At 51.5% G+C, this 142,311-nt stretch overlaps 1 protein-coding gene across 2 annotated transcripts; it reads right to left on the bottom strand.

The window, feature by feature from the left end:
- Positions 1 to 40,566: 40,566 nt before the first annotated feature.
- Positions 40,567 to 110,963, bottom strand: Lmx1b (LIM homeobox transcription factor 1 beta). 2 transcript variants are annotated; one of them, XM_090329215.1, is made up of 8 exons: positions 110,825 to 110,963; positions 109,813 to 109,999; positions 44,322 to 44,554; positions 42,699 to 42,880; positions 42,494 to 42,571; positions 42,271 to 42,337; positions 40,977 to 41,141; positions 40,567 to 40,724 (listed from the first exon to the last, which is right to left on the bottom strand). In XM_090329215.1, the coding sequence occupies exons 1-8, from the start codon at positions 110,961 to 110,963 to the stop codon at positions 40,567 to 40,569; spliced, it is 1,209 nt and encodes a 402-aa protein (XP_090185341.1). The 2 variants fall into 2 exon arrangements, with proteins under 2 accessions (XP_090185341.1, XP_090185343.1); XM_090329217.1 differs by having other exon boundaries at positions 40,998 to 41,141.
- Positions 110,964 to 142,311: the final 31,348 nt, after the last annotated feature.

The raw sequence follows: 142,311 nt of genomic DNA, 5'->3' as shown, positions 1-142,311 counted from the left end.
GTGTGTGTGTGTGTGTGTGTGTGTGTGTGTGTGTGTGTGTGTGTGTGCTGCTGCTGAAGATTAAACCTAGGGCATTGCACCTGCATGCTATACTGCTGAATTCCATTCCCAGATCTGAAATTCTTTTATCTTCTATGAATAATATTTTGATCGGGAATAGCACTCTAGCAATCCTGTCCTCTGCAGAACTCTATGAATAATATTTTCCATCTCACAGTAAGTGCAGCAATTGCTGGGGACGATTGGTTGTTGTCACCGTTGGTTGTCAGGAGCCGGCTCATATCTGGAAATTTGTAGCTGTGATCTTTGTGTGGCTATCCCCACAATTGTGGTATAGGATGTGGAGATGGAGTTCGGACTAAGCACTAAGCAACAGACTTCAAACACCAGTGGGAAGAAGAGACCTCCAGGTAGGCAGTGAGGGAGAAGCTGGTGAGACTTCTCTCTCACTCCCTCGCACAAAGCGGGTAGGATGGTGGGAGATTTGTGACATGACCTTGAGAGGCCACTGCTCATGGGCTGTGGATCCCCAGCCCGCATGCACAGGCCAGGAGTCCCTGTGCCTCACCTGAAGTCTAGTAAGAAAAGCTCCGAGTCAGATGCTGGTCACGCAGACCTGTCTGTAATCCAAGCTACTCAGGAGGCTGAGATCTGAGGGTCACAGTTTAAAGCCTGTGAGACTTTTCTCCAGTTGATCACTAAGAAACTGGAAACGGAACTGTGACTCAAAATGGTAGCATGCTAGCCTTGAGTACAAAAGCTCAGGGATAGCACCCAGGTCCTGAGTTCAAGCTCCAGGACCAGCACAGAAAGAAGGAAGGAAAGAAGGAAAGGAAGGAAGGAAGGAGGGTAGGCCGGAGGGGGGGAGGGAGGAAGGAAGAAGGGAAGGAAAGAAGGAAGGAAAGAAAAAAAGCTCCAACTGGAGAGTTTCATATGTTGTCTCAAAAGAGGAACATGTGTCTGATCAGCCCCCCTCCCCCCTCCGCCCACATCTGAGAAGTTTAATGGCAGCTGGCAGCTCCAACTAAGAAGCATCTAACTAAGAAGCATCAAAGGGAAGCTCTGTCCAATAGACAAGACAGGGCGTTGTCTTTGGCCCTCACTGATGGCTGCACACATCTCAAAGAGCTGCTCCTAGGCCATTGCCCAGATCATCAGAGCTAAGGAGGTAGGTATTTGGCGGAAGTAGTGGGTATTTGTCTGGGTCAGGGAACCCAAGGGGAGAGAGCCCTGTGTTTGAAGGTCTTCAAGGGACCATGTTAAGACTCAAGCAAAGGCTGACCTTTGAACTCCTGCACCAGGCCTGCTCGCTCATGGCTGTAGGTCAAGAAATGATGTCCTTGCTCTTCCTACCTTCCTCCTTACCTGTACCCCGAGCCTCACCTGGGACTAAGGGGTGGGAGGTGGGGGAGGGGCCAGCGGCTTTTGGATAAGACGAAGATAAAGACAAGGCCAGCATTTAGTTGGCATGCAGTTGCTTTTGCCTAGCAGGATTGGGGAGATGGTTTATAATGGGTTTTGCAGAAGTCATCTTATCCCTCATCCAGGGCCTGGGGCTTGTGGTCCAGAAAGTTTTACTCTGCTCTACAGAAAGTGACAGGAAGTGTTGTCAAATAGCAACTCATAGAAAATGTACATCTTGACTCCTGGGTCAAGAAATCTGGCTGGTGTCTATTTAGCTGTGATACCAAGAAGTGAGAGATGTTGCAAGTACTTAGAGCCAGCAGTAGGCTGGGGTGTCGAGTGGTGGGAAGGTGGCACGTGGGCCCTGGCTGGCCTTCTCCCTTCTCACCAGCAGCTCTCGCTCTTGCTCTTGGTTGTGGGGGTTGAACTCTGGGCCTGGGCTTGTCCCTGAGCTCTTTTGCTCAAGGCTAGGAACCTACCACTTTGCGCCACAGCGCCACTTCCAGTTTTCGGGTGGTTAATTGGAGATGAGAGTCTCACAGCCTTTCCTGCCTGGGCTGGCTTGGAACTGCAATCCTCAGATCTCAGCCTCCTGAGTGGCTAGGATGACAGGCGTGAGCCATCGGTGCCTGGCCTGTTAGACTGCTCTTGTTCCTCCTCTTTCCCACTGAAAATCATGTCACATGCAGAAGAAATATCTACCTGGCACAAAACAATTAAATAATGATTGTCTCTTCCCCAAGTTCACTCCCAGGATGTGGTTTATATGTCTTTTTTCCCCCTTCAGTGCTGGAACTCAAGTCCTCTTGTTCTATGCTTAGCTTTTTCACTCTACCACTTAAGCCACACCTCTGCTTCCAGTTTTTTGATGGTTGCTTGGAAATGAGTTGCATGGTCTTTTCTGCCCAGGTTTGCTTCAAAGTGTAACCTCAGCTTCCTGAGTAGCTAAGTTTACAGGTATGACTTTATCTGTCAGGTGACAAAAAAAAATTCTCTGAATTGAGATCATCCTAACTTTCTAGTTCTGTACATTCTATATTAACTTAATGAATTACAAACATTTTCTCAAATGTGCCTTACTATTTCAAAGGCTATGTAGTGTTCTATAGTGAAAGAGCACTTTTCAATAGAAATATAATATGAAATGCACATGTAGTTTTAATTTTCTTGTTGACCCACCAAGAAAAATGTAACGAAGCAAGTGGAATGAATTTTGCTAATATATCTTATATCACCCAAGAGATACAGTAGATGACAATGTCAATGTGAAAACAATATAGAATTAGAGAGATACTTTTGCGGGGAATACTAGTCTTTGAAACCTGGCATATATGTTAGATCCCAGGCCTTATCACATCTGGCTAATCAGTGCCACACGTGGACAGTGACTGCTCTGGTAATGACATGTATTTCAGTTCTCACTTACTAAGTGCCTACTTTATGGAAACAGATTGTTCCATGAAAGATGAACATCCAGCCGGGGCATGGTGGCTCACGTCTGTAATTCTAGCTACTCAGGAGGCTGACATCTGAGGAGCACGGTTCAAAACCAGCGAGGGCCCTAAAGACCATGAAACTCTTATCTCCAATTAATCACTTGAAAATGGGAAGAGGGAAAGTGGCTCAAGAGGTAGGGCAGTAGCCCAGGCCCAGAGTTCAAGCCCCATGACAAAAGAAAAAAAGAAAAAAAGGAAAATGAACATGCATATGATGATTCTTCTGGGACAGAGACATAGAATTAAGATGTCTGGATCAGGAAGTTTATGCATTGTCTAGTATAATGCTCACCCAGGGGCCAAGGGTGAGGATTAGGGTAGAATGCCCAGGAAAAGTATATACCCCAATTTCTCTCTAATAAGGCTAAACTCAAGTATACTTCCAATAGTTTCTCTAGTAGGTACTATTGGTTAAAAAGGACCATTTTTACAAGAAAAAGAATTCTGCCACAATTACTTTGCTGGAATCAGTCACGTACCACCATACTCAGCTTTTTTTTTTTTTTTCCGGTGTGGGATGGCCTTGAACCACGATCCTCTGGATTCCTGCTTCCCAAGTAGCTTCGATTAGGGGCATGAACCACTAGGTCTGTCGCAAGGATGTTTTGACCAAAGAGAAGAATCAAGCAGTTGGATCTTTGTGGGTGATGGTCAGAGGACTTGAGACAGGGGCTAGCGTGTGTGTGTGTGTGTGTGTGTGTGTGTGTGTGTGTGTGCGCGCGCGTGTGTGTGTTTCCCTCCATTTTACCTTTGTGTCCTTGGACATGTCTCCTAGAGTGGAGCTGACCATTGAAGGACAGATCACAGTGAGTGGGAGATCTGCCTGTATGAGCATCTACCTCCTTCTGTCCATTTTAGGAGCCCAAACTAGCTCCTGCTTCTGTCCTGGGCTTGGAAAGGGTTTTTTCAGCCCACACTGGGACTCTGACCTCAGAGGCCCAGAACCCAGGAGAGGCTTTGGGTGACCCCAGACAGGGCATCACTCCTCCAAAACACCTGCAGGCCAGGGTCCTACTTGGCACCCAGCCACACACACACACACACACACACACACACACACACACACACACACACACACACACACACGGGGTGTAGAGTGGCACCCCAGAGCTGCTCTTCCCCTGCTGTTTTCCCAGCATCCCCAATCTCTGTTCAATGCGTGATTTTTTACGATCGATCTTATATCCGGCACAATCAGATTTATGACTCCTGCATCTTATGAAATTACACAGATGTTGCTGCTCTGCCTCTCTCCAGGACAGTAAAAGGCAATAACGTTCTTGCAGATTTCGACAGCAGGCAATTCAATAAAGGGCCATGTATATTTTATAAGTACAATAAAGACGAGGCTGTGTGCCCGCACTGCGGTCCACCAGGGCCCGGTACTGCACCGGCCCGGCGCTCGCCCTCCCCCTTCCTGTCTGCTTGTCGATCAGGCCTGTCCCAGAGTCACACGGGGACCAGGGAGATTTATCCCTTTTCTGATCCATTATTTAGGCTTGGCTCTAGGGACCCTGCAATGGGGGCTGTTTAAAATTTAAAGGTGTTTGTGGAACTTAATACTTTCCTCCTCCTGATTTGCACTATAAAATTTTATCTATATTTTTGTTGCCCCATAAAATGTTTCTATCTTATCGGGATGGTTTGTCCTTTTATGGGCAAAGCTATAAATACCGGATGAGGTGAGGGTTGGTGTAAGGTCTCACAGAAGACATCCGGGGTGGGGAGGGCCCAGGGGGGCAGGAGAAGTGAAGACTTCCCAGGTGCTGTTGCTGGTTCCCTGGGTAGCCAGGCTCCAAACTGTTCATCCACTTGTAATGGGGAGAGCCCGAGTCCCACTGCCCGGGGAAGCTGTGAGGACAGGAGGTAATACAGCACCTGAGTACTCGGTGCCTGGCCTGGAGGTGCACAGGTGGATTAAGGTGCCAAGTGACTGGCTCAGAGCATGGTACATTGTAGCCAAACGCCAGCCGTGGCTGTCAGGCTGGCCCCGGAGGGGCAAAAGAGGAAGCCAGGAGTACAACACCAGGAGCATGCACTCTCAGGGCAGGGCAGGTGGTCATGAGCGGACACCTCCTTACACAGTGTGCTCTACCTACCTTGCTGGCCTGGTCCTTATCCTGTTCCAACTTCCCAGGACATTTCCCTATTGGCTGGTGCCCGGTGAGCCTGGACAGATGCAGGCCCTGGGGATTCAGGCAGTGGGAGCAGGCTCTCCTGATGGAACGCCCAACTTCAGGAAGTCTGTGCACTTCTGGGATAAGAATAGACAGAGCCCCTGTGTTTCCAGGGCCACACCACAGCTGACCCTTGTAATTCACACTCGTGGATATTGCTTCAGAGCAAGGCACTCCCTGGACATTGAGAGAATCACTCCTAAGTGCTGTCTCGAGGAGGTGCTGGTGTTTTTAGCGTGTGTGCAGGAGTGTGTGTGTGTGTGTGTGTGTGTGTGTGTGTGTGGTGAACATCTGTGCTTGAGAGGGAGAGTCAGTGTTTTCGCTTTGCAAGGCAAGAAGGTCTGAAGATGGATGGTGATGATTGTACAACCACGGGACAGTAGTTAGGCCCACAGTAAGACATGGTGAAGGTAGTGATTTGATGGTGATTTTTATCACAATTAAAAATGCATTAGTTAAAAAATCAAACCCAGAAGAGTAAGAGAAGTTGTGCTAGGCACTTCCTGTGCTGGTGTGTGAAATAATAAGATGAAGGGAAAGTTAAGAGATGAGGAAAGTAGACTTTAAAATGCACACATCTATCCTCTAGAGTTATAGGAATCATAAAAGTGTCCCCCCCAAAAAAACACTTAAAAATTTACCTACAAAGAAATGAAAATCAAATGCACATCAGACTTTTCGTCAGCTCTGTCAGATGGAAGAAGAAATAATATCTTTAATGTGCTTACTCAAGGAAAAATGAAATGAGAGCTTATCATACATCCAGAAACATGGAAAGCATGCCACTCCCAGGCTCACTTAGAGCTAATACAAAATGAATTCCAGAAAGAAGAAAAAGAAAGTCAGAAGAAAGCAGAGGGCTGAGGCCAGGAGTTTGCCTTGTATGCACAAAGCTCTGAGTTTGATTCCTTGGTTACCACATACACAGAAAAAGCCAAAAGTGGTACTATGGCTCAAGTGGTAGAGTGATAGCTAGCTTTAAGAAAGCTCAAGTACAGTGCCCAGGCCCTGAGTTCAAGACCCAGGACTGGCAAAAAGGAAGAAGAAGAAGAAGAAGAAGAAGAAGAAGAAGAAGAAGAAGAAGAAGAAGAAGAAGAAGAAGAAGAAGAAGAAAGAGGAGGAGGAGGGGGGGGAGGCTGTGTTAGACTATTTTCTCTTTGGATTGTTTTCTTTGCCCTGGTGGCAAATACCTGATAGAACCATTTAATAGGAGGAAACATTTAAGTCAGCTCACAGTTTCCAAGATTTTGATCCAAGGTTGGCCTGACCTACGCTGAGGCAGAATGTCTTGGAGGTGAGAGCCTGTGGCAGAGGCTGCTTACTTCATGACGGTCAGAAATCAGAGAGACAAAGCCAGGGCAAGATATAGCCTTTAAAGACATATCCCTAGTAGACGGCTCTTCCATAAACAAGCCCTTCCCTCAATTGTACCATGGTCCTAGGGCTTGAACCAGGGCCTGGGCACTATCCCTGAGCTTGTTTCTCTCAATGCTAGTGTTCTTTCACTTGAGCCACAGATTTATTTAGGGCTTTTTGAAAGTTCATTGGAAATAAAAGTCTCACAGACTTTCCTATCCAGGCCGGCTTTGAACCATGGTACTCAGCCTTCTGAGTAGCTAGGATGTGAACTACCAGCACCTGCTTAGTGCTAGTTTTTGCTTGTTTCTTTCTTTTTCTTTAAGTAAGGGTTGGGACTATAGCTTAACTAGTAGAATCCTTGCATAGCAAGTACAAGGCCTGGAGTTCAAATCCCAGTAGTGACAATAAAACAAAACAAAAATTAAATAACAAGTTGAAATCACAATTCAAACTCCAAAGGATCTGTGAATGTGAATTTTTGTAGAGGATAGAATTTTAAAAGTGTCCATTTTCAGCTGGGAGTTTGGCCTAGTGGTAGAGTGCTTGGCTAGCATGGACGAAGATTCGATTCCTCGGTACCATATAACATAGAAAAAAGCTGTAAGTGGTGTGTGGCTCCAGTGGTAGCACTCTAACCTTGAGAAAGCAAAGTGTCAATTTTCTCATTTTTTTAAAGTGAATCACACAAATTTGGATTCATATTTTTCTAGGTCTATGTTAACAAGTAGTTAAAAAATCCAAGGGGTGCTGGGGCGGTGGCTCATACCTATAATCCTAGCTACTCAGGAGGGTGAGATCTGAGGATCAAGGTTCAAAGCCACATGGGGAACAATAGGACCTGAGACTCTTATCTCCAGTTAACCTCTAGAAAATGGGAAGTGAGGCTTGGCTCAAGGGTAGGGTGGTACCCTGGAGCTGAAGAGCTCAAGGACAGTGCCCAGGCCCTGGGGTAGGGTGGTAGCCTTGAGCTGAAGAGCTCAGAGAGCTCCCAATGACACCCCCCCCCACACACAAAAAAAAAATCCAAGGGGCAAAAAAAATGCTTAGGGATAACCAAAGGATAGATATTGATTATATGACTTTCAAAGTTTTAGAGGAGAAAGTAAGCAGTAGAAAATAAAATGTGTGTGCTTTGGGGAGGAGGAAGAGGAAGGCAAGCTAGACCATAGCTGGATGATCCTTTGGGCCTCATGTTAAGTGAAGTAAGCGAGTCACATAAAGACAATTACTGTGTGAAAGTACTTCCATAAGGGCCCAAGAAGAGACACATTCACTGAGGCAGGGAGTGGAGGGAGATTTGAGGCATTGTGTCCTGGGCAGGGACTTGCAGTGCTCTGAAGTTCTGTTGCACAGCCCTACTTAACATTATGAAAGCAGCCAGTTCTAAAAATGGACAAATTTCAATGACTTTTGCTTCATGATTCTGAGGATCAGGGGTTTGGGCTGAGCTCAGCAGGGTGTTTCTGCTGCTCTGGTTGGGCTCCTTCACAGGTCTGCCATGCTGTCTGCTGCAGGCTGCCTGGCCCTGACATGGCTCAGCTGGGACAGCCTGGCCCTGCCTGTACTGCTTCTCACCCTCCCTGGTAAGAACCTTAAGGGAGAAGATGAGGTCCCACATGACACGCGACCACTCCCCTCTACTCCACTGGTCACAGCAGGGTACAAGGCCAGCCCAGATTTAAGGTGCTGCCTCTTCACCTTGGGAGGAAGCTCAGCATCACTTGCAGAGGGTTTCTGGCATCTTCTTTCTGTTTTCCATTCTCCATTCCATCAGAGGAAAGAATCTGGGTGTGAATATTCATCGTTTGGGACCGAACCATTGGTGTATTCTAGAAAGCACAAATGTGTACCAACTACTTAGCTTCCCATTTTCCGAATGAGGAAACTGACCGCCAGAGAGTTCTAGTGATTTCCTTGAGGTCCCATGGCCAGTGGAGAAGTGAGCAGCGGCATGGAAGTGCAAGGGTCTGTCAGATTCCAAAACCCTGTTTTCAGTCCTGGGGAGGGGACAGATGTGGAGAATGGCTCTCACTTATTTTGAGATTTCCTGGCCCCCATGTGGACGGAGTCACAGAATTCAGGGAAAGCTTGACTCTTGAGGCAGTTACGTTTTCTCCATGGCCCCTTCATTTTAGGAAAATGATGACATTGCCTCATGAATTACAACACCAGGAGCTTTGGATTTATACAGCGGATGTGGGGTTTTGAGAGGAACAGGCTCTGGCATGCAAGAGGAGCAGACAGGCTTCAAGAGGCAAAGACAGATGGCAGAGCAGAAGGAAGGGAAGCTAGAAGTAGAAAGAGGGTGACTGAAAAAAAAGTGAGGTTAACACATGCATAGCTGTGTGTGATATCTATGAATACACAAATGTGCGGACATACACCCATCCATATGCATCTCCACACATACCCAAAGGACTGCATGCCCCATGACCGCCACACAGGACACAGCATGGTGATATCACGTCAGAGGGCTTGAGTTCGGATGAGTTCACTCTAGGAGAGTCACATAATGATGACCTCAGAGGCATTTCTCCAAATGCCTCTCATTGTTAAGCTTCACATGACTGTAAAGGTATGTGTGGATAGAGACAGTCAGCAAGAGGAATGTAGAAAAGGCACAAAGAAGCATTGCCGTAGAAGACAGATGTTGACCAAGCATAGAATGTGGAATCAGCAAACTGATGAAACAGAGAAAAGAAAATGGGGGTGCTTCCAAAACCACAGAAGCATAGTAGAGAGGTGAGAGGTAATGTAAAAGAGAAAGGTGGAGACAGATTGGGACAGAAATGGGGAGGGAGACAGGTAGGGATGGGGGGAAGAAGAGAGAATGAGAGAAAGTAGAGGAGAAGAAAGAGGTGGAGGAGGAGAGGGTGGAATATGAGGAAGAGGAGGAAGAGGAGGAGAATGAGGTCAATGAGAAGCATCAGAACAGACAGGAACAGGAAGTGACAGAGACAGAGAAACAGGAAGACAAGGGAGAGGCAGGATGGGAGACAGGAGGCAGAGAAGCAAGAGTTGGGGGGTTGCTGATTTGGGGGTAACTGCCCTTCTCATACTGGGCATGGCCCTCTTGCCATCTCTGATGCCAAGAAAGTCACTCACTCGTTGTCTCTCACCTCCCTGGCACTAAACGGCCACCAAACATCAGAGGGAGGAATTTGGGTGTAAGTATTCTTCATTTGGAACAGAACCATTACTGTATTCTAAAAAGCTTTTTAGCCATGGCCTGCTCTGCATGTTATTAATTTCTTTATTACAGATTGTGTTATTTTCAGAGGTCCCTGGGGACCCATTAACAATGGGTTTTTATGGGAAAGAAGTCGGTTAAAGTGGTGGGAATAACCGCTCCTCCGCCCTGAGAGTCAGTAATCGTAAGTTGCACAGAGGATAATGGAGGCGGTTTTAATTTCCAAAATAGCAACAGTTCAGACATTTAATTGCAGTTTTATGCCCTTTTATTCATGCTGCCGAGTGTAAAATATGTGACCAGTAATATATAACCGCTAACCACTGAGCCACAGACGGGCCCAGCCGCCTCATTGCTTCTGGAGAGAGAAGAGGGAAGTGGAAGGGAAGACAGAGAAGAGAGAGAAAGTGGACCTGGGGTGCTCTGCGGGGCTCAAACCCCCATGAATTCCGTCACGCCTGCCTCTCCTCCTTCACATTCTCCCCAACTCTTTCTCCTGCTCTCATTTGTCGATGTTTAAATTTCCCTTCCCCACCCCATGCTTTAACAGGCCATGCACACCTTGCCAGGTGACCAGGTTTGCTAGTGGAAGATGGGCTTTGCCACAGTTCCTAACTCCCTTGACTGACGGGCGACATTCAACTGAAATCCCCATTTTCATGAAACGCCCATGAGCCTTGTTTTGTACATTCTCCATGCCCTGACCTCGTCTCTTCAGGTGAGGATAATAATACTTTGCCTGCCTGGGCTCTTCTCTCCTCTTGTGACCACACTGGGCCACTGTCACCTTAAGGAACACAGAAAACTGTCCTGACCTGACCAGACACTCCCCTGGAAGTCTTTTCTGAATGGACTCAGAGCTTCTCCGAGGGCAGTGAGGGTAACCAGGTGCCTTCAGCAAGAAGTCCATCATCTAAGTGACCAGTCAAGTAAAAAAAAAAAAGACTTGTCTCTTGGGCATTGCCTGGCTTTGCATTTTTTTCAAAGCATTTCTTCCTTTGCATGCCAGGCCTCAACTACTTTAAGCTTTCTCCTTTGGCAGCCCCACGAAAGCTGATGCTGTCACCTAAAATCTAAGGTAATACATGGTAGAACACAGGGTAACCTGTCGGATTTTCCTTGTCCCCTTTGGAACCTGCCTTCTTGGTGGGTCCTTTGCATTGGAGCAGGCCACTGTCTCATGTTCTTAGTTTCAGTCAACAGTGGTGAACCAACTCCCTTCTCTGAAATCTGCCCTTTGCTTGCTAAAGGAATCAAGACGTTAAGAGGGGCTCATGTCATAGTAAGAGAGCACTGATGAGGAAAGTAGGGCCCCAAAACTGGAGATGGGGACATCTGAGCAGATACTGGTGATTACTCTTGTCAGTGTTTCAGACATCCCAAACCTTCATCCTGAGAAGGTGATCACTCAGCCCTCGCCGGGGGCTATCTAACCATCTTTCCTGGGGGAATATCTAGCAGGAGAGCAGTGACTGTCAAGACCCCCCCCTCATCCCCTTCTCTCATTGCTTCTAGGCTTAAACCCAGACTTATGGCTCAAAAGCTTAAAGGGATCAGGTACAAAATGCAAAGAGGCATCGTGTATACAAATCAACCCAGGAATAGACTGCAAGGGTGTCCGGTCAGATGGAAGGCATATAATATTGGATCTATCTGAAGGTACTGGTAGGAACGTACAAGGAAAGTTTCCAGGTTGATTGCAGTGGTTAGAAGCTCACTCACCCAGCGTGCAATAGGGCTCATACTGAATAAGATTTGATAACTTTTCTTGATATAAGAGCTTAGGAAAACAGAATGTTAGACTGGATTTGTTAGTAGAGTCTGTTTATTCACCCTCTTGTTCTGTCTCCTATTAGACCCAAAGGACTCACCAAGGCTTTACGAAATACACTGGAGCTGGGCGATGGGGGGGTCCTAGCTACTCAAGAGGCTGAGATCTGAGGATCACAATTCAAAGCCAGCCAGGGCAGTCTCATTACAATTAACTACCAGGAAACCAGAAGTGGAGATGTGGCTGAAAGTGGTAGAACACTAGCCTTGAGTCAAAGAGCTCAGGGACAGCGCCCAGGCCTTGAGCTCAAACCCCACAACTAACAAAATAGGAGAAAGAAGGAAGGAAGGAAGGAAGGAAGGAAGGAAGGAAGGAAGGAAGGAAGGAAGGAAGGAAGGAAAGAAATCGGAAAACTGAGAGAGCAAGGGAAGGAGTGACATTGTTCAAAATGTACAAAATGTACTCATGAGCTGACTTATTAAACTGTCACCCCCCTCTGTCATCATCTTTATAATAACAATTCAAAAAGAAGACATTATTGATAAGCCTGATGTGGTGCCTTGATGCGGTGGCTCTATTCCTATGAATCCAGCTATTTGGGAGTCTGGAGCAAGATTACTCGAGCCGGGGAATTTAAAGCCGGCTTAGGCAATATAGTGGGACCTCATCTCAATCAAACAAACAACTTCAAAATACTAATCAGGGAATTGCACTGGGAAATGGTGGCATAACCGTGGACTCCCTGAGGTCAGTGGGGACACTGGCATCCTGGGTAGCTGGGATGCAGTGGTACTTAGCAGACAGAGACCAAGGAGGCATCGTTAACACAGTGGAAATGGAAGCAGTATTCAGAATGGTCTGACAGGAAGAGTGCTTTGGTATTGGCTGGTTGATCGTAGTGACCCTAACAACCTACAACAATCTTTCTTGATTTATATGAGGGTAAAAAGCTCTGGGCCTGGTAAAGAGAAGTCTCAGCCTGAAATGACCCAACCCAGAGCTGCATTTGCTAAAGCAATTTCAACTTGGGCCAATTCATAGATTGAGACTTCTTGAGTAATGGGAAGTCTTGAAGAATTGCCAACTGCCCAAACTGTATTCTATACCACTTTCATAATGTGCTATAACTCTTCCTCCTAGGCTTTCTTTCCTACAGGGCTCTGGAGTCACCTAACAGTGCCAGTACAGTGAGGAAGGGAAATAACTAGACTTTGGGGGATCATTGTATGCTAAAGGACCTAAAATGTCACTGTGGCCCAACAATTAGAAAAGGAGATTATAGTAATTTGGCAACTAACAGGGTTTTGGCTTTTGTCAGTTTCATTATGATCCCAAATAGGTTCCCAAAAAACTCTCATCATCCATATCCACCATATTACATCACTCGATGTTCAGGTGGAAGTGGTTTATACCAGGTCGGGCTTGAGCTGGTCTAGAAGGATGAGTATGTTGGATGAGCCACCAGCTCCTCCTTCTGCTACTTTTCCTCCTTCCTTCCAATCTTCGCCTTTGCATGCGTGAGGAGTTTCCTGGTGGCTAGTTAACTGAGAATGAGAGCATCTGCATGACAAGCTGGAGCTGGCTGCAAGGAGACCCTGAGGTGCTACACCTTGCCTTAGAACCCTTCTAAAGACGGGCTGGGAGTTTGGCCTAGTGGTTAAAGTGCTTGCCTAGCATGCATGAAGACCCGGGTTTGATTCCTCGGCACCACATATAGAAAAAAGCCAGAAGTAGTGCTGAGGTTCAAGTGGTAGAGCTCTAGCCTTGAGAAAGTCAGGTGCTCAGGCCCTGAACTCAAGCCCAGGACTGGCAAAAAAAAAAAAAAAAAAAAAAAGAACTGTTCTAAAGAGCAGTAGGGAAGGGAAATCTCCCCAGTGGGCTTCTGGGCAGTGCACCTCCTTGCTCATTCTGCCTTGAAAGAGCGATGGACAGAGGTACAGACTCAATGTAGATCTAGTGATTAATTTAAAAAATCAAGGATTGGTTGAATATTCAATGGACTTAGATTGGAAAATTGGTGAAAAGAAATTGAAGGGAAAAAAATAGATATCCAAAATATCACATCTCATGTTAAATGTTCATCAAAGAGCAGCCTTCGCAGACAAGAATCTTAGTACTCTAGTGAATTGGCACATCCTTTCCCAGTTACTTCTTTCTTTCCTCAGTGGATAAGGAGCTGAGCAGGCCAGCAGGATGAAGGTATTCTCTGGGCCTGGCAACATGAGCTTCTCATCAAAATGAATCTGGTGATAATCATTGCTCATGTTGTGGTCTATTCACTGTGGAATGACCACATGGCTGCAGGATGGATGTAGGGACCACTTCAGAATGGATGGGGAAACAACTGTTCTCATTGGAATGGATAGTCCTTCTGCTGTCTTCCCTGACTACTGTCCTTCATTCAATACCTCCTTCACCATCTTATCCACGGTCATGGTATTTCATCCAGCATTGTTTCTGACTTCTCTTATATAAAATAAAGTAGATGTGGAAGAGGGCTCATGGCTCATGGAATTCTCCTTTTACCATGCTCCCATTACCTTGTAACAGGTGCCTGAGGAAAGAAAGGGATGAGTTTTTTGGAGGCCCGTGGTATGGCAACAGCTTGCAGGATGAAGACATTCTCGCTGGATGTGACAGATGCATGGTGGCCAATTGTATCAGTTATTGTTTAAACAGAATTCAAGGGTGTGTAATCAAAGCATGAAAATGGGAATGTCTCCTTTCAAACAAAGTTGTTACTTTGTATCCCTGTGCCTAGGACTATGCTAATTTGGCTCCAACTGGAATACTGGGGTCAAGAGAAGTGTTTCCATGAGTTGGTATCAATGTGGTTTCATTAAACTGGGAAGTTTAGTGTTGCCACTAGCCACAGAGTTCCTCGTGCTAAAGAGACCCGTTGGATTCCTTGGTCTTGGAATCAGTTAGGAATTTGCATTATGGTGGTGACGGCAAGAGGAAGATAGGGAGGCTTTGTTGGAGATGGAGATAGTTTTAATACTTTGTGTTGAAAAATGAAGGCTAATGGAGGCCTACAACATCCCATAAGCGATTGTAGGATTTACATATGGTCAAGTTGTGTTCCCCGAGGGTCCCACTCTGGCTGGAGACTTGCCTCCTGAGACGGTGATATCGGGAGGTGGAACTTAAAAGATGAGGCCTAATGGGAGGTTTTCAGGTAACTCAAGCTGTGTCTTCAGAAAAGACTATGGGAGCCTAGGCTTTCTAGCTTCTTGTTTAGCTATGTAGAATCTTGTACACACATACATGAACACACACACACACACACACACACACACACACACACACAGACACGTGCGCATGCGCCTCTGCCATGATGTATTACAACTGAGAGATGGTCTTTACCAAAACAGAGCTAAGGCCAGAACCATACCCTGGACCTTCTAAAATAATGAGCTAAATGTATCTCTTCTTTATAAGAAGCCCATGTCAAGTAGTTTTTTTATTATGATGAAAAGCTGACTAACATAGTAGGTAAGATTGTTAACAGTACAGGGAGACATTGCAAAGGTTGCCACCAAGAAGGAACTAAATAAAATGAATTGAATGCCTGTAGAGGGCAAAGGCAATCACAACCTGAGTACTAGGAGAAGAAAATTAGAAATGCTGACTGTGTTGGCGTTAGAGGCATAACTCTAGGTAGTAGAGCATCTACCAATGAGCATAACGTGTCAGGTATGAAGTTCAAGTCTCAGTCTTTTTTTTCTTTTCCTTTTTTTTTTTTTTTGGGTCGGTCATGGGGCTTGGACTCTGGGCTTGAGCATTGTCCCTGAGCTCTTCAGCTCAAGGCTACAGCCCTACCCCTTGAGCCACAGCACCACTTCCAGTTTTCTGGTGATTAACTGGAGATAAGAGTCTTTTTAGTACCTGGGCTGGCTTTGAACCTCGATCCTCAGATCTCAGCCTCCTGAGTAGTTATGATTATAGGTGTGAGCCACCACCCCTACCTCAGAGAAGGCTTATATATGTCGTCAGTTGATAAAGGAAATTATGTAGTTTTGCTTCTGTGTGATGTTTTTGGTCTTAGTATCAAGCTAATACTGACATCATTGAATCATGGAAAATATTTCCCTTTCTTATGTTTTTGGAATAGTTTATGAAGGATTCACGTGACTTTCTCTTTAAATGTTTGGTACAGTTCAGTAGTAGGCTACCAGACTCAAAGCTTTTCTTTGCAGAAAAGTTTTTATTCAAGTCTGTTTATTCAATTTTTAATTTACTTCCAATAATTCATGTCTTCCTTAGACATACCCTTATCCATTTTGTATAGGTTATTTAATTTGTTCAAAGTATTCCCTTATACTACTTTTTATTCCTGAAAGATCAGTAGTATGTTTTTTCCATTTATGATTTTGGTAATTTAAGTTCTTTTTTATTGGTTAAATTTGTTAAAGCATTTATAATTTTTTTTGCCGGTAGTGGGACTTGAACTCAGGGCCTGGGACTGTCCCTGAGGCTCTTAGGCTCAAGGCTACCGCCCTACTCCTGGAGCCACAGCACCACTTCGGTTGTTTGGAGATTAATTGGAGATAAGAGTCTCATGGACTTTAATGCCTGGGCTGGCTTTGAACTGTGATCCTCAGATCTCAGCCTCCCAAGTAACTGGTAGTACAGGCTTGAGCCACTGCACCCGGCAAGGGTTGACAATTTTATGATTTAAAAAACAAAACAAAACAATTTTGAGCTTTGTTGTTTATTGTTTTTCTATTTTATGTCAAATTTATTTCCATCTTAATATTTATTTCTTTGTATAAATTGGGATTACTATTTTAGTGTCTTTTTGTTTAGTCTTACCATTGGCAAACTTTTTTTAGGGCTAGAGCAGATGTGATAGTGATGAATTCTCTCACTAATATAAATGTAATTTCTCCTTAATTTTTGAAGGATGTCTCTGCAAGATATATATTCTCATTTGACTTGGGACTTTTCTCAATATTGGATTTGAACTCAGGGCCTTGTATTGGCTAGGCAAATTCTTTTTTCCACCTGATCCATGCCTCAATCCTTTTTGCTTTACTTTATTCTTTTCAAAATGGTTTGTACTTTTTTCAAGGCCAGTCTCAGATTGGGCTCCATCTCTACTCCTAAACAGCTAGAACTATAGGAGTGTGTGGTACCACTGGGCCATGGCAGAGTTTTTTGTTTTCTTCAATACTTTGATATGTCATTGGCTCTGTGACCTCTATGGTTTCTGGCAAGATATCAGCTGCTAATCTTATTCAACATCCTTTGTGTGCAATGAATCTCTTGAATGTTTTCAATATTCTTTCCTTATTTTTGAACAATTTATGATGTGTCTAAGTGTGGATCTGATTGTATCTAACTTGGAATTCACTGAATTTCTTTCTTTCTTTTCTTTCTTTCTTTCTTTCTTTCTTTCTTTCTTTCTTTCTTTCTTTCTTTCTTTCTTTTTTCTTTTGCCAGTCCTGGGCTTGAACTCAGGGCCTGAGCACTGTCACTGGACTTTCTCAAGGCTAGAGCTCTGCCACTTTAGCCTCAGCACCACTTCTGGCTTTTTTCTATGTAAGTGGTACTGAGGAATCGAACCTGGGCCTTTGTGCATGCTAGGCAAGCACTCTATCACTAGGCCAAACTCCTTGCCCCAAGTTTCTTAAATATATAGATACATTTTTAAAAATAAAATTTAGGAGGTTTGAAGCTAATATTCCTTAAACTATTCTTTCTGTTTCCTCTCCCTTCTTTTAGAACTCCAGTTAGTACAGAACTCTGTTAGTACAGATAGTACAGATGTTCGACGCAGAGGTCTCCAAGCCTCTAATTTTTCCTCCATTTTATTTCCCATACTGGAGAATTTCAGTTGACCTATCGTTAGGTTTGTGTATTCTTTCTCCCCCATTTTTCTGATAGGCTTTTAGGCCCTTCCAGTAAACTTTTCACATAAATTATACTTGTTTGAATTTTTATTTCCTACATCTCTACTTACTGATATTTGCTCTTAGACACTATATACGTATTCTTTATGTGTGCTGGTCCTGAGGTTTGAACTCAGGGCCTGGTCACTGTCTCTGGGATTTTTTGCTCAAGGCTACAGTTTTGGCTTTTGTGGTAGTTCACTGAAGATGAGAACCTCATGGATTTTCCTATCTAGGCTGGCTTTGAAACACAATCCTCAGATTTCAGCTTTTTGAATAATGAGAATTACAGGTGTAAGGCACTGACACCCGGTTTTGAACATACTTTTTCTGTTTTTGTCAGTCGTGGGACTTGAACTCTGGCCTGGACACTGTCCCTGAGCTCTTCAGCTCAAGGCTACTGCCCTACACCTGGAGCCACAGCTCCACTTCCAGTTTTCTAGTGGTTAACTGGAGACAAGAGTCTCACAGATTTTAGTGCCTGAGCTGGCTTTGAACTGTGATCCTCAGATCTCGGCCTCCTGAGTAGCTAGAATTACAGGCATGAGCCACTGTGCCCGACCTGAACATTTTTTGGAATAGCTGACTTAAAGCATCTTATTCGTAAGTTTGATATCTGAGTTTTCATAGAATCAGCTTTGATTAACTGACTTTCTTTCCATTTGAGAGCCATATTATCTTGTTGCTTTGTGTGTCTCAATTTTGTTTTAAGAATTGGACATTTGTTGGGTGCCAGTGGCTTATGTATATAACCCCAGCTACTTAGTAAGCTGAAATCCAGAGGAACATTGGATTCAATTTTCCAATTAACCAATAGAAAGACTGGCTATAGTCATGGCTCAAGTGATACAGCACCATCTAGGAGCAAGGAAGCCAAGTGAACATGAGGCACTGAGTTCGAATCTTGGTACCAGCAGAACAACAATAAAAAATAGAACAAAAGAAAAAGTGTTTCAAATAATTGAAGGTGGCCCCTCTGTAAACACAATCACTCTTTCTTCCCTCTTCTAAAACTTACCATTGTGCCAGTTTTTGTTTGCCTAGTTTGTCTAGGGAGCTTTTGTATAATTAGTGGGTAAAGTCTATATCCTTGTTTTGTGTGATACCCCTGCTTAGTCAGCACATAACTGGACAAAATTTCCTTACATACTTACAAAGGGTAAGTTTCTAAGTCTTTTGGAGAAGCTCTGTGGGGGGGGGTATGCCTTCAACACTCCAATATGCAGAATAAAATACCTTATCTTTCCTTTCTGTTTGTACAAAACCTCAAGGATAGCAGGGGTGAGAACTTAAGTCCTTCTCACATTTTTCCTGAATGTGTGCATAGCTCTACACATGTGTGATGTCAGAGCTTTCCCAAGCCCCTCTTATTTTCCCTTTCACCTTTATGGCTGGCTTGCCCCAACTGTCATTACAGGCTTGGACAGCCACTATTCAACAGTTGGTTCGAATCCTTTTGTGTCTGTGTGGGGAAGGGATGGACTGAGCTTTGTACTTGAGACTTCATGCTTGCTAGGTAAGGACTCTGCCACTTGAGCCGCACCTCTTTTGGCTCTGATTATTTTTGAGATAGGGTCTTGCTTTTTTACCTGGGCTAGCCTGGACCATGATCCTCTTATTTATGCTTCCCATTATAGCTGGCCCAACCAACCTATTACTTGAAATGAGGACTCATGAACTTCTGTACCCAGGCTGGCCTTGAATCACAATCCTCCTCATTCTTTACCTCCTGTGTAGGTTACAAATGTAAGCCACTGATGCTTCTGCCTCTCTCTCTCTCTCTCTCTCTCCCTCCCTCCCCCTCCCTCCCTCCCTCCCTCCCTCCCTCCCTCCCTCCCTCTCTCTCTCTCTCTCTCTCTCTCTCTCTCTCTCTCTCTCTCTCTCTCTCTCTCTCTCTCTCTCTCTCTCTCTCGTGTGTGTGTGTGTGTATGTGTGTGTGTGTGTGTGTGTGTGTGTGTGTCTTGAACTCAAGATCCTGGGTGCTGTCCCTAGGCTTTTTGCTCAAGGCTGGCGCTCTACCACTTGAGCCACAGCTCCATAGTTCCCCACTGGGGCTGGCTTTGAGACATCATATTCAGATCTCAGCCTCTGGAGCAGCTAAAATTATAGCTGTGAGCCACAGCACCTATCTCTAATTTTTCTGACACAAAACCCTGAAAAACAAAAAAGGTGATTGAACCAAATGAAGGCTCATTCAGGTCAAATAAAGAAAGCTTTGTGAGTCCCTTTGTGGAACCACGGAGTAAGGAACTCTCTGGGAATGGGGCTTCAAGGGGGATGGTCCAAGCCATGGCCCCTTCTCTAGCCACCTCCAGGATGCCGGGTGTCCCAGTAATTCCATGAAAAGACGCCAGCAGAGTGGAGGAGAGTCCATGGGACCAGGAAAGTTAAAATGCCACAAAGCTCACTGCTCTTACTGAAATTCAGCCACTGGAATTTTTCTTTTTCTGTTTAAATAAACACTCCCCAGATTGCTGCAAACCTTTGGTTAATTTCCAGAGCTCTAAAGAAGTTGTTTCTGACAATTTTGGGGGTAACGTTTTCATTGCTTTTATGGAAGAAAGACTTTTCAGACATCCTTGCTTTGCCATTTTTACTGACGTCACCCCATTTTTCTCAAAGGTACATAAAATACTGGTGTTTCTTACAATCGATGACATCTTAGATTTGATAAAATATGGTAAGCCTTAGCTATAAAACATAACTAGCTAACTAATGGGAGAGTTGAAAGTAACATTCTTCTAGATGCTAGACGATAAAAATACAGTGATGTGGATGATACATGAGTGAAGTATCTTAGTCCTTATATTATTTGGATAATGTTAAAGATATTGCATTAATGCTTGATTGTTTGTGGCAGTTATTTATGTTAAAATTCAAGGACAGGACTAAGGGGTGTAGCTCAGGTGGTAGAGTATTTGCCTAGCAAATAACTGGCCCTAAACTCAAGTCCAGTGTCATAGTAAGAAAGAAACGAACTTAAGGATAATTGCTCAAATACTAAAAATGGAATATCTTTCTTAAAGACTAATGAGGGGAGGGGGAACTGAAGTATTTCAATGGGAGCAAGAAAAATGAGGAAAAGTTAAGAGACACACAAACAGACAACGCTGTACTCCCTTTGTCACCCCTAAAAAGAAAAGAAAGCCCATGTTCCCATTTCCTGCCATTTGGTTAGATAAATAATATTTAAGTGTTCTGAGCAGTTATACCTTTGGTTTCCTCCCATAAAAGTATCCCCCTTTAGTCTGACTATTTGTGTGTAAATGTTTATGGAGTCCTGTATAAATTACCATATCACAATATATTTTAGATCTAGCTTCCACATATGAGAGAAAATAAGTCCCGTTGGCTCTCTAAGCTTTGCTTAGCTTACCTCATTTTATATTACTTCTAGGTCCATCATTTTCCCTGAAAATGTGACATAATCTTATGCTAATGGGTGAGTAAAATTCAATTGTGTATAGGTACCACGTCTTGATCCAGTCATCTATTGTAGGGTATCTAGGCTGCTTGTATAACTTGGCTGTTCTGAATAATGCAGCAGTGAACATGGATGTGCAGGTGTCTTTTTTTGAGGGGGGGGCATGGGTCTTGAACTCTGGGCCTGGGAGCTGTCGGTGAGCTCTTCAGCTCAAGACTTCTACCCTATCCTTTAAGTCATAGAAGCACATCCGGTTTTCTGGTGGTTAATTGGAGATAAGAGTCTGCCCCAGAGAGCTCTGAACCTCAATCATCAGATCTCAGCCTCCTGAGTAGCTAGAATGACAGGTGTGAGTCACTGCACCTGGCACAAGATAAATATTTATAAATCAATAAGATTACTGTTCAATAATAGCAATCAATTAGATTACGTAAGCTTAAAAATTTAAGTGACAGTGACAATAATACTGCTGTGGGACAGGGTGCTACCACCACAGCAATGTCTGTGGTCAGAGAGCTTTGTATAAAGCATGACCATTATTCTCTTGTACCACCCATTTTCTCCCATTGCCCAAATCCCAGTTCAATCTACTGGATCAGAGCTTAAGCTCCAGGACGAGCACATACACACACACACACACACACACACACACACACACACACACACACACACAGGCACTGAAAGAGCTTAGCATGGTTAGAGGGAGAAGGAGGGGGGAAGGGTGAAAAGTGATAAAGAATGAAAGAAAAGAAGAAGGAAGGAGGAAGAAAAGCACCAGCCATAAAGATAAACATGAACAAATTTGGTTCTCTGTTTAGCTCTGTTCCTTATCTACCTATCTATCTCTCTGCCAAATTATTATACATGAAGAAAAGAATCCTAAATTAAAATTTTTAGGGGTGGGGTTGTTTTTTGTCACCAGGTGTGGTGGTGCACACCTGTAATCTCAAAAGCTAGGGAGGCTGAGATAGGAGGATGGTGGGATTGCTACAGAGCAAATTTGAGGCCAGCCTAGGTCCAGTTGTTTTTAACAGAATTACTAAAGTATATTTTATATGCTCTCATTATGAAAAGAAAAATAAATGAGGTAAAGGATTTGTTGTTAATCAGATTTACTTAACTATTCTACAATGTAAATGTGTATTAGAACATTACCATAAGCCCTGAGAATTCATAATATACCCAATTATTGTTTTCCTTTTAATATAAAATTAATATTTGAAATAATACTTCAGAAAACTTTTTTTTTGCTGGTCTGAATTCAAATCTTTAAGCTTCCTTGGCCTTGAATCATGCCTCCAACCCTGTTTTTTGTTGGTTGTAAGTACAATGCCTCTTGATCAATGATACCCCTCCCTCACTTACTTCCATCTTTCCCAACTCAACTCATACTTGCTAGTTATTTTTGGAAGTGGAGTCCCCAGGATGTTTCTACCCAAGCTGCCTTTGAACCTCGGTCATTGAGATCTCAGCCTCCTGAATAGCTAGGATTGAAGCCGGGAAACCACTCAAATCCAGCCGAGCTAAGAATATTTTTAAATCATAAAGTAGAGGAAAGGAAAAAGTTAATATTAAGACTAAATAAATAATTCCAGTCCAATAAGATAAAGGCAAACAGGCAATAAAAAACAAAAGATATGAACGGCTAATATGCAGAGGAGTACATGGAAATTTCCCATAAGAAATGAAAAGTTGCTCAATTTCACTAATAATTGGGAAGTAACACACACAAGATTTTTTTTTAAATGATTCTTTAAGTAGGCAAAAATTTGAAGTCCAGTAGTGAGAAAATGAAGATTCTTCCACACTGCAGGTGGAAGGTAAATTAAAGCAATTTGGAAAGATTACAACTTGGCAAGTTACGCATAGCAGGGCCCAGCAATGTCTCCCCTTGGTGCAAACACCAGAGTTATGTTGTTATTATACATAAAGAGACACCCGTACCCCTGCACTAAAGGATGCTCACTGCGGGGTCATTTGCAATTGCAACAGAATCAGAAAAAAGTCTGTTTGTCTGGCAATCGTAGCATACACTAAGAGGTATGGTGTTTTCACCCAGTGGGCTACTCATTCACGGCCATGTAGAATAAATGACCTAGGTCTCTATATATTAACAGAAAATAGTTGACTGAAAACAAGTTAGGGATGATTTCATTTATGTAAATACACACCTAATTCTACAGTTGGTCCTTCATATCAGACGTTTGCACACTCAGCTAAGGGAGGGTTAAAAGTATGCTAACCCATCTTGGTTCTATGGGGGTTATGAAGTAGGTTAGGGAAAAGAGGAATGTGAGTGCCTCTACAGGCCAAAAGAATTAATGCTAGTGGTTCTCTAAAGCTCGTTTCCAAGGGGGGAGAATATGAAGAAATCCAAATTATTTCCAGAGTATTCCCTGAGGCAAGACACTGTACAGAAAGAAAACTGCTCAAAGTTTCTGTATGAGGCTGTGGCAAAGTCAAAATTCGAACCTGGATCCATTAGATTTCCAAACTCTGCTCTTAACTACAGGCCAAGGGGAACTGGGATCACTAAAGACCCTTCAGAGGGACCCACACTGACACCTCTCCTCATGCCTGTCCAGGACACCTCCAGAGAATCTATTTCTTCAAGCGTCAAGGATGCTGGCGATGCCTTTCCGCCTTTCTTCTTCCCGTTGCTCTTCCCTGTCTGGTGATATCCACCTATTCTTCCTCCCAAATCGACTACGTGTGAGGCCGTCCCGTTCATCCCGCAGAAAGCACAGCCCTGTTGGTTGTTAACCATTCCGTCCCTGCAACTGTGCTATCCGGTGGTGGGCATCCACTCACCCATCTCTGCACCCACAGCTGATGGATACCCAGAGGAGATAAGTGTGTAAACAGAATGGGGGAAAGGAAGGAAGGAAGAATGCTAGTGGCGATAGGAATCAAGCAGGAGCTATGCAGTGGAGAGGGATGCGGTGCCTGTAACCACGGTAACGGAGATGCTGCCGATGGCTCCAGGAAGATGGTAACCATAGGAACACGGAGGGTAAGGCCAATTTGGACTCAACTGGCCTTGCAGCTGCCCCAGACCACGCCACGCCTGACCTTAGTGGCCTGAGCCGACGCTAAGCACAGTTAGCTGCTTTGCCCGCCTTCCCTTTGGAGCCCCCTGCCCGGGCCTGAGTAGCACCGTCCTGGTGCCAGGCGCGGGAGAGGGAGGGCAACTGGGGCCCTGTGACGGGCATCTAGGAAAGATGAGGTTTGCACATGGGCCGCCTAGAGGATGCCAGGGGCTAGGAAGGAGCCGCCGCGCCCGAGGTGCGCCGGGGCGCGCCGGGACGCCCGCGAGCCCGGGCCAGGAGCGAGGCGGCGGGGTGTGTGGGCGCCGCTGGCGTGGGCGCCGCTGGCGTGAGCGCGCGTGAGCGTGCAGGGTGCGGGGACGCCGGCTGTGGGCGGGGGAGCTCCGCCATCCATCACCCGGCGCGGAGCGGAGCCGAGCGGAGCGCGGCGCGCGGCGCGCGAGCCGGGCGGGCGGATATCACGGTGTCACGGCCACGCGGCGCTCAGATCTTATCCTCTTCATTTCCGCTCTCGCCCAGCCCGCCCGCGCAGGCTCCCCGAAGGCTCCATCCATCACCAGGGGGGCGGGCAGCGGGGGACGGCGGGGGGGCGCACAGCGGGGGCGCACCGCGGGGGCGCGGGGGAGGGGCGGGGACCAGGCCGCGACGCCCCCCAGCGGACCCCCCGTGGACCTAGGGACCGTGGAAGGGGGGGATTGCTGGGTGGCTTCCCGCGTGGGGGAGGGGATGCGCCCTGCGCGCGGGAGAGGGGGTGCGGAGCGCGGCCCGCACCTGGACCCCGCGGGGTGATCCGGCGGGCGGGAGCGGGCGCCCCGGAGGGAGGCCTTATTTCATTTCCCTGAGATGTTGAGGCTCTGCGCAGTGTCTCTCTCACCTCTTTAAATTTTATGGCGCTTGGCCCGGGGCTGCTGGGCTCTCGCCCCGGGGAGGAAACGGGTGCTGGCTGGGCTCCCCCACCCTCCTGGGCCACGGGTGGCCCATGGCGCAAGGCACCGGTCACCTCAAGGGCGCGGTTTGCCCAGAGCATCTCTGCCTGCTTCCCTCTGGGTCACGACCACGCCCATGGCCTTTCCATACCACGCCCACCGCCTCACCGGCCACGCCCATCGCATCCCAGGCCACGCCCACCGTCTTCCGGCCACGCCCCTCTCCTGCTCCTGGGTGCCGGTGTGTGGTGTGTGATGAGAGCGGTACTGTGGGAGCTGAAGTGCAAGGGAAGTGAAGCCAGCCATGCCTAGGACCCAAATGACCCTGGCCAGCCATGCAACTCTGGCCTCTGGTGTCCAGGCTGGGACCTGTTTGGAGACCAGGCCTAGCTGGGGATAAAGAGCGGTGGTGAGGAGCCCTGGGGCCTGACCAGGGTCGGTCGGGACCATGTGGCGGGAGAGGAGAGTGGCCTTGGCCTCCGGAGAGGCCAAGGAGGGAGAAGGAGTGGGAGCAAGCCAGGAGCCAGTGTGAACAGCAGAGGGGAATTGAGAGGGCGGTGTGAGTAGAAGAGGGGATTTGAGAAGGAAGTATGGGAATAGAGGGCGAGTGTGAAGAGCAGGAGGGACCAGAGAGGTCAGGATGTGGACAGCGGGAGGGGGGAGGGTGTGAGTAGCTGAGGGAGTGTGAACAGCTGGGGGAGGGGTGTGAAAAGCTGAGTGGCAGGGTGTGATACCTGAGAGGAGGTGTGTAAGAGCTGAGTGAGAAGAGTGTGAGTAGCTGAGGAGGAGCGGTGTGAAGAGCTGAGTGGGAGGGATCTGGGCCCCAGAGGGAATGATTGTCAGGTGTGAATACCCTTTAAGCTGGCTGAGTGCTGTTCAACAGCCTGCAGCCCATTAGGGTGGAGTCAGGAATCTGAATACAGTTCTCAGTGCTGTGCCACCATTCCTGAATGTTCAGTCATTAACAATTGACTTGGCATTCTCCATGGAGACTCAGGCTCTGTCACCAAGCAGCTGCATAGCTAACCTGGCGACAGACACGGGCCTGGGACAGAGCTGGGAGCGAGGGGAACAGCCACCTAGCCAACGGGAGACAGCAGCTGCTCAGGGTGCATTGCACGGCTGACCCCTCAGCCCTGAGATCCCCTCTCAGGGCTGGGGCAGTTCAGGTGTGCCAAGTACCCACTGGGTGGATGGAGGCTGCTGGAGTCTCTGGAATGTTCTTTTCCCCTATGGATCTGGAGGAAAACACGGTAACCACACTTGAGGGAGCTTAGCTCCCGGCATCTTAGGAGACATGACAGTTACCACGTGACTCAGTAAGGGCCTCCTTGCTTTGGAGACGCCCTCCTGAATCAGTGCATGGAGCTTTTTCACCTGTCAATCTGCCCATCTAACCATCCCTCAGGTACACCCCCTTTCTCATGCCACCAGAGTCATTGTTGTCCTGGCTCCGGTGGTTTCTCTCTGCATACTGCCTGGGGTTCCTTGCTACACTTCCTGATTCCTGTCCGTCCTCCATCCCGTGACGACAGTGGGACTTGGCTGTGCCATTGTAAAGCCAGGACTGCATATGACTTCCTCGAGGAAGCCTCTGGTCCCAGCATCTTTCTAAGATGACTTAAGCTCTGTCCTGGCTCCTTTCTGAGACCACTTTTCCTGCTTACCTCACTGTGCTAAGGAAAATAAGCCCTCTCATGGCTCTGAGCCTACTACATTATGGTTCCTTGGGCCTGGAATGCCCTTCCTCTCTATCAGACTGAAGTTTTCAGGACGCCTCGAAGCCCAACTTCAGTGTCCCTGTGCTGGCGAGCCTGTGGAGACGCCCAGCTCTATTATACTGCCATGGCCCCTCGTCTCCTGGCCTTAATTGGCTCTTAGGGTCTGGATGGGTCTTGCAGTTGTCCTCAGCTACCAGAATGGAGGAGGTGTGAGTGGACTGTTGTTGAAAGAAAAGTGGAGACTGGGCACTGTAGGGGGCAAGCACCTAGCTGACCACAGCCTGCTTCTGGACCTGGGACTCCAGGGCAGCAGTGTAAATGAGGAGAGAGGAGTTAGAGAGTAGCATGGTGGCCTGTGTGAACACTATCCCTTCTGGCATGTTCTCTTTCCTCTGAGCCCCTCACACTGTCCTCACCTGTAATGAGGGCTCACAGTTCAGGAATGTTCCACACATTGCTTGTGGGTTTTGCCTCTCCCTGTGGAGGGCCTGGGGTTGCCATGGAAACAGGAGATCAGGAAGGTGCTGGCTGACTCCTTCCCAGCGTAGGGGGAGCTGACTGAGATGGCAGCTCCACAGCCAGGCTTGATGCTCTCACTCTTTCTCCTAGCAGGAGCTCTCAGCTTATCCACCCTGAGTCCTGGCCAAGGCAACAACTCTCTAAACATACTTCTTTGGGTCAGCATGTCTCTGGTGAAAGACTCAAGCTCTGGAGTCTGAGAGCCTGGGTTCTGTTCCGTAGCCTATAGCTGGTATGGTGTGTCATTTCAAACTAGATACTTAATTTCCTGGACCTCACTTTTCTCATCAATAAAATGGGGATGAAAGATGCACTTTTAGCAAGACATGGGGAGTAAGCTTCAAGAAATACAATGAGCAAAGTGAATTAAAGTGTGTGTGTGTGTGTATCTTGTGTATGCTGGTACTAGGGCTTGAACTCAGGGCCTTTGTGCTATGCCTTACCTTTCTCATTCAAGGATGATGTATTACCACTTGAGTCACAATCTGTTTCTGGCAGCGGCTTCCCCTTTTTCTCCTCCTCTCCTCCTCCTCCTCCTCCTCCTCCTCCTCCTCCTCCTCCTCCTCCTCCTCTTTTTGCTGATTAATTGGAGATGAGTCTTACTTTTGCTTGGGCTTACTTTGAACCCCAGTTCTCAGATCTCAGCCTCCTGAGGAGCTAGGATTTACAGTGTGAGTCACCAGTGTCAAGTGCAAACCATTCTTTTTCATGTGTTGCTGGGCTTACTAGAAAGTTAGAAAAGTCTCTTGGGACTAAATCCCTTCTTCCAAGAAAAACATGGCAGGGCAATCGAGAATTGAAGCTTAGGTATGGAGTGATGCAAACACATTTACAGTAAGTATTGAGATAGGTAAATTGAGTCTAGGCCAGGGATGGGGTGAGAGCATTGAACCTGAGACCCCCCTCCCCCGCTCTGATCCAGTTTCTGAATGGTGACTGAAGTGGTGCCAATTATCAGTATTTGTGGCTCCCGCTAGGAACAAGTTCAGATTTACTCTGCAGTTTAGGAAATCATGATTCCCTCACATTAACCTCAACCAAATATGAGCTCACAGCTGGTGATTGACAAACTACAAGGAAACAAACTACCACGAGTCAGAGACAGCTATGAAACAATATACTTAGACATCCCCTATTGTACTGTTGGAATTCCCAAATACAAAATATTTTAAAAAATCATATAGAAAATGTCTAAGGGCCAAGAGTTTGGCCTGGTGGTAGCCTAGCATGCACGAAGACCCAGGTTTGATTCCTCGGTACCACATACCTAGAAAAAGCTGAAAGTGGTGCTGTGGCTCAAGTGGTAGAGCTCTAGCCTTGAGGAAAGCCCAAGGACAGTGCTCAGGCCCTGAGTGCAAGCTCCAGGACTGGCCAAAAAAAAAAAAAAGAAAGAAAATGTTTAAAGAAATACAAGACAAGGTTGGAGGCATGGCTTATGGCACCAGCCAGTGAGCAAAAGCAAGCACCAGATAGCAAGTTTTGAGTCCTGGTTTGGGATCAGAAAAGAGAAATGCAAGATGGATGCACACACACACACACACACACACACGTGAATGTAGAAACAGCTCAAGAATGACTGGAAAAATAAGCCAAATACAGCTTCTGGAAATGAACATTGTAATTGATGGTGTAAGAATCTCAGTTGGATGTAGATGACAAGATCAATATGAACTAGAAAATAGCCCTGCAGAAATGATCAGAATACACAACTCAGAAGAGGAGAGACATAAATGTAAGTGAAGATGGAGAAAGCAGGAGTGAAGCCAACCATGGTAATACCTGCCTGTCATCCCACATCCATGAGGTTGACGCAGAGGAGCTCAAGTTCAAGGCCAGCCTGTTCTCTGTGGCCAGACCTTGCCAAAAGAATCAGTAGGAAGGGAGTTAAGGGAACCCAGAGGATGAATGAGGATGGATGCAGAAGGAATTGGTTTGCAGGTATGAAAATAGAACAATAAGCTGGTTGCTTGTTGGTGGCTCTCACCACCCAAGAGGCGTGATCACAATTCATAGACAGACAAAGCAGGAAAGTCCACGAGTCTCTTATCTCCAATTAACTACTCAGAAAAGGCCAGAAGTGGTGCTATGGCCCAAGTGGTAGAGCACTAGCCTTGAGCACAGGACGGTTCAGGGACAGGGCCCACGCCCTGAGTTCAAGCCCCAGGATTGGCAGGGGAAAAATAACAGTGAAGCCAGTTGACATTGTTTTGGAAGGGAGAAAAGATGTCAGAAAGTGAGTGATAGACAGTTTGACATTGTATGCATCCATGGAAATGTCACAATGAAACATTAATAAAACAAGAGAAACCTGGCACGGTTGTCTCACTACTGTAACCCTAACTACTCAGGAGGCTAAGATATGAGAACTGTGCTTTGAAGCCAGCCTGGGAAGCCAAATCTAGGGGAGTGATATCTCCAGTTAACCAGTAAAAATTTGGAGGTAGGGCTGTAGCTCCAGTGATAGAGAGCCAGCCATGAGTGGACAAACCAAGTGAGAGCAGGCCAGAGAAAGTGACAGACACACAGGAAAAGAACTAAAATCCACAGGAAAGAAAAGATCTCAAATTGGGAGGGATTATGGCTAAAAATTTTAATACTTTAAGGGACTCAAGAAAATTTTAAAATAGGGGCTGGGAGTGTGGCCTGGCATGCAAAAGCCCTGAATTTAATTCCTCGGTACCACATGCACTGAAAAAGCCAGAAGGGGAGTTGTGGCTCAAGTGGTAGAGTGCTAGCCTTGAGGAAAAAAGCTTAGTGACAGTGCCCAGGCCCTAAGTTCAAGCCCCAATACCCCCTCCACATACAATACATACATTCATGGACATAGAAAACACCAAGCAAAGATAATCTTAATATTTGGATACCCAGGTATTGTAATTGTATGCAATTTTTTGAGACTAGAACAGAAGGAATGTAGAATTTTGTTACTCAAACCAGGACAACCTCAGCCTTGTACCTCGCTAAAAATTAAGGGTGAATCCTGGGCTGAGTTGGGTGTGACTCAACTGTAGAGCAGTTGCCTAGCCTGTACAAGGTCCTAGGTTTTATTACCAGTACCTCAAACAGCATTGAAAACTAAATCACACTATTTTTATAAACATGACTAAACTGGATTTAAACTATGGCTATTTTAACATTTATATATATTATGTGTGTGTGTGTGTGTGTGTGTGTGTGTGTGTGTGTATCGTATGTTTAACTTATAGGTTATATAACTATGTAACAGTATAAAATAAGTGTAAAATGCATAAGGATATGCAGAGACATTAGCAGATTAAAGGAGAGAACTCAATGCAATAAAAGCATTGAATAGAAATACCTTTTCCAGCTTAACTTTCTAGGGCTGGAGAGGTATCTGCCCATATGTACAAGGCCTGTGGGGGGGCAAGATTAAAATTCTTATCTTATCAGAAATAGAAAACAAATTTCTTAAGTTGCAGAACTGATTACCATCACATGTGGTAGCGGAAGCTAAGACGCGTATCCTTAAAGACAACACAAGAAATCAACAGGTGACTTCTCATCAGTGTTTTATTGCATGTCTGGCCACAGCCAAAAGGAAGGAAATGTGGAATGATTAGAAAGAGACTGAAGCTCTCATTACTTCCAGAAGATGTGATATGGAAAACTTCGAAGTCATCTACTCAGATTGATGATTAGAATTAATGAAAGAGTTTATCAAAGTGGCAAGCTAGAAGATCAGTACTCAACACTAAATTGGTTTTCTCTATACTTGCTTATAAAAAGTAAACAGTTCCATGAAAGATACTATTTAGAATAGTGATAGAAAGAAAGCAATCTAAAAATAAGTCTAATAACAGCGGCGCAAGTCCTGATGTGGAAGACATGGGAGCTTTATTGAAAAGCCTGAAAGAGCACGCAGGTGCTTGGAAAAGCGCTTCCGTCCAAGGAGGGACAGACTCATCACTGTCACCCTCATCACCGCTTCCCAGGTGAGGCGATCGCAACCAACTCCTGACAGGGTTTGGAAAGGGTTTAGAAATGTGTTCTAAACCAATATGGAAGACCAGATGTCTTGAAACTATGGAGAACCTGCTCTAGACGCTGTGAAGAGATTATAAAATGTTGCTGGGCACCAGTGCTCATGCTTGTAGTCCTAGCTACACAGGGGGCTCAGAGAGGTAGACTGAGGTTCAAGGCCAACTTGAGCAGGAAAATCTGAGACTCTTGTCTTCAGTGAACCACCTGAAAAACAGAAGTAAAGGTGTGGCTCAAGTGGTAGAGCATGAGGGAAAAGGCAAAGGGATAGTGCACAGGCCCTGTGTTCAAGCCCCAGTACACACACACACACACACACACACACACACACACACACACACGGATGCAGGGGAAGAGAAAGTCTTGACAGGTTGGGATTGGGGATGGGGAGTAAGAATGTACCAACATTATGATCAAAATGGAACTCAAGGCCAAAACATTAAACCACACAAGGACAGATGTCCTTTAATAAAGAACTACACATTCTCTGAAAAAGATAAACAGTTATAAATGTTGTGCCAACCAACAAAAGCAATCAATTATATGAAGCAAAAACTCCAGGAAAATGCACTCTGTAACATGGATGCAATTCAAAAGAATACCAAATGAAAGAAGTCAGACACTGATGGCTAGGTCACAGAAGATTCCATTTATATGAGAGCTTATAAAATGGGAAGGAATGATCAGATTGATTGCAGACAAAGTTTAAGATTTAACTAGGAGGAAGCGAAAGAGAACGTTCTGGAACTGGAACGCTTCTATGTCGTGATTACAGAGATACTCATGTGACTAGGTATAGTTGTTCAGACTTACGTGGTCCACTTAAAAGGGACTGAAGTTTGCTCAAGAAATGCAACAAATGTGATTTAAGTTCAAAAACAAAGCAAAACTCCAGGAAGGCAATTTTATTTGTCTTTCTGCCTTGGTGCTTAGGGGATGGAGACCCCGTCCTGCAGGCTGTCGGGCAGGCACACACCTGAGCAGATCCTTGGTGTTGAGGAGTGACCTCGGACACACACCCCCATTTTGCTCATTGATTTGGAGAAGGGTTCAAGGGACATGGCCAGGATTCCTTGGGTCTCTGGCCTGGCCTTCTCCAGCTCTCCATACCCTGTTCCTGCACCTGCTCCAACAATGGCTTTGTAATGAACCGTCCCACCTTCTTCCACTGAATGTCCACCAGTTGTCCAGGCTCCTGATGTGCCCAGTGCCTTCCCTGGGGAAGAAAGGGGCAGGGGAGGGCGGGAGCATGGGCATCTGACTTCTGCAGGACATCTTCCCAGTTCAGGCTTAGCCTAAGCCCTGCCTCTGTCCTGTGAGGAGCACTAAGTTGGAGTCTGGACTGTGAAGGCTGCCTTTCTCCCCGCCCTTCTCCCCCACTCCCACCCCCACCCAGAATGGCACAGCTGTAGAAGATGTGAGTTTGTTTTTCCTTCTAGGCCGGGTTGCTGGATCAGGTGAGCTGCTCATGGGAGCTGTGTGAGCTTACACTTTCCTTTCATAGCTTTGTTCATGGGACAAGAATACGATTCAATAGAGTGAGAGTTCAGTGAGATGACTCTGTTCTCACGATGGCCAGGTGTCTGAGCAGATGTGATGAGGTCTGAGCCGGGTTCTGGTAGCTCATGCCTAAAATTGTGCCTATGGAAAAGGCTGAGGGCTGGAAGTTTGGTCTAGTGGTGGAGTGCTTGTCTAGCATGCACAAAGACCCAGGTTCGATTCCTCAGTACCACCTACATAGTAAAAAGCCAGAAGTGGTGCTGAGGCTCAAGTGGTAGAGTTCTAGCCTTGAGAAAGACCAAGGACAAAGCCCAGGAATGGAAAAAAAAAAAAAAAAAAAAAAGGCTGGGATCTGAAGGACCTTGACTCAAAGCCAGACTAGACAGAAAAAGTCTGAGACTCTTATCTCCAGGTCACTAGCAAAATGCCAGGCTGGAGGTATGGTTTAAGTGCTAGGGAGCCAGCTGTGAGCAAAGAAAACTGCACTTGAACATGATTTCAAACCACAGTAACCACAGTGCGGACACACAATTGAAAATAAAAGTACTTAGTACAGGTGGCTCACGCCTATAATCCTAGCTACACAGGAGGCCGAGATCTGAGGATTGCATTTCAGAGCCACCCCAGGTACTCCAATTAACCATACAAAAAGCAGAAGTGGCAATAGCGCTGCAGGTCAAATGGTGGAGTGCTAGCCTTGAGCTGAAGAACTCAGAGACAATGTCCAGGCCCAGAGTTCAAGTCCCACAATGGACAAAATAAAAGTACTTAGGCTATTGAGAGCTCAGCCCTCAGGGGGTAAAAAAACCTGTTGTAGTTTCATAGGTCCTGGTTAGTTTCTACAAAAGGGTCATTATAAGAGTGTGCTTTTGTCTCATCATGTCTTCTGTCTGTCTCTCCCTCTCTTTTTCATTCCCCCTCAGGACATATCTTCTATGAGACTTGTCCCATACTGTTTAGACCTTTATTCTCCCAAACTATAAGTTAAATAAGCCTCTTTCTTTATAAAGTATCCAGCCTCGTGTACTTTGTTAGAGCAACTGCCAACAGATCTAATACAGGAAGAAGAGGTACAGAGGAGAGTATATTCTGTTTAGAGTCATCTTGGTTACCACTAATTTTTATACCATAACTTGGAATTCTTATCTGTATTCACTCAGTCTCTGCATGTGGGTTTTGGTCAGGACTCTGGTGACAGGTGATAGAGACTCTGAGTAGCACTTAATTATTGCCTCCTCGATGCCCCCGTGGGCCTGCCCCTCTTTCCCTCTTGAATTGGCCTCAGTCTCTAGTCTTCCTGGGTAGGAACATGGCTGCAAGCATTTGTGTGACTCCAACTTCACCCTTAGACCAGCCACAGAGCATGGGGTCCTCTGGCCACAGACTCAGGTGTGGCTGACCAGCAGGGACAGGATCCCAGTACCTAAGCCTTCAAGCTTCCCCGTGTAAGGTGCCTGTGGTGCCTTCCCCCGTCCCCCCCTTCCTCCGCAGTGTCCACCAGGGTTGGGGTCATTGGACACATCCCTGGCCTGCAAGGGTGTGGGATATCTGGCCATGGCAGGATTGGCTGCCCCCTTGTGGCGAGTCTCAGGGACTGCAGTTATTTGAATGAAACACAGGTGGGGGATTCAGAGGCTGTGGTCCTTTTGGGGGGGACCCCTGCCCTGGAAAGTTATTTAACATCTCCGCACACACACCACAAACACTGGTCCTGCAGGATGAGGTGCTCACACCTTCCCAGGGGTGCTATGAAAATCTCCACCCTCCCCGTGTTCCCTCACGCACACCTCAAATCACCCCACCCAGTACCCAGCGCACCTGCAGCCAGCACCCAATTCTCCAGGACACCAGCGTCTCCCAGAGCCTGGGGAGTGCCTGCCGTTCTGGACTTGTACCTGCCTGACTCCCGAGTGCCACCTCGTGGCCTGTGGGTGGACTGCAGGTTCAATGCGGAAATCCACATCCATTTCTGTTCTGTCTTGGGGATTTAGCAGCAAAGAACCCCCTTATCCAATGAGATTGGCATAGGTTCAGTAATGAAAGGGAGGTGCTGCTTACCATGAAAGCCACTGGGTGCTCAACTGCAGATGTGAGCTGCCCCAGGGGCTGCCTGCCGCTGGCTCCTTCCTCGATTCTGTGCTCAACTAAGAAAGCCGTGTGCAGCCCAGCTGCTCTCTGTAATCTAAATGAAGAAATGAGGGCTGCCAGGGACCCTTGGGCTCCAAGGAATTGAAAATGTATATTTACTCTGTCTAGGGAATCGCCACAGGGGTTTTAGTATCTCTTTGTAGATTTGAGAATACAAACACTCCTTTGTATTAGTCAATATTTCATCGTTTTGAATTGGGGAACAGAACGCATCGGGTTGTCGCTTCCATTCTGCCTGACCTAACAACACTGCTCTGCCTCAGATCTCACCTCTGCCATCTGACCTTCAAACTCTGAATTCACCCTGGGTATTCCAGCCCTCCCTGCCTCTGAGCCTTAAGGGGCAATGGCTGTTTCTTCCACTTGGGTATGACCTTTCCATCTCTACTCACCTCTCTCTATGACCTGTGGAGGCTCTGTCCAAATGCTTCCTCCTACAGGGTTTTCCCAAGCAGGGCCAGCAAACCCCTCCCCAGTCGAGCCCTGTGTCTTTTGTATACCTGCTCATGCTCTGCCCTGGTGGCTTGGACCCTGGGATAAAGACCAGTCCAGGGTTGCATCTCACTCCCAGCCAAAGTCAAAATTATGAATGGAATTCCTTTAGTTGGTCAGTGCCAGGGGTCAAGGTCTGCCCAGTATAGTCTGAAGATACTTGAAAGCAAAATCTGCCCCCAGAAAGCGGAACCCTAAGGCTGAACCGGTCCCCTCCCTCATGTTTGCCCTAGGGGACTTGGCCCAGAGGGCTCCGCCATCCCGTGCCCTCACCTTGTGGGCCAGGGAGAAGAGACAGGCAGGTGACAGGGAGAAACAGATTCCCACAGTCCTCCTCCCGACACATATTTTAGTGACAGGATTTTCAACATTGCCATAGGCAAGGAAGTTGGGGAGGAGCAAGACACGGAGCCTCTCATGTGAGCCCAGGCCAGGGGCTCTGACACCAAGCCTTGATTTAGTCCTGCTCAGTGAATCCAGCTCTATGACTTAGTTTCCCTAAACCTTAGTTGGGCTCTCCCAAGACAGAGCTTCTTTGTTCACAGGTGAGCTGTGAAAGCCAAACCTGGCTTTCAATCCTGGTTCTACTACTGTTAGCTTTGTTCCATTATGTGGATCATTTCCTCCTCGGAGCCTCAGTTTCCTTTCTGAGCCATGGGGCTGTGCCTCTCAGAGGACAAGTGAGGGGATAAGTAGAGTCTCTTCCAAAGGCAGGTTCAGGCTAGAATCAGTGTGGTCAACCAGCAGAAGCCAAGGGCAGAGTCTGCCCCTAGGGGGCGCTGGTGCTCACGGGCAGAGGCAGAGTGGCTTCCTGGTGATCTCAGCAGGGTGGGAGGGCTGAGGGAGGGACGAAATGGGACCTCAGATCCGAAGACACAAGGCCCAGGCCTCTGATGGACGCACAGAGACGCACGCAGCCATGTAACCGCATGGATAGACAGGTATGCCAACACACCAAGGATCGCCCACCGCAGTTCTGACTCACAGACACCCACTGTCCCCAGCTCCACACACAAGGTAATGACCAATGGGATATCCCGTAGATACTAGGCCCTCAGCCATGTGCAGGCACACACTCCCACTCCCGCCCCTTGCAAGATGCTCAGAGGAGCTGTGAGACTAAGGCTTAGAGAACCAAGTTCTCCCCTCCCCCACACCTCTCCTCCAGCCCCCCATTTGCTCAGCTCCACCGGGATCATCCAGACTTCAAGCTTTCTTCCCTCCCCCATACCTCCTCTTAGTGACTTGAGACCCCCCCCCCAATGTCTCTGGGATCTGGTCCACATTGTCCCATACCACCATACCAGGCAACATGATCTGAGCTGCAAGTGTAGCTTCTTCCCGGAAGCCTTCTAGGGCGCACCCTCTTTCTGTTCTCATCACATTATGTCTCCCCACCTGCTTTTCCCTTGTTCTCAGTCCATGATGCTTGGAGACCCTTCACAAATTCTGGCTGGCTGGCTGAATGAAGAAATGAATGAGCGCTGGAGAATGAATTCATTGCTCCCAGGGCTGGGGATGGCTCAGAGGAGGATGGAAGAAGAGGATCATGGGATAAAGTTGAACAAGAACAGGGATCCAGTCCCTGTTCATAGCTCAGGCAGGACTAGCTCAGGCCCAGCCCCCTCTCAACGCAAGCCCCACGACAAGAGGCACACAGGCGTGTACAGGTTGTTTATTTACAAATATACCAATGTCTCATCTTTTCTTGTGGTTGTTTCCATTTTCTGCTTTTGTGGGAAGAGGCAGAAGGTGAACATGGAAGGCGGGGGGGGGTAGTGATATGGTAACGCTAATAAATAATTTAACAATGACACGTCATTAAATAAAATGTGTGTGGGGGTGGTGGGTGGGCAGAGTCTGTACAAGGAAAACAGGAGTGCCTGCCACGACCTGGCCCCAGCTCGGCTGCACTGCTCTCCCGTGGGACCCCGCGTGGGGACAGGCACCTGTCACAGGCCCCACATGGGCCAGAGTGCCTGTGAGGGTGTGTGAGTGTGGGTGTGCTGTGTGTGGAAGAGAGCATGATGACGCTTCTCCCCAGGACAGAGCCCCTCACCCTGGAGTGCTCAGAGCCCAGGACTGCAAGCAAGCCCTGGGCAGCTCGCCTTTTGGTCTCCTGGGGATGGTGAGGGGCATCAAAATGGGGGCAGGCTCGTTGACAGGGCCCCTTAGAGGAGAAGAGATTGATGAGCCCCAGTCCTGGGCCGGGGACCCCACACCGCTGGGCCCTGCTCCTCCGGGGTCAGTGTCTGATGTGTCCACATCCACCCCGCTCCTGCCCCCAGGAAGCCTCTGGATGCTGGCCCACCATGCCGGCCCGCCCTTCTGGTTACAGTGTCCCTGTCTGTGTGGTTACTGTCTCAGGAGCTGGCACAAGAGGCCCTGGCTGGGGCAAAGCCTGGCTTCTTGTGCCTCTGCCACTTGTGATCTGGGGCCAGGTTCTTTCTTCTTTTTCAGCCTCCACTTCCCAAGTAGGGGGTGGAACTTGGGGTTTTCTTCAAGCCTTCGCCTCCCCCTTCTCACTTTCTTCTGGAGTTCCCTGCCCCTGGCCTAGCCCTAAAGTGCTGGACCCTTCCTCGCAGCAGGCGGGGTGGATCCAGGGCCCCTCCCCATATGGGGTCTCTGTGAAGCCAGGAACATCCCATTTCAGCCAGCTAGCCTCCCTTCTGAGCCTTGGATCCTGGATGCAGCTGCCTCTTCTGCCTTCCAGGGCTAAGTGTAGGCTTTGGTGTGTGAGTAGCCATAGCAAGCCACAGTGAGGCGTCACCTGAGCTCCGCGGATAGGCTGTGTGTGTGTGTGTGTGTGTGTGTGTGTGTGTGTGTGTGTGTGTGTGTGTGTGTGTGTGTGTACTGGGGCTTGAATTCAGGGCCTGAACCTCTCACTTGGCTTTTTCTACTCCTATACTTCCTGTTTTTGCTGCTTCATTGGAGATGTGCACCTCCAATAAATTTCTTGGACTTTCCTGACTGGGGTGGCTTTGAACCATGATCCTCAGATCTCAGCTTCCTGAGTAGCTAGGATGACAGGTGTGAGCCACCACCACCCAGCTGATGGTTCATCTGGGACGTGAGGGGATCTCACAGGTCCCTTCTCTGACCATCGCCTCCACACAGCATGGAGACGGCAGAGGTCAGGGCTTCACCTGGGACTTGGAGGCCCCAGCGTGGGAAGAGGCTGCCCTTGGGGGTTGGCAGGCTTACTGAGGACAAGTTGGCCTTGGGAGTTGGGGCTGGTATGGCATGTTGTCCTATGCCCCAGCTGTCACCAGCTTGGTGTGGGGCCTCAGGCAGGTGCCTTCCCCTCTCCTGGCTCAGCTGGAACAGAAGGGGTGAGCTAGGGGACATCGCTGATCCTCTCTGCAACCTAAGGGTGTGGAAGGCCAGGCTGGGGGGACTGAGTGTCTAGCCTTCACCTGCATCAGTGTGTAACAAGGGAGAAGGGGGGTCTTTGGAGACAGGCTGCGGTGCCCAGGGCTGGAGCCGGTCCTGGAAGGCTGAGAACACCAGTGGAGCTCCTGGCAAAGGTCTCTTTGTAACAAGGACACAGGACCAGGCTCCCTGTGGGAACCAGAGGGAGACTGCTCCACCATTATCTTCCCCTCAGGCACTCCTGTGTGGTGACCTGCTGAGCAGTGAGGCTCCCCTAGCCCAGCCCCCCCACCTCCTGCCTGGGGAGAGATTCCATCTCACTTACAGGCTGACCTGAGAAGGGTGTGCTGGCCTAGGGCTTGGGCGTAGAGTTCAAGGCAGGATACGGGGTCACCAGGGGCTGGTATGGGGCCACTGAGCCCCCCCTCAGCCCACCTAAATTCATCCTCTGATGGGGGAGAGCCGGGTGACAGTGATCCAGCAGGACACCTGACATCCAAGCATCCATCTGTGGCCCAGGGGCCGACATGACCTCAGACTTCACCAGCCAAGGAGGGGGCAGGGGCCTGAGGACCCATGCTCTCACCTCAGTGATACCACAGTGCTTGAGATAGAGGAAGGAAAAGGAGGGGCCAGAGCTGGAGTACAGGAAAAGTCCACAGGCTGACTGAACCAGGTAAAGGGAATGCAGCCATAAATAAGGTCCCCGAGGGCCTTCAAGGGGGCCTCGCCAGCAAGCCGCCCTTCCCGTCTTACCCCACACAGAGAGGTGGCCTCGGCACATTTGCTTGGGACCAAGAGCAGGTGTGCTTCCAAGGCCAGATGGCCCAAACCACTCACTGGGGCCTGGCCACATGAACAGAGGCAGGTGCCTAAAGCAGAGGAGGGGACGGGTCCATTCCCTGTGAACTGCCCAGTGCCGGTGGGCACCGTCAGGTTACTGTGACCCCGAACCTTCCAAAGGAGCTGGAGCCCAGCCAAGGTACCATTTCAGGAGGAAGAGCTGGACGGCTGGGAAGTGAGGGCCCCAGCTGAACCAGCAGGAAGGGTGGGGCTCAGGGAAGCAGTGGGCGCCTCGTGTGAGGGAGGCAGAAGGGCCTGGAGGAAGCCCAGTATCACACAATGTGCCCAGCAGGTGACTTTTGAGGTCCCTTTCCACCTGGAGCTTCTGTGTCTGCCTTGATTCTGACTGCCAGGCTCCTTCTCTGCCTCTAGGCAGGTCTGGGACTGCCCCCCCCCCCGAACCCCGCCGGCCAGCTCCCAACAAATCCCAGGGTCCTACATGCTTCAGGTTCTCTGGCCTCTTTTCTCCTCAGGCCAGTTGCTATAAGAGGTGGGCTCCCTGTCCCTTTTGGCCCCCTTTCAGCTTCTTAATAAGGCTGGTAGACCCACGAAGCATGCCTCCACCCCTTTCAGCATCTGGTGCATGTATAGGTGTGTGTGAGTGTGAGGTGTGCGTGTGTGCCTTACCGGTGCATGTGCACCTCAGCCCCATGGTATTTGCCTGGCTCTACCCATGCCCCACCTCTCGCCCACGACGCTCCAATCAGGCAGTGTGGTAGGCATGTTACTGCTGCCTGACTCCTCCCACTTCCTATCCAGGCTCAGCTGGAAGGGGTGAGCCTGGGCTACCTAGGTGCCGCCCCCTGCTAGTAGGGGGGTGGGCATAGGGCATTGGTACCCAGGCTTCTCAGGTACCAGGCACAGTGTCAGAATGTCATCATCCTGGGGTGGCATGGGGGGGCATGGAGGTTGGCTGGACACAGAGAGGACGTTTAAAAAAATAGAGAGAATTTAAGCTTCCCAAAAAAGAGAGAGGGAGGGAGAAGAATTCAATGGAGGTGAGATGGTGCTGGGAGGCGAGTGGCTGTCCAAGAGCTCTAGGTCCCTGGGGGTGACAAGGTCTCTGTGGGCAGAGCACAGCCCCTGCCCACGCTTTGCCCATCTGCCTGTCCAGCTGGGCCCAAATGGGCACTTGCGCCAGGCCCCAGCTGGCTGAGGGGAGGGCACCGTATGGCTGTCTGCAGCGTCTGTGTGAGCAGCAGGCGTGGGGTGTCTGGGTGGCGGCCGAGGCCTGTAGTCCCACCCCAGGCCCGCGCCCAAGCGTCCGTGCATCCTGGCTGGCTCTCAGGAGGCGAAGTAGGAACTCTGCATGGAGTAGAGCCGGTCGATGGGGTTCCCCACGCGGGCCTGCAGGGAGCCCACGTCCGAGGAGCCAAGGAAGCAGTCGCTGAGGCTGGTGAGGGAGGTGTCGCTGTCGATGTCGTGGAAGATGGAGTCATTCCCTGGGGGCAGAGGAGGTGTCAGGCCCTGGCACAGGCAGGATCCTAGGGTCCTGTCACCCTGCAGGTACAGTGGCCAGAGGCGGGGGAGAAGCTGGCTAGTGCCTGAGCAGAGAGGCTGTGCTCTTCCTGCCGGGAGGACGGGGCTGTGCTGGCCCTGAGGCTCTGGGCAGCAGGTGTTACTGTGGCCCCAGGCTGCCTTGCTAGGCAGTGGGCAGGGATGGGGAGGGTGGGAGTGGGGGCGGGGCGGCTTACCATAGGGGTTCATGTGGTCACCTGGCATTTGGGGTGGCGTGAGGCCCTGCTGGAAGGGGTCACTGCTGCCATAGGGGCTCTGCTCCATGGCCACGATCTGCTGCTGTGGCGGGGCCAGCGGCGTGTAGGAGGCCATCATTCCCTCCATGCGGCTTGACAGGACCTCTGGGGACAGTGCACGTCGTCACTGACCGCCCTGCCCAACCCCCATCGCCTAGAGGTTCCAAGCTTGGCCAGATGTCTGCTCCCTTCTGGACATGCCCGCCAGGGTCTCTTCCCCACTCAGTTTTCCCAGAGCATCAGGAGCTCCCTCCGACCCTCCTGCCCCCTTTCCTCCACCTCTCTGCACCCTGGGACTAGCAGGGGCTGCCATTTGCCATGTGTCCCCCTCATACAAGCCACAGTGGGCAGAGCCAGGATGGGGCCTGAAGAACTGTGGGGGAGGCGTGGAGAGAAGGGATTGGGAGGAAGGGGCAGAAGGGGCAGAAGGGGCAGAAGGGGTGCTCTGGGGGCTGAGCTGGGTGGGGCTTTCCTCCAAGGCTCAGAGAAAACCTGGGGTGGGGGCTAGAAGAACCAAGGGCCAATGCAGGGGGAGAGGGGTGCTGAGGACCTCTCACAGAGGGGGCATTAGACCTTGGCCTTGAAGGTGGGCGGCTGGGGTGGCAGGGCGCAGAGTGTAGGACTGTGAGGTGGGCCACAAGGACGGGGGTGGTGAGCACAGCTCCAGGGAGGGACAGGCAGGGAGGAGTGGAGAGAAAGTTTGGGACACAGGCTTGGTCCTTAGCCCTGAGGGGGAAAGCTGCCTGTGGGTGCCCTGGCATCTGTTCAGGGGCCTCTAACACACTGGGAGAAGGTGGCCCTGGGTACCCCACTGCTTTGGCATTCCTCGGAGCCCCCTGGCTCTTCCCCTCACCACTCAGTATCCGCCCCCATGGGACCTGAGAGGCCAGCTCTACTCCTGGATTTACTTCTTGAGCAAAGCCCAATGTGGGGGCTCCCAGGAGAAGCACACCGGGAGTCTTCACCCAGAACAGCTCTGGGCTGTTTCCCACGAGCCCTGGGGTGAGTGACAGGACACTGTCCCGGGGTAAGTGCACAGGCTGGGTGTCCTTGGCTAGGACGGTCCCGCTGCCTGGTGGCCAGGGTTGAATGCCCAGTGAGGCTGGGTAAGAACGAGGGTACGGTGGCTGCTTTCCCTACAGGCATGCCACCACGCTTCCTGCCGCCACCTCACTTTCCCAGCAACCTGTGCCCTGGCCCAGCACAAGGGATGCCCTAACCCTGCCCACCCTACCTTGGCCCAGCCGCTGGGAGTTCTGCTGTTCCTGCTGCTGCTGGTGCCGCCTGGCCAGCTTCTTCATCTGTGGGGAGGCACAGGTCAGAGGCCCCTGCTCTCTCCCGGCCCCTTACAGCAGGCACCCTGTCCCCACACGCCCACCCTTGCTCAGTATCCCCTCACCCGCCCTTCTCCTGCCTGTCCCGTCCTCCCAGGTCTGCCCAGGTGCCTGGCCTCTCACCTTTGCTCTTTGGTTCTGAAACCAGACCTGGACCACGCGCACACTGAGGCCCGTCTCAGCTGCCAACGTCTCCCGGACCTAGCCCGAGAGAGGTGACAGGTCAGGCCTGCGGGATGGCAGTGGGTGGGGCCCCTGCCTGCAGCGAGAGCTGGGTGGGGTGGGTCCCAGACAGACAGAAGGCCCCCCTCCCGTGCCCGCACCTCACCTTCCGGCAGGGCTTGGAGGACACCTCGAAGGAGGCCTTGAAGGCTCTTCTCTGCTGTGTGGTGAGGATGGTGCGGGGCCGCTTGGGCCTCCGAGGGTCCTTTCCATCATCCCCGCTGCCCTTGCTCTGGCTGCCCTGCCCCTTAGCCGGCTTCATGTCGCCATCTTCATCCTCGCTCTTCACTGTGGGGGATACAAGCAGCCAGTCAGGGACGGCCCATGGCAGTCCTGTATCCTAGTTGTGTGCCCCCACGTGACACCCAACTCTATCCCCTCTAGCAGCACGTGCTGGGGCTCCCTGGTGCCCTCAGAATGAAGCTTACCTCTTCCTCCCGTGTCTAGTTTTGCCTCTACCCTGCCCCTTGCTTTCTGTCTCTTCTTATCCCAGGCCCCAAGCCAGCCCTGCAGGCCACACAGGTGGGTGTGCACACAGCCACATGGGGGCACCGTGCACAGGTGGGCACTGAAGCAGGCTCACACGTGGCGCCGTCCACGGCTTCGTGCATGCCCGGGGTGTGGACACACCAGCCAACTAATGGCACCCTCACATCAGTGAGTTGCTCACTGATGCTCAACACATGAGGCAGATCTACAGAGGTGGGCTTCCCTGACCCCGCCCCTCCGGCTGCCGCAGGGAATGCAGGGACAGGAGGAGAAGCCTGCAGCTTTCTGTCTTGCAGCTCCAGACCCAGAACTGACAGCTAAAGACATCTCAGACATCTTTTCCCAAGAAGACTTGGGACCACACGTGTGAATACACACATGCATATGCATATACACGCGTGTGCACACATGAACATGAATGCAGGCCCAGGCACACGATGCTCACAGAGTATGCACTCGCCCACCACACACCCACAGCTTCCAGGCCCTGGAGTTCATGGCCTCTGAGACAACTCAACACCCGTGGACCGACAGCTCTCCCTCAAGGCCGCCTGCTGCCCCTTGTCTGGACTGATCCCCCTCTTTTTCTTTTCTTTTCTTTTTTTTTAAATTTTCTTGTCAGGGTGATGTGCAGAAAGTTTATAGTTCCACACATGAGGGAGTGAGCACATTTCTTGTCAAACATTGCTACCCCTTCCACATTTTTTTCCACTTTCCCTACCTCCAACCTCCATGATCCCCTTCTTAAGTGGCAAGCCACGCAGAAGGACAGGTCTCCCCTCTCCTGGGCCTGTACCATGGGTTGGTAGTGCTTGGCCAGGCCCATTGGTGGACACAGGGATACCTGGTGTGGTGTCTTGGCCCAGAATGGGCAGGGAGAGATGCATGAAAGCCAGTGTCCCATTTCAGCTCTGGCAGTGACACCCCCAGCTGGGTGACTTTCTAGACTGGGGAATCTCATTCCTGGTCTAAAGAGTGGCAAAGATGCCAGCCACCTCCAAGCCCTTCCCAGAGAACAAGCGTGCGATTCCTGAATGTTCTGGTCATGCGTGTGCAGGCGTGTGTGTACCTGGGCATGTGAGCTCCTGGGTATACTTGTGTGTGTGATATGTGTAGTGTTGCGTGTGCATGCTAAGGTGCGGGGCAGGGTGTGCAGCCATGTGTGTTTGTGTGTGTGCGTGCGTTTTTGTGCCAGGTCACTGCGCGGAGCCGGCAGGAACCCATGAAGGCCGGGGCTCACCAGAGTCGGACTCGTCGGGGCTCACGGAGCTGAGCAGGTCCTTCTCCTTCTCGTAGTCGCCCTTGCACAGCAGCTGGCCCTCCTTGAGCACAAACTCATCGCCTTTGCGCAGCTGCCGCTCACATACGCAGCAGCAGAAGCAGCCGAGGTGGTAGACGCACTCCAGCGCCCGCATCACGAACTCGGTGGGGGCGATCTTCTCCATGCAGCCACTGCACTTGGCGGCGAAGAGCCTGTGGGCACAAAGTGGGACACGCTGGCTGGGCTCCGGGTTCCTCTGAGAGGCCACTGCAACCTAAGGCCTCTCCTCTGCGACTCTGGCCCTCCTTGGGCATGAAGCCAGATGTTGGGGCCCCCTGCAACCTTCCTCTTCCCCACCAAGGCAGCCCCAGGGTGGGCACCTGGCTTCTGGCCCAAAGTGTCTTTCAGTTCAGAACCCTTGTGCTCACAGCCATGGCAGCCACTAGAGGGCAGTGTGCAGGGTCAGCCTTGACTTCCCCAGGGCCAAAGTGGCTAGGAGAAGGGGTCCCACCCGCCTCACTCCTTGGCCTGCTTGGCCCTCTCCTTCCTCCCTCACGTTCCCGTCTGAACAGGCCTGTCCAGCTCTGCTGCCTAAGCCTCTCCTCCCCTTCCAAAGCAGCCAGGCCCCTTCTTGGCTTCTGGATCCTTGGACCTTTCAACTCTCCTTCACCTTCCCACAGCAGAGGACTCTGAAGGATCCTTGTCAAACACAATTCTGACCCTGCCTTATGCCAGACTCTGCCATGGCTCCCTGGGCTGAGCTCCTCACCCACCCCTGTTTCCCCAGCATCACCCTTGGGCATGCTTTGTCTCTGCTCTGTGGCTTGGCTGACACCTTCTTGCTCTTCCTTTCAGCTCAGGTGTCACCAATGGACAGGCATCTACTGAGCATGCCCAGCAAGGCAGCCACAGTCCTTTGCAGTTTATGGGCAGATGCACATTTGATCCTTGAAATAGCGAGGTTGTGAGATATTCTCCTGAATAACCATCCCATTTGAGAAAGGAGGCAACAGAGGTGGAGAGAGAAGTCCGGGTAGGTCAGGGGGTCACAAGTACTAGAGGGGACCCTCAGCCTGGGACCACATCATAGCGTCATCTCCCATCTCCAGAAGTGAGCCAGGCGCCCGGGGCCTCTGTGCCTCTGGCCAGCCTGGGCGCCAGAGTCCAGGCAACAGTCGTCCCCTGCCCCCCTGCCATGTGGCTGACCGCTCCGCCCCACACTTCCCCTGCCCATCACGTGCCTGCTCTGTGGGAACTCCAGCCTCAACAACACTTTGATGGAGAAATTTATGAAGAATCAAATTATTGCTGCTGGGAGGGAATTAAAACCATTTTTCATTCCCCGCGTCCCCGGGCCACGTCTGCGGGCGCCACCTTGGGAGTGCTGTACACATCCCATCCCTCTTTATGGCCCGCCATCCCGGGCACAGATTACAGCTGCAATTCTCTGCTAATCGGTTCTGGAACAGGAACAGCCATAAACGCAAGGCTCTCGGCCTCCCTGTCTTCCTGGGGGCTGCATGAGTGCCACCCACAGTGAGCTGCGGGGGGGGGGGTTGCAGACAGGGCCACCTCTAGTTCTGCCTGCCATCCTGGCACTGGCCAGAGGACTCTGTCTGGGGATGGATACCTCCCAGAAACTCTGCCACCTGTCAATAGATAGCCTAGCAGGCTCCTACTCATCCTGCAATGCCCAACTACAATGTCACCTCTTCTGAGAAGCCTTCTATACTGCTTCCCAGTATGTGGGAAGGTGGCTTTCCAGGTTCCCCTGAGCTTCCCTGGACCTTAAGAGTTACTCTCTGATTAAATGGGGGTGCCAACAGGATCTCCCCTAAAGGCAGTGGTTGGGATTTGATGATATGGACCAATGCACCAAATACCACAGTGGAGTGACTCCACAGAGCCTCGTCCAGGCTCAGCTCAATCATGGTCCCTCAAATCAGGGCTGGCTGCACCTGCTTCTCAAGGAGGCCTTGGTGGGGCAGGGAAGCAACAATACGAAGTGGGCAGAGGCTCGAGGCAGGCTCTCCAACCTACACCTGCGTGGTTTTGCAAGGGGGGATTTCAGCTGAGCTGGACCTTCTGATGGATGCTCTCATCCGGCACACCACCTGCCCCATGGTCCATAGCAGCCCTAGGTTGAGGCCGCTGGGATTCTGGCTGGCCATGCAGTCTGCCGAGAGTCTGCAGAGGCTCATGGCCCATCGTGGAGGAAGCCTGCGCCCTGGCCCCATGCCCCATGTGCCCAGCCAGGCTGCCTATTGAGGTCTGCAGTAGCCTGAGCTGACAAGCGCTGGCTGAGTCTCTGCCAGCATGGCAGGGGCAGGGCCTTGGCCCAGGTCAAAGTCAGCCCTTCCTGGGGCTTCAGAAAAGGAGACCTTGCTAGGCTGGGGAGGGGCGGCGGGGTTGGAGGGGGACGCTGCCATACTTGCTGTGTTTGGGAAGAGGCGGGCTAATGCGTTGGCAGCAGGGGGTCGATTGCTACTTTCTCCCAGCTCATCAACACAATCTATTATTAATACTCCTCCAAAGGCCCCGTGCCGCCATTACCAGGCAGCACAGCCACTGGGGGCGTCATCTGTTATCTAGATTGCAAAAACCCGGGAAATAAAACAAACGGCATACACTTTATAAACGGAATGTGCCATCCGTTTGGTCTCCAAGCATCTCTCCACCCAATAAAACACCGGGGGGGGGGACGCATGAAATACTCACTCCCGATTATGGGGCTGCCTTTGTCTACGGAGTGAGAGCTGGGAGTGAGAGCTGCTCACCACCGGGCCGGGCTTGTGGGAGGGGTTCCCTCTTTGCTGTGCCCCCTTCCCCTCCTCAGTCACTCATCATGGGGGGACAGGGGCAGAGCAACCAGCCATTGAGAAGCCTCTGAGGCCCTGGGGAAGCAGGCCGACCCCAGGAAAAAGAGCACTGGGCTGAGAGGGCCTTGGGTTCCACTCCCATTTGCTGCTTGGTGACCAGATATGTAATGCCCTGCCCTGCCCCGCCCTGCCAAGCCTCAGCTTACCTGCCTGTGTAGTGGGCTAGGTAAGCTTATGGCAGGTGGCACTGAAGGCACAACCTGGCTCTGTAACTTTCTTCTTTTGCCCCCTTTTTTAAAAAAAAGAATCAAGCCCAGGGCCGGTGGATCATGCCTGTAATCCCAGCTACTCAGAAGGGTGAGACCTGAGGATCGAGGTTCAAAGCCAGCCTGGGCAGGAAAGCCTGTGAGACTCTCATTCCCAAGTAACCAGCTGTGGCTCCAGTGCTAGCCTGCAGGAAAAATAGGCTCAGGAATAGTCCCCAGGCCCAGACTCCCAGGAGAGGCACAATTTAAAAAGAAAAAATGGTCTGGGATGTAGCTCAGTGGCAAAGTGCTTGCCTAGCAAGTGCAATATCCTAGGTTCAAGCCCCAGTACTGAAAAAGGAAAGATTTTTTAAAAATACGGTTAAAACGGGCTGGTAGTTTGGCCTAGTGGTAGAGTGCTTGCCTAGCATGCACGAAGACCCGGGTTCGATTCCTTGGTACCACATACATAGAAAAAAGCCAGAAATGGTGCTGAGGCTCAAGTGGTCGAGTCCTAACCTTGAGAAAGTCCAAGGACAGTGCTCAGGCCCTGAGCTCAAGCCCATAAGTGGCAAAAAAAAAAATACGGTTAAAAAAAAGTCAAACCTAGAGCCTTCTTGTGCCACACAAACACTCTAGCACCATCCGTTCCTTGCTGTGTGACTTTGGGCAAGCGGTGTAACCTCTCTGTGCCTCACCTTCTTCACCTGTGACATGAGAGTGACCACAGCTGACTTTGGATCTGTTCGGCAGGCTGGATGCTTAGTGGGTCCTTGGCATTGTGTTGGCATGAAAATTTTGCATCTGTGCCCTGGCCCAGATCTCCAGGATTCCTTTGACTGGCTGTGCTGACCCCTCTGCTCCTCCCTGGCAGACCCTGGGCCCTAGAGGCCCTGCTGCTTTCCTTGCCTGGCCTGCTAGGGACCCGGGCCCTGGGCAGGGTGGCATCACTGTCTTCCCACATCACCTCATTCGTTGCTCAGACCCAGAGAGAAGACACTTCCTGTCACCCACTTCCTGTCACCTATGGATGAGCGCCAGGCAGGGGCCAGGCTGCCCATGTGAGTGAGGTCCCAGGGGTATGTGTTCACTCCTGCTCTGTGGATGCCAGCGTGCCCTGTCCCTGGGCAACTCGCTGCTGAGTCTGCTCCCACACACTTAGCACTTCTTACTCTTCATGAGCCTGGTCCCAGAAGCAGGGCTGAGTGCCTGGGTTTTTACTTGTTTATTTTTAAACGGAATACCCCTACCTATAAACACATAACGACTTTTCCTCCTTGACGAGATCAGCTGTAATTGTGGAGTAAGGAATTTCGTTGGTAGGGACACCCCCATTTGAGGAGTCTCAGGCTGTGAAGATGGCATCTCCAGCGCCTCTTGGTTTGTTCTGGTTTATTTAATGCTCAATTTATTAAACTCATTAAAGCTAATAAAGAAAATTCTGAAAACCAATCTTTTTGGGAGCATTTGAACAAGGATTACGAATCAGATTAATTTCTCCTCAGCTGTTGTTATGACAGAGATGCACCGGCATGCAGTGTGTGGGTTCCTTCTCTTCCTGCACCCTGCTCCCTCCAAGCTCCTCTGAACAGTCTTTGCTTCAGTCTTAAGGGTTTGGACTGCAGGCACTGGCCTGGAATCCTGGCACTGCCACTTCTGAGTACTAGGACCCTGACCAAGCCCCAGGGGTCCCCCAAGGAGAACGACAGAGGCATCCTGATTGGGTGAGGCACAAGGTAAGTGGGAATTACCACTGCTAGCCCCATCTTGCCAAGTTTCCTGGTATCTATTCACCATCTTCGCTGAGGGGGAGGCCCTTTGCTTCCTCCTTTTGAATTCCCATTTGCACGCCCCATGGCTGCCCTTCACAGTTTATGGGGCCCCACTGTGGGTTATCAGAATAATCCCCACCCTGTATCTGTCCTCCTCCAGCCTGTAAGACGACTCAGCAGCCTCAGTGAGCAAGCCCCAACCTCCTCTGCCGGTGTGACTCCTGCACAAACATCATCCCTTTTCAGCTCATAAGGAGAATGAGTTTGGAGGAGAAGCTCAGTCATAGATACTTGCTGCAGAAGAGGTGCAGAAAGACTCTGGTATTGAAGGTTTGGTGTCTAGGTTATAGAGCTTCAGGGAGCTACAACCTGTGGGAGGCGGGGCCTAGCGGAAGGAAGTTAGGTAATTGATGCCTGGCCTTGAGGGAACACTGTGATTCCAGCTGCCCTCCCCACTGCGTCTACTTTTCTCTGCCATGCTCCCACTGGGATATATTATTTTCTAACAGGCCCAGAGCAAGGGGGTCAAGTGGCTGTAGGCTGAAATCTCTGAAGCCTTGCTTTCTTATACGTTGGTATCTCAGGTGTTGTGTCAGAGGGATAGAAAGCTGATTAATACACAACTTTAAAAAAATCACACTTCAGGCCGGGAGTTTGGCCTAGTGGTTAAAATGCTTGTCTAGCATGCATGAAGACCCGGGTTCGATTCCTCGGTACCACATACATAGAAAATAAAAGCCGGAAGTGGTGCTGAGGCTCAAGTGGTAGAGCTCTAACCTTGAGAAAGTCCAAGGACAGTGCTCAGGCCCTGAGCTCAAGCCCATGACTGGCAAAAAAAAAAAAAAAATCACACTTCAGAGCCTAGCTGTTTCAGAAATTCTAAGAGAACACAATAGCTTAGGATAAGGACATCCCAGGCCTGCCCACCCTGTCACCAGCCATGCAGTTTCTCGTGGATCCTGAACACAGCCAGTTCCTCTGGTCTCCTGAAACTCCGTTGCCTCCAAGGTCTTTTGCTTCCTGTTGAACTCCTATTAATCTTTCAAGACCCCATGGGAGCCTTTTCTGGTGCTGACCTGTGGCTCCTGAGATAACCTGGGTACAGTCTGGCTATGCCTCAGCCCTTGGGAACAGCACCCTGTGATGGATTTGGAGGGAGGCTGGTACTCAGGAGGCAGAGAAAGGTCCAGTGGCCAATATAGAATAGAGCTCAGGAATTCCTGGAAAAGGGGCCATTACACTGAATGGGGATGGGGGAGATGGAATGAGGGGAGCTCAGGCTAGCCTCGAACTTCTGATCTCCCTGCCCCTTCCTTCCTTCCTCTCTCTACATGCTCAGATTACAGATGCCCTCTCCCTCCACATCTGGTTGGACTCGACACACGTTGAAGAACCTGGTTCTGGAGGCAGAAAGAAAAGGTGCGAATCCCAGCTCTGTCACCCACTAGCCACTTGACTGGGGCTGGATGCCTCCACGTGGGAACCTGTCTTCCTGTTGGCAAGCAGGTAGTCACTTAATGAGGATACTCTCTCCGGACCACACCCAGGTTGCTGGCAGGGCCCTGGAGTGACTAATATGTGGCAGTTTGGGTAAGAATTCACTATGATAGTACTTGTCACTGTGGCAGGACAGCAATGCCGATGACGATGCCTGAGAGAGGGGTGAGCTGCAGGTCCTAGAAGCCAAGGGGAATGGGTCCCGGACACTGCAGGCCATGGCTTCGACTGTCACTCAGCAGAGGGAGCTGCCCGGCCTCCGCCCTCCTGGATCAGACTCCCCAACATCTCCCCCACATGCCCACTGCGTCCTTATCATTCCGGGCGTAGCTGGTTTTTATTTGGAGACAAAAAGGGGCCTGTTGACGGGGATCCAACTCAAACCAGCTGCAAACATCTGCTTTGATGCGGCAGGCGGGCGGTGACGGCGGGAGCCGCAGGCAGGGGCCCCGGTGCGTGTCAATCAGGCGGCTGGAATGTGAAGTTTGCCCAGCACTAGCTGCTAGCTGGACCACGGGCCTTGCAGGGCTCCAGTGCCTGCCTCCGGCCCACTCTGCCACTGAGGCTGAAGGCGCTTCCTGCGGGCAGTGCTGTAGAAGAAGCCAGGCCGACCCTGGCCCTCGGCCCTTTGATCTGGCACAGTAGGGAGCCCGCAGCCCAGGCTGGAGGTCAGGCGCCAGGGGCAGGGAGGCACCGACCAGCCATGAGCCCCAGGTACCATCCAAAAGTCAGCCAGGCCCAGCAGGAGCATGCTTGGTGAGTCCACAAATGTGCACCTACTGCGTGCCAGTCATGCTGCAGGCGGCACAGAGTAGGCCACAAGGGCCAGTCCATGCCCAGGCCACCACCTCCCGTCCTTCTTACAGGTGAAGGGACAATAATGAGTATTTATCTGCTTTAGCAAGCAGCTCCACTGCACACGGCTCAACAAACAAGGACAACTAGATGACACGAGAAGCAAGAAGAACGATGGGTCTGTAGTTTTAGAAAAGATGACCAGAGAATGACAGAAGCCATGTGAGCAGACACTGGAGAAGCTAATACATGACATCTGACACTTGAGGCAAAGGGGATCTGGGGAGAGGGTATGGCAAGTGCAAAGGTCCTAGGGACGGAGATATCTGAGGTACTGGGGAAATGGGGGATGCCAGTGTGGCTGGAGGGGACAGGAAGCATAGGTAGAGAGCTGGGGGTCAGGCTGGATCACATGATACGGGAGTCCCGGGAGAGTTCTAAACAGAGGATGTGATCTGTTGGGTATATTGGGGCTCCTGGGGCAGCTGTAGGGCCCAAGTGGGAGAGAGCTGGTGTGCAGGTGAGGTGCCAAGAAGTGGTCCAACCAGGACCATACCTTAAGGTGGGTGGGAACGCTAGACTAGATAATGTCAGAGAAAGGGTGAGGGTATGGAGAGTCAGAAGCCTGGGGACTTGAGCAGGAGGGAGGGCAAAGCTGCTTTAGGACATGGAGCTGAGACACTAGTGGTGTGGGGCAGGAGGCCACAGGGCTCGGATACTTCCTTCACCAATCTTGGAGCTGACCCTTCGCTTCCTGGACAGTTCAATTCCTTTGATGATCCTCTTCTTAACTCAGCTATCTCATTTGCTGAGCACCTACTCTGAGCCCAGGCTCTATTGGTCCCTCATGGTAAGCTCCTGGCCCCTTCAATCCCCTCAGAGCTGATCCAGATTCTCTCCCTGCCCCTCACCGAGGCAGCCAGTCCCCTGGGATGATTTCCAAGATGGACAGGGTTTCCCGCAGGTGCACTGGACCTGGAACCCAGGCTAACTCTGCTAGGCAACCCACTCTTGATGTCCTCTCCTGCTTCTTCATCTTCCACCTAGCCCATCTCTAGGCTGCACTTGCTTTGTCTTCTCCGCACTGCTGAAATTCATGCCCTGGGATAGGGTGCTGGAGGGCAAGGAGGGGCTGACAACACAGCCCACACCTGAGATGGACTAGCCCTCAAGCTTCTCTCTGGGCCCCTACCTGGGCAGCATGGACCCTGGAACTGCAAATGCAGCCAGGTGGAAAGCAGAGCTGGGCGTCGGGGAAGACTTGCTGTGGGAAGCAACGGGGCTGGGAGTGGAAGTGAGAGTGTGTCTGATTCTGTTAGGAAGGACAGGGAAGAAGAGAAGCTATCTGGGAGGGAGAAGCTATGGGTGGGGGGCAGGAAAGTAAAGCATGAAGAACATGGAGATCCTTTGCAGAGTTAGAGACTGGAAGATGGTTGGAGTAGGTAAGAAGGAGCAGGCTGGAGTTCTAATATTAAAGTCCTGAAACAGACCAGATCTTTTTGTCCTTAATCCTATTCACACAGTCACCCAGGCACCTAGCCATCTAACCACGCAACTCATTCATCCATCCATCTACCCATCCCTTCATCGTCCATCCATGCACATACCTACCCATCTACTCATCCACCTACTCATCTACTATCCACTCATTCACCCACCCATTCACCAATCATCTCAACCATTTACCCATCTGTCTATCCATCCAACTATCATCCATCTTTTCATCTGATACAGCTATTCATCCACTCACCCACACATCCATCCATCCATTCATTCATCCACCCACCCACCCAATCATCTATCTATCTATCTATCTATCTATCTATCTATCTATCTATCTATCTATCTATCTATCTATCTATCTATCCTCCCATGCATCTCACCCACCCATTCACCAGTCATCGTAACCATTTATCCATCCATCCATCCATCCATCCATCCATCCATCCCTCCTCCCATGTATCAGTTCATCCACCCATTCAGCAATCATCTTAACCATTTACCCATTCATCCATTCATTCATCCATACACCCACCCATTTATCATCCATCCTTTCATCTGACACATTTATCCATTCACCTACCCACCTACATAACCATCCATCCATCCATCCTCCCATTCACCCATTTAACATCAATTCATCCATCCATCCATCCATCCATCCACTCATTTGCCAATCATCTCAACCATTTAGCCATTCATACATACCCATCCATCTACTCATCCTTCCACCCATCCATTCACCCAACTGTCCATCTAACCATTTATGGATCATCTCTACTATTTCCCCATCCATTAAAAACACCCAGGCTATGGATATGAATCCATCTAGCCAAGAAATACTTTAGCTAGCTTATTTCAAACCATGTGCTATGATTGCTTCTCTTGAGCATGCATATCTTTTAAACTGTTCACAGTATCAGATTTGTTGGTTTTATTGCATTTACCAAATATCTGCCACTGGGGGAATCTGCCCAGACCCAGAATCCCCATCCTTGGCAGGAGCCCAGGGCACCAATGGAGGCAGAACACCTGATTAAGCTGGTAAGCTGCTCCCATCTTTCGGACCCCAAGGATTTTGGGCTCTCTGTATGCGAACAAGAGCATTTTAATTAGGGCTATAACAACATTGATAAACTTGGTTTGAGCAAGTGTTTTCTGGAACAAATTCCATTAAGGCAATTTAATTTTTTGATCAATTTCTCTCTAGTACAGTTAAATAATTTACAACTTTTTGCATTTTTATTTTTTATTTTACTAAAATCATTTTCATTGAGATAAATTATTTTTTTATGAAGAATTTCTCAATAAAGCTTTGCTCTGCTGTTAGGTTTGTGCCTGATGTTGGACCTTGTGGATTGGTGAATTTATAATCACCCATAGGTTCTGCCATGGATGGTATCACACTGACAATTGTTTTCTGTTAGAGTGTGTGTGTGTGTGTGTGTGTGTGTGTGTGTGTGTGAGTCCTGGGACTTGAACTCAGGTCCTGGGTGCTGTCTCTCAGCTTTTGTATGCAAGGCTCTATCACTTGAGCCCCAGCTCCACTTTCAATTTTCTGTTTAATTAGAGATAAGAGTCTCACAAGTTTTCTGGCCCCAGCTGGCTTTGAACCTCAAACCTGAGATCTCAGTTTCCTGAGTAACTAGGATTACAAGTATAAGCCACAGGCACCTGGCTTTTTTGTTTTTCTTTTTTCTTAAAATGGTTACATCTTCCCCAGGCTCAGAAAAGGTGTTTTCATTCGATGTTAACAACAAAATTACTGAAGTTTATTAACACGGAATTTACCAGCTAATTAATGAAGACATGTTCAAAACAGTGGGGGGTCAAGACAGACACAAGGAGGGGGCGACATATGTGTGACGCAAAAGCCTACCTGTGTTCCTTTTTGTCCTTTCAAGACTCACAGTGGCACCTTCCCCCCTCCTCTCACCTGCTCCTCAGGTTCCCGGGGCCATTGCTCATACTCTGGTCACCCTGAGACTGAGTTTGTCCAAGTAGCCCTTAAGGCATAGGGTAGTTCATTCCCCTGGCAGTGAGGGCAGCCATCTCCTGACTTCCTGCTCGGTGCTCATTACACAGCTTTGTTAGCCCAGCTGTTTCCATTAGACCGGGACTGAGGCTCCCGTTTTCCTGAGTGACCAGGGGTACATATTGCCACAGGTTCATCTTTTCCACCAAGACCGCTAACCTGTTAACCTGGTGTATGCTCTGACCAAATGTCACACTCATTTGCCCAGCCCAGAGCTCCGAGCTCCTCCCCAAGGGCTTCGGATCACCTGGGGAGCTCGGAGTTCCCTCCCTAGATGCTCAGAGCCACAGTTCCATTCCAGGCTTGCCTGACCAACTCCTGCCAACTCTCCTGCTTTCCAAGAGGCTAGGAACAGAACACTGACCAGGTATGAGACCCCGAGGCCTGTTTCTAAGTCAGTGGCATATCTGTGTGGAGCTGGCTTCTTGCCTGGTCACAGCGACATGTCCTCCCGCTGAGCCATCAAACCCTGGCTCTGAAAGGTGATGGTGAGAGGTGGGTCCACAAGCGGGGGTAGGATATACACTGAGCCAAGGGGCGGGGCAGAGAAGCGACTCGGAGCTGTCGTGGAGGTGTGGGTGCTGTCTATTCTCTGCCCGAGCTCCAGTAGGTTGGGGTGGGTGTGGCAGGTCAGGTCCCCGGTCCTGCTGGGCAGAGGCATGCCTGGCAACTTGAGGGGACCCTCTCAGCCTAGGCCCGCCCGTTTAGTGGGTAACTGATCACCCCAGGCTCCACCCCAGCCGCCTGCTGCCCGCTAGAGCCGCTTAATCACCGCCCGCCTGGCTGCATTAGCATAGTAATGGCCTTTAAATTGAGCCTCTTTGTTTTTTAATTAAGCTCCCAGCAGGTACAGAGAAGAGCGATTATTGAGGAAGCTGCCAGCGCTAATCGCCTGCAGTCATTTGACAATTAAAAAGCGACTGGCTTTAACCCTTTCCCCACACCTAGAGCGGCCCTGCCAGCACTTAACCAGCTCCCACCACCTCTTGTGCCTTCCCCTGAGGACCTGGGGGCTCCCTGGGCAACTTGGAAAGGTCCCTGCCAACACCCGGTTTCTAGCACGGGGCAAAGTGAGGCGCAGAGATAACTTACGGAGACACACGGCCTGGCTGTGGTAGACGCCAGTCTGTCACACCGGGTGCAGTGGAAATCTAGCTACCCGGCCTTCGCCCTCTGCTCCCAGGTGAGCACCTCCCCGAGCCTGAAGGCATGAATGCCCAGGCATCCTCTGCCATCTACATTACCCACCACCCAACACTGATGGGCAGACAAATCGGTGAGACTTTAATCTCCAATTAACCAGCAAAAAGCTGGAAGTAGAGGTGTGGCTGGAGAGGTAGCGCGCCAGCCTTGACTGGAAAAAGCTAAAGGATCATGTCCAGATTCCCAGTACCAGCAACAAGAAAAACCAAAAATGAAGGCAACGCAACGGGGTTCATGTTTGAAGATAAATGAGCTGGATGCTTTGCCACAGAATGTTCAAAAAGGTGTTCGCTGCTGGCCCCCACTCCCAGCCTTCAGGTCTGGAGCCTCGTGAATCCTGGCCTCTACAACACCTGGCCTTTTGTTTTTGTAATGGGGACTGGTTGGGGGTTCTGTCCACTTTTTTTTTTTTTTTTACACAAACACTACCACTGGGGTGACCCTTTCTCTGACAGTGGGAGATGCCTAAAGCAGGCCTGTGGCTGGGATTTAGAGCCTCGGGCTCCTCCATTGTGGGCACAAACCCTAATTCATTTAACCTGCACCCTGTGGACGTCTATTTAAAGGATTTGGCCTTTAATCTCCAGAGCCTTGGGAAGTCATTGAAGGTTCTAAGTGGGGAGTGGCTTGAGTGATTTCCATTCTTAAAGATCACTTTGGCTTGGGGTGAGGATTTCTCCTAGGGCTGGGAGTGCATGCAGGCGTGGGAGACTGCTGGGGCAGGGAGGGGTTGTGGTTGTTGGCACTCTGTGAGTGAGAGGCTGGGGGTGTGTGTGTGCCTGAATGGGAGATGGGGTGAGATATTAGAGGGTGGTAAAGGGTGTGAGATAGATGGTCTGTGGCCTGGGTGGGAAAGTCTGGGGGGCTCTATTCCTGGCCCTGTCAGGTGACTGGGGGAGCCCTGGCTGAAGTGGAGGTACACAGTGGTGGATGGGTACCCTAGGAAGAGGCTCCGTGGGTAGTCACCAGCCAGCCAGCAGAGCATCTGGTTCATTGCCGGGCTGGGCTGGGCTGGGGACATCCCCCAAGGCAGCCACTCTCCAGATGCCCCAGCCAGGCCCCATCTCTCTGCTCAGACTTATTAGGGACTGCTTCTGGTGGCCCCAGCCACACCAGCCTTATACATGGTTGTGCCCGGATTTTCTCCAAGGTTGTAGAGATTGTCCTGACCAAGGGAAGGGGGAGACCCCCTTTTGGGACCTTGGCCCTCTGATGAAGACAGGGGTTAGGCGGTCACTGCTTGGATATACCCTACCTTTCCTGACCCAGAGGCAGTACCCCTGACTGAGAGCTAAAGGTGCTTCTGAGGAGGGACTGGCAAAGAGGCATGACCACCCTAGCCCTCGAGGATGGAGGCCCTGAGCCAGCGGCGTGGGTCTGCAGGCAGCTAGGGGTTAACATCCAGCCCACCCCCATCTATCAGCCAGCATCTCCCAAACAGAGGGACAGACAAGGCAGCTGTCCAAACAGGCCTGTGTACCTGGCCACAGCGCCGGCAGCAAGAGGACAGGGCAGAAGCTGTTTACTCTGCTCCTGCCCCCGCCACACACACACACACACACACACACACACACACACACACACACACACACACACACACACACACGGCATCTCCCAGGAGTCACTCACTCACATAGTGGGTTGGTGCCCTCCACCCTGGCCCCTCCACCACCCTGAACAAGAAAGAACCTTTCCAGTGCACACCCCCCTCTCCCTGGGCTGTGGCTCTGGAAATGGGGGGCTAAAATGGCCGATGGCTCCCGCTGAGCCAGTCACCGAGAGTCTTGGGGTACTATGCAAAAGCTGTGGGGGGGCTCTTCCTAGCTATGCCCCCCCCACCTGCCACTACCCTTTCTGTGGCCCAGAGCAGAAGTTGACAACCCAGCCCTCCCCACCCCTCCTGGAGAACCTGGCAAAGCTGCGTGCCTGGGCTACATCTCAGACTACCTCTGAGCTATGTGTCTGCTGTGAACAGGTGCAGCTCCCATGGGGGAGGGCTCTCAGGACTTCCCATCCTCCCGCTTCCTCACAGCTCCCCACAAGGACACTGCCGCCACTCCTCACTCTTGCCTCCATGGCCTCCACGAGCTCACTTCTCCCTTCACACCCATCCCGACACTGGGCCCCTGGCAACCAGGTCTTCCCCCTCCTGTTCCCCTGGCACTCACCAAGCCCCTTCCACTGCTGGTGACTCCCCATTCCCTCCCAGGTCCCCCACAGGCCCACTCCCTTGGGAGTGTCTGGGTTTCCCTCCATACAGAAAGGCTCTGCTACCTGACCAGCTCCTTCAGCCCAGTGTCTTACTCCAGGTACCACCACATGGACTTCCTCCAGCCCTGGAAGCCTGGGAGACAATTCTTTCCATTTCACAGGGAGCCCTGGGTCTGTGAGAGATGCCATGGGCCAAGCCCCACAGCTATGGTGCTAGAGCCTAGATGAAGAAAATCAGTCTGATCTGGCCAGGGACAACAGGCACTGGTGGTAGACTCTGAGCCACCAACCCAGCCCAGGCTGGCAGAGAGAGGTGCACAATTTGACCCAGGCCCACTTTCAAGCCACTATGGATGTGTGAGGGCCCTCAGAGACCCAGCGTCACAGCTGGCGTTACTGGGGAGGGCTGTCTGATGAAAGCAAGTTCTCTTGCTTACCAGCACTTTCTATGAGCTCTCCGGGCTCAACCAGCCAGGATTCTGCCCTGGCGTCACACCCCCTCTCAAAGGCCAGACCTTGGATGGCTCCTCGGAGCCCCAGTCCTATGTGACATCTTTATGGCACATGCCGGGCCTGTGAAGGCCTTGATGGGGCGAGGGGGAGGCAGGACACCCCTCAAGTAACGGATTGTAAATTCCTGGGCCCCGGGCTTTCCATCCTTAACAACCTCCTCCCTGGGCCTCAGCGCCTGTCCCTTCGCAGCCAATTTAAATGAGGGGTCCCAGACCCTGGGCAGAAAGCATTCCAGACCCAGGAGAGGGGCAACTATTGTTTCTCTGGGAAATAAAATAAAATAAAATAAAATCAACGGAGTCTCTGCAGTTTCTAATCATTCTCACATGTGCTGTGGGGGTGCCTGCTGTGGACAGCCCCTCTACAGTGTGGGAGCCCCCGGCATGAAGCTGCCTCTCCTGAGGGTCTGTGACAAATACTGCTGACCCCCATTGTACAGTGGAAGAAACGGAGGAGGAGAGGAGAGCCCCAGGCCTTACAATGTGACTGCTGATCCCACTTCACAGAGGGTACAGCTGAGGCTCACATGTTCAAGGTCACCAGCCAGTAGTACCTGGCTGGCCCAGCCAGGGTCTCTTCAGACATACAGGCCCTGTGGGGTCTGAACCCTGTCTTTCTGACTTTTGAAGCTGCTCATCCCCTCACTGCCCTTGGAAGGAGTCTGGTCCCAGCAGTCCTGCCCAGGGCCAGTCACCTCAGCTGCAGCTGGGGCCTGGAGCATGGAAGCTGGTTTTTAATAAGGAAGATGAATTTACTTGGAAGCCCTGTCTGGGAGGAGGAGGGGGTGGCAGAGGCCGCTGCCCGGGTTCTCCTCCCTTTCTGTGGGAGGGGAGCGGAGTCCTGGCCAAGTGGCCTCTCGTTGGCCACTGGGGGCCTGGGCAGTGTGTGTCGGGGTGCTGCCCTGGGCCTGGAGGGAGCTGGCTCTCTTCGTGGCCACTCACTCTCTCTGAGTAAGCCCACAGGATATTACACTGCCTTTGTGTGCCTGGTGACCCAGCTGCTGGTTATTGAAAAATTCCACCGCTCTGCACAGGGCAGGCCCGCTGACCCCTCATCCCGGGACGCGCCTATCTTTCAAAAGATATGGGATTAGAGTTGCAGACTGGACCCGGAGCAAAGCCCCGTCTGGGGTGTCTGTGTTTTCGTGGCCTCTCGGGATGCTGGCTGGAGTGGGCTCTCGGCACAGGATTTAATTAGTTGGAATCAGCCTGCGATTACTGCAGCCACTATTTACCCAGGCACTCGGCAGTCTGAGCCCTGCTCGGAACAAAGATGGGCCCCTCGGCCGCTCAGGCTGGCCAGGCCAGGGGCCCCAGCTGAGCCCGGGGGGGCCCAGCTGCTGGGCGGGCAAAGAAGGCTTGCAGGCTCAGCCAGGCCTTCTGCCGGAACACCTCATTTAGCTGATATTTGTGGGTTTTCGCAATGCAAAGCATCTATGCGGAGCTTTTAAAAAATTAAAGCATCTCAAGAAATTTATGGCCGATTTCCGAGCAGGGCCCCTCCCCCAGCTGTGGCTCCAAAGCAGTGGCGGCCACCAGACCAAGCTGCCTTTGCTCGATGGGACTGAATTCCTGCTGATGGTGGGGGGCTGTGCTCAAGAGAATGGGGACCCCTGCCCAGAGGCAGTCGCCCTGACTCTGCTACCTCGGGTGCCCCAGGCTGCAGCTCTGTTTTCTGCTCAGTACTCCCACCTATGCCAGTTCCCACCATCTGAACTTGATCAGCACACCCACACTGCCACAGTGGTGCGTGCCCACAGCATGTGTGCACTTCAGGACTGTTTAAGCCAGAATCCTCTGCATACTCCTGCTGGTGTGCATAGGTACACTGACTTGCTCTCCAGGGGGTTGACAACTCACGCAGACCTCTCCATGTCCTGCTGCCCGGGGCCGTGTGCACACAGCTATGTATGCAAATGTGCCTGCAGATCTGACTGTTTGACATGTACGCACATATGTGTTTACACATGCCTGTGTACGCAAACGCGCCTGCAGATGTGAGTGTTCTGCATCTATGCACACGTGCTGGCCACAAGTCCTCATGCACATACAGCCCATGCCTGAAGCCAACTGCAACTACCTACGGGCGGGTCCTTGGAGCGTGTTCACACATTCACACACATGCACATGTGCATTTCAGCTGGTGGGATGCTAGCTGTCCTTATGTATTCTGTGCATACCCAGCCACCAGGGCAGTTTCAGAGATCTGCCCCTGGCAGAAATGTCACCAGCCCAGGATTAGGTACCTGCTCTGGGGAAGCCAGTCCTAGAGACACTCCTGGGAGTTCAAATTTCGTTAGGATCCTGTCAGATCAGGCTTAGGGCAGGGATGGGGGTTTGGCTACCATCTGTCAGGTAGGCCCAGCCTCTTGCCCAGGAGCCTGCCTCAGCCTCCTCTGAGCTTCCATAGCTCTCACTTGCCTCAACAACCTCTGCCATGGTCACTGTGACTCTTGTTCTGCTGTGGCCTGGGGTCCTGAAGGTCATCCGGGGGTTTGGGAGCAAAGCAGGAACAGAGACGCATGCTTCCCAGATACAGAAGGATGCTGGACTCTGATGGCCTTCTTTCCTGCCCCACCCTGGAGATTAGTGGCCGCGGAGCCATATGGGCACACTCAGGAATACCCCACAGCACATGTGCCTGAACACTCACACATGAACATTTATGTGGAGCACTACAATGTCGGCTATTCACCCAAGAAACCCACAGGCAATGCAGAGGATTCCATGCAGGGGCATGAAAGACCCATATATGCACTTAAACACATATGGACAGGATAGGCTAGTCTCTCTCTCTCTCTCTCTCTCTCTCTCTCTCTCTCTCTCTCTCTCTCTCTCACACACACACACACACACACACACACACACACACACACAGAGTGAGCAAGCACTGATTTTTCAGGAGAATGAGTTGGAAATGTCACCGGACCTGTGTGAACTCGGCTGTGAGGCTGGCCGGTGACCAGGCAGGACCCTTGACTTACTGGCTGCCTGGCAGTCCCATGCACCTTTGTCCTTACATGTCACAGCCTGTTTGGCTGCCAGGTCCTTCCCTCCTGGCTCCCCTTAGATACCAGAAAGTACCCACCTCAGCCACTGGCTTCCTCTGCTCCCTGAGGTTCTGAACTCCTGAGGGTCTGCAGGGCTGGCTACCTGGAATGCGCCTGCCTGCCTCTGCTTGTGCAAGCTGCCAGGGCCAGGGCTAGGTATGGGGGCACACGCTCTGAACCTGCACTCTCTACTTGCCACCCTATCCTCCTCAAAGTAAGGTTTGGGATCTGCAGGATGTGGATTACATCCTGCCTCTAGTTGTTTTAGTTTCATGACTCTTCCTGGGTTTCCTCATCTGTACATAAGAGGCTATAATCTGCCTTGGAAGGGGCCTCGTGGACAAAGGTGCCATGAGATGGTGGGTGCTAAGCAGCCAGCACAGGCTCAGAAGGTAGTTTCCCTAGCTCCTCCAAGCCAGACTCAGCTACCATCTACCCCAGAGGCCCCTCTGCTCATGCTGGGTTCATTGAGGCAACTGCCCAGTGTTTGTTGGACAGCTTCTATCAGCAAGATGCTGGGCAAGACACTGGACATCTAAGCTCACATCTTCCCCGGACTGCTACCACCTTTAGGCATCCCGTTCTTTGGGAAACTCTACAAAGGCAGGGACGTTAGTGACACCACCCTGAATGCCTACAGGCGCCTTCCTGGTACCCACCTCTTCTCTTCAACCCTTTCCCTTTCCTTTCATCTCTCCTCTTTCTTCCTTTTTGTTTGTTTGTTTCTTTGTTTTAGACTGGGTCTTGCTATGCAGCCTAGACTGGCTTCAAACTCTCAGTCCTCCTGACTGCTGGGATTAAAGCCCACCTTCTTCAGCACAGCATCAGTGGCTCATTCCTGTAATCCAAAGCTACTCAAGAGGCTGAGATCTCAGGATTTGGGTTTGATGGAAAGTCTGTGAGACTCTATCTCCACCAAACTACTAAAAAGCTAGAAGCAGAGCTGTGGCTCAAGCATGTGGCCTTGAGTAAAAGTAGCTAAGGGGCTGAGCCCAGGCCCAGAGTTCAAGACCCAAGACCAGTGTGTGTGTGTGTGTGTGTGTGTGTGTGTGTGTGTGTGTGTGTGTGCGCTTTTAAATGCCAGAACCCTCAGGGTTTTGTCCTCTTGTGGCTTCCATTGTCACTTGGATGCCAAAAGCCCTCAAACCATCACCTTCAGTTCTATAGTCTTGATGGTTCCTCCAGCCCCCTCCCCTCTTTCCTCCTGGGACTGCAGAGCCCTCTGCCCACCTGCCTCCTGGACCTCTCTGTGAGAGCCTCGGGGCAGCAGAGCCCCCTGTGTTCACACTCTGGCTCCTGTCATGTGGCACATGTGCATAAAGACGTATGTCCACAATGTCTCCTAACATGGGGGTGGGAATGTGTGTGACAGCACAGCCCTGTCAGCCGCCCAGATGGCTGTCAGAGTGAAGTGGGTTAATAAATCAAAGCTCACCCATTCCCTGGATGGTTACATCGTGCTCTCAAAGACACAGGTAAGTCTGTGTGCACTGATGTGGGCGGAGGTCCTCAGAGAGAGGACCCAGCTAGAGAAAGCAAAGCCACAGTCCCACTTTACCTAACCTACTTCTGCTTTGCCTGAACTAGTGTGCAATGAGCAGCAGTCACTTGTATAATGTGATTAGAAAGCAACGGAAGAAATACCAAAAAGAAGAAAATGTGAACAGAAAACAGCTAATTCTTATTTCTGCTTAAATCTGGCTCTTCTGGAAGTGACATTACTGCTCTCCAGGACCAAGGTCCAGAATCTTGGACCCTTTGTTGGCCTCTCTTCCTCTCTCATTTCATCTGTGTGGCACCTTTTCAGGCCCCTGTTTCTGGCTATGCTAGACCTTACTCTGCTATCCCCACATTTTTCATGATTGAAAATCAAAGTGTCACAACCAACATAGCAGCTTAACTTCCCAGTGTGGGCTCTCAAGGCTCCTCGGCCAGCTTGAGCTCTCCTTTCAAAACCTTTCCTGTACATAAAGCGCTTGGACCCCCAGAGCAATTAACCCTAATTTCCCAAGGTGTCTTCTGTGCTTCACTTCCTCTGGGCCGTTCTTTGCCTTCCATTTCCCATCCTCTTTCCTCACACTTTCCTCTTTGGGGAATGGGTTGTGGCTCTGGTTGCACAAAGGCAGGCTTGCTCTCCCTGAACCAATCTGGCTCCTGGGTCTCTCCAGAATCTGGAATCTGTAGGGTCCCAACTCTGTGACTTACCCTCAGGTCTCCTTCTTCCCAGACTGCTTGCTGCGCCCCAGAGTGTCCTCTAAGGGCTTCTGATCCCTCAGGGCTAGGTTCTGTAGGCCCTTCCTGCAGAGAGCCTGCCTGAGAAACCGGCTCCTCTTACTCCTGCTTTAACATGCCATGCCCCTCACCACATCTCTACCACCTCAGTTTCCCCATCTATAAAACAAGGTAAACGTCATATCCACCAGGCAGGGTGTAAGAAGGACTGCCAACATGCGGGGCACAGCGCCTCGGCCTGGTACCCACAGCGAGTATGTAGCAGGCTGCAAGAATCTCTCCTCCTACCTTTGTTTCACAGGCCTGAATGCGCACGTGCGGCTTCATGCACATAGCCTTCTGTGTTTTGGTCGGCATTTGCATTCACCCCAGAGACAATGATGCAGCCCTCAGGGGTTCCCAGGCCCCCCCCTTGTTTGTGTAGGGGGACACAGCTGAGATGCCCCGGGCTGGCATGGGCCGGCCCCACTGAGGAGAGAGTCTACCCAGGGGCTGGTAGGGGGCAGCTGGTGCTTGTTCTGTTCAAAGACCAGCAATTCTCCACGGCTGGTGAGGGGTGGGTGGGAGTGTCCTGTAGGCCCCTTTCTCCAGAACACGTACCACCCAGGGGAAAGGGGGGAAGGTCCAGATCAGAGACTGAATGACCCCGCCCCGCAGCCCAGCATCGGGAGCTCCGGCGGGGCCTTTGTTTCCCTGGGAATTGCGGCTGCCCCCTTCTCCCAGATGCCCCTGCAGGAGCAGCTCCGCTCAACACTGGCAGGCAGGCAGCCACCAAAACCTGGGCCGGGCAAACCTTTCCTCTAACACTCAGTAAATACTCAGTACTGCATTAAAGCAATAAATAGTCATTTTAAGGAAACTGAGACTCAATTTAGCCACCAGAGTCCGGAGCAGTGGTTAGCAGGGCTGTGGAATGTCACTGCACAGCTGGTAACCCCACCCCCATCACCCCAGCCTCAGCTGGAGGGGGGAGGCCTGTCTCCAGCCATGCCAGGCTGCACTGCCCCTCCCCCTGTCAGGCTTCTGGTGGGGGTAGGGGGGGTAAAGAGCTGGACTCAGCTAGGCTGACAGTTTCAGGGCGCTGGAGGAAGTAAGAGAGGCACTAGGGCATGGAGGGACCCTCCTTCCTACTTGGACAGAATAATGACAATGAAAATAGCAGTCAGAAGTAAAGCAATCACCACCCAGAGGACCTGCTCATGGCAAGCTCCATGCTAAGGTCACACACAGGGTCTCCAATGCACAGGTGGAGAAACTGAGGCAAAGTCAGGAAAGACTTGCACAAGTGTACATTTATTGAGCGTCTAGTACAGGCCACGTGCTGGCTCTGTGCCCTGTCCCTGCCCTATGGACTAGACAGACTGCGAGTGGGGAAGGGTGTGCAGCTCCCCCAACTCACTTCGCTTCCTCACCCTTGGCTCCCTCATCTCTGGGCCTGCCCATCTGATCAGTAGGGGGTTGGGCTGGGCCGGGAACTTGGGGGGCCTGTGCCTGTGCCTTGGTCTCCAAAGTTATGCAGGAAAAACAAACAAGGCTCTTCTGTGAAGGGCTGGGGAGGATTTGTGCTCATCACCATGGAAACCACACAGAGCATAGGGAGGGGGAGGGGCATGCAGCTCCCTTTACAGATGTGAGACCCCATCAGACTCCTTGGACCTGAGGCCAGCTGTGGGTGGTCAGGAGGCTGTGAGAGGCAAAGGTGTCCCCTGGGTTGAGCTTGGGAGGCAAGAGCATGGCACAGGATTCATGCCTTAGGCTAAATGGGTGTGGTTGGCACAGTAGGGCAGAGGAGCCCTGTCAGTCAGGATGTGCCAAAAATATCAGGCAGAGATAAGAGCAGCAAGTTCTACCCACCTGGCTAAAAATAGCCCCCCCATGAGGAGACAGGGATGAGAGGGGACTCCCCGCAAAAGGCCTGGTCCTGCCCCCTGTCCTGCGGGTGGCCTGGTCCAGGAAGAGCCCATTCCCCCAGCCCTCCCTCAGGTAAGGCAACCAAGGCCAAAGGTAGGGCCAGGGCCCCAGGGCACTATCTCAGAAAAGGCACCACTGAGTACTGTGCACTGGCCATGTGCCAGGCAGTACCTGGCAAGCGATTCACACCCCTAGATCCATCCAAAACAAACGCAGATGATGGTGATGGTAACAATAGCTTACGTTGTCAGAGTTTACCACGTCCCCTCTGCGCACCGGGCGCTGCTCTGAACATCTCATTGTAGAAACCAAGAGAGGATTTTGATTATCCCTCTTTTACAGATGAGGAAACTGAAGTCCTCAGAGCTCAAGGCCCCTTGCCAAAGTCACACGACTGTGGGAGAGACTTAAACGTCCAACCTTCATCTCAATGATCCCAGAGTTCTTAGACCCCAGGCTGCTTACCAGTGGGGGCTGGGATCGCTCAGAGAGGGGTTTTCTCTTGCTCCAAACCACATACAAAAGCTGGGGTTGGCAGCTCAGGGCTTTCTAACTTTCCAGTCCAGGCCCTTCTCCAGGTCCCAAGTGCGTCACCGTAGCCAAGGCCGCGCTCCTGGCTAGCAGTGTTTGCATCAAGTCTGTTTGTTCCTCCTGGCAGCCCTACCTCAGGCTAAGTCTCATCTGTCTGTCTGTCTGGCCTCTTCTGAACTGCAGGCACAGTTTTCCTGCCTGCCTGGGGTGGCATAGCCCTACCAGGAGGCTGCCCAGGCCAGGGCCCAGGGGTGCCTCGTCTAGACACTTGAAACTCAGCAGTGGTGGCTGCTCTCATGGGCCTGGCCTGGCTGGGCTCAGCAACAATGGGCCCTCTGTGCCCAGCTCAGGGCTTGCTCCAGCAGGCCGCCCACCGTCGCCCAGCCCAGCCCCACACTTCCGCCTGCACCTCCCAGGCCCCCCTGTGCCCACCCTGGGAGCAGGCATCCCTTCTCCTGAGGGCAGGGCGTGGGAGCGCTGTTGGCCAGACCAGGGAACTTGTTCTGCAGAATTCTCCGGGCTGTCAGCACTTAGGCTGGGCAAGGAGCCAGGACTTGGGGCAGGAGCCAGTGGCTGGCTGTCCTGTAGCAAAGAGGTTCCTGGCCCACTTTACAGCTGAGGAAACTGAGGGTCATGGAGAACGCACCGGGAAGGGTCACTGGGCACTACAGATGAATGAATGAGTGCTTGTGGGACAGGTAGAGTGATAATAATAATTACTATTACCAGGCGTTCTATCAAACAGGCACACCTTCCAGGCCTGTGCAAAACACCACACACACAGTTACTTCTCCATCAGAAAAAACTTCCCAGCCCAAGATGCCCCATGAACCCATTTGCACAGATGAGAAAGTGGAAGCCAAGGGAGGCCAAGCGATTAGCAAGAGGTTCCACAGCTGGGGAGAGGCACAGCAGGGATGGGCAGGGGCTGGCTTCCATTATCTGGCAAGGTGCCAAGGATGGTGAAGCCCTGGGCAGGGGCAGCGGCGGGGGTCAGGGTTCTGCTGCCCCGCAGGTGTTCCCTGTGCCCTGTGGGCCCGGTGCTGAGAGCTAGGCCCCTGCCCGCCCCCGTTCCGCCTTCACGGTCCCCGCATTGTTGATTCATTAGGTAATTTCCCGGGAAGCACCAGCTGTTCGCACGGTGTGGAGATGACTGATGGTGGTGGCCAGGGCTCCAGGGGCCACTGGGCCTGGGGGTGCTGCAGGCCTGCCTGGGCGGGCAGGGCAGAGGTCACGTCTGGCCAGGTGTCCTCCCTCCCTGTGGTGGTGACCACACCTTGCAGGGAGCCCTGGAGGCTTCAAGAGAGTGAGAGGCATGTCCAGCCCCGCCCACTAGGGCCAGGCATTCCCAGGTGTCCGCTTGATACAGGCCACAGCCCCTACCCGGGGCTGATTGGTGGGAGGGGCGGCAGGGGCTCCACAGGCCCCAGAGAGCCCCAGGCTGGCCGGCCCAGCTGAACAGGGCAGTACTGGGTAGGGGGAACATCCCTCCTTCAGTATGGCTCCTCTGAGGCCACCTCTCTATGGCCTCGGGGCTGGCCCATTAAACCTGCTCCACTGCCCAATAAACAGACAGCAACCATGTGCTGCGGCTCAGCTTCGGTGCCCCCACACAGCAGCCCTCCATGCACCTCACTGGGAGCAGCTGCCGGGGAGATGGTGTCTGCAGCAGCCCTGTGCCAGCCTGCCAGATTGCTTCCAGCCGGGACAGAGCTGTGTCCGGGACAGAGCTCCTGAGAGACCCAGCTGGAACATGGAGGCTGTCCTGAATGATCCATAGTGGCTCCAAGCCACACTGTGTGGTCCATGCTGGTCTCAGAGGCCAAGGGGCCCACAGGGGCCTCTGTGATCATCTTGTGTGTGCTGAGAGGTGAACCAGAGGCCCAGCTATATGTGGATGTCTTCGAACCCTTCTTCCTCTCTTGCCCAGTTCTGATGTTAGTGTGTCCGTGGCTGCCTCAGCGTGGGAGCCACAACTACCATGTGCTTTTGTTTTGTCTCTTCATTAACTACCTGTTTGCCCTCAGAGTGCCCTGTTGCTGCCTATGACATCGTCTATATGCCCAGTCCAACCTAAGAACCACAGCAGGCACAGACCTGGTAAAGGAGGCCGCCCTAACCCTCGGTGCTTAGGGAACAACGGCTGTTAGACTTGGGAGGAAGGGATGACAAGCGAAACAAGGAAGTCCACACAGAACTATGACATTTCTCCACCCTCCACGGCACCTGTGCTCCAGGCTTCCATATAAGCACCTTGCAAATGTTCAGCCCTTGCTGCACTTCACAGTGGAGAAAACGGAGGCACAGAGAGGTTCCATGATTTACCCAAAGTCTCACAGAGGCCAAGCTGGGTTTGAGGCCTAGGGTCATCCTTTGAGAGTTAACCCTGGTGTCGGAAGTTGCTCCCTGGGCAGATCTCAGAGGCCTATGCCTGTTGCCACAAGCTCATGCCACTGTGGCTGTGGGGGACAGTCTCCAAGGCCAGTGCTGACATCCTCTAGAAACCACTGCTGTGACACTCTCCATAGGACAACCTGGAAGCCAAGTCTATTTCTGTAGCCAGACACGGCTCTGCTCTGCCTTGCTCTGCCTTGCTGTGTGTGGAAGAGGCTGGACAGGGCAGGACGGGTCTTGCTGGGGCAAGGAGGTGTTGCAGCCCTGGCCCAGCTGAGGCGCTGGAGGGCCTCCCGGGGACAGCGTGAAATTGCTATTATCTACTCAGGGTTGCTGCTGGAGGGAGAGCCTTCCTGGGCCCAGCTGGGAGGGGGGTCAGTGGATGCCCCGGACATGTTCCACCCAGGCCCAGGACGCCTCACCACCTGTCCAGCACTGGTGGCCGGCACAGGAACCAGACAGGCCTGAGGCAGAGCTGTCATGCTCTGTAGTAGAAGGGGGTCCATTCAGCCCTGTGACAGGGCCCTTCTGGGGCCAGACAAAAGGCTGGTGTGCCAGCAACAACCAGTACGAAGCGTGTCTGTGAACCTGTCTATGGGAGTTGGTCTGCCTCGTTCTATACATATGGAACAGTGGATGCTCAATAACCCACTCAGAATGCCATAGCCCTAGGCTCTGAGTGGACTCCTTGTAGTCTCCATGTCTCCTGCACCCCAACCTATGTGGGGCCCTGGGTGCCTTGGTCCCTGTAGGGATGCGTGAATGTCTTGCTCTCGTGGTCCCCATGGTCTCTGTATGGATGAATGTCTTGTCCCGACCAGGGAGTCTTCCCTTCTTCCCTCTCTACAAAACTTGGTCCTGCAGGAGCAGAGGTTTTCTGGATTTGGAAGTCTGGCCTCTCCTGCCGCAATTAATGCAAATGACTTTGCAAGGTTTTAGCTTGATAATTTGATTATTTGTTCGGCATTTATCTTAAGCAAAGTAGATGACAAATAACTGCAAACTAATGTGATAAAAACCATTTATAAGGCTGCCTCATTCGGGGGCCTTCCCCTAACTATTTATGACAAGGTAATAACGCTGCAGCGTGCGTCCGCCTGACTTTAAATTGGTTACTTAGCGGCATGATGGATGAGGGGCGAGGCCACCTTCTTCTGAGGAGAGCTCCTGATTTCTGATCTCATTTTTGAGGATAATGAATTATATCTAATTAGTCCTTCCCAAATCTAATCAGGAGGTGGGAATTTGGACCGGAGGGAGGGGGCTGACAGGCGGCAGGGCAGGCAGAGGGGTCAGTCGGCAGGAATGCCCTGGGCCCTGGCGGCCTGGGGGAGGGGCAGGCTAATTCTGAGGCTGGTGGCTTCTAGCTCAGGCCAAAGGAGCCAGGGCTTTGGAAATACATTCTCACTCCCCTTCCCCAAGACTGGTATTCTGTGCCCTCTGCAGGCTTGGCTCCTCCTGCGCTACCTGCACCATCCTCTCTCTCCCCCCTCCCGCCAGCCACTAGCACACAGCCTTGCTGGCTTGGCCTCCTGGGCACGGCACTCAGCAGTCCTCTTCACATCATGCAATCCCCTACTTGGCTCTCAGAGCTCAGGTCCATTTGTTTCTCTCCCCTGGTTTGTTCTACTCTACTGCTAATTTCCCCAAGTGAAGACCCAAAACCTCTCATCATTCCTTCTGCATAATCTCTGACTACTGAATAGCTAGGACTTCTTCAACCTTACTGCAAAGTGGACAGAGCACTGCTTCTGGCCAAATACAGGCCCAAACCAGGGAGCAAGGTGGGCTCTGGCCCTCATCTGCACTACAATGCATGAACAGCTCAAGGTGCTTCCCAAGGTCTCCTATCTACCTCTGCTTGCTCCATGAGCACTAACTCTGGTGAGGGACACAGCACACCCCCACTAGTTGCTTGCTGAATGTCTGTTGTATCACATAGAAACAGATACCCTGCCACCCTCCCCAGGGAGCTTCTTGAGAGCAGCCCCACTGGAAGACTGCGGGGTCTTCTCATTTGTGACCCCAGCACAGATCCAGGCAGCCCCTGCTTGTACCGGGAAGGTGAGGCTGGCCAGGAAGCTAGGAGGGGTCACCTCCAGGGAGTTCCATTCTCAGAGTCCTCAAAAGTGGCCAAATTCCCACACGTGCCTGGCTTGGTTTATGCATTTCCTGAGGCCTCTATAATTTATCTTCCTGGCTTTTAAATATACTTTTCTGAGCTTGGGGCCGGGAGTTTGGCCTAGTGGTAAGGTGCTTGCCTAGCATGTATGAAGACCCACATGCTATGAAGACCACATATACATAGAAAAAAAAATCCAGAAGTGGTGCTATAGCTGAAGTGGTAGAGCTCTAACTTGGAGAAAGGCCAAGGACAGTACTCCGGCTCTGAGTTCAAGGCCCAGGACTGGCAAACACACACACACACACACACACACACACACACACACACACACACACACACACACATTTTCTAGAGCTTTTATATACTACCAAGTTTGTATTCTAAGTTTGTGATTTTCTTCTGCACTCAGACCTCCCTGTGTTTGTTCTACCAGGCCGAAGGTGTCTATTTTTGCCAGAAGACTGCTCCTTCTCACTACTGTGGGTGTTTTTCTTTTTTTTGCCAGTCCTGGGCTGGAGATCAAGGCTTGAGCACTGTCCTTGGACTTTGTCAAGGCTAGAGCTCTACCACTTGAACTTGAGCCTCAGCACCACTTCTGGCTTTCTTCTATGTATGTGGTACCCTGGAATCGAACCCGAGTCTTTGTGCATGCTAGGCAAGCACTCTACCACTAGGCCAAACTCCCAGCCCTAGATGTTTTTCTTTTGCCCATTTCCCACTTTAAAAAAAAAAGTCTCAGAATATTTAAAAGGTGCAGTGGAGCTGAGCACAGGTGGCTCATGCCTGTAATCCTAGCTACTGCGGAAGCTGAAAATAGGAGGCTGGCAGTTAAAGGGCAGCTTGAGCAAGAAAGTCTACAAGAGGGGGCTGGGAGTTTGGCCTAGTGGTGGAGTGCTTGCCTAGCATGTGCAAAGACCCAGGTTTGGTTCCTTGGTGTACCACATACTCAGAAAAAAAGCTGGAAGTGGTGCTGTGGCTCACGTTGGTAGAGTGCTAGCCTTAAGAAAGCCTAAAGACAGTGCCCAGGCCCTAGGTTCAAGCCCCCGGAAGTGGTGCTGTGGCTCAGCTGGTAGAGTGCTAGCCTTGAGAAAGCTGAAGGACAGTGCCCAGGCCCTGAGTTCAAACCCCAGGACTGACAACAACAAAAAACAAAACAAAACAAAACAGAGACGTCTACTCATTTCAACACACAGCTGGGTACAGTGGCACATGTCTGACATCCCAGATAATGGGAGGAGCCAAAATGAGAGGATCACAGTTCCAGGCCAGCCCAGGCAGAAAGCCTAGAAGAGTCTATCTTAGTGGAGGAAGCTGAACATAGTGGCGTGTGCCTGTCACCTCAGAAACAACAGGGATCCTAAATTAAAGTAGGCAGATCATGGATTAGGCATGCACCTAGGTAGGAAGCAAGATCTAATCTCAAAACTAAGCTCAAGTGGTAGTGTCTGCCTAGCAAGCACAGGCCCTGAGTTAAAACCTTACTAAGTTCAGAAAAGAAGGAAGGAAGCAAGGAAAAAAGGGAGAGATGGAGGGAGGAGGAGAGGAAAGGAAAAAGGGAGGGAGGAGGGGAAAACAGGAAGGAGGAAGGGAAGAGGGGAGAGCAAAAGGGAAGGAGGAAGGAAAGGAAGAAGGGAGAAAGGGAGAGAGGGGACAGAGAAAGGGAGGGAGGAGGAAAGGAAAAAAGGAGGAAGAAGGGAGGGAGGAAGAAAGGGAGGAGAGAGAGGAGCAGGACCAGGCGAGGGTCAGGAGAAGGATAGTGTCTCTTCCCAAGAATGTGGTGGTTTAGGTGTTCAGCATCTAACACCCCTAGATGTGGCCACCTCGGAGTACAAGGTCAGAGTGCTGGGGCTCTCCCCGCCCAGTGTTCTGACAGGAGGGGACTGCCCCCTGGGCACAGGTGATGTCTAGAAGCAGGCTACATGGTCACAGTAGGTTTGGTGCCTGTGGTCCTTTGTGGGTAGGGTCTGTGATACTGTAGACACCCCCCACTGCCTGGGACAGCCTTCCTTCCAGCCCTACAGCAGTGAAGCCTCCACTGAGAATCTCTGTGTGCTACTACATGTCTTCCTGAGCCCAACACTGGCCCAAGGCGGGTGTGAGGATCTGAGGATGGACCTCTGGCTGGGTTCCTCTGTCTCCCTGCCTCCTGCCTGCTGGAGTACCCCTGACACATTCCAGCCCTGGCTTCCTGGGCACAGGGCCATGTGCAGTTCTCTTCCACACTTGCTTCTGAAGCTTTCCTCTCCCTGTCCACTTGGGTCCCTGAGCCTAGAGAGATGGCCTGGAAGGATCTTGTTGACTCCATCAAAAGCTTAACTAGAGCATCTGATGGAGCAGGCCAGGCTGGGGATCTGACACCAGCCCCCTTTCCTTCCTCATACAAAACAGCTGCAAAAAATATATTTGATAACCGGAAAAACAAACCTCTCCCAGATCGCTCATCAGAACGTTCTCCACTCCATCCTGCTTCCCCTTCTGTCTTGGATGCTAGGATGCTCAGAGTGCAACTTAATCCTCTATCTTTATGAGCTATTAGCCTTGGCCTTTGAATGACTTCCCCTGTGCTCTCTGGGGATTTGATCCTTCTGGTTTCATTTCCTTTGGAAGTTTCCTTCCACCTAGGAAGGAAGTAGCTGGTGTACATGAGGAAGGAAGAAATAAAGCACTGTCCACAGAGCAGCTCTGAGCAGCCAGGGCCCTGCCGATTGCTCATCCCATCTACTTTCCATGACCACACTAAACCTCACAGGATCCCAGCATCAACGCAGTGAGCCTGGGCTGGCCGTGTAGCTCTGTGGTAGAGTCTGTGCTCAGTGTGTGCGGGGCCCTGGACTGTATCCTTAGCACCTCACAGACAAAAGCAGCTGAAAAAAAGAAATGGATGTCATGTGGGTTATGCATAAAACAGCACAGCTATAGCCATCTTCAGCTAAGAAGAGCAGCACTTTGCCTGTGATGATTCATTCACACGTACAAGAACGTCCTTCCTTCCCTCCCTCCTTCCCTCCTTCCCTCCCTCCTTCCCTCCTTCCCCTCTCCCCCGACCCTCTTCCTGAGGGTTGAGGTTTGAGTTCAGGCTCTACTGCTTGCTTGGCAGACGTTCTACCACTGAATCATACTTCCAGCCCTTTTTTTTTTTGCACTGGTCATTTTTGAAGCAGGGACTTGAATTTTGCCCACAGCTTATCTGCACTACAATCATACCTACTACTTTCCACATAGCTGAGATTACAGACATGAAAGACTAGCCTGCCTTATTTGTTAAGATAGGTTCTTGCTGACTTTTTGCCTAGGCTGGCCTTAAACCATGTTCCTCCAATCTCTGCGTTCTGAGTAGTTGGGATAGAGACACAAGTCACCGAGTTTACCAGCCACCATTGTTGTTGTTTTTGATAGTCCTACTATGTAGCTCAGGCTGGCCTCAAGTTTATAATCCTCTTACTTCTGTCTCCTGAGTGCTGAGATTACAAGTATATACCACTATGCCCAGCTCAACAAATACTTTTTTTAGAGTACCTACTCTGTGTCAACATGGTTCTGGGCACTGAGAATCACTGATGAAGAATATATCAAGCATCACTCCCTCGTGCTGCTGTGTGCTGGAGGTCTTAGCTTGTGGCAACCAAGCCAGGATTCTATTCCACGACATACACAGCTTGGATCACGAACTCCCCACCATCTGTCTGCTGTCTTGGGACAGAATTGCCCTCAATTGGCAGGTATCTCCGGGCCCCCTCTCCAACCCCACTGCACTCTCTTCCCTCATTTAGCCTGTGTCCTCTAAGAGATGCAGATGAAGAGGTGGCCTAGGACAGCGAGGGACATCCCGTTCAGCTTAGGGGCATGTTGCTGGACTCCTAGGGCTGAGAACACCGTTCTGCCTATGTTAAGTCAAGGCATCTTTGGGAACCTCCCAAAAGTTATGCATGCTCAACTAAGGACAGCTGCCCATCCACTCATGCCCATCCACCACATCTGGCTTCTCCTACAGCTGCACACAGACACCAGCACTGCCCCCCATCATACCTGGGGAAAGGACCTGTGCAGGGTCACATAGCTCAGACACAAGATCCTGGGCTGAATGCCACAGCGGGCCCTCCCCACTCCTCTTCCCAGTGGCCGGCTCTCATCCCAGTGTGTGCATAAGGTGCTTAGCAGGTGTACCTCTGTTTCCTTCTTTAGAGTCGGACACTTGTGCGAGGCAGTCAGGCCACACAGAAGAGGATAGGCCACATGAGAAAGGCCACACTCTGGAATGGATATCTACCCCACCCTGCAGAGAAGCAGCAGGTGAACCACTGTGCTCGCACCTGCCCACCCAACCACCCACCAGCTCATCATCCACACAAGCTAGGTGTAGGTATAGGCCCCCACCACGGAGACCCAGGCTCCCTGAGACAAGGTCTGAGGTATTAGCTGTCTAAACAGAGCCTGGAGACAGAATGCCTATACCACAGAATGCCAGTGCTCATCCACAGGAGGCTGTCAGACCTCAGCAGAGGGTGGCAGGATGGCACAGCATCCTGGGGCCCTGTGCATGTTCATCATGTCTGGAGGGCAGGGGCTGGAGAGGCTGGTGGAGCTAGAGGTCTTACCCTAGGAAGCGGGGGCTGTGAGATGTAACGTGGCAGTGCTGTGTCTGAGCCAGGGTACAAGGGAGGGAAGGGGAAAGGACCAGAAATGTTCATGTTCAGGCCTTGGGGACTGATTGGAGGCAAAGCAGTGGAGAACAGAGGTGAGAGGAGCTAGTGTGGAACCCTGAGTCTTAGGCATGGAGGCCTGGTAGATCAAGGTGCCCACAGGTAAGATTAAGTAGAACCAAACAGCCAGCCTAGGAGTCAGAGCTGGAGAAGGAGACAGGGAGATGTGACTAGGATCCCAGCAAGGGAATCCCATGTGGAAGGAGGAGAAGGAGGAGTTCGGTGTTCTGTGCTCACATGGGGACCTAGGCAGGGGGGCCAGAAGCACATCCTGGACACTGGGGAGATCTGAGCGGGGCCCTAACGTCCAGACTAGCTGGGATGTTGTGTGGTATATCCTCATGGAGACAAAACGGGGGAAAAGGGAAGCCCTGTGCTAGTTCTCACAGCTACATCCAAAGCGAAATTACAAAACATCTTGAAAATCATGGAGCATGGTAAGGATGACATCCATACCAGGCTGATAGAACTCCCAGCACAAAAAGATTCTAGCCTGGCGGAGGCTCTCGGCCTACCTGCCCAGGCAACTCCTGCCTGAGTCTCCATTTGCTGTCTGGTCAGACTCTGCCTGGTTCGACCTGGCTCACCAGATCTGGCTTCTCCCCTGGCTCCGTCCAGGCCTCCATCAGCCTCCCCCCCAGCTGCACCTCTTCTCCTTGTGGAACCCACGAACCAGAAGCTACCCACCCCTGGATCCCACAGGCCCCAGGACCGGGGTGGGGGATGGGGAGCAGCATCAAGACTGAGGCTAAGTGGTGTCCAGTCCAATTCCAGTCCCACAGCCCAGCCCCACCTTTTTGTCTGCACAACAGACCTGCTATGTGTCCAATCCCCACTTGCACCAAGCCACACTCACGTGGCAGTACAATCTGGCAGGGCAGGGTGGCGAACGCACGTGTGCATGCTCATACACACACACACACACACACACACACACACACACTTACTTGTGTGTCATTAGCACGATGGACATCTCCTAGGACTGGGACCTATGGCCATTCCCATTCTCCCCTCCCTGCAGCAGAGGAAGAGTCCCTGCTGGGTATACTCATCTGCTCCTCCTCCCACTGATAAGGTGGCTGCCTTTGAACCCAGGGAGCCCTTCCCTTCCCTTCCTTCAGTGCCATCAGATAAGCAGGGGAAGAAAGAAATCCCCACTTGCTCTTTCTCCCTCAGTCTCCTGCTGTGCTGTGCCCTCCCTCCACACAGGGGCTGCCCCCGGGCCTGCACCCCCTCCCCACCACCCCTCTCAATCATGGGATCACAGGCACCCTGACAGGCCGTTCCTCCGGTTTGGGTTTCAAACCGGGGAGCCGCAGCCACTGGCAGGAAAGCCTGGGGGGCCCTACACCTGGGTCTGAGGGGCCACGGGGTCTCTGTTGTAGAGAACCTGCTGCAGGGGTCCTGGTTGTCGGGACACCCAAGCCTCAAGAAGAACTCTACTTCAAAGACCCCCCCCCTGCCTCTCAGGTGCCTTGGCCTGAGGTTTTATTTCTTCCTCCTTCTTTATTTTTGTTGCAGAGGCTCTGATGTCTGGGGTCTCTCATTCAAATCAGATGATGGGGCTCTCCATCTGAGACTCTGGGGACTCCCAATGAGACCTCGAAGCTTGCAGAATGGATTGCTATCTCATACCCTTGAACTACGGGTTTCTCCTGTCTAATATTCTACAACACGAGTCCTGTTATTGGAAGCTCTAATTTCTGTGCACCCCATGATTTTGAACCCAGGTCTAGCCTCTGGAGAGGGTTGGGTGAAGGCTCAGACTAATTGACCAAGGAGCACTGCTCCTATGGCCCTACCCAGAGCTGAGCAGAATTAGGGTCTCAGGTAGTGTGTGTGTGTGCGTGTGTGTGTGTGTGTGTGTGTGTGTGTCTGTCTGTCTGTCTGTCTGTCTGTCTGATTGTGTCTGTCTCTATTAGCTCCAAGGACCTTCATTTTGTTTACTGTTCACAAAGACCGTAAAGGAGCAGGAGTCTCTCCACTGTTACAGACAGTCCTGTAATCTCAGGCACTTGCCAGCTGCCCCATGAGAAGAAATACAGAAACCCTGGGATCTCCAGATCACACAAGGACCCAGAGGCCAAGCTGCCGAGCCTGAGGGCAGGCAGGACCCCTCCAGCCCCTCCTTCCAGGTGCCTCCCCTACCCAGCTGACTCAACAGAAAAACTTATGATTTATTTATGCCCAGGAGCAGCAGCCTCTGCCCAGGATGTAGGAAGATCTATCTGTGAAGTCCCAGAGAGGGGGGAAGGGAAGGAGGAGCTATGAGGAGGGAGAGAAGTATGGGGAGGCGGTAGGTAGAGGGCAGGCCTGCCGCTTCAGCCCTGGAACCCTGGCCAGGCCCCTGTCCTTTCGTCCCCACATCTTAACAGAGTCTTTCCCCGTTACAGCCTCATCTGGGCCATCGTGGACCCAATTACTTATAATAAACAATTCCGTTTATCTTTATCAGAATCATTATCTAAATTGGCTACATGACACATACTGTTCTCTAAGTGTGCCCCAGGGAGGAGGGGCCATAAAAGCCGGGTTCTGCACTCCGTAATTATCCCTCTATGGGCCATAAACCATCACACTGGTGTTTAAAATAGGTATGGCGAGCAGTTTCCAGGCCGCTAAGGGCTGCCCAGGGCACCCACGGAAAGGATGGGCTGGAAGTTTTGCTGTGGCCAACAACTTACAGCTTCTTGGTGGCTCCTGTGAGGTCCCAGGCATGGCCACACTGTCCTCGAGAAGACAGGCCCTGGCCTGGGCCACAGGCAGGTGGAGAAGGCAGAAGGAGGTGGCTGCCAGCCCTCCAAGGGGCTTTCTAGCTGCTTCCCTGGCATCCAGGATGCCGGCCCTCCCAATCCTCCTTGTGCTGACTTGGGTTTCCCTGGCTGTTTGCAGAAGTACCTCCACCGCATTGTGGGGTGTGAGTGGGGGGGGGGACTGGTTTCTCCCTCGCTGTCCCCAGGGAGGGCTACATCAGCATCTCACCCGTGATTAAAACAAAACACTGGCTGTCCCCTCTGAGCCAGTGCCTTCCTTCCAGCTGACTGCTCAGCCAAGAGCTGCAGCTCCAGTCCTGGCTTCCAGGAAGGCTGGACTAGGTCTGTGTCCCTACATATGCTCCCCTGCTATAGCAGCCTAAAGGTCCTCTGCTTGATGTGCTGGGACACACAGGGCAGGAAGCCCCTTATAGGAAGTCACCTGTGCCTACCACCCCTTCCCACTGTGTACACTCAGGGGTTCCCAGCTCTTGGGATGCTGAGGATGTGGAGAAGATAGACAGGAGCCCACAGGCTGGGAAGAGGGAGGGTCCAGCAGGTGCAAAGGCCAGGAGGCTGGAATAAAACTATGCAGTGTGAATAGACATCAGTGGTTTCTAAAGCAAGTTCCATTGGGATAGGGGCCTCAGTTTAGCCGGGATCATATAAACAGGCAAATGCTCTGGCCGTGGTTCAGACTGCCTGAGTGAAAGCCCAATATCTGCTCAAGTTTTGAAATAAGTGCTGGAGAACCCACAGGAAGGCTTAGAAGATACACAAAGGGCAGGAACTGTGCCTCTGGGTGGCCCCAGGAGGACTTGAGTCAGAGACAGACTATGGCTCATTTTGGTCAAGGGAGACACAATGTCAGATGGCGTGGACCTCAGGAATGAGAGGAGATAAGTCAGGGCCATGCAGGTGTTCAGGCAAGGGATGGGGAGGCCTTGGTCAATTGCGAGGCCACGGTGATGGAGATGGGGGACAGTGGCCAGCATGACAGTGAGGTGTCAGACAGCCATGAGGGAAGGGGCTGAACCCCATTCAGAATCTGGGCCTAGTTTCCCTGCCTTGGAGAGAAATGCCAACAGATTTCCAGGTTCTTAAGTCAGAGCTGCCTACATGTCTCTCCCCGCCCCCTCCCAGCCCCTTTACGTTAATGGTGGGTGTTCCCCGTCATCTTTGGCCCCTCATGGGAAACAGTGATACATTGCACAATTTAGTCATCTTGGGCCCCAACGTGAGACAGTGATACGTGGTACAATTTACAAATGTGAAAACTAAGACAGGTCAAGTCACTTGTTCCAGGTAACACTGCACACAGGAAGGAAGAGTTGGGATTTGAAGGTGAGTTCCACCTCCGCCAAGTCATTAACATGGCATCCAGACTTTTGAGGGGTTTTTCCTCTAGCTGCTGAGCTTACCTGCTTCCTCCAAAGCAGTAGGAGCCTTCACCCAGGGCGGGCAGCCCCACAGGCTGGAACCTGCCTTCCAGGGAGGCCTGGGAGCCTCAAGGCCTCTTTAATGTGCCCATAACTCATTCCCTGGGCTCACTAATGCTCTCGGCTATTAGTGCCGAGCACAGCTAAGCAAACTACAAAATATTCCTCCGACTCAACAATCAATTTCCATATTGTTACAAATGGAGTCCACGCCTGCCACGGTTCATTTTTCTCCAAGCTTCTTTTTATTTTTCCCCTCCCTTTCCCTTTATCCAGTGCACGAAGGAAGTCATTACTGGGTGTTATGCATTTCGCAATGGACTGAGAGAATAAAAATGTATGCAACATAGAGCCCAAGCCACCAGTTAGAGAGTGACCTTTCAGGTCTCCCAGGGAGCAGCCGAGGTCAGGACATCAGCCATAGAAACTTCCTGGGAACAGAAGGATGAAGGATCTCTGGGAGAGAAGTCTGTGTCTTCAAGAAGTCACCCAGTTCACACTTGGAAGTTCTGCAAGGCCGGCTGCCCTGGAGCTACAGATTTCTCAAAAGGAGCCAGTGTGGCTTGAGGAGCTTGGGCTCCCAGGAGGTGTGAAGTCTTTGACACCTTCAAGCAGCAGGAACTACAAACTCTACAGTGGCCTCGATGGCTTCCTGGAAGTGTGGATCACAGATTCTCTTGAGTCCCATGTCACTGCAGTCTCCTGGAGTCACTTCTCCAAAACTGGGTAGAACTACATGACAACCAAAGCACTCGGCCAGGATGCAAACCTCACTAACCCCTTACTTAATAAGGGGCCAGCAGGGGCCAGGAGGGGCTGAGTGTCCCTGGAAGGAGCTACCCCCAAAAAGAAAATGCAAGATGCACAAGTTGCATGGATATTGCTGCAAGAAACACTGTAGAGTGTCTAGAGCTGGACTCACCTTCTATAGGACTTTATCTCAGTGGTTGAATGTGGCTAGGGAGTGCAGAATAGGGGAACCTGCCTGCCTGCCTCCTTCCTTCCTTCCCTTCCTTTTTATTTTATTTTAAATATAGCTTGTTTTTGCTGGGCATAGGTGGCTCATGCTTGTAATCCTAGTTAGTCAGGAAGCTGAGATCTGAGGATCATGGGTCAAAGCTAGCCCAGGCAAAAAGTCTCCATGAGACTCTTATGTCCAACTAACTACTAAAGGGACAGAAGTAGCATTATGGTTCAAAGTAGCAGAGGCTAGCCTTGAGTGAAAGAACTCAGGTAAAAGTGCCCAGACCCTGAGTTCAAGCACCATGACCAACAAAAATAAAAATAAAAAATAAGTATAGCCTGTTTGAAAATTTCTAAAATACATTGCTTTGCTACTTTTTTTTTTTTTTGTGTGGGTCACCGGGCTTGAACTTGGCCTGGTGCGCTGTCGCTGAGCTCTTCAGCTCAAGGCTACTGCCCTACCCTTGAGCCAAGCCCCACTTCCCATTTTCTAGAGGTTAATTAGAGATGAGTCTCAGGTTCTTTATGCCTAGGCTGGCTTTGAATCTTGATCCTCAGATCTCAGCCACCTGAGTAGCTACAATTACAGGCATGAGCCACCATGCCTAGCTTTTGCTAACCATTTTTAAAGGATATGTCTAAAAGAGTGAACTAATTTTCCTCTGACATGACATGGGGGCCGGGAGTTTGGGCTAGTGGTAGAGTGCTTACCTAGTATGCACAAAGACTCAGGTTTGATTCCTCGGTACCACATACACAGAAAAAGCCAGAAGTGGTGCTGTGGCTCAAGTGCTCAGGCCCTGAGTTCAAGCCTCAGGATTGGCAAAACAAACAAACAAAAAAACTTTGCTGATCTACCAGAGAAAAAATATTATGTTCATCTCTCCTTTGTTTTCCTTTTCCCTAGCCAAGCCCTATGTGAACACATCACAGGGACTGTCTTCATCAGATCACATTAGGAGCTGGGTTTTCTCTTTACCTTGGCCACTCTAGAACCAGGTGGACAGGGACTTTGTCCACTCTGTCCCAGAAGTAGGGCAGGTCTGGCACAGTGGAGAACTCAAGAAAAATGTGGTGCCTGGACCAAAAAATTGCTTCAGGAAACCTCATCACTAAGAGCCAGACAGTGCTCACCTGCCACCAAGTGGAACCCAGGGGCTGACGTATTCATCTTACATATGTATGAGCCCTGGTCCTTCAGGAGCAAACATGCTGCACCAGCTACATGATTCACCAAGCTTCCTCTTGGTGCAGGGTCCACCAGGGCCTGTTCTGCCTGTGGGTTTTACTGTTGTGTCTCCATCTGCATAACTCAATTAACACCCTCCCCCCCGCTCCACACACATACCCTGTATCCCTCCACAGCGCCCACCTGCTCTGAAGTGAAAGTTCAGGATGAACAACAGATGAATGGATGATAGGATTGACAGATGGCAACTCAGGACAGATGGACAGGTAGATGGCTAGATAGCTGAATGAATGGATGAATAAGTGGATGGATGGACGGATGCGGAGGCAGATGGGTGGGTAGGTAATGGATGGATGGACAGATAGGTGGGTAGGGAGTAGGTGGATAACCGAAGACATGAGGGATTTCACACTGTCTTGTTCTCAGCATTTAGATATCCCTCTTACCATCCACAGTGTACCCTAGGACATCACCTCATAGCCCTGCCTTTGCCGATCTTGTATCCCAGGGAACTGTAGATCTGTTTTTCTAAACCTCTACCCCCATCAGCTTCCTCCCAACCTGTCCTTCACAAAGCAGCTGGGGTAACATCTCTCCTTTGCTTACAACCTTTCTGTGGTTCCCCTTGGACCTTACAGTTAACTAACATTCCTCAAGATGGTGTCCAGGATTCTGAGGCAAATTCTCTAGGGTTCCTTGGAGCTGTTTGCTTAGTGATACTCTTTCCCCTCCTCATCGGCTACATCACTGTCTTCCCCTCCATGGGTGCCCCCTTTTAGACTGTCCTACATGGCTGTGCAGCTCCTCAAGAATGAGTGAGCTGAAAACCTGCATTCAACATGTTTTGGGCTATGCTCCTTCTAGAAGGGAGGGGTGATTAGAGAGGGTCCTGCACCTTCCTGGGCCCTGGGGTTTTTCTTAAGCACAGAAGGGATCACCCTGGGTCTGGTAACAATGAAATCCATGGCTACCTCCCTGGTGACAAGGTCCTGGTCTGAGTCCTCCCTGTGTCACGCCACAGCACCCACTTGCTCTGGGGAATTGGTCTGAAGGTCTCTTTTTCCAGGGTCCAGGGGCAGGAGTAAAAGGTTCAAATACATACAAGGGAGTTAGAAAGGCACAGTGAGACAGGAAACCAGGTGGGAGAGGGGGCCCCCTGAGAGTGTCCCTGGGGCAGGGGGAGACTGACAGTAGGTAGACTGGGAGGGCAGGAGGAGCCCCAGGCCCTCTGTCCCTGTCAGAGCTTGGCAGAGGTTCTGAGGAACTCCACGTCATTGCTGAAAAGGCCTGTCTTGCCTGAGAGAATCTACAGCCAACATGCCTGCCTCCACCAGGGACTTCTCTCAGCATCTGCCAGAGCGTGGACTCACACTCAGCATGGCCAAGGAGTCCCCTTCACAGGACAGGAAGCCAGGGAGGGACAGCCATGCACACAGTGGGCATGGTTAGAGAGTGGCAGGGTAGAATCTTCACTTAGATCCTCTGGTGGGGCTTTCTGCTTCTTTTCCCTGCTCCATTTTGGTGAAGAGGGCGCCCTGTGAACACTTCACAACTAGAAGCCACAGTTTGGGGACTACAGGGCTTGCAGGGGGCGGGGTGCAGGTAGGGAGTATTAGTTTTAGGGACTAAATGGTTGCCACAGGTAACTGTCCTGAGGCTGTGGATCTTGTGCAGCCCCCTTCCCTCCACCAAGGGAAGGGAACAAGGATAGGAGGTCCTCACCTTCCCCCCTCCCTGTTCTGTGCCTGATCCCACTTTGCTCTGTGTCCAGAAAGTGTAGGATCCTTCCAGGCAATCAATAGCTCACCAGCAAACAGGTTTTTCAAAGCACTGTTTTTTGCTTTTTTTTTTTTTTTTTTATAGATTTCTCTCCTCATCTCATTCTTTAAACCTGACAGCTGTGGAGCTGATGGAGGAGACTCTGCAGGGGGAGAGAGTGCTGGCTGGGTACTGGACACCAAGGAGGCTGCTAAGCCTGGTTACCTGGCAAGGCACGATGCCTTCCACCTGGCCTCCAGATGGCCTCGTCCAGCCCAGCCGCCTCTCTTTCCTGCTGCTGGCATTGGAAACAGGCAGTGTAATCCAATGGTTAGCTTCTAGCTCAGAGCAGGCAGGACTCACTGTCAGTTCTACCCCTTCCTAGCTTCAGGGCTTGGCACACACTGGACCTCTCTGAAACTCAGTTCAGTTTTCTCATCTGAAAAGTCAGTAGAGGAGTACTGGGTTACCATGACTATCCAGAGAACACACTACCTGGCATATGCCAGTGTTCCATAAAGGGTGCACAACAGGGGCTTCATTCAGACCTCAGGGAGGGAGGGTATGAGCCAGAGAGAGAGAGGAGCCCACGGACACTCCCAGAGGGACCTTGTCACCGAACTGTAGGAGGCTTTACTGGTAAGTGGCTCTATGTGCTTGGGACCATCCTGGTTTATACCTATGTTTCTGGCAGTATTATTAATTAACAGAAACTGCCTTATACTTTGCAAGTACCCCTACTGGACAATGAACAATAGGGTCTCTAATTTGTTGAGCTGCTCAGCGAGCCTGGGACAGAGGCTATCACTAAATCTCATCGACAATTGAGGAGTAGAGTTACAAAGGAGACACGAGGGGTTCAAAGGAGGGTGTGTGACTTGCCCAAGGACATGCAGAGGGAAGTGATGGAGCTAGGGTCACACTGATCCCCATAGGGGGAAGGGGGGAAGCAAGGCTCTGTGCTGTCTCCATTTATCAGTTCTACTGGCTCAGTTAAAATAATAATAATAATAGCAGCCGCTCAAAGGCAGACACTTGGTTTCCCAGGGACACACAAGGGCCCTGAGACTCCAGTTCCTTCTGCAGCTGTCTCCAAAACTACACACAGCCCCTCACCCGCCAGGGCAGGTCACAGAGAGCAGGCCAGCTACCTGGAGAGCCCCACCCCCCCAGCTGTGCACACAAGGATAACAAGCTGTGGAGATCTTATCAGGGTCCAGCTACTTCTGCCCACTGCAGCCTCAGCTCCTCCCTTCCCAAGCTGGGGAATCCTGTTTTCTTTCCTAAGTGGAACATCAGATTACTCAGCTCTGATTTCACTGCCTTCTGGGGGTGGGAAGGGGGCAGCCACTTAACACCTAGACACTGGGCCAGGCCCCAAAGGGCACTGCTTATCTATCACCTGCTGACAGAGTGCCTGTCTACACCCAGGCCCCAGCCCAGGTGACCCACAGAAGTGTCTCTTTCCCACATTCCTCTCCATTCTTTCATTCTTTCCTTCTTTCACTTGCTGGACTCTCCTCTGTGTCTGCTATGATGCTTACCCCATTGGGTAACACCAGGGTGTGGGGAACATAGTGGCAAAGCCATGTGACAAAGGCTGAGTGGCTGGTGGTCACTGGGGCTGGATGATGTAGGCTGAGCCATTTGCAGGGTGAGGAAAAGGGGTGTTCTGGATGGTGGACAGTGTGGGCAGGCATGGGGAGGGGGCGAGGAACATGGCTCATGGATGGGTCCTAGGGAGGGCGGGGAAAACTGGAGGAAAACTGGATGGCCAGGAGCACAGGGAATCCTGATGCAATCTCTTGTATGGGTGCTAGGAGACCTGGAGATGGCTTCAAGCAGGCAAAGAGCATGCCTGGGTGGCTTTCCTGCTCACACCCCATCCACCATCCTTCCATTTAGTCCGGTGTTTAGGCATCTCCCTGGAGTCTGAGGGAAGCAGCCCTGTCGCAGTAGCCCAGGACTGTGAGTGGGACAGACCCAGTCTTGGTCCTCTCAGGCCTCCTGGACTGGCTAGAGACTTGTACCTGGATCTGGACCTAACTGTCACATCATGAAATGCCACAGAAAGCGATTTGGCCTACCTGGAGAAAAGGCAGTGTGTTAGGAAAGTTTCTACTAGGTCCCCAGCAGGAATGTGGTCTCTGTGCCTCAATTTCCTCTTCTATAAGATGAGGTCACCTCAGCCTCTGCCTCATGGAGATAATGTTTGTGAAATGCCTGTCCACGAATGGACCTAGAGCAGGATTGCGATTGTGCATTGTTCACAACTGTTCACATGTGGCAGGGCAAGGTTGGGGTTAGCAGGTAGGAGGACACATGAGGAACCTGGCAGAGATAGTAAGGCAAGAATCTCACAAAGAGAGAGAGATGCGTCCAGTGGGTACAGTCTGCTGTGGGGCTCAGCTAGCACACGGTGGGCTATGGAGGAGGCTTGGCTCCAGCACAGAAGCTTGGGCCTCAGACCCGAAGGGCTGCAGGAGGAGGAGGAAAGCCCGGCAATGGGGGACCATCGCTCCTTGCATAGGATGCCCAGGCCTGGCAGAATCACACTATCAGCATTGGTGTCCAGGCATCTACACCTGTCCTGTACTAGCTGTGATCATAGGTGAGTGACACCGAACTCTCAGAGCCTCAGTTTGTAACCTACCCAGCCCTCTACCCAGTAGAGTCCTGGAACCTGGGCTACAGGGATTCCATCCACTCACCTTGCCTGCTCCCCATCTCCCCTCCCAAGCAGAGCTCTTGGAAGAGCAGCTTCTCTGGCCTCTTTTATCCCAAGTGAAATGTACAGAATCACAAAAATAGCTGGCAGCTCCTGGGTGGCAGCTCCCAGGACTAGGCTCTGTGGCCCCACTCCGCTAACCAAGAGCAAAGACCACCCTTGGCCAGCTGTCCGGCCTAGACTTCCTGCCAGGTTGCTCATTTTGCACCTGCCCCAAAGAGGTAGAGGACCTCCAGCCTGCTCTGAGAACTTCAATGACCTCTCTATTCTCAGTCTAACCTAAAAAAGAAAGAAAGAAGGAAGGAAGGAGGCCAGCTAGCCCCTCACAGAAGCTGGGTCTAGGATACTAACCAGCTCTGGCCTGACCTTCTAAAAGTGGGAGGGAGGGGAAGGAGACAAGCAGGCAGGGGCTGCAGGGAAACAGCCCCAACCTAGAACCTTTGCTGAAAGTCGTGAACTTGTCCCACATGATAGGCTTGTTCCAGAAGCATCCCTGGGCCTAGGTCTCTGCCCTCAATTCAGAACACAAAAAGTGGTGGCAGCAGGCAGGCTGGCCTCCTTGAGGGTAAGGGAGGGACTTAAAACCACTTGGAGATAAGACCTAGAGGAGGGGCTAAAATAGAGGACTGCCCTTGGATGGTACCAACAGATTGCCCATACATGGGACCAATCTGGACCTGTGGTTCAGAGGAAGACCTTCCTCAATGCACACATCTCGAAGTATATGCCAAGGTGTACTCTTATTGTTACCCACCCCTCCCTCTATACATTGAGCTCTAAAATCTGGGCCATCCCGCCATCCACATTAACTGTGTTAAAGAGGAATTATAAAAAGAAATCAAATTTCCCATAGCATTTGAACGCCATTAAAATGCCAAACAATAAACTACCAGGCTGCAAATTAGATCAGTGGAAATATCAAACACATTGAGGTATAAAATCCATAATTGCATTTAGTGGCAGCCGTCCCTGGAGAGGCGCTGCTAAAGATCACAGCCCCACATATGAGAAGCTATTGACAGAAGAATAAAAATCGACAGGCCAACCAAATTAACCGAGCAGGCTTCATTAAATATTCAGTAACGGAAATTTGACTATCCCAGGCCCGTCCCCTTGGTCCCATCCTAGCCCTCCTAGCCCCAGCTGGGGGCTCAGCCCCCTGCCCTTCTCAGTCCCTGACAGCTTGCACAAGCTGGGCCAGAGAAGGGGTCCGTGAGGGTGGTGGGAGGGGGTGAGGCTGCAGCAATAACAGGGGCTCCATGGGGATTATAATTGTTGGGCGGTGTTATTAGCTCTCACCCCAGAGTAGGTGGCCCCCCAAGTCTTTAATTAGGTCATTACAGGGTAATTTCCAGGGAGGTTTTAACTCCTTAGCAGCTGAAGAGCCTCAGGCCTAGCCGAGATTCTCTGAGGGGCTTAGGATGGGCCCTACAGAGAGGTGGGAAGAGGCAGGCATGGCCCAGGAAGGGGCTGGAGAACCCTGGAGAATAAGATTCACTTGTTCCAGGTGGGATGGGTAAGGGGCCTTGGCCAGAAGCCCCCACAGTCAGCCAGGACACCATCCCTGCTTCAGAGGATCCTCATCAGGCCAAGCAAGACCCCAGCCCCACTGTACTTCAGCCCATCAAACCCCCTTTTCTGGCAACGGCTCTTGGCACTGCCTTGCCTCAGCTACTGCCACTCAGCTCCTTTCTTTCTCTCCTTTCGTATTTCCAATCACTCTCTCCTCTCCCCTGCTTCCTCCTGCCTGTCTCCATCCCACCTCTCCTTTCTCCTCCCCTTTTCTCCTCTCTCCTCCCCCTTCCCTCACCCCTCCTCTCCAAGTCTCCTTCCCAATAGCACCCTCCCTCCCCTCCCCTCGGCTCACCTAGGAGCTGGCTGCCATGTATAATGCATGCGATGGAAGTGCCCAACAGGATTAGGCACCTCCGCCCGTCTCGGGGAGTAAAGTTTATGTAAATGACTGATGACAGCGCTATTGTGTGAGGAATATCAATGGAGTAATTACAGTTACATCGGGCGCCCGCGCCGCCGGCCCGTGTTAATTTTTCACCGGCTCCCCTGGGAGAGATCGTAGCGCGCTCCGAAGAGCACAGCTAATAATGGGAGCTCGGAGCCGCCGCTGCGCCATGCGCCCCGAGGTCTTTCTGAGCAGACTGCTAAGCACTGGCTGTCTCCCCCGAGAGCCGAGAACAGAGATAAAATGATTAAAAACTGCCAAGCGGGCCTGGCAATCACTCGCTCTGCTGTCAGCCAGAGACAAGACAAATCTCTGCGATTTTTCTCTTCCCTCCTCTCCCTTTGTGAGCCCCGCCTCCGGGCTGGGACATGGGGGGGGCGGGGGGGGGTTGGGGTCAGCTCCCCAGGGTGGCAGGGCGGTGGGCAGGGCAGGAGCAGTGGCAGGGAGGGTGCTGGCCTCCTGGGTTGGGCGGGTGTGAAGGCTCTGTGGTGCAGGAGGGAGTGGAAGGGCCCAGCCACTGGCCTGGCTCCTCCCAGAGAAACTGACAGGGCAAGCCTGACAGGGCACACCTGTTGGGGGATATGGCTAGGCACACCTGTGAGGACATACCAACCAGGCACATCTGGGTGACCCACCTGCCGGGGACACTGTCAGGGAAGGCTTCACCTGAGTGGGGCTCCTCAGAACCTGCTTCCACCGCAGGCCCTGCTGCCATCTCTCCTCTTGTTCCCCTGCCAATTTATACTCATTGATGACATTCCTGTCCACCACAGACCAAAAGTAGACCCCTGGAGGCTGGGTATCTGCCAAATGTTGGGGTCTTGTGTCCCACCTGGGTATCCGTTGGTTGCTTTGGCCCGGTAGCCAGCGCGAGCCCAGCCTCTGAGAAGAGAAAGTGGAAGAAGGGGAGGGGAGAGGAGCTGCCTGTGATTCCCACCTCATCCATCATCACCCCCACCCCTTGCCACCACCGCCTGTGATGAAGGTGGGAGGAGGTTCTGCTAGCCTCAGGGCCTTGGCCATGGGCATCGTGGGTCAAGAGACGCAGTGGCTGCTCAACACGTCAACACCCACCACACCGGGCAACCCCAGGACCGAGCTCACCAAGGATAACAACACACACTGCCACCCTGAATGACAGCATCCCTCAGGCACGCACACAGGCCACGTACCCCAGGACAGGTACTCGCCATGCACAGGGCTGCACCGACTCTGATCCTGCATGCACAGTGGCAGTGACAGACAGGCACACTTGGGAGACAGGGAACCCCAGGACAAATGCATAGCATAGCCTGCTGGTGCACACGCATGTACGAATGTATGGATATAGGTTCCACCCTTCCCGCCATATGCACTGGTATTGGAATGCAGAGGACGAAGCCAGGGTCCCTGAGGAGGCAGATCCTGCCTCTCCAGATGCTGTGTGTTCAGAGCAGTCAGGCGGGGCCACCTGCCTAGGTCAACTCAAGCCAGCAGGTACTACAGCCAGAAACTGGGACAATTTACAGCAGCTAGAGCCCCTAGATAGACAGCATTGGCAGTAATGCTAAGTAGAGTTTGTGCTGGTGGCTGGACCAGGGGGTGTCTATGCTAGGCAGGGCAGCTCCAGATAGTTCACAGCTGCCTGTCCTCTTAACCAAGGCTCCTGACTGCATGTGTGACTGGACAGAGGGCTCTCGACTGCACACTGCCCATACATACACATGCACACACATGCCCCCCCCCACCTCGAGACAGGGACACAGCACCACCATGGCTGAATAATCTACACATGTGGCCACATGCACATACGTAGATGTGCATGGGATACATCTGGTATCCCTTCACATTTGTCACTCATTTCCACCGAATGTCTGCCACTGCCCAGGCCTTGTGCTAGATGTTGGGTAGGAGCTCTGAACCAAGGCCAAGGGTCTCATACAGAACTCCAGCTGGTGACATTCTCACCATGTGCACTTGCAGCCATGTGCCCGCAGGTGTACAGTGACACAATACTTTTGCAGCTCCCCTTTCCCTGTGACAACCATTTCTGCTCTCCCAAGGAGAGGCCAGAGACTCCTTTCTAGCTCCTAGCCTCTCTCTGCAGCCCATGTAATAGTCAAGGCCTTGTCTAACTCTGATTCAATATATCACTCTCCTACTTAGATCCCTGCCATAGCCTCCAGGGCAGCAAAGAGTTGCAGCCCAAGGTCACTTCTCAGTCATCTTCCAGCTGGGAGACCTAGGCACAGCCCCTCAACCTCTCTGAGCCAATTTCCTTAGCCACGAGGTTGAAGGATGTGAAGAACCACAATTATAACAGCAATTATTTTGGGGTTTCCTGGAAACCCTGATGTGAGATTTCAGAATCCTTATTTTATTGAAGAGAATGAAGTTAAAAAGGAAAGAAGTAATGGAACCAAGGTCAGGACTACAGGTAATGCACATTCTTTCAGTCCCCCAGGTTGTTTGTCATGTGTGGACAATCACAGACATGGCTGGGCCTTGTCAGGAGCCTCATCACCTTGGACCCTCCTCTGTCTGAACTTGCCTTCCTGTGTCACCTGCTCTGCATGGCTGATGTCTCATCCCCAGGTCCCACAGGGCACCCCCTTGCCTTTGTGAGTGCCTGGAGGTCTTGGTCATTGTTGCTTGGTGGGACAGGACAGTTCAGGAGAAACAAGCTAATGGGCTGGAAGAGGAGGGGGGAGAGGGGCAGAGCTGGAGTTCTGCACTCAGTGGATGCAAGCCACAGCTACCCCCCAGTGTTGTCCTTCCTAGCTGTCCCTGAACTTCTGAGGGATAAACAACACTTGGAACCATTTTACAGATCAGAAAACCTGGACTCAAAAAGGCCAAGGAACTGCAGACAGAGGCCCATGGCACCCTCCATGGGGACAGTCCCGAGTATCTAGTGCATGCTGACATATGGCGTCCCAAGCTAGCACCAAGTACCCAAGCCCCATTTGCTCCAAGGCCCTCAGGCCCTCAGGCAGGGCCGGCATGGGGCTGGGGACAGGCGTGTTTCCACACACACCTAGGAAAGGGGATGTGATGTTCAGAGACCAGCTGGCTGCCACTCTTGATGGCTCTCTAGTCTGCTATACAAGGCTTCCTGGGGAGAGGAACTTTCCCAGTTCCCCCTCATCAGTGAAGGCCAGTGCTGCTTCTCCAGCTCCCCAGCCAGCTACCTGTCCCCAGGCATGCCAGGCTGGGACAGTTCTGCTCCCTGTGGGTCTCAGCACCATCCCCATCCTGTGTGGAGCAGATAGGTGGGCTGGGCTTTAATCTCCCCTGCCTTCCTCAATCTCCAGCCCCTACTGTGCTTCCCTGGGGCATTGCCAGGGGACGGCACAGAGCATAGAGGGTAAACTGTATGACCTTGGATAACTGAGATTCCTTTTCTGGACCTCAGTTTCTACATCCCTGAAATGGGGACAGTAACAGTCTTGTTGAGGCTGAAGAGACAGTGCAGAGAGAAGCTGGCTGAGACACACAGCCCTTCTGGAGGAGGAAGAGATGCAGGGAGGATATGCTGGGGGACAGAGCCAGCCTCTGTCTGCTTCTGCTTTGATAGGGGGATAGTTTTGTCCTTGACTTCCAGAGACAGATACAGACCCATTCCCAGCCATCTTGGGGGTATCTACTGTCCTATCAGATCCTCAAGTCCCATATCGGATGTCATCCCAGACACCGCTGCCTTCTTTGACTGCTAGGAAAGGGGCTAGACCCAGGAAGCTGCATGGGCCAAGAGCAGACAGAAGCCTCAGGTCATCAATTCTCTTGCTGTGAAATGATTCATGGACACCCAGAAACTACCCGGTGCCAGTCTCTGTGCTCTGGACAGTGCTCAGGGTGCACCGGTGCCCTCAGGGCGAGCTCGGAATTCAGATCCATAGGCCCTACCTTGAGAGTTCCAGTTCTTCTGCAGCCCCGGGACACAGCTTGGCTTGCAGTGGGGTGGGATGTACAGCTAGGGAGACCCAGTAAAGTGGAATTTCTTATGCCAGGCCTGCTTAATAGAAGCAGAAGGCCCTGGGCAGCTTTCTCAGCATGAACAGGGTCTCAGACATGGGTTTACCTTCTACAAAATAGAAGTTCGGGGCTACTCGTTTACAAATCAAGAATTCTTAGTGAACAACAGAAGAATATGAAACCAAGCCCAGAAACATGGGGGCTCTGGGTGACTGACTTTACAGTCCACCCATCCTGTCACTACACTGGAGACCCAGCCAAGTGGGTCACTTGCTGGGACAAGGTCAAAAGTGTTCAGGCCCATGTGTATTTGGGTCCAGCTCCAAGCCTCAGAGCCCTCTCTTGATCCTCAGAACTGCCGCTAACAACTGGCTTGAACCTGTCCCATCTCCCATTCACTTTACTGTCCTCACTCCAGAGTGGCAGCAGCCTTCTCTGCCAGCCTTGAGTCCTATGCACACGGCACTACCATCATCTCCATAAAGTGCCTCTCTAGTTCCCGTCACTCCCCTGTCCAATAACCTTCAATGGCTCCCTCCTGCCCACAGGATAAACACTAAACCCTGTAGCATGGCTACTGGCCCCTGCCCTGCTCGGCAGCTTCATGTCCCAACAGCCCCTAGGCAGCTCTTCCAGCCAGGCTCACCAGCCCAGTCCACCTTTCTCAGTCCAGTACCTTACCTGGAAGGCCCTCCTCAGTTCTCCCATCTCACAAACACCTGCCTGGGGAACCTCCTTAGATCCTTGGTCTCTTCCTGGGTTACTAACTAGATCTACCCAGGCCTGTCCTCTAAGACTACTAATTTCATTCTCCCCAGAACCTTAGAGGAGAGGTTATTTGGCTATCCTCATTTTACCAGTGAGATAACAGAGATCCAGAGAGGCTGAGAAACTTGCCGAAGGTCACAGAGTTTCAAACAGCCCAATCTCTGATGTCCCAGCAGTCAGTAGAAGCCCAGCCAGTCTAACTCCTGATCCATCCTCTGTAAGTCTTTTGGTAAGCAAGCACTCCTTTCCCCTTCCCTTCCCTCCCCTCCCCTCCCTTCCTTCTTCTCCCATATCTCTTCTCTTTCTCTCTCTTACGGTCTCTGTCTCTCTCTTTCTCTCTTTGAGGCACTAGGGCTTGAACTCACGTTTATTCTTGCTAAGCAAGCACTTTACCACCTGAGCCATTCCCAGCCTATATGTTTTTTGGTACTAACTAAGCACCTATTATGGTCCTATTCTTGCAGTGGCCCAATACACACACTGCTGGGTTCTAACACAAAGGATTGTGGGAACAGCCACAAGAAAACCATCAAGAGCCCCACTTCTATCAAAATGACTGCACCTACTCTCATTTAAATCTCACCATTGCCCTGAGGCAGGTATTTGATTTTCCATTAGACATTGAGGGAACTGAGACCCAGCAAAGTAAATGATGGAGATCACAAAACAGAACCTAGACTCAAACTCCAAAATCTGAAGCTCCCAAGCTGTGTTGAAGAACATGGCTAAGGAACTACTGATGGATACATGAAACGTGGACACATGAAGACTTAAGTCCCATCCATAACACACAGCCACCCCTGGTCCTGCTTACTTAACACCTGGCAGAGGAGTTGAGTAAACTTGAGGCTCCCAGCTGGGATCTGGCAGTCAACTGCCAGAGATAGCCTGTCTCTTACCTCCTGCTAGGATACTCACCAGGCCCAGCTCGAAGACAAGATGTTTCCTTTTAGGCTGGGAATGTGGCTTAGTGGTGCTTGCCTAGCATGCATGAAGCCCTCGGTTCAAGTCTTTGGCACTATATTCACAGAAAAAGACGGAAGTGGTACTATGGCTCAAACGGTAGAATGCTGGCCTTGAGAAAGCTCAAGGACAGCGTTCAGGCCATGAGTTCAAGCCCCAGGACTCACAAAAGAAACATTTCCTTTTAACAATTATTGTTATTAGCTGGGCACTGGTGGCTCACACCTGTAATACTAGCTATTTAAAAAAATGAGATCCAAAGATCACAGTTCAAAGCCAGATTAGGCAGGAATGTCCGTGGGATTCTGATATCCAGTTAACCACTCAAAAAAAAATCACAAGTGGAACTGTGGTTTAAAAAGGGAGAGCAAGGCCTTGAGCAAAAGAGCTTAGGGACAGTGCCCAGGCTCTGAGTTCAAGTCCCATGATCAAAAGCAACAACAAAAATTATTATTAAGCGGGTGCTGGTGGCTCACACCTGTAATCCTAGCTACTCAAGAGACTGTGTTTGAGGACTGTGGTATCAAGCCAGCCTGGACAGAAAAGTTTGCAAGACTTGTATCTTGAATTAACCAGCAAAAAGCCAGAAGTAGAGTTATAGCTCACGTGGTACTGCATCATCCTTGAGCAGAAAAAGCTAAGAGTGCCCAGGTCCTGAGTTTAAGACCCTATACCAGCAAACACAATAATTATTTCAAGGTGCCAGTGGCTCACATTTATAATTTAGTACAACAATTATTGTGAGGTGCCAGTGGCTCATGTCTATAGTCTTAACTACTAAGGAGTCTGAGATCTGAGGATCATGATTTGAAGCTGGTGAGGAAAGTCTCTGAGACTCTTATCACCAATGAATCACCAAGAGGCAGAAGCAGAGCTGCTGCTAAAGTGGCAGAGTACTAGCCATGAGCAAAAGAAGCTCAGAAACAGGAGCCTGGGCCCAGTTCAAGCCCCAGAACCTGCACATGCACACACAAAATAGTATTACCATCACTGCTGCTACTTGCATTTGACACTGATCTGGGTGCAGCCAGGAGGGCGTGTCTGTGAAGGGGTGGCACCCTCCATGACCAGCCTGAACTCTTGCCACGTGGGACAGCCCCACCAGTGGGCTGCCAGCGACAGGGGTCTGTCCCTGCTTACTTATCAAGCTGATATCCCACAGGGGGCTGCTCCCTCCCCGCCCATCCGGCTCCAAGCCTGCCGACTGGAACCAGACCTGGAGGAGTGGGCCAGCAGGGGACACGTAGGAAGGGGCCAAGCCCTCACCACAGGCCCCTTTGCAGTTCAAAGTGCCACTCTCCAGCGGCTGTCCCTTCAAAGGGCAGACAGCGCCTGCCCTGGGGTTGCTGTACCAGCAGTTAGTCTGGAGCCAGGAAAGCACTGCTGAGGTAAAGAAGGGCCTGGCCTAGGAGGTCGGCCATGCTCCTCTACTCTCTCCTTTAAATCTCTTGCTCTGAGGGCATGGGCTGGCCTGGAGGACCTCTACCCTCCAGAGCAGGGGGGCTGGCTGTACCTTGCAGTGCAATCCTGGGAAGCCTACCATCTTGCTCCCCTAAGTTATTTACAAAACATCCTAAGGGTACAGAAGGCCACATATGAGAGCAATGTAGACAATTAACAGTAACTCACAGCCTCAAACCCCTTAGCCCTTTGTTAGCTGTGTGACCCAGGCAAGTCACTTTCCTGTGCTTTTGGTTCCTGTTCAGCAAAATGGGGCTAAGATAGGGAGATGCCCTGCCCAAATCACACAAGGCAGGACAAGGACACACACACACACACACACACACATACACCTCAATGCCAAAATGTACTCTGCTATGCTTAGGATGGAAGTGAGGAAGTTTAGGTCAAGTAAACCCCAGATGTTCCCCTAATTTGGTGGCTTCAGGCTGAGTAGTGGTCCCGGAGGCTAGGCCACTGTGTCTCAGATGCTAGCTCCATTCTCTGAGTCCCCCACTGACTGTGTGACTCTGGTGGGTGGCTTTACCCCTAAGCCCAGTGGAAACCCAGATAATCAAGAGTGCTTTCAGAAACACTCCTCAAACTTGGGGAGTCAAGGACTTCGTTTTCTAAGTACTAGTTCTCATGCCTACCTTTCTCAGTTCCCTGTAGACAGCAGCACTTTTTCCTTGCCTGCTGAAGCTGTGTGACCTTGGGGAGAAAAGAAATCACTGCACCACTCCTGTCAAGTCCCAGCAAAAGGGGAAATGACAAGCGCAGAGTGCCTGTCCCAGAAGCTGCAAGAAGAGCCTGTCAGATAATTCCCACCAACCTTATGGATGCACAGAATATATCATAAACTGTTGATTCAATAAACAACATGAAGCAGTATGCCAGGCTGCCACCAGGACACTAAACCCAGCAAGAGACCAAAATCTGTCTTCCAAAGGATCTCTTATGCCAGTTTCCTTATGCCACAAGCTTTGAGCTCTAGTTCTAGTTCTACTTAATAGCTGTGTGGCCTTGGCCAAGTTACTCAACTTCTCTGCCTAGCGCCTACCTCTTAGAATCCCCAAAGAAAGGCAAGTGACCAGCAGAGAGCAGTGCCTCAGGGACAGAAGTGCTAACCCAGCATGTCCCAGGCTAATAACTGCTGCTCTTGGAGCCTGCTCTGCCTATCTTGAGCCCCAGTACAGCTGCCCTGCTTTGGCAGCTCTCAAAGTTGCCTAGTGTTAGCTACTGGTCAATACCCTAGGCACCCTGCAGACCCAGGGCTGTGAGAGGCTTCCTCCCTGCTCTGTTTCCTTAGCAGCTGGAACGTGTAGAAAAGCACCAGCCTGCTGGGCTTGTCAAAGCAGGACTGCCTTTACTCGAACCAGCTTTACATGGTAATTTTGCGGTCATAACAACTATTTTCTTTACATACTGCTATGGAAAGCCCCCCTGCATTTTTTTAAACCTAATTGAAGATACTAGCAAGCATAAATATGCTGGTGTTTTTAATAAAAAAAAAAAGTGATGGAGGGAAGTATCCAAAGCTTAATCATCAGAAGCAATTTGTGTTTGGAGCAGGGACCTGTCACACACTGCCATCCCCACCCCACCCCCCACCACCACTTTCTGGCTGTCCTCTGGCTTCCAGGCTGGCAACTTCAGACCTGTGGCAAAAAAAAAAAAATAATAATAGTAATAATGAACAGCAGTGAGACCTGGAGGTACCCTGAAAAATATCCTGGAAAAAGAAAAACATATGCCAAAGAGTGTGGTGCAACAGTCATATTTCATGCCTGACTTTAGAGAATGTTAATAAGGATTAGAAGCATACTCCAACAGCACAACTATCAGTCAAGGCAGGGTAATTAATTTTACTTCAGATCTCTGCTCAGGAAAAGGAAAATTGTAAGTGCTATTTCTCAGTCTCCAGGTTGTCCCCTTGCACAGGGACAACCCAAAGAATTTTCAGAGCTGCAGTTTCCAGGCCAGCTGTAACCTGGGCGTTGCTGGCGGCCCCTCCTCATCTGTCACGTGGATTTGAAGTTCTTTTCCAAATTGTAATGATATCAAGCTCCTCCCCCCCACCCAGGATTGGCTAATAAATATGATTAAGATAACACGTCCCAAACCACATGTCCTCAGCTCAGCCTCTTACATGTGGAGGACAGATGTGTCTTCTGTGCACAGATGACCCAGCGGCTGCTCCCCTGAGGCAGTGACCCTGGGAGATGAAGCCTGGAGAGGTCCCTGAGGACCAGTGGCCCTTAGGGTCCTTGCCAGTCTGATGCCCTCCTAGTGACCCACTGTGGAGAGGAAGAACCAAGCCCAGGAAGTGTGGGAGTCAGATAAGACCAGGACTAAAGGATACAGGACTATGTTCACCTGGTTCTTGTCTCTAGCTGTCCCAGTCCAGACAATAAAGTCCCTAAGTCTACAAGGCCTAGAATATTCTCAATCATTCCTTTTGAAGGCCACCTTTCAGCTTTTTTTTTTTTTTAAGAGCTAAGGTCCTTAAATCTCAGTGGGAAAGAGGACAGAGGAAGCCAACATTACAGGCAGAGTCCAGGAGAGGTGTCTGGAAGGAACTGTGAAGCCACCATGTGGATACTTCTCTGTACGGCATCCAAAGGCATGACTGCACCTTGCCTTGGTGTCCCCACTGCTACAGAGATCTTGAAGAGCCTCCAGACATTCCGCAGCAGCCCAGAGACCGTGTGTGTGTGTGTGTGTGTGTGTGTGTGTGTGTGTGTGTGTGTGTGTGTGTGTGTGTGTGTGTGCCTTCTTTGAACTCAGGGTTCTTGAGAGGGCTAGAGATCTAGCCTGGAGGCTTGCTATAGTTGAATGCCTAGCTCTCACTCTGAAGATAATGGGGTAACTGGCTCAGAGCTCAACGTTAGGGGTAGGGGAAGAGCCTGTCCCCCAACAAACAGTCCCCTCCCACATGCAAAGAAGGCTGTGAGTCAGGGTGTGAGTCCCGATTTCCTGATAAACTAGGAAGAGAGAAACAGTCATTTCAAGTGAGGCTAGGCAGAAGGGTCCTAGGCAATCTAGCAGGCCACCCCACCAGAGTCCCTTGAAGGAATGTCCCTAGGAGGAGGGGGCTTCCAAGCCCACACTAGGAAGGCACTCCACAGGCAAAAAGGGTGAATACAGAAGGGAGAGGTGGGGGCAGGCACGGGGGGGGGGGTATGCAGCCAGGAGGAGCTCCAGCCACCTGCAGAGCCAAATTGAGGCAAATGTAGGTACTTGGAAGGGACTGAAGAATTTCCTTCTCTGTTCTAAGGCTGCTCTGGGCAAGCAAAGAGCCCCAGGAAGCCCCTGAGCTGGAGGAATCCCGATAGCCCGAAGCCCAGTGGAAGAAGTCACTGACTTGCTGTGTTGGGGGGGGGGCATTGACTGCTTCTGTCCTCCACCCCCTGAAAGCACATACTATGCCTCCCCCCGCCGCCCCCTGTGCAAAGAGCAGCGTGGAGCCAAGATCCCTTCTCTTCCCTGGTGGAGGAACCAGGACGATGGGTTAGATGCTGCGAACCCAGGGTGCGGCTAGCCCCGCTGATATGAACCATCTGCGTTGTCTTAGGCTGCCCCTCTGCCCACTGTCCCTCTGAACTCGGCCGGTTCCCGCGGGCCGTTTGATGCTTGCAGGGTCACAGACCCCCGCACACAAATCACCGCCGTGGGGCTGGGGGTAGGGCGGAGGCGCTGAAACCTAATCCACAAAGTTTGCTCTGCCGCCAGCTCACTCCTTCCCTCCTTGCTCGATGCCCCCTCTCTCCAAACAAGACTTATTTTTCTTGCCAAAAAAACAAAGTTGGTGTCAAGTGTTTCGAAGGAGAAAGTCTTTCCTCCGTCACCCCAGTCACCAAGAAGGGCTTGTGGTTGGCGGTGCAGAATACTGCACGCACGGGCTTTGAGGATGGTCTGGAGTGAGCCCTGCATCCCCTGTGTCGATCTCATAATTAATGGCTACAGATCCGGCTGCTCCTGGTCTTGCCTAGTCCCTCTGCTTCTCTGCACCCCTTCTCTGTATCCCTTTCCTTCAGAAGGACCCCCTCCTTGGGAGCTCTGGGTCCCAGCACAGCCAGAAAGGAAAGCATCACTTCCTGTCCTTCTCCCTCCCCATAAAACAGCCCCAAGCGAGTCGCTTTTACGAGGTGACACCCTGCTCTCAGCTGGATCCTCCCTGGGCCCTGGAGCCTGGACTCTGCTCTGCAGAGAAGACTGGGTGCAGTCAGGCGTCCCTGGAGCCCCGCCTAAGGGCTTTCAGAGGAGGCTGAGGAGCTAGGTATTGAAGAGTTCCCCTCCTGCCCTGTAGACAATGGGGGCCTTGCCTGAAACCCGCGGAGCAGTTCCCAAGGGCTGGGAGGCAGGTGTGGTACAGTATGGATCTTTGAGACTGCCTAGGTTTCACTTGGATATTGGTTTTACTTTTGGTTTTTTTGGCAGATATTTGGCCCCCGGAAGCCTGAGCTGCTGCCACCCCTTCTCCAAGACTGGACGCTCCCCACTGTGCCCAGAGGGAAAGGGCAGGGGCTCCAGCCCATGCTTCCACTGCCTAGTGCCAGGGCTGGAGTTCTGCTTGTCCAAGCTGGCACCTGGGGCTTGGACAAATCAGTGACATGGAAGGCTGGTGAGCTGGGCTAGCTCTGCTAGAAATGCCCTGGAAGAGATGTACAAAGGGTAGGCATACAGGGGCCAGCGCCTCGTGAAGCGGATTTCCCTGAGGACAGGAATATGGGAGGGGGCAGTTTGTTTTTTTTTTTTTTTTAAGGAATCTGGCATCTGAAGAATTGGCTGAGCTCACAAGTTGGGAACAGCCAACCCCGCAGCCCTGTGGACATGCAAGGGCCATGGGATTAGTCTCAGTGACCCAACAACCTCTGTCCCTTAGGATCCAGCACTGGACTCTCTACTTAGCCTCTCTCATCAATCCTGCTCTGGCCAGGAAGGTGGGTGGGTGTCCCTCCCAACACCACCTTTCCTGGGAAGAGGAAATTGTATTCTTCATTAATGACGGCAAAAACAAAAACAAAATTCCCTCCAAAGTGGCTCTATGCCTCCATTTCCCAGATACTGCCAATTGAGGCTCTGGTAAAGCACCTCACCTCTGCTGGTATGGTTGGAGGACTTCAGAGGCCCAGACCCCTCCAAAAGGAAAGGATCCAGGGAGCTCACGGCTTCTCCAAACCTCCCCCCTCCCACCCCTGCACTGCCCTCGGAAGGGGTGGAGGGGACACGGTTGTAAGGTGCTCCGCTCCTTTTCTCTGTTTGACATGAATAAGGGGATTAGGACGGCAAGTTTCCGTAGTTCACTCGGTGGGACAATGGGCCCTGCGGTTTGAGCTGTACAGCCCGTGATTAAACGACTGAGCCCTGTCACTCAGCACCATCCTAGGTACTTGTGTTCCTGACATAATCTTATTAGAAGATAAAACCAGCGAAATCCTTTTCATAATGAAAAGTTACATTTAATGGATGGACCCTGCCCGCCTTCCCCCGGTTGCTGTTGGATATGACTCGCTTGTAATTGGCATTTAAAGCGCCAAGTCCCGGAGAAAAAACTGGGGTTTAGGGTTTTTGTAATCCCCCTAAACTGTCTTTGTTCGAAATCTCCACAGATACAAGTCTGTTAAGAGTAAATATTTGTGGATTGATACAACCACATTTCCCCCCCTGCAAACCAAATCTAAAAGAAAGGAGGGGGGAACCCCTGCCCACCGCCCAGGGGCTGGGGTGCCGGAGGAGAAGGCTGGGGAAGGTTGCTCAGCGGGCGAGGCCAACTCTGCATGGGCTTCAGGCAGCCTCGTGCCTTTGGGAACCCAGAGACTTGGCACATTTCTCAGAGGAAGGTATGGGGGGGGGTGAAAATCTTAAGACTTTTTCCCTTCAATTTTCCCTTCCCTTAATAAACAAACCTTCCAAACTCACTACTTTTGGGCCTGCGCACAGGGGTGGAGAGAAGGGTTTGGGGAAGGGGCGGGCTTCGCTCAACCCCAAAGGAAAACTGAGCTCAGTCCCCTCTCCTCCTGTCTCCGGCCAGCCCGAGCCTTCAGTGGCTCCCAGGGGAAACCGATCCTTCTGGGCCGTGCACCGGGAGAGCCTTCAGCTCTCCTAGGATCTCCCAAACGCGCAGGACCCCGGAGGCTGCGGCAACCCCCCCTCCCGCTCCCCGCTCCAGCCCAGCCTGTCTGGGGTCTGGGATCGGATTCCTTCATAAATCAGCCGCTGGGTGAAAGGGCTGCGCTTTGGAGAGGGAGGGCCGCTGGCGCGCATTAGAGCGCCCGGTTCCCAAATCCGGGCTAAACCCCTGGTGACACCGAAATTCATCAACCTCCCGGCGTACGCGGGAGCCCAGCAGCCCCGGAACCCGAGGTGCGCGGGGCTGGGCTGGCGCGCTCTCGGGGAGGAATGAAGAGGGGCTGGGGCTGCTGAGAGGATCACCTGGAGGAGAGCGGGGCCGAGCCCGCCGAAAGCCGCAGGATGGTGTGCTCCAGCGCTGGGTGGTGAAGGAAGCTCGCGCTGGAGGAAGGACTTGAGTCTAACCCTTCCTTCCTCTGGCTAAGGCTGGTTATTCGAAGCTGGACAACTGCGACCCCCCTTTACCCCACCTAGTAGGCTGGCCTCTAGGGAGAGCTTCAACAGTCCAGACACTGCATCTGGTCAAGACCTGAGGACTTAGGGATGGGATCGGGTTAGGAGTTAAAGCAGTGGGCAGAAAGTGTTTACCCTTCTCCAGCGCACACGTAGAGCTGACCGGGTTACCTTCGCAGGCCCTCAAGAAGCACTCATCCATTCCCTTCCCTTCATACACTGTGCACCCCCACTCTCCCATCCCCAAGCTGTCCCCTGCAAGTTCATCTACAGGGTTCCTGCTCAAGAGTCTGTTGGGGAAAATGGGACTTGTGTTCCACAGAATCCTAGGTGCCCATCACAGCTGTCCCTGCACGGAGGAGCAACCTTTGGCAGGCAGACCTGCCCATTCCCCTCTCAGGGGCGCGATTCAGAACCCAGAATCCAGACCCCAGACTTGGCCAGGAGGAGCGGATGGGCAAGGCCCCTCCACAGACCTTTCTAAGCAGCGGCAATTTCTAGGCCTCCCACGCAAAGCAGACAATGCATTCCTGCCAGACAGAGCAGCCTCTCTCTAGCTCTTCCCCGCAGGAAGAAAGAAAATGAACATTGACTGACTGCCTATATAGGCCGGCACCTTTGGGTTTGTTCTATTTTATCCCCAAAGCAGCCCTGTGAAGTTGGAATTATCAACCATGGTAAAGAGGGTCCTGAGTCTCAGGGAGGCGGCAAAAGTCCTTCTCGAAAGGCCCTGGGCCCGTGTCACTAGGAGATAAAAAGGTTCTCCAGGTTCTTCGTGCCAAAGCTATAATTGCCAACAGTCTTATTCTGCCTTTGAGAAATTGTGCCGTACCCATAGCGCCTCTGCTTGGAGATCACCCCACAGCACCTCTGAACTCCACAGGCCTAGGCAGCTCAGGCCTGGACTGGAGCCCACGGCCTGTACAGCCCCATTCACATAGCAGTCTAGGCACCACGGGAGAGTCACTGAGTCCTCTCCACAAGGGGAAGTGCACACCCAGCTTGTCACTAATTCAGTGCTGCTCCTCCCCTCCCGTCATCATCCCTGCTGAAGCACCCGCAAGATGTAAGGCGGTGGGGGCTTCGGGGAGGGGAGGCGGCTGGCAGCCCTGTGTCCCAGCATGCTCCTCTATCCACCATCTTTCTTTAGGTATGGGCACCTCCACAGCTCTGGGAAGTCCCGAGAACCTTCTCTCTCCAACTGGCAAGCTCCCCACTTCACTGGCAAAGTTTCTCACACCGTAGAAGGCCAGGAAGCAAAATCTTTGTTTCTTTCAGAACCAAGACTCCAGCTCTGGGGTTTTCTGTCAGCAGCACTCCTGCAAGCTCACTGAAGTACCAGGCCAGCCAGGTGCTGAGCCATCCACCGGGGCACTCCTTAGGCTCTCCCGGAGTCAAAGCTTCCCCTACGGTGTACTCACACATCCCAGACTCCTCCCCTCCTCTTCTGGGTTCTAGGGTCAGCAGGGCAGACCCGAGGCTGCCAGTTAAAAACTCAGAGATGGATACAATATTGCCCAGGGAATAACAAAGGAAGGGCTCCTGCAGAAATTTATTTGTACTGATCAGGCTAGTTTTGCAAAAGGTAAAGGACATTGAGGAAGTGCTGTCAGCCAGGCCTGAAACCTAAGAAAGGTGCCATTTGGAGCACAGTGGCCCCTTATGCACGACCCACCGGTCCACACCACAGCAGTAGTGAGAGCAAACACAGGCCCTTCACTGGCCATCACTTACACCTTACCCCCAAATTACACAAACTTGAAACATTTTCCTAGGAGAAGATGGATGCTTCAGGAGAGTCAAGGTCAAGGCTGGGCTGTTTAAGGTATATTATTAACAAATAAACATTTACTGCAAAAAAAAACAACAAAAATGAGAGAGCGAGCGATAGAGAGAAAAACTCTATAGGCCACCAGGGATCCAAACCATGTTGCTTTTGGCATCAAATGACAGGAGACATTTATGACATGAATGGAGAACCCCAGCCAGTTGATGAAATGGCAAACGTCTGCCACTTTGCTTCCTCTGCCTTCCTGAATCAACTTTTTCAAATACAGTTTTCAGTCTCACTCTCCCCACTTTCCCTCCCCACTTCTGGCTGCAGTGGCAATAAATATACACAATTTTGATTTTGCTCTTTCTGCCATCAGCATAGAGTCTGGAGGTTGGAGAGAGCCTGAGGAACTTCCGGTTGGGTCAGCCAGAGAGGCAAAAACCTACAGTCCCCCTCATTCCTGGTTGACTGACAGTTTGCACTCACTCCTGGATAGAAGGCTAACCCAGCCTCCTGCTTCCCTCTTGCAAGCCAAGGCCCGATGGTTGTGTCCAACAAATTGCAAGTTATAACTCATGTCATTGGGAGTATCCTCCGTCCTACAACCAAAGTGATGTTCCCCACACACTCCTTCCATTTCTTTCTCTTTTAAAAGCTCGTGGCCATTGAACAGAGAAGGTTCCTTGAGGCAGCCAAGCTAGCCCCACACCATTGGAAACCTCACAAAGCTACAGAGCCTGGGATAGATATCTCTTCTCTACCTTTCACCCTTGCTTTTACTCTAAGAACTGCACTGAATTTCTCCCCTACATGCCCTCTTCCAGATCAGCCTCAGAAATGTAGGCTGAGCTTTATTCTCTGTCTCTGCATCACAAAAACAATAAACACAGGCAGTTCTTCAAATATAAAATCATATTACTGAATATGCTTTTCCAAGTGATATGCAGACCCTGGAGATGCCAAATGTTCCCCAGTGGAAACATCACTGGTCCGGGCAGACCTCTATGCCCACTCTTCAAAAAAGCAGAACAGCATACCAGAGCTCCCCCCTCCCCCACCCTCCCCCTCCCTGAGCCAGCCAGTGTCTGTGCTCATCTTCACAGCCAGAAGTTTCTCCAGCACTCAGGTGCAGGAAAGGATAATGGAACTGTGTGGAATGAAACACTGCCCCTTGCAATTCTCACAGCCACCCTGCAATGTGATATCATTGTGTCCAGTAGAGAACCCAGGCTCTGGATGGACAGGTTGAGTGCTGGGGCTGGAAGGTGAGCCACAGGCTGTACCGCAGAGTTTCACACTCTTTACATAGCAGTGAGGCAGGACCTTCAGGGCCCTTTTATTCCTGGCAATGCCCCTCATCCTCTCTGCACCAAGAAGCTCATGCTCAGCAAGCCCAGCATGCCAGCTGCACCTTGGACATGGGACCTGCCTCAGTCTATGTGTCTTTGGAGAGAAGGCATTCTGGGTGACAGCAATATTAACAACATTAATGCTGCTAATGACATGGTAAACAAGAACTGGGATACCTATCTGCTGCCTATAAAAATGCTTTTGTCCCAGTAGCAACCCCACCACATTGTAGGTTACACAAAAGATTAGGTAGGTGCTGGAGGCTGTGTCTTGAAGCCTGGCTTCAAGGCAAAAAGAAGTGAGAAGTAATCAATCATCTATCACAGAACAGACCCTTGAAGCCTGCTTCGTCCACTTGAGAAAAATCTAGCAAACAAATAAGATCACACCAGCCCCGGGCTTGAGGAATAGGAGGTGAACTACGAGTTGCTGTGAATTATGCCTCAGTTGAGCAGATGACTGCAGGCTTGGAAAGGCCTGCCTGCTTGCTACCTTCCTGTCCACAACCCAAGGTGCTGGTGTTAAACAGATAGGCTCTCTCTAAGGAGCTAAGGAGTCCGGGACTTGGGCTGTAAGTGACACTTTCTCCTCGGTGAAGAGCTTGAGAGTCTCTCCATAAAGCAAAGTCTTGGCTCCTGATCCCAAGCAGATTCTACCCCAAGCTGTGGGCTGGGGAGACTTGGGTCCCCACTGGGTAGGGAGTGCTGCCGGGAAGTAGTGCCCTGCAGTTAGGCCCTTCCAAGGGAAGGAGAGCCACAGACAAGAGTCCTGGTTTTGCGCCCCGCCCGCCGGCTGCCGCACTCACACCTACTGCTAAGGTTCCTGGGTGAGTGGGCAAGCTGAGCCTCCTAGGAAGGCTACGTTGGTGTAAATACTTCCAATGAAAGGGATGTGCTGGAAGAACCTGACTGTGCCACTGGAGCTATGGCTAGCTTGGGGAGATTTTCCTTTCACACACACACACACACACACACACACACACACACGAACAAACACAAACAAAACAAAACAAACAAAACCATAGGCCAGCCTAGGACTGGGAAGGCTTTTTCTGAAAGTCCATACAAATCTAGATGCCCCTTCTTCTGCGATAGGAGCATTCTAACTGGGCAGGGAGCGGAGCCACAGAGCAGGCTGGGCACCGCGTCAGGCTCTGCTGCCCGCCGCGCCTGCCTGCTGGTCTACTGAAGACACCACAAGCCCTGGCCTCCCGTGCGAGCGCTCCAGGCAGGAGTCCCGCGTCCGGTCTCCTGTCCGGTGCGCTCTCCTCGCCTCGCACAAAGGCCCCCAGCGCGCACACCAAGGAGGCCTGGGTCACTAGACCTGAAGCTGTATTACAAGCGATTAGACTCCATTTTGTGACAGATTTTTGGACTCTCCCACCGACCCTCCCCCTTTCCGGAGCCTCCTCCAGGAATTCGCCACCTCCTCAGGATAAAAACCCTTTCCAGACCAGCCAGCAACAGACGGCAAGAAATGAGAATTGCATAATTCTACTTGGCCAAACCGCTAAGGAAAAAAAAAACTTGCCATGTGTACGATGTTGTTGTTATTATTATTTCAAGACAGGTTTTTCTATGGAGGATGAGAAAAGGTGTTCTCCACATTGTGGAGGCCGTGTTTCCTAACGATTCCTAACTAGGTTTTGTTTTAGAAAAGGGGCTGAGGCCCTGGCTGCTTTTTGTTTGTTTTTGTGTACACACACACACACACACACACACGCACCCACGCATGCATGCCACCGGGAGAATAAGAGGAATTTGTTGAACCACAGTGAAATGTCCAAATGCCATGGTTTGCCATCTCTTTGGTTCTACCAGCAGGAATGAGTGAATTTTATCAAATGCTATTTAAAAAGTACACAGATGTCAATTAATCACCCCCATGGTGCGTAAAATAACTTTGTACTTGGGGTTGCTGGAGATCTTTGAGAACAAAACGAAAGCAGAAAAACACTAAAAATGTCAACCCCTTGCTTTCTAAGGACAGACCCTGCAGCTCCCTACAGCCCAGTAAGGATGCATTTTTAGGAAAGTTGGGGGGGTGTTAATTTCCCAATGTGCTGACACAGACACCACAGAATCAAGAAGTCACGTTTCTGCTCCACTTGCCTGGATTCTGGTCTGAAAAGCATTTGTGAACAGATGAAACAAATATGCATCTGTGATTCTCAAAGAAAAAAAAGAAATGGTGAATATAAAGTATTTTTATTGAGTAAAGAACGCTGCTTTCCCCAGCATTGCTGGCTGGGAATTTGTCCCCAACATTGTCTTGCTAAGGGCCAGGCCACTAGCTCCAGCTACCAGAAGCCCATCTAGTACACATACTTAACTGGCATTTTTGGAAGAAAGAGGGGACTAGGGAGGAGGAGGAGGAGGATTTTGAGGAGAACGCCGGCCCTCACTCCACTGAGACTTCAGTAGCACAAGACCCATTCCAGACTCCCAACTCCAGACTCCCAATTTGAGATTGTACAGATTGACAAATTCACTCCCCACACCAGGATCCTTCTGCACTGAACACTATCTGAAAAGACTTCTCTTATTAAAAAACAAATATACTTTAGGCAAAGCAACATTTTTTTTTTGTAAAATGAGGGGTTTGCCACTCAATTCTAATTTGTGACCTTGTGGCTCTAGTAGCTTTCTTTTAAAAAGAAGCCCCTTAGTAATTGCAGGCATAAATACATACAGGTCACTGGAAAGAGTTTTTCTGATAATTAAAACAAAAATTTAAACTACACACATATTTCAGAGGCCTATTTCTACTTTCCTAGGCCTCCTGGCTCCACATGGTGAGCTGCCGAGGTCAGCCATACTGGTGAGAGCGCACCTCCAGGTCCAAGGAGCTCCCTCTGGCATGCTGCTCCCTGGACCACCTAATGTCACATCATCCGCATTTTATTTGTCCTGCTTTAAGCCAAGCTGCCAATGAACTGACCAGTGCCTTTTCCTTTTCGAGGAATTAGAATTCCAGGGTACTAGGACATGGCACAGACCAGATCAATGCCTGGTTGTGTGCCTAAATCTGGGGAGTGCAGGGAAAGAGGTTTCAGCTGAGCTCCAGAACCAGTAAAACAGTCAGTCCTCTGACTGGCCCACAGAAACCCCCATGCAGCACAAAAAAACAGGGTGCAAAAAACAGCTCTCACCTGTCTGTATCCCAGGGGGACATAGCCAGGCATCTCAGGGTAAAACCCAATGCCCTACCTAAAGATCTGGCGACCGGTTCCTACGATTTTCAGGCCTTAGCAGAGCAGTGTGAAGAGCAGGTAGACTATACTCATCATGAAGAACCTGCCTTTGTACCTCAAAATCCCTTCAAAGACTTGGTCACACAGGATTGTGTCTGAGCTGAAAGCCACAGAGCTAACAACCCACCCTGCAGTCCCATCAAGAAGGTTTTCTGAGCATCTCTCCAAGCACCCACTTGTCTGAGCAATGCTGCTTCAGAGGTTCCCCACAAACCCCAGCAGGTCAAAAGAAAAAAAAATCTTGTACCTAGTCTGCCATGTCCCCAGGCTTTTGATGGGCAAATCATACAGTCACAGTTAAAACACAGAAGTCAGTAGCTAGTTTGCTCGACCCATAGCTCAGACCCTTCAGCCCCAAGTACTGGAGTATACCAAGGGAAAATGAGCCACCCCTACCCAATACACTGCAACAAAGTAGGCCAACGGCGGAGAGCTGACCTGGTCCATCCCCCCACCTCACCCTGGACGCTTCAGCTTAGACTGCTTCTCCAGCCACGAAAAATTGTGTGTGCAAATTTCCCGCATAGAACGGTCTGCGGGAAGATGGATACCCATTTCTCCCAACCAGGGAATCAACGTGCAACAGGGAGCCTGTTCTGATGGGGCCCTCCCAGCCTGCTAAGCAGATATTTCAATGCCCAGTACCCACCTCCCTGGTTCCAGGAAATCGCCCCCCCCCCACCAACATAGCTGCCTCTGGGCTGGGAAAGCACATCTCCAAGCTTGGCTCTCTAAAACACTGCGTTTATTTGAAAATCAGTTCTCGGTCCCTACTTTGGGCCTCAGCGGGGCCAAAGCCCTTCCCGAGACCCAGGTATCCTATCTGCCAGCCGGCCCATAGCTTTTTGTCTTGTACCCCCAATCCAGCCTCCCCGCGCAGATTTCAGGGACAACAGATGGCATATAGGGGGTTATTTTCGGAGCCGGCCGGGAGGCGCGCAGCATTTAGAACTCTGGGCGCAGCGGGGGCCCCCACGGAGCGCAAAGCTGGCGGCGGGGCAGGAGCTGGCCGGGCTGGGGCGGCGGGCGCCAGCGGGGGAAGGAGGACGAGAGGCGCTTACTGTTGGTAGTCTTGTTTGCAGTACAGTTTCCGATCCCGGAAGTAGCAGCTGGTGGTGAGGGCTTGCTGACACGCCGCGCACTGCAAACACTCCTCGTGCCAGGACGATTCGTTGACTCGCATCAGGAAGCGATCGGAGATGGGCCGCTGGCAGCCCTCGCACACGGCGGGATGCGGGCAGTCGGAGCCTGCGGCGCACACAGCGAGAGCCCGGCCGTCAGCGCCGCCGGGCCCGGCCCAGCCCCTGGCGTCCCGGTCTCACGGCGTCCCAAGCCCCCAGCTGGGAGCCCGGGGGCGACCCCCGGAGCGGTGTCCGCTGCCAGCGGTCCTCCGGCCTCCGCTGCAGAGGCCGGGAAGCCCCGGCCAGTACGTCCCAGGCCATGCGCTCCGGCAGGGACAGGCCGCGGGCCTGGAGCCCCTTCGCCCGGTGCTTGCGCTCTCCGGTTCTCGGGAGACGCCGCGCTCGGGTTAAAACAAACGAGAAGGAGTGCCGCGCGCGGGGTCGCCGGCTGGGACGGAAAAAGGCTAGGCGAGGCGAGGCCGGGGCGCTTCGCTGGCGGACACGCCCCACACGGGGCGCTGGGGACCTTGTTTCCCTGCCTTCCCCAAACCTGCGGTCTGGATGACCCGGGGAACACGTTTTCTGTTCCCCGTTGTAGAAGGTCCCCCTTTCCAGGTGACCCGGTACCTCTCAGCCTCGCCAAGGTGACTCTACTTGGGTCCCGCATCACTCACCCGCCTGGACCACAACTCCAGATCTGGGCCCGGTGAAGGTGGAGGGGTGGCGGCGGCTGGAGCCGTCCAGTGCTCTCCTCCTGGGTGAGGTCCCCGCACACTGTCCACCCCCCAACACGCCCTGGGCGTGCTTGCTGCCCCTCTGGCGGTCATTCCAGGGGTCCTGCCCCTGTGTCCGCTCCCCACGTCCTGCCAACCCGTTTCCTTCATCCGCTGGCCGGGATGCCCCTGGCCCCCATTCGTGACCGCTCGGGCGTCCGTCCCGACCTAGCACTCACCGAGCAGCACCCCTAGAGTGGCGGGCCCGGGTCTCAGGGCGTGCTCCTCCATCTTGATGCCGTCCAACATCTTGGCGCACTCGGTCTGCCCACGAGGGAAACACCTCTCCAGCGACTCGGGACCTGTTGCTATATCCATGGGACGCGGGACGCGCCGCGGACCTCGCCGGCCGGACTGCTGGCCGCCGCCCGCCCGCCCGTCCGCCCGCTCCCCGCGGCCGCGGCCCTGGAGCCGGGGAGGCGCGGCCCCCGCGGGGCTCGGGCTGCAGCAGCCGGGGCCGTCCGCTGGCCCGGGTGAGCTCGGTGGAGCGGCGGCGCGCTGGCCCCGGGCCCCGGCGTCGTGCGGGCGGGCCGGGGCGGCTGCAGCCCGCGCCGCGCTCTCCCGGACACTCGCGGCCGCGCGCGCCGGCTCCTCTGTCACCTGCTCGTCAGCCCCGGAGCCCGGCGGCGGTGGTGGCGACGGCGGCGGCAGCAGCGGCGGCGGTGGCAGACGGAGCCGCGGGGAGGAGGCGGCGGCCGCGGCGGCGGCGGCGGCGGCGGCGGGCGGGGGAGGGGGCGGGGGTGCAGGGGCGGCCCCGCGGGCTGGGGGGGCGCGGGCGGCGCAGCGGGGTCCCGGGCGGGGCGCAGCGGGCCGCGGGGCTCCGGGCGCGCTCCCCGCGCTACTCCAGTGCCATGGTGCGCCCGAGGAGCCGCTCGGTTTAGAGCTGGGGCTGGCGGCGGAGGGATACTCCGGCCGGGAGCCGCCTCACCCCTCCTCAAACTTCCTGACATTTGAACTCATTGGTGCGCCTCGTATCCCTGCGCCGGGATGAGCCGGCGGCTCCACGTCAAATAGTGCCGGGGCCGCCCCCCCGCGGGCGGGCTCCCCGCGCCCCGGGCCTGCGCCCCGAGCCGCGTCCGGCCCCGGGTGCCGGCCAGGGGAGCCCCGGCGCGCCCGGCCGGCCCGCCCCGCCGGCCCGCCGGCCCGTCTCGGAAGTTTAGGTCTCCTTCGGAACAAATCCCCTGCCCCACCCCCTTGAAAAATTGATTTGGGAGTTGGGGAATGAAGGCATTCTTTTTCCTTTCTTGCCTTCTTTATTATTAATATTTCGTAAAGCTCCAGTGCTGGGAGGAGTGGCCCTGAGCGCGGCGAGGCCAGACCGACCGCGCAGACGGCGGGCTGCGCAGCGACGCCGCGGCCGGGAAGCGGCCGACGGGGACCCCGGGCGCGGGCGAGGTAAACCGAGGTAGGGCGCCGGGCACGAGCTGGCGGCAGCGCGGGTCCTGGCCAGCGCGCTCCACCGAGGGCTCTGGCAGTCGGGATCCAGGCGGAACGAAGGAGAGGACTGCTGGCCCCGGACTCTCCAAAAGTGGCCCTGGCCCCGGGGGTGGGGGAGTGGGGGAAGGATCGGGCGACCCCGGGGTTTGCCGGAAAGCTCGGGGCCTGGCAGAGATTGGGCGGAGGAGGTGAGCCCAGAGGGGCCTCGAGGCCGAGCGTGGGCAACGCGGGGGTAGAGGAAGGGCTGGTTCAGGCCGGGCGAGTTGAGGGGACCATTGGAAGTGGGGAAGGGTCCCGGGCGGGGGTGACGGTGGTGGCCGCAAGCTGGGGCCTCCTGGGGTTCGGAGGCGAGGCGTGTGGGGAGCCGTGGTTCCCGAGGTCTAGGGACGTGGGCTCGGCCCCACCGAGGACCTTGGGTGGACAGCTGGGACAAGCCTTCTTTGGAGGTGGCCGAGGGGTTGTTCTCGGGTCTGGGACAGTGCCCTGACCAGCCAAACCGGAATGGGCCTCCACACTGCGGGTCCAAGGCCCGCGGAGCCCAGCTGGCGACTTTTGCGCCCGTCGGGCCTGACACCAGCGTCGGATGCTAGGGGACACCGTGTCCGGGGCTATGGAGGACAGCGCCCATCTGTGGCCCCCAGGCCTCCTCTCCTCCGCCCCCCGCCCCAGGACCGGCTCATCCGGGCTCCGGAGGGCGAAGGCGGCCCAAGAGCCGGCGTTGGCTGCCCCCTCCCCGCCCGGAGCGGGGCAGCGGCGCGGAGCCAGGCTGGGGGCGGAGGGCATGGGGGGGCGGGTCCCTTGACCCCGCTGGAGGCGAGAGGGCGGGTCGGATTTGGAGCCTACGGGAGGCTCGGTCAGAAGTGGCCTCCGGTGCCTCGGGGGGCCCTCACGGAGCGGCCCGGCTTTGTGGAGGATTAGAGGCTGCCGCCCCACCCCAGTACCTGCGTGTGTGTTGGTGGGTATCGGGGTGGAACTGTGTGCGTCCAGGCTGCCGCGTACGTGTGCACCGGGCTGCACTCGTGTGTGTGTGTGTGTGTGTGTGTGTGTGTGTGTCCGCCCCTGACACTCTCCGGGCCCCGTGTGAACCTATATCTGATTTCCTTGCATCCTTGAGCGTGCCGCAGAAACCTGCAGTTTCTTCCGTGCTGCTGCATCTTTGTACGTGTGCCTTGCGTGCCTTTGTGAGTGTCCCCGTGTGTCTGTGCCCTGTGTCAGTCTAGCAGGGCGCTTACATCTTTGTGTGGGTCTCAGCCTCCCTAATGTGTCTGGGAGATTGGGGGGGGGGGGGTTGTGTGTGTGTTCATGCATGTGCATGTTACCTTTGTGTTATCCTGGAGCTGCTGAATGATCATGCATCTCCCAAAGGTTTGTTTTGTTTTTAAAGGTGTGTGTGGCTTTTTGTTCTGCATCCTTCTCCTCGCCTTTGTGTGCACGTATTGGTAAAGTGGGTGTGAAGGTTCCCCTTCGCCCCCTGTCTTTGCTCAGCTTGGAAAGCCCTAGGCCTTCCGTTCTGAGGTTGGGCCTGCGCCGCCTTTTCTGGGCGTCGCGGCCAGGGCGCGTCTCTGCGGCGCGGCCGAAGCCGGGCGGGTAAGGCTGGGGCGCGCGGCGCCGAATCCCGCGTGGGGCCTGCGGGAGGACCGGACGCATTCCGCCCTCTGCTGGCTACCGCGACTCCTTACAGCCTCCGCTGGGCACCGCCTGTGGGCTGAAGTCCTAGTTCCAGGCCCAGAGCCCCATTCTCTCCTCGGGGCGTGCCGGAGGGCCCTATCCGGTCACGGGCCCTGCAGGTCCACCCTGGCCCCGAACTCCTGGGCAGTGTGTCATTCCCCTCCTGCTTCCCACTTTTCACCGTCTCTGCGCCCGGCCTCTTCCTTTCCATCCCTCTCCTTTATCCCACTTGGTTGAGAGAACGCCCAGTGGCCCTGTTTCCGAGGCTTTCCGACCCTCTGACTGGGATCGGAGTTAGTGATGGAGTCCAGGGGCGCATTCTGGGGGCATCCGGAGGCCTGGTCTTAGCTCACGAGGACGCACCCGTAACCCCGGCGGCGTGGCCCTGCGGTTGCGTGTCCCGGGCTCAAGGATTCGATTCAGATTCCCGCGCCCCTGTTCAAGTCCCAGGCCTTGCAACCAGGAAGGCCCCGAAGCTGGGGTGGGAGGAGAGGGGGGCGCAACCGGGAGGTGCTCCCTGGGTGCACCGGGGAGGCGAGGTCTGCCTCGCGTGGCCTGCCCGGGGCGCTCAGTCCACACCCCGCCTCCCCGCCTCCCTCTCTATTCACCGCTCCTCCGCGGCCCGGTTCCGCGCCCTTTGTCTCCGTTCCGTGGGTCCCCGTCCCCGCGGCCGAGCTTGGCCTTCCCGGGTCCTCCGCACACGGCTACACAGGCTCCCAGAGTTTTTCCTCTGAACATCCTCAAGGCGCTCGCATCTCGCGATCGCGTGTCTGCTGAAGAATAGACGGGCTGGACGGGAGGGCAGAGACCCAGGCTCACAGCCGTCTTCCATCCGAGGAAGCCACGCGGCACCTGGCGCCGCCGCGGGATCCGAGCTCCGAGCCGGGCGCGCCCGCGTCCCCGCGTCCATCTGCGGTCCCGGGGCCCGCGACACCGGCGGCCGTTCGCACCGCGCCTGCTGTCCGACCCGGGAAGCCTCGGCTCGGACTTCAGCTGCAGAAACAGCTCGGGATTACCTCCGCCTGCGGAAGGTTTGGCTCTCCAGGGCGTTTCGTTCTCAAGAAGCAAGGCTGGAAGGGTCCTGGCGGGTTCCAAGCCTGCGGGGCCGCGTCTCCACGGAGCCCTGCCCGGCTCCCTCCCGGACTCCTCTCCCCAGGCCCCCGCGGTGGTCCCGGATTCTCCCCGGGGCCGCCCGCCTCCGGCGAGCGCGCGGCGGCGAGCGCTCCGGGCCCGGAGCCGCGGCCCTCCCGCCCCGCACTGTGCCGGGTGCTCTGTGCTTCTGACCCGAGCCAGGACGAGGTCCGCGTGGTCGTTTAGAACTCCGGCTGGAGTGGCGGATGGCCACCGGGATGGAGCCGTGGGCGCGGCCGTGCCCCGGGGCCGGTACCCGGGCAGGAAGGAACCGGCCGGGAGATTCGAAAACGCCGGAGAGTGCGCCTTCCAGGCCCGCCCCACGCCGCCCGGGGCCGCCGGGCGTCTCGTCTGCGAGGCCGGGTTAGCCAGAGCCGCCGACCCGGGTTCCGGGAGAGGCGTACGGGCCGAGGAAATGGAGCCAGGACGCCCGTGCCGGAGACTCAGCAGAGGCCGAGTGCTCGGGATTTCCCACCCAGCGGCAGCCCGCGCGCCCCTCGGTGCGGCCCGGCTGGGCCTGACCCAGGACGCGTGGGTCAAAGGGTCAGACGATCGTAAAGGAGCGCGGCCACTTTCCCACAGCTCCAGGAAAAGTGTCTGTGGTCCTCCTGGACCGGTGGGCGAGCCCCAGACACCCCGAGGGGGCGGCTTGGAGAGCTGGGTCTCACGCTCTCTGTGGGGTTTTGGAGACTGGTGGGAGAAGCAGAGTGAGGAGATGGGGTTTGCAGTGTGGACTTTGTGTTCGTATCCGTGTCTGTGCCCGATGTGGAAAGCAAAAACAACATCAACAAAAATTCCCCAGCCAAGGCTCGCTCCCCGCCCTGTCCTGCAGCGCCTTCCTGGGGCCACAGACCCCTGACTTTTTCCTACAGGACTCTGACGCGGGGGTTTCTCCTGGACGCCGCCCCAGGGTTGGTGGCGCCGGGCTGAGGTCTTCCCGTCGTAGTCTAGTGATCGGGAGTGGTGGGGAGCAGCTCCCAGCCCGGGTAGGAGATCGCAGGCAGCTCCCGCGTCTGGGTAAGGCAGGGCCCCCTGCAGTGGTGACCTACACTGGGACACGGTGCCAGCCACCATCCCACAGGGCTCCGAGAGGCAGAGACGAAAGTGCCTGGCACGTAGTAGGCTTCTAAAACATTTGGTAAATAACTGGATGAATTTTTAGTGAATGCCGGAACACAGAGGCATCACAGCTACCTTCTGTTTCCAACCAGGGCGGGAGCGAAAACAGCCCTAACCTGAGCTCAGGGCGCCGCGTTCCTTCCCTTCCTCGGGACAGGTGAAGTTCAAGTACGGAGCACTCAGGGCGGTGCCCAGACACTCAGTTCCTCTTGCCCTGGAATCTGAGGCTGGAAAAACCCCTGCCCGAAGTCAGATGCCTGGCAATGGGGGCCCCCTCCGCCCATTGCTCCCGGGGTGTCTCTTACATTGATTCTGAACAAGCACTTTCTCCTGGTATCTTTGAATGTCTTGCTAAATGGTGGGGTTATTTCAGCAAACCCATCAAAAACTGGGGGTGGGGATCCCCAATCAAGGACCTGAGCTGGAACAAAGGCCAAGGGCCATAGTCAGAACCATAAAAGCCCCATGAGGACTCCCAGAAAAAGAAAAAGAAAGAAAACTCACCGAAAGACATTTTATATGAATTGGACACAAATTCACAAAAGCTAGAGAATTCATAGGTCTTCCCCCCACCCCGGAGTCTGTGGCTGGGGAAGGGGCCTGGGTGTGAGCAGGGGGCCAGTGTCATTGTATTTGATCTTTATCTTAAATCCACTTCAAAACACCGAGGCTCTGCGGAGTTGGAGTTGGAGGTTCGCCCCTTCCTGTAATTATTTGGTGTCTAGTAAAGTTTTTATGAGTGTCTGTGCAAATAAATGCATCTTATGTGCATTTGTTTTTGGCGAGTGCCCCTTGATGTGGGAGGTGCCCGCGTGCTCTGTTGGCCCCGAGAGGAGAAAAGGACGAGGATGATGACGGTGAAAATAAAAATACAACGAAGCCCTCCAAATCAGGCAGAGGGTGGAGCCCGGGCAGGCACGTCCCTGGCCTCTGATGTGTGTGTGCCTCACTGGGGGGGGGGGAGAGGAGGGTGCTGGGATGCTGCCAGCTGAGTGGGGTTGCTGTGTGGGGGTGCTCAGGGCTGGGTGGGAGACTTGGTGGCATTTAGGTTTTAGGAGGACATTTTTTAGAAACAGAAAAAGGCTGTGGTGGTGGTGGTGGTGTGTGTGTGAGTGAGTGTGTGAGAGTGTGTGAGCCTGTGGACCTGGGCTTGAAATCTGGGCCTGAGCACCCACCCTGAGCTTTTGTGTTCAAAGCGGGCACTTTCCTGCTTGAGCCACAGCTCCACTTCCAGGTTTTTGGTAGTTAATTGGTTCAGAGATAAAAGTCTGGCACACTATCCTGCCTGGAATGGCTTTGAACTCTGATCCTCAGATCTCAGCCTCCTGAGTAACAAGGATTACAGGTGTGGGCCACTGATGCCTGGCCCTTTAAAAAGAAGGATTTATTTTTATTAAGTAGTAAACACAGGAGTTTTAATTCCAGAAGTCAGACTATGAGTACAATTGTCTTGAAGGTTGTCATCCTTCTCCCTCGTCTTTTCCCATCCTATCCCTACCCTCAAGTTACATGCTTCATTTTTACATCCTATCCATTAATATAATGCTTGCATTTGCTCACCGTTCCTCCCCCCCACTCTGCGTCCCCGTCTTGTTAACCCTCCATACCAGAACATGTTTCCACTTTCTGTTATTAATTCTGTTAAAGGGTTCGTGAGCTTTTCTGGAGAGTTATGCCACTGGATTCCTCCCCTAAGTATACCGTCCTTTATGTCAGTTTGCTCATGCGTAGATGCTCACGGCCCAGCATATGTTATCATGCATGTATGTCTATGAGATCTAGTGTTCCCCACATGAGAAAACATGTGCTGTTCCTCTTTTTGAGCCTAACTTCACATAGCATGGTTTTTTTTTTTTTCTAGGTCCATCTATGTCCTTGCAAATGTCACAATTCTGTTCTTTCCGATAGATGAGTAAATTTCCATTGAATAGATGTATCACATTTTCTTTCTTTCTTTCTTTCTTTTTTTTTGTCATGGGGCTTGAACTTTGGGCGCTGTCCCTGAGCTCTTCAGCTCAAGGCTACCACCCTACCCCTGGAGCCACAGCCCCACTTCCTGTTTTCTAGTGGTTAACTGGGGAGAAGAGTCTCACAGTGTTTTGTGCCCAAGCTGGCTTTGAACAGAGATCCTCAGATCTCAGCCTCCTGAGTAGTTAGGATCACAGGTGTGAGCAACTGTGCCCAGCTAGGTACCACATTTTCTTTGCCTACTTGTTCCTTGTAGGGCATCTGAGCTGTTTCCATGTCTCTGCTATCATAAATAGTGCAGCAATGAACATGGATATGCAAGCGTCGTGACCCGTAATGTCCTGGGTAGATGCCCAAAAGTGATGTGGCTGGCTCCTGAGGAAGTCCGATGTTTAGGTTTTGGGGGGATCTCCAAACCACCTTCCAGAGAAAGCTTATCTTTTCCCCATCTTTGGGCTTGAACTCAGGACCTAGGCACTGTCCCTGAGCTTTTTTCCCCCCTCAGGGCTAGTATTGTTCTACAGTTTGAGCCTCAGCCCCACTTCCAGCTGTAGTTAATTGGAGTCTCACAGACTTTCCTGCCCAGGCTGGATCCCGGCCTTCTGAGTAGCTAGGATTACAGGTGCGAGCCAAGGATTCCTGACAACCCTTGTCTTTTGATGCTTATTCTCTGGGTATTCTCGGTAAAAGAAAATGAATAATAAATGAGGTGATTTTTGACTGTGTGTGTGTGTGTGTGTGCGATCACAACATCACTGGAGTGACAGAGGCTGTGTGGCTCAGCAGATCTAGCTGGGAGATGAAGCCGGTTCAAAACTTATGGCTGTCTATCCTTCTTCCCAACAAGGCAGTGAGTGGGGCAGGGCCACGAGGTCACTCCTTCCCTGGTTTCATCGTGGCCCGTGCATTCTGCAGGTACATCTGCAGAATGGACTAGCTCTTTCTCCCCAGCCCTGCAGCCTTGTTTTGTTTTACAATCTTTCTTTGTTGTGGTTGCATTTTTGCTGGAGTATAATATGCATAGAAAGTGCCAGGGGGTAGTGGTGTGGTAACTCCTTCTATAAGCCTAGAGTTTCTTCTCCGATGTAATGGGCTTCCCAGAAATCACCAGTGTACACTCTGAGAAAGCACGCCTAGAATCTTCTTTCATTGCAGCCTGTCCAACAACACCTGGTACCCCCTGAGGCACAGAGCACGAGAGACCTTGCAACAGGTAAGGAAATCACCACCTCAGAAAAATGAAATCTGGCGGTGAGGGCGGGAGGGGGGTGGGGGTCCCACAGGCTGGAAAGGGTCAGATCCTGGATTTGAACCTGACTGGATGAACTCCAAACCCCAGGCTCTTGTCACCTCCCCACATGGCTCCCCTGGGCATCAGACCTAGGCGTGAACAGTCCTCTCCTGCCTTCCTCCAGCAGGGAGGAAGCTGGACTTTCTCCAAAGGAAACCCTGGGAAACACAAGACCCAAATAGCAAACAGGGCAGGGATGGTTCCCAGGCCCCCGCTGCCTAACCTTGGATGCCTTAAATGTGGTCCAGGCTGGGCTGGGATGGGCTGGAGCAGCCTCTCTGGATGTCATTCACCAAGTGCCCACCACACACACCAGCCTTCCTACTTGTTGGTTCCTCATATGGTAAGTCTGTGAGGGAGCCCTAACTATTCACCCCACTTCGCAGATGCGTCAGTCTCTTCATGCCTGAGCTCTGGCTGTTGAATGCAAGATGGATGGATGGACGCCTTCCCTGAAGTTGCTCTGCCCCCACCCTTTCTCTTTGGCTCATCACCTCTGCTGTTCCGTAGTTCTGCAGGTATGGCTGGACCCTTCCTCCTGGATACTCAGGGATTATGATGAGGCTTGAAGCTGCATTTCAGGAACTCCTCAGTCGTTCTTGTCTCCGTTTCTTCAGTTTACTACTTTGGGATCGGCAAAGTGTGTGGTCTTTTGAGTCTGGAAGAATGGCATTTTAGAAAGGTTGATGAATCACTGGATGTGCAAAGGTCCTGAGGCAGGAATGCCCTTTTGTCATTGGAATCCAGCACTGTTGCAAGCCTAAGGTATGGCCGTCGGTATGGGGAGAAGTCTGATCCCAGGGCCCAGCGGATGGTGCTAAGGAGTGTGGACTCACACTCGAGGGAGTAGGAAGGGGTGGTGTGTCAGACAGCAGTGCCTCGTCAGCTCTGTTAAGGAAGATGTCTCTGGCTCCTGTGATGGGTGAGGCTGTGGGCAGGGGGTGGGAGCAAGTGACAACCAGACCCTGGGGTTTCAATATCCCTTTTGTATAGAAGGGGGCCGGGTGATCCCAGAGCAGACCTTATCCTCCAATTTCCCATAGAGGTTGTGTTTCCAGAATCAGGGTTTCAGGTTACACGGAGTTATTCTTTCTGGAATGTGTCCCCCCAGCAACCCCGCTGGACCCTCTGTGGAGGGAGGGACTCCTGTGAACACGGAGACACACGTGGATACAGAAAAAAAAAACACCCGGCCAAGCTCCACAGCCCAGCCCAGCCGCCTTTGTGCCTCAGATGATCTAGCAGCCAACAGCCAAAGCCGCTCCCAGGAGCTGGGGCAAGTTGTCAGCAATAATTAATAATAGTATAATCATAAAAATAATCAGCTTCATGGCAGACCAGGTCCTGGGTGAAGCTGCTGATATCAGTGAGTCTTAAAAAAAAATGAGCCATGAATACCATTCCCAAGGTGGGGAAAACAGACTCAAGGGGACACCACAGGTGTCAGCTGGGGAGGGGCCGGGGGAGGGGACACTGGGGGTGTGCTGTCCTCCGCTGGCTCCAGACAGCCCTGCAGCTGCTCTCAGGGTACAGTACAGCAAAGCCGGAAACTGCCACCCCTGTGTCCCAGCCACTACCTCTGCTGGAACACAACGCAATCTGCTCGGCAGAGCTTTTCTCCCTGGAAGAGCGTGGTGATCCAGTCTCCAAGTGCAGAACCCGCCCTCCCTCCCCAAGGCCTCTCCCTGGCCAGGTCTCTGCCTCCCTCCCCTTTGCTCTCTGCATAGCTTGCCAAGCCTGCTGGCCTTCATTCAGCTTCTCAGGCTCAGAACGTGCTGCTCCCCTTTGCCTGGAGGGGGCCGCCGTGCCTTGGGCCTCCCGACCCTTGTGCATCCTTGGTGGCTCTGTGTAGATGCCACCTCCTCCTGGAAGCCTTCCAGGGCCTCTGTGTTCATTCTTAGCAACCTGTCCCTCCTTCATGGTGAGGGTTGTATGTTTCCTATGTAGTGATGCTTCTACTTGTGCCTTTCCACGTCACCGGGATGGCAGGTGTGTATCCCTGTCATTGGCTGAGATGGAGGCTCATGAACTTTAGAGAGAGAGTCTTATATGACGGTCTATAAATGTTTTCCAACTCGGCCGAGCTGCACTTTTTGCTTTCCCAGTGTCTCTGTTTTTCTCCCTGACTCCTTGTTGAAGGAGTGGGCATGCTTGTTCTGTTGTACTGTCAGTCTTGCTGCCTGAGCCCCTCTGGGGTTAACATTCTCCTCCGTCCTCTGCATCTCTCATAGGTAGATATGGAGACTGGCTGGCATTGGAAGGGTAGCATCCTGTGAGAAGACCCAGGTCGTCCTGCCCTCTCCTTTGTGTGTGCAAAGTTAGCAGCGGGGAGACTCATTAGGCCATTTGGGATTGCAAAATGATCTGATTCCAATTCTGTCTTCCTTTATTAGCTGGGATCCTTGAGAAAAGGGCATTGCCTCATTAACTCTTTTGTCACTATGAGGTATGGAGTGATCTCTGATTTATTCTCTAGAGATGGCATAAGACCTTGATTCTTCAACAGTTTCCAAACAATGATGTTTTCTAACATCCTGGGAGTTATTATTATTACTTTTAAGTATCCTTATGAGTAGGAGTGGAGGACTTCGTATTATATCGCTGCAGTTCTTATGTGTGGCCCAATGCCTTCCTTTTTCCAGAGAGACTCTCTTCACATTGACTTCAAGGCTCTGATGGCTTCTTTTCTTTCTGGAAAGAATTTCATGAATTTTCTGCCCCAGACCTAAAACCAGCATTTTCTTTAGGAACCCTGGTTTCTTGGAGGCACGAGTGCATGTAGGGACCACAGTCTGGGTCTACGCAGGGCCACGGCTAAGGTGTTGGTCATTGTTTCTCAGTGGACAAGGGGGGGCACACTTGGTTTGTTTTGATGCCAACACTGGGGCTTGAACTCAGGGCCTGGGTGCTGGCTTTGTGCTTCTTTTGCTCAAGCGTAGTGCTCTATCACTTGAGCCATGGCTCCATTTCCAGCTTTTTGGTCTCATGGACTTTCTGCCCAGTTGGCTTCAAATCGTGATCCTCAGATCTCAATGAGAAACATACTTTTATTTATGTTTTGCCAGTCCTGGGCTTGAGCTAGGGCCTAAACACTGTTCTTGGGTTTTTTTCTCAAGGCTAGAACCCTACTACTTGAGCCACAGCACCACTTCTGGCATTTTTTTTTCTATGTGTATGGCACTGAGGAATCAATCCCAGGTCTTTGTGCATGCTAGGCAAGCACTCTACCACTAGACCAAACTCTGCCCCAATATATTTTTTTTTGGGGGGTGGGTATTAAAACATTTCCAAATATACTTTTAAAAAGACAAAATACATCATGGATCATAATGGCTAAATCTTTGCAAGCAATGCAGGGATCGTTCAAAAGGTGAATGTGGTGGTTTGCCCATTCTGTGAACTATCACTCAGCTAGTAAAAAGAAAAGATCTTAATGAATCTCACGAGGCAAGACAAATGAGTCTCTGTAATTTTAGTGATATAACATTCTAGAGAAGGCAAAACTATAAAGACAGTAAAAGTGTTTGTCAGGTGTTAGGTGGAGGGAGCGGGTATTTCACCTAGCTAGTGGAACACAGAGAATTTAAGTCAGCAAAACTATTCTTTATAACACTAGGATAGTTTGCACTTAGGCACAGTTTAGTCATCTCCTCGTCCTAGTCCTCCTCCTCCCCCTCCTCCTCGTCCTCGTCCTCCTCCTCCTCCCCCTCCTCCCCCTCCTCCTCCCCCTCCTCATCATGTGGAACTCAGTGCATGGGCATTGGCCTTGAACTTTCTTGCTCAAGGCTAGTGCTGTATGACTTTGAGTCACAGCTCTACTTCCAGTTTTCTGCTAGTTAATTGAAGATAAAAGCCTCACGGGCTTTTCTGCCTTGACCGGCTTTGAATCATGACACTCAGATCTCAGCCTCCTGAGTAGCTAGGATTACAGGCGTGAGCCACCTCACCGGGCTCTCAGAAAGCCATTTCCACAGACTGCATTCGCACAAATGCTGTTAGTCATTGCCATTGTTTTAGTTTTATCACCCATTTTTGCTGTCCACCTCTGTGTTCGTCACTTTGGCATAGCTGTGACCAAATGCCTGGCGGGAAGAACTTTGAGGGAGGAAGGGTGGATTTTGGCTCATGGTGTCATGGTTTCAGTCCTTGGTCACATGGTGGTAAAAGGTTCTTCAGCTCATGGTGGACAGGAAGTAGCCAGGGAGAAGATGCCTCCCAAGGACCTGTCCTTGGGGACCTACGTCCTCTAACTTCCACCTCCTAAAGTTTCTAGAACATTCCCAACATCCTGCCACCACCTGGGGCCTAGTGTTGCACACAGGAGCCTGTGTGAGGACATTGCACAGTCGAGGCGTGGCCATCTTGCTGTGCCTGGTGTACAAATTTAATTTTTGTCATGGGTACACACGATTAGGGGAAAGGTATACGTGGGGGTCAGTTCTGAGTTCCAGGCACTTGCTTTTGGTGGGAGGGGCCTTGAGATGATGGCCCTCAGAGAATGGGGAGCTATGGCGGGATGGTGGATAGGGACAGCCAGTGTACACTTATGTGAAAGACTAAACCCTAGGATCAGACAGAACCTATATAACAATAACACATTGATATTGACTTATACGTCATAACAAACGTATGCTACAAGTTGTTAAAAACATAGAGCATGAGAGGTGGAGTGGGGAGTCAGGAGAGATGGAGTTGGGGTGCTAGTGGGAGGGTAGGGGGTCTGGAGACTTGGGCTGGGGTACAGTGGAAGTTACTTTCTGTTTGATTTTTTTCTATAACTTACAAGTGCTCCAAAAATAAGTCTTTTCATAATTTATTTATTTATTTTTTGCCAGTCCTGGGGCTTGAACTCAGGGCCTGAGCACCGTCCTTGGGCTTTCCTCAAGGCCAGCACTCTACCACTTGAGCCACAGCACCACTTCCGGCTTTTTTCAGTGTATGCGGTACCGAGGAATCGAACCCATGCATGCTAGGCAAGCACTCTACCACTAGGCCAAACTCCGGGCTCCTAATAATACTTTATTTTTGATCATGAGGTTGTAATGACATATCCAACTTAAATTCTGGGCTATCGCATTTTGACTTGGCTTTGTCGGTCTTGCATCCAAACACTCTTTCTCTCATGAGAAATATTGTTTGTATTTTAAAATTGTCATTGAGTTTTTATTGTCATTGAATGCCCTCTCCTCCTTTGTGCATTTTGTATGTTGTAGGATACTCTGTTTCTTTTCTTCTCCCTGCCCCTGGTTAAAGATACTAACTTGCTGAGTATCTTTGAGGTAATAACACCCCCACCACATCTTAGACCATTTGGCTTGTTTTAACAAAGTATCTTAGCCTCGGGCTGAGGGTGGTCATACAGGCTTGTCACCTCAGCCCTCAGGAGGCTAAGGCAGGAGGATCAGGAGTTGAAGGCCAGCAAGGCTACCTAGTAGTCTTCTCTTAGGGGAAAAAAAATCAAGAAGTTTAAACGGACACACACCCTGATGATGGGGAATTTATAAACAGAAAGTTCCCTGTCACAGTTCTGGAGGCTGGAAGTCTCCGCAGAGGTGGTATCTGGTGGGGACATCTAGCAGTTAATTATTTATTTATTTATTGTTGGCTTTGCCCTAGGGAATATTTGGTTAGGGATGAGGTTTAGTCACTCTCAGGAATTCTTCCCTTATGAGACTGTGTTACTGACTTACCAATTTGGCCTCTGTTACCACTTTTTTTTGTTGTTATTGTTGTTTTTAACAGTTTGCTTTTGATATTTGGAATTTACTTTCTTTTTTTTGTGGTGGTTGAATTCAGGGCCTAGGCTTGTGCACTCTGATACTTGAGCCACAGCCTCAGCCCTTTCAAACTTATTTTTTGTGTGTGACAAGGGCTGTCATTTGTGCTGTGGCTGATCTGGATCGTGATCTGCCCAGCTATTGGTTAAAAGAACTTTGCTGGGCCTCCAACTGTGATCTCCGAACTCAGCCTCTCAAGTAGCTCCAATTACGGGAATAAGCCACATGCCTGGCTGATGCTTAGGAGGTTCATATTATTTTAAGATGTGTAAAGTGTACGCTGAGTTTCCAATCAGGTCTGAAGTCAAGGAATATTATGTGACATCTCTTCCTTTCTTCCCTCATCTTTTTTTTTTCTCCTTTTAGGTAATTTTGGTACTTGGGTTTGAACTCATGACCTTATAATGCCAGATGCTCTACTGCTTGGGCTCCAACTCCAGGCCTCCTTTAGGTAATTTTTTGTGCTTTCAGTTTGTCTGTTTCAAAATGTAATGAATGCCCCTGTACTATTTTGGGGGGAGGGGGACGGGCAGGGGCCCGTTTGGGGCTTGAACTCAGGAACTGGGCCCTGTCCCTGAGCAATTCAGTTGAAGCGTGGTGCTCTACAACTTGAGCCACAGCACCACTTCTGGTTTTCTGGTGGTCAGTTGGAGACACAAGTCACTTTCCTGCCCAGGCTAGCTTTGAATTGCAATCCTTGGATCTCAGCTTCCTCAGCGGCTAGGATTACAGGCATGAGCTGTCAGCCTTCATACTTCCTAGACAATTCTCTCAGATAAAACTTCTTTCTAGTCCCACTACACATGCTTGTAGAGGAAAGGCCAGTCCTGGGCCTTGAACTCAGGACCTGAGCACTGTCCTTGGACTTTCTCAAGGCTAGAGCTCTACCACTGGAGCCACAGCACCACTTCTAGCTTTTTGCTATGTATATGGTACTGAGGAATTGAACCTGGGTCTTTGTGCATGCTAGGCAAGCACTCTACCATTAGGCTAAACTGGCCCCTCAGACCTTGTAGGATTTTTTTTTTTGCCAGCCCTCGGCCATGAACTCAAGGCCTGAGCACTGTTTTTGGGCTTTCTCAAGGCTAGAACTGTACCACTGGATCCATAGCACCGTTCTCAGCTTTTTTTTTTTCTAAGTATGTGGTACTGAGGAATCGAACCTGGATCTTCGAGCATGTTAGGCAAGTATTCCACCACTAGGCCAAACTCCCGGCCCCATCCATAAGATTTGTAGCCAGACTATCTCTTTTCTTTTGTAGAAGAGGAAATGAGGATTGAAGAAATGGGGGATTTGAACTCGTGTCTCCCTGACTTCATGTGTTTGTTTTCTAAGCATTTCTGGAGTGTCTAAGTTGGCTTTGGTCCCCATCGTAGGTTCTGGGGTACAGAGGTGACCAAGTTATAATCCTGTCCTTGGGGAGCTCACATCTAGTGGGGCCATCATGTCTGAGCTGATGATTTTGGCATAGTATTGTCTGTCTGTCTGTCTATTTAGTACACATGTCACTCCTCAGGGCTTGGTTCTGGTCTACTCTGACCCAGGGCCAAACACAGCAGAAATCAGTGCCGAATGAAAAACAAACTAAAATAAGGGAAGTTAAAAGGAAAACAGAGCTCAAGGTCCTCATGGAAATCGTATGCCTCTTAGACATAGAAACCTTTGTAAAATTTTCTAAGAATTTAAAAATCATGAATGTAGTGTACTTTATGATAGAAAAATTGAGAAGCAGAGAAAATGAGAAAATAAAAATAACCATAAAACCAGCTCTTTTTGTTTGTTTCTTTGGTCTGCCTTATATATGGATAGTCCTTTCAAAAAAAAATTGGCATGCTATATATATTTACTCGGCAGTTTGTATCCTAAAGAAAATCACTAACAATATATTATGAACGTTCTCCTAATTGAACATCCCTTTAGATTTAGGGTGTCTACTTAGGGGCTGGATTTATTTCTATCAGCGATGACATTCTTTACCATATAAAATAATTATAAACTCAGGATTAAGGCACAACTGGAGGAGTAAGTGGTATGTTTCAGGGCTGCGTGACTGTCTCTTAGCCATGACTGCATCACGGACCATGGAGATGCTGTGAGGAGTTCAGCCACAGGTTCTGGCCTGCTTGGCCCTGGTTGTGGAGTTGTGGGGGCTGGAGACATGGCTCAAGGGATAGAGCTCCTGCCTGGCAAATGGGAATCCCTGACTCCAGTACTGTCCCAACAAAACCACAGTGAAAGCAAAAGCTTGGAGTAATCATCTCAGCACAATTGCTGTTTTATGGTCTGATTTCTGCAGATAACTCTGACACTCCCTGTGGACTGACATTGGAATGTGGGATGAAGGGACTCAGATCTCTGGACCTCGGGAGTCAGACTCTAACCTAAGCTCTTTTCCACTGAGGTGGCCCTGTGATCTTGACAAGGACTGCCACCTGTGTTTCAGCTCCTCATCAGTAACACAGATGGCAACCATGCCACCTCCCCTGGTGGCTGGGAGGAGTCAAAACTCTGTGCCTGACATAGAAGTCACTGGGAAGTAGTAACTCTTCTTATTACATCTGTGCTTTGAAGCACCCTGTCTTCCCTTCCCCTGAGTTTCACTTCACTGTCCTTGGCAACTTGTCTGGTTGGAAGGCTTAATCCAAGCCTTGTGGAGTCCCTTCAGGCTTGAGCCATGGTGTCTCAGGCATGCTCTCCACCCCCCCCCCCTCCATCCCCACCAGCAACCAGGCCCCACAAACCTGTTAAGAGGGGCTTATGATTCTATTTTATTTCAAAATAACTCAAAATACAGGTTACCACACAAAGCAGTATTATGTACTAAGCAGGTGTAGAGTGTTTAGAGTTAGACAGGGCAGGTTTCAAATCCTGGCCATCTTTGGGAAATTGTTTCTTGTCCAATAAGTTGCAAACTCTCATTCTGGTGGATGGCTTTGTTTTATTTAAATTTTTTTTGTCAGTTGTGGGACTTAACCTCAGGGCTCTCTGAGTTCTTTTTGTTCAAGGCTAGTACTCTACCATTTTGAGCCACAGCACCACTACTGGTTTTCTGATATTAATTGGAGATAAGAGTTTTGCAGACTTTTCTGTCCATGATAGCTTTGAACCATGATCCTCAGATCTTAGCCTCGTTAGAATTCCAAGAGTGAGCCACCAACACCTGGTGTGGATGGTTCTGAGCCCCGATTTTAGTTTTGCTTTGGGAGAACCAATTCTGTAGGATTCCGAAGCAGGAGATTTCATTCTCTGGCTTCCTGAGTAATCCACGCTTAGGCCAACCAGAAGTATGTTATTACTTGATTGTAGAGATTGGTTCATAGATGGTCATGGGATCCAAGCCAGTCCAATAGCGAATCTCCAGGCTTTTGCATGAAGTAGGACTTCCTCAAGGCCTTGGCTTTGGGAAGACAGCTGTGTGGAAGTCATCTCACTCCCAAATGGCCTGAGACAATGGCCAGGAGATGGTGGGCAATTGTTGAGCTCCTGCACCGAGCCAGTCATGGTTCTCCATGCACACTAGCTGGTTAACCCTCTCTCCTGGCCTAAGCGGGGCTTGAGTTCACCATTCTGTCAGTGTCAGTGAAGATGGCCAAAGTTCAAAAAATAAACACTGAGTATCACTTCTCCAAAAGGATCAAGAAGTGTTTTAGATGTCAGATTTTGGAAGATTTGCATATCTTTACCTTTGAGTATCCTTAATTGGACAATCCAAAATCCAAAATACCTTTTCTTTTTTTTTTTTTTTTTTTTTTTTTTTTGCCAGTCCTGGGCTTGAGCTCAGGGCCTGAGCCCTGTCCCTGGATTTTCTCAAGGCTAGAGCTCTACCACTTGAGCCACAGCACCACTTCTGGCTTTTTGCTACGTATGTGGTACCGAGGAATCTATCCCGGGTCTTCATGCATGCTAGGCAAGCACTCTACCACTAGGCCAAACTCCCGGCCCACCTTTTCATTTTGAAGTAGGGATTTCCCATTCAACTCAAGCTATCCTGAGACTCACTACCAAGCCCAGGCTGACCTCAAACTCTGATCCTCTTGACTCAGCTTCCTGAGAGGAGGAATCAAATCCAAAACTTGTTTGAGTGGACCATTAGAGTTCAAGAAGCTTTAGAGGGGCCAGGAATGTGGCCTAGTGGTAGAATGCTTGCCTAGCAGGCATGAAGACCTGGGTTTGATTCCTCAGTACCACATACACAGAAAAAGCCAGGAGTGGTGCTGTGGCTCAAGTGGTGGAGCTCTAGTCTTGAGAAAGCCCAAGGATAGTACCCAGGTCTTGAGTTCAAGCTCCAGGACTGGCAAAGAAGACTGACAAAAAAAAAAGAGAAGTTTTAGATTTTAGAGTATTACAGATTTTTCAAGTTTTTGGAATAGATATTCTACCTGTAGTGCTTGCCTTCCTAAATTGCTAAAAGTATTCACTAAGGGAACATTTATATAGCCCTGGATAAAATGTTTGGCACAAAGTAAGAGGTAGTTATTTATATTGTTGTTGGTGCTATAAATTTAAACAGTAGAAAAATGAGAATGTATGGAGATAGAGACAGGGAAAAAAAGTGTTTTCCTTCATCTCACCTTTTAAGGGGTAGACAAATATTTTGAAATATTTTTCTTCTAGACATGTTCTTATATATTTATAAAATCTAAAAAAATGGGATCATACAATTTTATAACCTCTTACACTTGAATATAAATCAAATACATCCTAAAGATTTATCTCTGCAGGATAGTTGTTTGTATTGGCTGTGTGGTATTCCATGTTTTGTTGGATATTGATGACCTCCAAAGTTATTTTTGTACAAATAATAGACTGATGACATTAGCAACAGACTGGTCTATATCTTGTGGAATTTGCCAGTGGTCCACCAGTTGCTGTGTGTATGATTCCAGACTCTAAATGCTTTAAAGATCAAAAACTTATATTGTAATTTGAACACTGAAATCCCTTCTTTTTTTCCTTCCTTTCTTCCCTTCTTCTCTTCTTCCTTCCTTCTTTCTTCCTTCCTTCCTTCTTCTCTCTCTCTCTCTCTCTCTCTCCTCTCTCTCTCTCTCTCTCTCTCTCTCTCTCTCTCTCTCTCTCTCTCTCTCTCTCTCTCTCTCTCTTTCTTTCTTTGCCAGTCCTGGGCTTTAGATCAGGGCCTGAGCACTGTCCTTGGGTACCTTGGTATGTGGTACTGAAGAATCAAACCCAGGACTTCGTGCATGCTAGGTAAGCATTTTATCACTAGGCTAAACTCCTAGCCTGTTTCTCTTTTTCTTTTGTGCCACTTCTAGGGCTCGAACTCAGGGGCCTAGGTGCTGTCCCTGAGCTTTTTTTGCTCAAATCTAGTATTCTACCTGTGGCTTTTTGGTGGTTAATTAGAGAAAAGAGTTTCACAGATGGGCTGGCTTTGAATTCTGATCCTCAAATCTCAGCTTCCTGAGCAGCTAGGATTACAGGAGTGAGCTGCTGGCACCTAACCTGAAAACTTTCATTTTTGTAAAATGCATTCTTAAGGATTTAAGTGCCTTTACAGAAAGCTGAAAAGCCAGTTCTGTGGTTTCTGAACTGTGGTCCACACAAGACAATTTTCAGTTCAGACGTCTCGATCACCTGGAAGGTGAGGGGCAATAAACAACTCAGATGGTTGCCAAGATGCTGATATCAAGAAGATACATAGCGACAATGAAAGTTGGATTGGCTGAGTGGTGCACTCAGGTGGTATATACTTGTAATCAAAGATTGGATTCAAAGCCAGGTTGGACAGGAAGGTCCATGAGACTCATCTCTAACCACCTGAAAGTTGGAAATGGAGCTGTGGCTGAAGTGGTAGAATGCTAAGGGACAGTGCCCAGGCGCTGAGTTAAAGCCCCAGTACTGGTGCACATAACACACACACACACACACACACACACACACACACACACACATGCACATACACACACACGCACATACACACACACACACACCCTGGGTTTGGCTAGCTCTGAGTGTTAAGTGGTCTCACCTCTGGGAATCTAGCTTTCTTGTAGGCATTTCAAGGACTCAGCAGATATGTAGCATCTACTCACAGGTAAGTACTGAATTCCATTTTATCTCGAAAGAAAAAGTAAAATTGTATATCTGAAGAATGACATAAATCATCTATGTAGAAAATGAAATGTAGCTGTGCCCCGTGGCTTATGCCTATAATCCTAGCTACTCAGGAGGCTGAAATCTGAGGCTCATGGTTCAAAACCAGCCTGGGCACTAACGACTAAGAGATTCTTATCTCCAATTAATCATCAGAAAATGGGAAGTGGGGCTGTGGCTCAGGGGTAGGGTGGTAGCCTTGAGCTGAAGAGCTCAGAGACAGTGCCCAGGCCTAGAGTTCAAGCCCCATGAACCACACACACACAAAAAAGAAATGTAATCTATTAAAAAGCTCTAAGGTTATGACATATAAAATAAAAAATATAAAACTCAGCTGTATAGGTCTATCCTGCTAACAAGGTATCAGAAATTGAGGGGTGTGACATTGTTTAAAAAGAATTATACTCATGGAAATCTGAGTATTACAGTTCAAAACCAGCCTGGGCAGGAAAGTCTGTGAGATTCTTATCTCCAGTAAACAACTCAGAAGAGGCCAGAAGTGGCACTGTGGTAGGGCACTAGCCTTGAGCAAAAGAAGTGTGAGGACATCTCCAGGTGTCACAAACAACCAACAAAAAACAACAACAGAAGAAATGTCCTTATTACCTGGCTTATGAAACAGTAACCCCACTGTATATAACCTGTAGAATAACAATAAAAAGCAAACGCAAGTGAAGCTTATTTGTTTGTTTGCTTGGTTTTGTTTTGTTTTTGTTTTTTACTGGGGTTTGAATTCAAAGCCTGGCCCTCTTGTTTTGCAGCTTCATTTAAGGCTGGCTCTCTATCACTTGAGCCTCTACTCTGCCTCTGGGTTTTTTGTTGTTGTTGTTGTTGCTGATTAAGTGGAGATGAGAGTCGTTCAGATTTCTGAACTGAGATTCTCCCATCTCAGTCTCCTGGCATACAGATGTGAATCATCAGCATCTAGATGTCTTTGGGTTTTGATAGAGTTGGGGATTGATCTGAGGAGTTTACATTCCCCTTTTCTTCTATTTTAGTAAATTTAAATTTCAGCCCTTTCAGTTATTCCCTCTCACACTTGGGTCATTTCTGAGGAGAAAGTCCGGCTTTTTCTTGAAAGTAGCCCAGGCCACATCCTCTTCCCTACCCCTCTTGCATAGCTGGGACTATAGTCATGAACCCATATGCCTGGTATATGTGTTGAGATAGGGCTCTGCTAACTTTTGGTTCTGTTTTGGGGCCAAGGCAGGCCTTGAACTGCTCGCAGTTTCCCTGAATTCTGCCTTCTAACTAGCTGGAGTTACGAGTGTCTGGTTATAGACTTTTTTGAACAGTGCTATTGAGATCTCCGATACCATCGGACACTCCCCGCTTCCCTCACCTCTGCCACCACGGGGGCACAGCTCCTCCGCAGACCTCTGGGCCTTGTGGGGCCTGTGGGGGACAACAATGCAGCCTTGGTCCTGAGAGCTCGGCACGTATCCACACAGCTCTGCTCGACTGCCAGCACACAGGGCTGTTCTTCCCTGTGAGCTTGCTATGCTCCATGCTTGGGGAGGAGAAGCCTCACATTTGGCAAGGGGATGTGTGGCGGGGGACTCTAGTGGGGTGCGTATGTCCCCGGAGGGCTGGAGTCTCATAAAAGGGGTGGGGCTTTCTTCTGCACAGCTCCTGCAGCCACCATTGCATTATCTGGAGACCTGTGCCCACGATCCTGGTACCAAGTGCCACCTGCCACCCAGAACAGCCCCACTGTGCCCTGCCAACTTGGTTTGGCTCCCAGTTCCCTTTTCCTGAAGTAGACATGCCCTGTGGGGACCACTGGTCCTCCCTGGACCCCAGGTCTGTGCAGGTGGAAACCCACCTCCCCTCCCCTCCCCCCTTTACTCCCCCTCTCCCTTCCCCTCTGCTCCCCTTCCCTCTCCTCCCCCTTTACTTTCCCTCCCCCCTTCCCCTCCCCTCCTCTTCCCTCCCCTCTCCTCCCCTCTCCTCCCCTCCCCTCATTCCACTCTCAGGTGGCCATTCTATCCTAGAGGGCACAAAGAGCTGCAGCAGAAGTGCATTGCCCATCCAGATGTAGTATCTCTCAGCTGGGGACACAGAGGCAGAGATTGGGGGGGAGTCACTCAGAATGGCCTCCACCTGCCCTGAGTTTACCAGAGTCAGCTAAAATAGAGCCCAAAGTTGACTCCCTTTCTCCCTGGCCATCCTGCCATGTCCTCCTGGGGCAGCCTGTGTCTGGCCAGCTGTTCAAGATGCTCTGGGCTGGGAGCTGACAGGTAAAGGGGTGAGGTAGGTGAGTGAATGGATGCAGCACCCTGTAAGGGCATCCAGGTGAATCCCTGGACCCCAGTCCTGCAGCCTGTCCCCAGGGACACCTGTGGGAAACTTCTGTCCTCAGATTCACAGCCTGACCCAGCTTTCTGCCCTAGGGCTCCTGGGCTAGGCATCCCCTCACCTGCCCTCTGGGGTTGGAATGGGGCTGGGTTCTGACACTGGGTTGTGGGCCGCTGAGGGCCTGGCTGGCCCCTACCCCTACCCCATTCCAGCTGGCTGCGGGAGAAAAGCCGGTAGCGGGCAGTGGGGGGGGGGCAACTTCAACTTCACAGGGAAACTTTTGTTCTTGTCAAGAACAGACACGGCTGGGGACAGAGCTTCCCTTTGGCTGCCACGGAGACTGGGGCCACTTGAGTTCATGTTTATTTTCACAGCATGGATTCCATGGAGATAATCAACGCTGACAGGGCCGCCCTGGGGAGAGGGCTCCAGCCTCTGTGGAGCTCCTACTATGTGCTAGCACCAAGACAGACTGGCTCCTGTCAGGGGATCCACAGGGCAGATGGAGAGCTGGAACTGGAGGCTGCCTGCCCCCTGGGCTGTCTCTGAGTGATAGGCACAGGATCTCAGCGCCCTTAAAGCCTCCTGGAGGACATGTTGCTCACCCAAGCGGGAAAGAACATGAGCATCCTTTCCAGACAAGAGGCTCTGATCTAAATGGAGGCCTCGTCCAAGCAATGTGATTCCGGGACACTGCACAATGGACAAAATAAGCGTTTGTCTACTCAGGTTTTGCAGTTCGAAGGGGAGCCTGGCACATGGAAAAACCTCAAAGACCATCATTAGTGGCATCACAGCCAGCCCCCTGTCTCACCTAGCCCTGGATCCTCAGATATGTAGCCGACCCAGGAGACCCCCATAGTCAAAGCCAATGTAGATGGAGACAAGTGTGAAGCCACACCCTGCTGACTGTCCCCCCAAAAACCCAGAGTAAGGCTTCACCCTAGTCTACCCTGATGAGGCTGTCACCTCTTACTCTGAGCTTGCCACCCTATCCCTGTCTCTGTCCCCAAATTTATCCTCTCTGGCATTTATTTTATTTTATTGACTTTCCCTGCCAGTTTATTTCACTGCTGAAATGCACCTCAAAACCCCATTACCTACGCTTCTTCATTCCCTCAGCACGCCTGGCCAGGCCAGCTACCAACTCACGTCCTCGACTGCATCCGAAGCTGGAGGAGCCGAGGAAATAGCCGGGTCAAAAACCAAACATGGAACCAATCAAATCTTTTAACCTGACACTGCAAACTTCCCACAGACTTCAGAGAAATACCTCAAGAAGTGCACGACCTTTTTTCGTTTCTCCCCACGGCTACCTCCTCCTCCAGCCGGGTCTTTCTAAAATACAGATTTGACCTTGTCACTTCCCGGCTTCAAAATCTATCCATAGCTGCTCATTATTTATTATTCTTCTTTGCTAATATTGATTGAGATCCTCTGCTTGCTCGACCTGGCCCTGGGCTCAGCGCCTTGCATGCGTTTTGATTCATCGGGGAGAGACTACTGCTGGTCCCGTGTAGGGGATCACAGAGCAGTGATTTGGGGGTGCTGTGCACAAACTCATGGTTTGTGCAGATCGTTCTAAGCCAAAGCCCCCAGATTCCTCAGCTTGCCCTTGGGGATCCTGCATGGCAGGGGCCTGATGTGCCCACTTCATTCCTTGTCCCTCGCTCTCTGGTGACAGCTCATTACTTTGTCCCTTAGTCCCTTGATTTCACTGTTAAAGGGCCCCGCCAACCCACCACGGACCTCAGCACCGGCACCTCTCTGTCTCCGGTAGTCCATCAGCAACTGTGATTTGACCCTGAGCCTCCTGCTAGCTACCATTTTCTAGTCTTCTTTCCCTCTCCTGCTGGGCTTCTCTAAGACACATGGCCCCGTCCTTGTCCACCTCCTCTCCTCTACCACCATCCTTTTAGCTCGCTCTTTCTTTTCTTTTCCTTTCCTTCTTTCTTTCTTTCTTTCTTTTTTTCTTTCTTTCTTTCTTTCTTTCTTTCTTTCTTTCTTTCTTTCTTTCTTTCTTTCTTTCTTTCTTTCTTTCCTTTTGTGCTGGAACTGGGGCTTGAACTCAGGGCCTGGGCACTGTCCCTTAGCTCAAAGCTGGTGTTCTGCCACTTGAGCCACATCTGGAGATAAGAGGCACATAGACTCTTCCTGCCAGGACTGGCTTCAGTCCTTGATCCTCAGATCTGAGCCTCCTGAGTAGCTCATATTGTAGGGGTGAGCCACCAGTGCCTGGCTACCTCTCAGGACTTTCACCTTTCCCCCTTATGGCACTAGCAGGGCCACCTATGACTTCTTGCTAGGTTCTCTGTCTCCATCAACCATATTTCTCCCCTGGTTCACCGGGCCGTTCCTCCTCCAGCTACTTTTGGCTATCTCCTCCTTTGCTTTGTGTCCTAATAAAGGCACCCCCCCATGTCCCACGCCTGCTCCACAGCTGTACCCCAGGGAACTCAGCACCACAGGCAGCTGTTAGGCCCCCCCAGCTCTGGCTCATCCTCGTTTGCCTTGGCTGACTTCCTCATGGTGTTTTCCCTGGAACCCCTACGACCCCACAGACCTTCTTCGGGGTTTACATTCACCCCAGGCCAGCTCCTGTGTACACTTCCTGTTCTCCATCTCACACTTTTTCCAGGACAGTCCAGTCCTCTCGATCTCCCTGGTACCTATCTCCAGGGCATCCCTAGGGATGCTCCATCATTCCAGTCCTCTTGGTCTCCTGTCCCCACTGTCCCTCCCCACCACATCCCCCCTCCCCCCTCCCCTCTGCCCCCATCCAGCTACCTCCAAGGCAAACTTGGCCTTCTCATGTGTTCTTTCTGGGGCTCTCTGTCCTTCCCCTAAACCTGTCACCATCTTCCCTGGCCCACTACGCAATCTTACTTTCCCATGGTGAGGTTTGAGACAGTCAGTTCCCTCCCTGTCCCAACTGAAGGTGAAAATGACATGCTCACAGGTGCAGCACGTGCCAGGTGTCGGAGCCTTCCACTGTCTCCAGCTCCTTCGCTCTGGACCTCCAGGCGAACTGCTCTGCCCATGTAGTCTTCACGCCAATGCTGTCTCTCCTTCGCTCCCTGGACACACGTTCCTCCTGTGATCCTGCTGGAGTGCTACAGGCACCTATTAAAGGGACGATTCAGGAGGTGTTAATAATCTCTGGGTACCTGTCTGTCCTTCCGCCCCATGCTGAATTGGAAATTTCTCAGGGGCTCTGCCCAGGGACAAGCTGATTCTGGGCCAGCCTGGAGGAGTCCAAAGGAAGGAAAAGGAAGGTGGAAGGGAGGTGGAGAGGAAGGGATAAGTAGGGAAGGCAAAGGAAAGAAAGGGAAGGGAAAGAAGGAAGAAAGGAAGGAAAGCTAGGGAAGGGAAGGGGGAAGGAGGAAGGGAAGGGAAGGGCCAGAGATTGGTCGATTGAGGCTTTTGTGCCAAACTTGGGTTTTTTTTCGTGCAAAGTAACCTCCTCCATCCCAGAACTGGGTCTGATACCTTGGCTCTCCCGGGAGCCTGGGCGTCCTCACTGCCTCTGACTTCTGGAGCCTGAGAGGCCTGTCTTTAAATTCCATAGCTGTGCAACGTTGGCCTCATCCCGTCACCTTCCTGAGCCTCCTTTGGTCCTCTTGCATCATGGGAATGATGGCCTGTACTGGACAGGACAATGGACTCTGTGGGACAGTTTCAGTCATGGACCTGGGCTGGCGTTGGGCACCTGGTGTGTCCCAAGAATTGCTCAAGTGTGCAGGCATGCAGCATTACTGCAGATATACATCCTCAGGGCCTCCCTGCAAGGCTCATCCTGGCTCTCCCAACACACACACACATTCCACAGAAACCCCACTGGGTAAAAAGTAATAATTATCCAAAATCAGTCCTTGTGCCAGGCCCTGTGCCTGATGCCTTACCTACCTTTTCCATGCCAGTCCTACATGGACTCAGGGTTAGGAAGGTCAGATTATTTGCCAAGATCACACAGCCAGTGAGAGGGGCTCTGAAGTCGCATAGAACCCTTCATCTCTGGCCTGGTTGTGCATCCTTCCTTTCCTGGTTCACCTACAACAGTCCCCGAGGGCCACGTGTCCTGACAGCAGCCAGAGCTCTCTGCCAGCCAGGCTCCCCCACCTTCCCTCTGCCTACCGCTAGATCTGTTTAAACTAGCTGAGCAGGGTGAGGTGGGGAGGCCACAGAGAAGGTACGGAGATGTTTGTTTTCCTTAGGGGTTTATATCAACATTGGTCTTGACATTTCGCCTGTTATTATGTGTGGTTCTTTAGAGGGTGAAATAATATTTTCTTTTGCTTGAGAAAAGGACAAAGTTCAGACAGAGCTCTTGGCCCCAAATGGATTTTCCTCCTTCTCTGCTTTCCATGGGCTAGAACTACACAGAGTTCCTTTAGGACACTTCTGTAGCATCTGTGTCTTCCCTGGGGGCAGCAGAAACCTATGGTAGATGGTGGATGCTTTCCAGGGATGTGCTGTGTAGGTCCCTGGTACCTGCTATCATGGGCTTCTCTCAGTGCCCACATGTGGTGGAGGCTGGCACTGCCCTGGCACCTGCTCTGGGCATGGTGGGTTCCTGCCTTGCCTGCTAGGCTCCATCACCTTTCCTCAGATGTCAGGGAGCCGCTTGTCACTCCCCCACCCAGGGGCCCGCGTTGGGGTGATGGGCTCACAGCTGGGGCACACCGTGAGGGATCCCCACTAGACATGGTGTTCTGAATAGACACGTGGACGCCTGGAAACCCAGACAGTCTCCGTGACCTGTGAAGAGCCCCAGCTCCAGACACATTCTGGGTGTCATTCTCTGTGGCGTGTCTGGGGGCCAGCATTCACAGGTGCCTCAGGCCCAGCCACCTCAACATACCCGAGCCTCGCCCACCTGGTTGGTGGTCCTCGTGCCAGCAGTGACACTGTAGCTCCTGGCTTAGCTGGGTGGCTTCAAACAACAGACTCCTTCTGGGACTAACAAAAAAGGGGATCGATAGGGTCGATATCCAAGGGTTCTTCTGCCTTGTGCCTCTCTCCTGGATTCAGGAGTTTCCTGAGATCCCGGGTACTCCTCTGCTTGCGGACTCGGCTTCTTCCGATCCCTGCCTCAGTTTCTCCCTGGCTTTCTCCTTGTGCATTCCTCCATTCTCTAAGGAAGACACTGGTCATTGGATTTGGGGCCTACTCTAATTTACGATGCCTGTTCAATCAATTGTCTCTGCAAAGACTCTGTTTTGAAATCCTGTTACACCCTACAGAGGTGTGTGCTAGTCAGGCTTCTGATCCACTGACAAAAAAAAAAATCCCTAACACTGATGATCAACTCAAAGAAGGAAAGGCCCATTGAGGTTCAAGGTTGCTGAGGTTTCAATCCCTGAGGACTGAGATCCCAACAGCCTTCGGGCCACTCCCACAATGACCTCACTTTCTTCTATTAGGCTCCACCTCTTAAAGGCTCCACTAGCATCCCATAAGGGAGGCTGACAACCAAGCTCTTGGCATTTGAGATTCGTAACACAGCAGGGTGAATGTTTCCCTTCCCATTTCACAGTCAAGGCAGCGGAGAGTCAGAGGGAACTTCATGTACACACAGCTCTATGATTCATAGGCTCAGCTCCCCCATCCTGCACAGCTCTGTTGAGGACCAAATGCACAATACACACACTGTATCTTGGAAGCCAGGATTTCTACTGACACCTGGGACTGATTCTTTTCATTTAAGTTCCCTTTGGCTTTGGACTGACATGTCACAATTGCACATGTTGTATTGTACATACACCCACTGTATGTGTGTACATGTGTACTATACAGTGTATACAGTGTTTACATTCAGGATCCTTTCTTCTAGCTGTTTTGAAGCATGCATCATAGTTTGCGACGATCACCACGCTAGGCAATATGTCACTAGAGCTTATTTCATCTGATGGTGACTTGGTACCCAATGACCAAGCTCACCTCACCTTCTCCTCCTCCTCGACCACCAGCTCTGAGACACGGTTCTAGTCTACTTCAGATCAACTTTTGTAGATTCCATACCAGAGTGAGATCAGCAGCATTTGTCTTTCTGTGTCTTACTCATTTTATTTATCTTTTGACTTATTTCTTTCAGTTAGATCTTGTGTTTTTGCCCAGGATCCGAATCTTCCTGTTGATACCTCCTGTGTTGATAGAGGCATTATGGATCATTTGTTGGCCTTGAACCACGATCCTCTTGTCTACCCTCTGAATAGCTGAGATTACAGGCACATGCCACCACACCCAGCCCTATACACTTAGGTTGATTCTATTTCTTGACTACCATAAATAGAGATGCAGAGATTATGAGCACATCTGTCCTTGTGACATACTCTTTCATTTTCTTTATAACAGGATTACCAGACCATGCAGTAGTTATACTCTTAGGTTTTTTTTTGTGTGTGTTTTTTTTTGTTGTTGTTTTTTTGCCAGTCTTGGGCTTGAGCTCAGGGCCTGAGCACTGTCCTTGGACTTTCTCAAGGCTTAGCACTCTACCACTTGAGCCTCAGCACCACTTCCAGCTTTTTTTCTATGTATGTGGTACTGAGAAATGGAACCTGGGTCTTCGTGCATGCTAGGCAAGCACTTTACCACTAGGCCAAACTCCCTGTCCCTCTTAGGTTTTTGTGAGGAATTTTCTGCACCTTTTCTATAATGGCTATATGAATTAATGTTAATAGTATGAAAATATCTCCCTTTCTCCAGATCCTTAGGTATTGAACCCAGGACATTGAATGTGCTAGGCAAGTGCTCTACCACATTAGCCACACCTTCAGCCTTTTTGTGTGTATTTTGATTTTGAGATAGCATTTTGCTAACTTTTCCTGTGCCTGATCTTCCTGTCTCCTTATCCCAGTTAGCTGGGATTATAAATGTGTACCAGAGATAATCTTTCCATTAATTTTTTTAGCTTATATCTTTCTGAAACTTACACAGTAAGCACTTGTTTGGTAACAGGTGCTTTATATGTTCATTTTTTTATAGCTGTGCCCAGCTATAAAATTTTAAGTAATTTTAATAGACCTATTTGTCAGAAATTCTTTCCACAGCTTGATACATAGCATTCCATTTTATTATTTCATTCATGGACTTCCTCAGCTCACAATTTCTATTTCCCTCCTTCCTTCTTTCCACACTCAGATGACCAATTATTGTTTTTTCTGATTTTGTTGGATTGTCTATTTTTTTCTCTTTTATCTCACCGAGTTTCCTTAAGACGTTGACTTTGAATTCCTTTTCTGATATTTTTTTTTAACTTTTCTTTAGGGTCAATTACTAGAGCATTATAGTACTCTGATGGTATCATGATGTGCACAGAACCACTACTTCTTCTAGACTTAGCAGAGTGGCTCTGCAGATTGGTTCATGGGAAAGGATACTACAGCCAATAGGACACAGTGGCTGCTGAGGTCCTAGGAGTAAGGTATCAAGTTGTTAGGGATTTCTGGACCCTGAGATGGTGGGACACGGCTGCCTGGCTACCAAGCCAGGTACAGAGGTGATAGGCACTGTGGAATGGCACAGTACAGCTGTCATGTGTGCCCTGGACACAGGGAGGGGCTGTTCCAGCAGCTCAGATTCTAGGGAGCTAGTTCAGCTCCAGGAAAGCAGGGTCTCAGAGTTTCTTGCCCTATAGGACAGGGTATGTCAGCTGAGCCAATGCTCTTTTTCCCTCAGGTGAGGGCTAGTGGCCTTGGGATGGACAGCTACCCAACTCAACAGGGGGGTGATACCCCACTTCACCCACAGGCCTGGGGTTGAGGCTGTTGTGAGCAGATGAGGCACTGTTTCCTGGGAGGTAGTGTGTAGAGCCATGGGGGCAGCCCAGCTTGAGGGGAATTGCACAGCATGGAATGGTGCCAGAGTAGCTTGGGCCCTCCAGGTAGGGTATAATAATGGCTTGGCCTGGGAATAGGGGCAACTTGGCAACAAGGAGTGATTCAGTAGTAGTAAAGCCCCAGGGGTCGAAGGGTCCTGTGGCTACTTGTCCTCAGAGCAGGGCACATTCCTGCCGTAACCACAGTTCCTAGATGACTCAGTGATTGGTTGGTTGCTCTTAGCATCGTTGGACAAGGGTGATAGAACAGGAATTGCTCAGGAATTTGGATTCCAAACTCAAGAGCTCTAGGACTGACTAAGGAGCTCCTCCCCGTACCTGCAGGGGAGCCCAAGCCCCTGCCATTGTGCTGAGATTGCTGAAAAGCAGATGTAGAACCTCATTCTGTTAATAACTGAAAGGCAACACAACTCGAGCTCTGCCTTGAACCATCTTCACCTTTAAAGTGAGGGCCTTGATTGGGAAAGAACAAGATTCTGGATGTGGGAGAGTTGTGTGTGGGAAGGCTCTGGGGAAGCTGGGAACACTGAGCGCTTAAATTCAGAGGAGTCATCACAGCTAGAGGAAGAGGTCTTCTAGCCTCAGCCTAATAACAAGTGCCACAACGGGCCCTAATTTGTGGAAGTCACCAGTCTTCCCGGGTTCCCTTCTCTCCCGAGGCAGCTGACTTGACCGATGGTGGAAGGGCCTGGAGACTCAGTACACAGCTAGCTGGGTGAGGTGCTCTAGATCTGATCTATGCTTAGATCATGGAGTCCATAGTGTAGTTTTTCTCACAGCCAGGATTCAAGTCCAGGAGTTGTGGGATGGAAATGAAGTCCTTCCATTCATCATTGCTCCTCATCATGCAGGGACAAAATGTCTGCTTCTTAATCCCAAGCCTTTGTGCTCCTAGCTTTTATGGCCTAGAGGTCTAAGTTCTGAGAGGATTAGGCATCCTTCAGTAGATACCATGGTTCCATTGAAGTAGAAGATTTTAATGTGGAGCTACTTTGGGCTCTTCATGCTTCTTAGTCAACAGGCAAAGAAAG

Source organism: Megascapheus bottae, chromosome 3 (assembly GCF_031878675.1).
Source record: "Megascapheus bottae isolate mThoBot1 chromosome 3, mThoBot2.hap1, whole genome shotgun sequence".
NCBI classification, from domain to species: domain Eukaryota; kingdom Metazoa; phylum Chordata; class Mammalia; order Rodentia; family Geomyidae; genus Megascapheus; species Megascapheus bottae.
The sequence above is the reverse complement of the archived record's forward strand: the minus strand, read 5'-3'. Positions and strand labels throughout refer to the sequence as shown.

What these genes read in the sequence shown, in the direction of transcription:
- Lmx1b (XM_090329215.1), bottom strand. Translation starts at nt 110,963, where the DNA reads ATGGATATAGCAACAGGTCCCGAGTCGCTGGAGAGGTGTTTCCCTCGT. An exon ending in TGCAAACAAGACTACCAACA is followed by an intron (nt 44,555 to 109,812) that starts GTAAGCGCCTCT and finishes TTGTGCCCACAG; the next exon opens with GCTCTTCGCCGCCAAGTGCA. An exon ending in TGACCACATGAACCCCTATG is followed by an intron (nt 40,725 to 40,976) that starts GTAAGCCGCCCC and finishes CTCTGCCCCCAG; the next exon opens with GGAATGACTCCATCTTCCAC.